At 44.0% G+C, this 144,179-nt stretch overlaps 2 protein-coding genes and 1 pseudogene across 3 annotated transcripts; 1 reads left to right on the forward strand and 2 right to left on the reverse strand.

The window, feature by feature from the left end:
• Window positions 1-37,709: 37,709 nt before the first annotated feature.
• Window positions 37,710-89,765, forward strand: RGS5 (regulator of G protein signaling 5). Its single transcript, XM_003999541.6, has 5 exons — window positions 37,710-37,861; window positions 64,861-64,971; window positions 71,837-71,898; window positions 81,291-81,457; window positions 84,377-89,765. Exons 1-5 carry the CDS (start codon window positions 37,818-37,820, stop codon window positions 84,536-84,538), a joined length of 546 nt encoding a protein of 181 aa, XP_003999590.1. The 5' UTR covers window positions 37,710-37,817; the 3' UTR covers window positions 84,539-89,765.
• Window positions 89,766-104,223: 14,458 nt separating this feature from the next.
• LOC101082798 lies at window positions 104,224-105,016 on the reverse strand (annotated as a pseudogene).
• Window positions 105,017-134,869: 29,853 nt separating this feature from the next.
• RGS4 (regulator of G protein signaling 4) lies at window positions 134,870-142,084 on the reverse strand. Of its 2 annotated transcripts, XM_003999542.6 has the most exons (5): window positions 141,910-142,081; window positions 138,910-139,014; window positions 138,561-138,622; window positions 137,812-137,978; window positions 134,870-137,371 (listed from the first exon to the last, which is right to left on the reverse strand). In XM_003999542.6, exons 1-5 carry the CDS (start codon window positions 141,951-141,953, stop codon window positions 137,132-137,134), a joined length of 618 nt encoding a protein of 205 aa, XP_003999591.1. In that variant the 5' UTR covers window positions 141,954-142,081; the 3' UTR covers window positions 134,870-137,131. The 2 variants fall into 2 exon arrangements, with proteins under 2 accessions (XP_003999591.1, XP_003999592.1); XM_003999543.5 differs by lacking the exon at window positions 137,812-137,978 and having other exon boundaries at window positions 137,156-137,371; window positions 141,910-142,084.
• Window positions 142,085-144,179: the final 2,095 nt, after the last annotated feature.

Below are 144,179 nucleotides of genomic sequence, written 5' to 3' on the forward strand. Positions count from 1 at the left end.
ACACAGAATCTCAAGCAAGTTCCAGGCCCTGAGCTGTCAGCACAGAGCCCAATGCAGGGCTCGAACCCATGAAGCGAGAGATCGTGACCTGAGCTGAAGTCGGATGCTCAACCCAATGAGCCACCCAGATGCCCCTGCAGTATGTTTTTTAAATTGAATGTCAATACAAACACTTTTCTCATTCTCCTTCGTTCTTGTAGTTTCTGCCCTTGTCTTATAAGGGCTTTTCTCTCTTCGTCCTGCCATCATGAACCCAACAAACAGGCAGATGTTCCCATAAGTGCTGTCAGCGGACCATTTTCCAGCTCATTCCTTGCCATTCGAATGAATAAATTGGACCCTATTCTTCCCACTGATGCTAATGCCCACATTTAGGGTGGTCCCAGGTTGGCCCAAAATTTTAGCCACAATCTCAAACCCACCTTTACCAAGAAGATCTGTGTTTGTGTTTTACTGAACAGCCAACAATAAAGTTGTTTTTTTTTTTCTTTCTACCTTTTATCTCTCTATACCCGTTAGGATCCCAAGGGAAGGAAAGGTTATTAGCACCTAAGATTCTGGTAGGAGCACTTGTGGGGATGGAATTAAAAGATTTATGTTCACCAAACAGTGTTTTTCTGAAGAAATGTGTTTTCCTGATATTTTATGGAAACTCTGCTTCCCTGCCTGACCAGTGCCCATGACAAGGAAATCAGTTTGTCTCTCTGAGTCTTGAGTTCCTTATCTATGAAATAAGGATTAGAGGTGGCTCATTTTAAACAAAGACAATGAGATTCCTCGCCCCCTCGCCCTCTTAGGTTCATACTAGGACATCATAGAGCTTGGTGAGTTTTCTATCAGCTCATGCTTTCTGGCAATCAAAACTCCATCTGGTCTCCAGGCCACCCTGATGGAGTGTCAGAAGTCATTAAAGTAAAAGAGTAAAGATAAACCACAGAAGTCTTTGATCCCTGGGTCTGGTAATCAGTCCATTAGAAAATAGAGGCTGAGGTCCAGTAACGTTCTGTAACCATATTAAAGCCAAGGCAGATCTGACTGTCTGCTTGTGTCAGGGACCTGTTGGACTCACCAAGATCTAATATCGCTGTCTGTACTGGGAAAAATAATACGGGCGAGGGGAAAAGTGAGATCTGGAAATCTGGGAACCAGGACAATCCTGCCTACGTCTCTGCGAGCGCCTAGGGTCAACTCCATTGTATCTAATGTCTCTTTTCATTCTGCTTCTTTGTTTTCATAAAACGATAGAATTTCAGAGAAGAAACAGGACCCAGAGAGATTGATGACATGCTCAGAGCAAGTTAGGGATAGAGTAGGAACAAAATGAGAAAGTGTATTAATTGATCGAAAGAACGGACATTCATTGATCATCCACCATGGGCCAGCCTTGGGTTAGATGATACGAGTGGCTTTAAAGGATGAATAAATATTAGTTGTTACCTGCCCCCCTGAAGCAATAGGTATTGGTGGTGCTGTAAAAGAATTTTGGGGGGGGGGGGGTGTCTGGATGGCTCAGTCGGTGAAGCGTCCGACTTCAGCTCAGGTCATGATCTCACAGTCCATGAGTTTGAGCCCTGCCTCGGGTTCTGTGTTGACAGCTCAGAGCCTGGAGCCTGCTCTAAATTCCGTGTCTTCCTCTCTCTCTACCCCTCCCCTGCTCTCACTCTGTCTCTCTCTCTCAAAAATAATGAATAAACATTCAAAAAAAAAAAAGAATTTTGTATAACATACAAAGACGTCACTCAGGAAGGAAGGAGTGTCCGTTTCTTCAGAAAGGAGATATATAGAGTATATATATCCTCTTTATACATATATAATAATCGACGTCTATCCAATCCAGTAGCAATATGCAATATAATTTCTGCAACTAAAGAGTTATATAGATCATTTCAGAATGCTTGGATAGAATTAAATGCAATGCAGTTGTGTTTGCTTGGCTGATAGTCAGTCTTAATAGTTGCTGATCACATACTAAGTTGACCTGCAATCGAAGTTCACCCATGTTACAGATAATATGTTTAGGAAGACACGGCCTAAGAATAGCACCATATCACAGAGCTGGAAAGGGCCCTGAAGGCTCACCAAGTCACTTGACTAAAACAAAGCTCACATTTTCCCGTTTAACATGGTCTTTAAATTATCTAGATGTCTATTAAAAGCACCTTGGGAAAACTTCCCAATTTTTGGACATGTACCATTGCAGTAAACGCCAGAGGAACCAGCAGGTAATAACACCAGAGTCATTGCACTATAAATTGCTCACAGAGACAAGTGAATTCGGTAACAATATGTTAGCTTAAGAAGGGCCGCTCTTCCTGTAGATTAGTCATTAAGGGTTTCAGTACTCTTTCTCACAAACGCCTTGCTTTTAATTGCGAGACCAAACCGAGCGCATAATCCAAATGAGTTACATCTAGAGAAGATAATTGTTGCATCTCAAGTACACAGAACACAGAAGTTATTGAAGCTACCATTCACTCAGCACACCCAGTAGGTCAAGCGCCATTTTCAGTAGTCTACCTATAATGTTATTCATTCTTACAACAACTCTTTGCAATTAACAGGCTACTCAATTTTACAGATAAGGAATCAAATCAGAGTTTCCAAGAGGTGAAATAGCACACCTAAATTTACACAGGTAGTACGATTTCCTTTTGCGTTCCCAACAGTGATGCAATAAACATTGCAGAAGACACGACAATATAAAAGTTCTGCTTCCCGATTTCTAAGATCTTATGGTATGCTTGGGGACTCCGATCTTTATGAAAGCAAAGTGATGTCGATGCTAACATGTCAGAAGCAGAGTCTTCTAGTCGTATTGACAGACAGCATGAGGCATTTGGGAAAGCTCCATGAAAGAGTTTCGAGTTTTGTGAAACTTTGTAAGAATTGCTCCTGTAAGTTGTCGTGAACGAAAAGAGAATCCTGGGCAAGGGTGCTTAGACATCGACAGGTCGATGGGTGAATAGAGTGCACAGTACCTGAGGGATATGGGACATGAAAAGGGGGAGACAGTTGGGAGGCAGGATGCCAGGTGTCTACCGTGGAATCAGGCCCTTCCCAACTACAGCGGAGTCTGGGACAGTGCTTTCTTCAACATCCAGGTCATTGGACCTGTTACAGATGAGCTGCTATGACGAAAACCTTCTGATTAATTAAACCCTCTAGATGATTCTGTGCTATGCCAACCTCTGTGATTCTTCGTTCTTCAGTTTTGCTCTCACAGAGTCCTGTTTTCAGTGAATCGACAACCCGAGTTGAGGACAAACCACACTCCTCATCTTTCCTGCGCTCTTTAATTTGCTTTATTTTGCATTTGTGGTAAATGTTATTGTTTCCACGAAAGTTGTACTTTAAAATTCTGTTTTAAAAAAATTCAAAAAGCGCACGTAATCTCTGCAGCTTACTTTTCCCGTGAGTCACAGACGTGGTCGGAGGCTAAACCTCGAGCAGTCAGGAACAATACGTTTGATGAACTTTGCTGTGTGAAATGCTTTGAAGACCATTCTCACGCGAAGGCAGCAGAATGAATTAGCAAGTGCACAGTGAGGCTGCAAGAGGGATAGAAAGTGTCTACTCACTGAGGCAGTTTCTGGGAATGAAACTTGGGAAGGACCGCAGGATGCTGTGTTCTGTGTGTGGGTCTTCTTTTGTTAAAACGGTGAAACCATCATCACGGAGAGCACGGGCCTCACCTTCCTGACTCTGTAGACCTTGAGCTGCTCCTGATCAACGCGATTGCCAAATACTCATTAACCCGGGGTAGTTCTCAACTTGGCAACGACAGTAAAAACAGGACAGGAGGACTGTCAGCTCCCAGCTGTTGTGTGTTTGCAAGAGGCCAGAACCCATGTCAAATCCTTCAAATGAGTTACTATATTCACTGCTTCACAAACTGTAAATATTTGCCTTTAACTCCATTTTATATTAGAGAGTTTAAGTATCTGAAGCGAAGTTATACAGCTCTTGAGGGAGCCAGGCTTTTGTCTGATTTAAAGGCCGTGTCCTTGAGCATGATAATATTCCCCCTCTCAGATTTGCTGATTCTCTGCCAAACCGACGTGGGGCTTGTGTGTACCTGCCTCCTCCGGTGTATAAAGACACTCGTGCAAATGTATCTGTGCCCTTTTAAGTATAGAATATTTGGGAACACACAGTAGAGCTATCACCTTTCATAGTATCTGCAGCTAGCCACGGAGGGCACCTTTTTGTCTCCTTCCCACACACCTTTACGGAGGCAACTTTTTACTGCACGGGTCTGCCCGTGTCACTATTGCCCTCGGAAAAATCCCGGGGTTCTCTATGGGAAATGTGACAGAGTCTGAACTCCTCAGCCTCCATCCACTGTCCCTCCTTTTAAGTTTCCAGCCTTACGTCTCATTACGCTTTCCCTCCAATTCTAAATTGATCCCACGGTAGGGCTACCGCTGTCCCACCAAGGTACACGCAGTTTCCTTCCCACGTGCCTTTTTTCAAGACCGTGTCCCTTCTGCCTGAAATCGCTTCAGCTGGGTTAAGGCTTAAACATCTTTTAAGACTCAGATGAAGCCTTTAAGGTAGAATCTGCCTTTGCATTTTTCTGACTGTCGGCTACATGTGATGGGGGTGTGTTTCAAAGTTTGACTTCAAGTACAACAGTCATTTGCGTGCGAGTCTGTCTTATGTCACGTCTCTCTTCCACCTGTGTTCTTTTTAAGCGCGAGAACATCTGGTTCATTTTGAATCCATAACGTCTGGCCTAATGCTCAACACATGCTCAGAAAATGTCAGTCACGTAGAAGCAAACGCTCACTAATGTCATCCGTTACTGTAACTACTTCATCTGAGCAGAGCACAGAATGTACCCGTGCCATGATAGGACCAAAATGTAAATATCTTTCCGATACATTTAAACAATATGCCTTGTTTGATCCATGACCCGTCTGTCTTCACAGAGCCACCACCTTAGATGTTTAGGTCAAAACTTCTCTAGAATTCACCTACAGGTGATTGTTCAAGGAGGTTTTTTCTGCGTAATGAAGAGATGCAATCGAATGTCCCACTTCCTTGATCCCAGAGCTCACTATGAAACGTAAAGGGGTTTGAGGCCCCTGGGATTAATAGGAATCTATCTAATTTCATCTTGAGCACACGATACTTGATGCAAGTACTGTGCTCATGCAGACATTCATTTTCCTAATAACGATGAATCGTATCCCTGGGTGGTCAACCAGAGTTCTCCATCAATTATAGCCACTGGCCAGTTCCCCATCTCCAGCAAAAATATCAGGTCCTTTACTATTTTAAATATTTATAACTTATTTTTATACATGAATGTCTGTGTTGGTCTTTCTTTCTTTCTTTCTTTCTTTTAACATTTATTTATTTTTGAGAGACAGAGAGAGACAGAGCAGGGGAGGGGCAGAGAGAGAGAGAAAGACACGGAATCCGAAACAGGCTCCAGGCTCCAATGTGGGGCTTGAACCCACGAACCATGAGATCATGACCTGAGCCGAAGTCGGACGCTCAACCGACTGAGCCACCCAGGCGCCCCCCTGTGTTAGTCTTTCTATCTTAAACCGACCATGTAAGAGATGAGTGGCCATGTTAGAGCCTGGCCAGCCTAATCATTTTAGTCATTTTATTTATTCATTGTTTTAAGATTTATTTTATTGTTAGAGAGCATGCGCGCTAGGGAGAGGGGCAGAGGGAGAAAGATAATCTTTTTCTCAATGTTTATTTCAGAGAGAGAGAGAGAGACAGAGCATGAGCGGGGGGAGGGGGTGGGGGGGCTGGGGAGCAGAGAGAAAGGGAGACACAGAATCCAAAGCAGGCTCCAGGCTCTGAGATGTCAGCACAAAGCCCAACGCAGGGCTCCAACCCATGAACCGTGAGATCATGACCTGAACCGAAGTCGGATGCTTAACCAGCTGAGCCACCCAGACGCCCCTGGAGAAAGAGAACCTTAAGCACACTCCACACTCAGCACAGTGCCCACTGCAGGGCCTGATCCCATGACGCTGGGATCACGACCTGGGCCGAAATCAAGAGTCAGATGCTCAAGACACTCAGCTGCTTGAGCCACCCAGGCCCCCCTGAGTCATTTTAATTTAGCAGATGAATTGGATCAGCAACTGAATGATCTGATTGAAGTTCGTCCTATCTGAATCCAGAAGAGAGAAGACATAACCCATGGTCCTGAGTTCCGTATGTGTGACCCATATGCGCCCGCCTGGAAGGCACAGGAAACCAACAAAACTATAGTCTGAAATGTGGGCTAGAGGAACAACTTTGACACACAAAAAATAATTTAATCCTGTATGCTACAGGCGGGACACACTTGCAGAGAGAAAAGATGGAGTCTTGCAGAAAAGGATTTTAAAGTAAGGGAAGAGAGGCTCGTCAGAGACGTTTACACCAGACGATAATATATTTCCAAATAAAACCATGGAGGTATTCATTTATCCATTCATTCAGCAAGTATTTACTGAAAGCCTCTTCTGTGCCAGGCATCGTTTTAAGTACTAGGGATACAACCCCTAGCTGATGAACAACAACAAAAGTTCTTGCCATCATTAAACTTGCAGTTTAGTCTGAGAAGAAAATAAACAAGTTAGCGCACAATACAACATCTAGCATTATAGAAGAAAAGCAAAGTAAAATCATACGGTACCTGGGATAAGGGGAGGAACAGATATTTTGAAGAGACTGGTCAGGGGTCTCTCACCTGATGACAGGTGAGCCGAAACCTATAAAAAGCAACGAAGCAAGGCCTGAAGATATTTGGGAAGACAACAGCAGGTGCAAAGAACCGGTGGGGATGTGTGGTGGGCTTGAGGAACAAGAAGAACATGGGGCCGGGGCACTGGGAGCTCGGAGCCAAGGGGTAGGATGTGAAACCAGAGAGGTGGCCAACAGAAAAATCACACTGAATCCAGGCACAGAGTCTTTTTTTACTGAGGTACAATCTATGTACAGTGAAATGCACAGATCTTAGGTAGAGAATTAGATAAATGTTGATAAATATATTCACTCATGGAACCATCTCAGGATAGAGAATGCTTCCTTTACACCTAAAAGGTCCTTCCTACCCACCTCCAGTCAATCTCCACCCTGCCTCATGAGGCACACAGTCTAATTTTTCCGTACCATGGATTAGTTTCACCCATTCTAGAACCTCATATGAGTGCAATCATGGAATACATCTTCTTTTAGTAAGGCTTTGTTTGCTCAAAATGCGTTTGAAATTTCTCTGTTATTGCACATGTTATTAGCCTATTCTTTTTTTTTTTTGACTTCTAACGAATTCATATTTCAACGTATGAACATAACTACATTTATTTATCTATTTTCGTCGGCATTCATTTGAATTCTTTCCAGTTTCTGGTTATTATTGTGTACAAGCCATTGTGTTGATATATCTTTTCATTTCTCTCAGGTAAATTCTTAAAATTTTTTTTTAATGTTTATTTATTTTTGAGAGACAGAGCATGAGTGGGGGAGGGGCAGAGAGCAAGGGAGACACAGAATCCAAAGCGGGCTCCAGGCTCCCAACTGTCCGCACAGAGCCCGATGAGGGGCTCGAACCCATAGACCGCGAGATCATGACCTGAGCCGAAGTTGGACGCTTAACCAGCTGAGCCACCCAGGCACCCCTCTTGGGTGAATTCTTAAAAGTGGAATTGGCAGGTCATAGGGAAAGTGTATTTTTTCATTTAAATGGAACAAAACTGCTAAAACAGTTCTCTAAAGTAGTTGTACCATTCTTCATTCACTTCACCAGCCTCTGGGGGTCCTGATTCTTCTGTGACATCCCCCACATTCGGTGTGGTCAGTGTGTTTTCATTTTTGCCATTACAGTGGGTGCCTAGAACCATCTCATTGGGTTTCTACGTGCATTTTCCTGACATCTAAAGACACTGAATACTTTTTCAGATACTTCTTGGCCATTGTCATATTGCTTTTTGTAGACAACCTCTCCAAGTGTTTTGCCAATTATGTTATTCGTTTGTGGGAGGGCTTCCTATCTTCTGCATACAAGAAGGTAAGCACTTTTAATTTTATTTAATTTTACTGCTTTCCAGCTGTGAAGGGAAGGCATTGGAGGATCTGAGCCTGGAATACTGCAGAACCTTTGTATCGTTACACATAACTTTTACGAGCAGCAATTCACACTTGTAGGCATTGTCGACATGTGTATTTGTTATAATTCCCCATCACATGTCAGCGTATGTTTTGAAGAAAAGATAGGTGGGGTTTGTTTTGTTTTGTTTTGTTTTGTTTTGTTTTTTAACTCACTCTTAAGAGTTTGCAGAAGACAGGGGCGCCTGGGTGGCTCAGTCGGTTAAGCACCGACTTCGGCTCAGGTCATGATCTCACGGTCCGTGAGTTCGAGCCCCATGTCAGGCTCTGTGCTGACAGCTCAGAGCCAGGGGCCTGCTTCGGATTCTGTGTCTCCCTCCTTCTCTGACCCTCCCCTGTTCATGCTCTGTCTCTCTCTGTCTCAAAAATAAATAAACATTAAAGAAAAAATTAAAAAAAAAAAAGAGTTTGGAGAAGACAATACCAGAAATAGGTCAGACATTGATTATTTTCCTCAGAAGGCACTGGAAGCTTTCACTGGGTATGAACAGTGAATGAATGGATACCAAGGGTACGTGTCTGCTCAGAACAGACGGGAGACTCAGGGAACTGCTCCTACCCTACATTTTGGACAAACTGACAATCTCCAGCCCATAGGTTTTCCACAAAACAACCTATCATCGAATTACAGTGGTACATCTTAAACCAGGCAACTACTGCGTTCACTGTCTCCTCACCCCCCATTTTCCAGGAAAACGAAACCAAACAAACGGAGCCTGGGAAAGTAACTTAATGACGCAAGGATGCACAGTGAGCAGGAAGGATGCGTCCAGAATCTAGGTTCCATAACTCATTTTTTAATGTTTATTTATGTTTGAGAGAGAGAGAGCATGAGCCAGGGAGGGGCAGGGAGACGGGGACAGAGGATCCGAAGGGGGCTCCGCACTAACAGCAGAGTCCCACGAGGGGCTCAAACTCACCAACTCTGAGATCATGACCTGAGATCGTGACCTGAGCCAAAGTCGGTCGATCAACCGACTGAGCCACCCGGGCGCCCCTCATTTTTAAAAGTTTTCTCTGCGCTTTAACCTCTCTGATGTCACCCTGAAGTATGAAACCACACCTGGAGGGGGGGGGGCTGCAGCAACTACCATCGTTGAGGAAGCCTTCGACTTTGGCATGGGGCCAGAGCAAGGGCAGGTGGACATCCTGTGGACTCTCCAAGGGCTGTGAGGCACCCGTAAGAACACCGAAGGGAAAAATTTCCCATTTAGCCTTTGTTTGATTTTCCCATCTGCTTCTTCCTTCCTGGTGCCTGGGACCACAGAGCCCTAATAAGCATAAACGGTCTTAGGGACTCCAGGGCGAGGGTGTGGATATAAAAGAAATCAGTACCAAATAAGTTCAGTTTATTCTTCATCATACAAAACACATTCCTTCGGACTTACTGTGCCCTTACGGCATACCACTGGGCTAAAAATAGACCCAACCTTTGTCCCGGGAACATTGTTTGCTTTACTATTGTTACATTCTCCAGGCAAAGTGGTTTTTCCCAAGAGGTTACATTGGGGGTCGCAAGCCCCCGAGGTGCCCCTGGCGTTACTCTTCCAAAACATCCTTCCGTCCAACCCCCCAGAGCTTGACCACAGGCTCTGGCTTTCCTCAGGACACAAACTTCATCAACCCAACTCTCATCCGCACACCTGTCTTCTTGTCTGTCAGATGGGAAAAATAACCACTTTTAGCTACTGCACAGGGTTTGGAAAGGCATTTTATAGATTTGAAGACAAATGCATAGGATTATTATGGTTGTCAGGGCCCCTAAGAGGTAAATTTCTTCAGAACTACCTGTTATCATTTAATATGAGAGAGAAAGAGAGAGAGATGTTGGAAACATTTCTCTAAATGATATCTTTATACTTTTTGCCTGTCTCTCTGGTCAATCGCAGCGTGGGTTCTCTCACCCTGTCCACCCTGCTGTACTGGCCAGAGAAGCTTTCTTGACCGGATCTGCCCGTGGAACAAATGCCAGTAACTTGTACAAAATCCATACAAAGTGCAGTTGTCATCTTATAATCAATAATAGGAAAATTATTATAAATGGGGTTGAATTCCTTGTGATACGTGAGTCCCTGTGGATTTTTCCAGAGGGCTCGTGATGGACAGATCCTGTTATGACGGTTATGTGGCCCGGAGAAACCTATCTGGAAATAATCAAATTATCAGACTCTATTCTAATGAGTGCCTGGATTGTGCCCTTCTTTTTATATAATCCAATATAGCAGGAACTCCCGGAGGTCAACAATAAGGTCTTATAAATAAGTCTTTTCTCTATTATAGAGATAATTAGTGGCAAAAGTAATTTAGTGACGGTTTAGTGTCACTGATTCAATCGCCATCAGAGCCTGAACTTTGGATTACTGTTAAAGAAGTATAAGAAAGGTGGACGGACATTCATTGAGAGTCGTGTAGAGGCAGGGTGTGGGTGGAGACGAAAGTGAGTTCAGCTAATTAGTCCATGTGGAACTAACATCACCAAAATGTTGGTATTTTAAATTAAACTAACCACTCAGAGACAGTATAAGAATAGCTTCTATTAATATTATCAGCATTAACATTATAACTTTCTTTCCTGATTTTGGCCTGACTGATAGGGCCATAAAGAAAAAGGAAATTAATGTTTATGGTGTATCTATTACGTTTCATGCTGTCCGTCAGGGTTCACAGCAATCCTACGCGGTAGAAAAGGAAGTCACGGTTAGGTTAATCCCAGGTACAAAGTGGTGGCTGAAATGACTCACCCATGCCTTAACCCCCCGTCTTCTGACCCCTAGACAAAAGCTGTTTTCAATTTTACCTCTAAAAACGAACGCCTCGGGGCGCCTGGGTGGCTCAGTCGGTTGAGCATCCGACTTCGGCTCAGGTCATGATCTCAGGGTCTGTGAGTTCAAGACAGCTCAGAGCCTGGAGCCTGTTGCGGATTCTGTGTCTCCCTCTCTCTCCGACCCTCCCTCGTTCATGCTCTGTCTCTCTCTGTCTCAAAAAAATAAATAAAGGTTAAAAAAAAAATTTTTTTTAAAGGAAAAAAAAATAAAAATGAACATCTCATGTTTCAATGCTTTTTATTCAGACATTCAAAAGCCTTCGTAAACAGGAAAATTCCCTATCCATGGTAAAAGAACAGTGAGTTAGACAGGAATATCATGACCTTTATTTTATGGAGGAATGAGTTCAGGTACAAGGACACAAAAGACTTCCTTGTAACCAGCCGATGATAAGATGAGAAGCCCAGGTTTATCACACATCCTTCATCCATCAAACTATTAATTTGATAAATATTTGTCAATGACCTCTGAGCCCAGTATCAGGAAGAGGCTGGGGATTCAGCAGTGAACGAAGAGAGAGAAATCTCTGCCTTCATGGAGCCCAGATCTTCGTGGGAAGCATCAGATGAGAAGGCCAGTAAGGATCGGAGGTCTGTGCAGGTGTTGAATTTTAATAAGAATGTCAGAGACGTGGTGCCTCAGTGCCTCAGCTGGCTAAGCATCTGACTTCGGCTGAGGTCATGATTTTGCGGCTCCTGAGTTCGAGCCCCGCGTCAGGCTTTGTGCTGACAGCTCAGAGCCTAGAATCTGCCTTGGATTCTGTGTCTCCCTCTCTCTCTCTCTCTACCCCTCCCCTGCTTGTGCTCTCTTTCTCTCTCTCTCAAAAGTAAATAAACATTTTCAAAAATTAGAAAAAAAAGAATGGCAGAGACAGTCTCACTAAGGTAACATTTCAGTAGAAGTCTGAGGAGGTTGTGGAGGAAAGCCATGTGGATGGAAAGAACATTCCAAGACAGACAGCTGCAAGGCCAGAGGCTCGCAGGTACAAGCCTGCCTGGCTTTGCGGACAGAGGAGGCTCTGTGGCTAGGACAGAGGGAGTGAGGACAGAAGAGCTGACAACGAGGGCACAAAGGTGGGATGGCAGGAAGACGCTAAGTCTCCCGTTGGCCTGAAGGCTATGACCCCAGCATTGCCTGCCCTTCAGAAAGACGGGAAGTCAGCAGGATGTTTTGCACAGAGAAGAAGAGACCGTACTCTGACCTAGCTTTTAACACACGATCACTCGGGTGGCCGCGTTAACAACAGATTAAAATTCTACCCCGGAAGTGTGTGGAAATGGAGACCATTTAGCCTAAATCATCCATTCAAGCGAGACGCTGGTGGAGGCAGGGAGTGACGTATTCTGGTTATGGCTTAGGACTGTCGTGCGGGCGACCCTCCCACTCACATCACTTACATAAAGGCCCGGCGTTTATGATGAGGGTTTAAAAACACAAAAACAAAACAAAACACCTGAGTGGAGGCAGAAGGCAAAACAATGGCCTGGAAGGGCAGTTATGGGGAAGCGAGCGGTTTATTTCGTGTTCTCTCCCAGGAGCATCAAACGCGGATGACAACGACACAACCCTAATTGCTGGAAACCCTGTCTTCAGCTGGGTGCGTCGGCAACCATCCTCAGAGGGTCCCCCAAGGCGTAGGGCTCCACGCCACCTGCAATCATCTTTCTGCTGGGGATTGGAAGACGGTAATTCTGCAGTTTAGCTGTTCTCCGGACACATGATTGGTGTTTGCTTCCCGGGAAAGTCAAGTCACAGAACATTCTGTGGCTGATACACCGTCTCTGTTTAGCCGGGTGCAAGCAGGGCTCCGAAAGCAGGATGGATGCACCAGTCGAGCTTGCTCCTCAGGGGTCTCGATCGGAGCCCCAGGTGCCCCTCCTTGCAGCCCAGAGACACCAGCACCCAGGGGGCTGTGTCCCTCCTGAGGTTTGGGCTGCAGCCCTTGGCACTGTTTACCCAAGCTTTTATGTTTAATCGTCCCCACCGTATTCCTTCCTTATCCCTCTCCCGGAGGAAGTAGCTGCTTCCTGCAGTTTCTACCTTGGTGGTGATTTTTTTTTTTTTTAAACGATGTTCCCTTATTTTGCCTTTAAATATACCCAGTAAACAATTTTGATACCTAATGAATAGTTCTTCATATTATAGTCATACTTTTAAATTTGTTTAATGTTTATTTTCATTTTTGAGAGAGATAGAGAGTGTGGGGGGGAAGGGTAGAGAGAGGGGGAGACACAGGATCCAAAGCAGGCTCCAGGCTCCGAGCTGTCAGCACAGAGCCTGACGTGGGGCTCGAACTCACAAGCGGTGAGATCAGAACTGAGTCCCAGTCGGACGCTTAACCGACTGAGCCATCCAGGCACCTTACAGTCATACTTTGAAAAGGACTTGTGCGGCTCCTGGGTGGCTCGGTCGGTTAAGCGTCTGACTTCGGCTCAGGTCATGATCTCCCGGTCTGTGAGTTCAAGCCTTGAGTTCGAGCCTCGTGTCAGGCTCTATGTTGACAGCTCAGAGCCTGAAGCCGGCTTTGGATTCTGTCTCCCTTTCTCTCTGCTCCTCTGCTGCTCACGCTCTGTCTCTCTCTCTCCTTCAAAACTCAATAAACATTCAAAACAACAATAAAAAAAAATACTTGTGATTGTTTTTCCTTCCTGGACCCTGATTACATCAGAAATTGAAACGAGGACGGTCGCCGGAAATGGTCCCGCAAAGATGGAATTTTGGGACTGATTTGGTCACGTCCTTGGGGTTGAACTCAGTGCTGAGCTCTGGCCATGGTAAATGGGATACTAGTAATTTGTGGAATGTGGTGGTATCATGCTCCCTCAAATAACCTGTGATGGATTGCACCGATGTGCCTATTGAGGTAGGTGCCTCGGAGTACCAAGTGTCTGGACCCGTGTGCACATTCCCCTGTAGAGTTCCATGTTCCCAGGTTCTGGGGATTGGGGTAAGGACATCTTTGGGGGCACATGATTCAGGCAGCTACAAGAGCACCGCATCAACTCAGTGGGCTTTGCATAGAACTGGCCATGTGAAACTATCGGCTAGACCAGGTTTGAAAGTCACCAGGTAGAATGAAAGAGCTGAACTCTTGGAAAGTGTGAAAGATAGAAGGATGGGAATAAAGGAACTGTTGCAGACTGAAGGAGCTTGATAAGACAAGCTGACTGAATACAAGGCACACACACACGTGCAGAGCGTTCTGGAACACAGGGGATTCTGTTTGGAGAGGTAGAAAAATCTGAATGGGGTTTGTCCAGAATTGGACTATCGTGCCATATTGATATTGATGTCCTGATTGGGAAGGTGGTGGTGTGGGGGTAAAGTGGAAAGTGTCTTACTTTGGGTGGCCTCATCCTGAAGTATTTTTACTGATGGGTGTCATTTCAGTGAAAAGGGGTGTGTAAGTATATGTGTGTGTGTAGAGGGAGAGACTAGGGGGAGGACAAATGTAGACAAATAACAAGGAATCTGAGTGAAGAAGATAAGGGAATTCTTTCATTATTATTGTAACTTTTTGTAGGCTTGAAACATTTCAAACTGAAAATATATTAAGGTAAAAAAAATCCAAACTATCAGTGTGAAATTATAAATAAAAAATATAAATTACCAATAAAAAGACAATATCACTACAGATTCCATAAACATCAAAAAGATGAAAAGGAGGATATTATGAAGAATTTTATACAAATACACTTGATAATGTTGATAAAATAATTTCCTCAAAGAGACACTTTGCTAAAACAGACAGATGAAGAAATAGATTATGAGTAGCCTGATATCTACTAAAATATTGAATCTGTTATTTAAAATCTTTCCTTAAAGAAAACTACAGAATGGGGGAAAATATTTGTAGGTCAGATATCTTATAAGGGGTTCATATCCAAAATATATAAAGAACTTGTATAATTGAAGACCAAAAATCCAATTTAAAAAATGGGCAGAGGCTCTGAGTAGATAATTTCCCAAAGAAGACATACACATGGCCAACACGTATGTGAGAAGGTGCTCAACGTCACTCATCAGACGGGAAATGCAGATCAAAACCACAATGAGATGTCACCTCACACCTGTCATAATGGCTAAGATCAAAAAGACTAGTGATAACACGTGTTGGTGAGGATGTGAACAAAACGTAGGTCTTGTACACTGGGGGGGGGGGTTAGTTATAAATTGGTGCAGCCATTATGGAAAACAGAATGGAGGTTCCTCAAAAAATTAACGAATTGTACTATAATGTGACCCAGCAATTCTATTTCTAGGTATATATCTGAAGGAAATGAAATCAATATCTTGAAGTGATATTTGCACCCCATGTGCATTGCAGCAATAGTCACAACACCCAAGACATGGAAACAACCTAAGTGCCCAACAACAGATGACTGGATAAAGAAGATGTGGTACATATACACAATGGAATAGTATTCATCCATAAAAAAGGAAATTCTGCTATTTGTGACCACATGGATGGACTTGGAAGGCATTATGGTAAGTGAAATGAGTCAGGCAAAGAAAGACAAAGACTACATAATCTCACTTATATGTGGCATCTAAAAAACCAAACCCATAGGAGACAACAGATCGATGGTCGCCAGAGGTGAAAATGGGGGGTAGAGAACTGGGTGACGGTGGTCAAAAGGTACAAACTTCCAGTTAGAAAATAAATAAGTTCCAGGAATATTATGTACAACGTGATAACCACAATTAACAATGTTTGCTGTGTGTTTGAAACGTGCTAAGAGAGGAGATCTTCAGTTTTCACCGTAAGATACGCGTAACTATGTGAAGTGATGGATTTTAATTAAATTCACTGTGGAAATTATTTTACAATATATACATAGGTCCAATTATTATGTTGTACATCTTAAATAATACAATATTACATGTTGATTATATCTCCATATAACTGGGGGGAAAAAGAAAACCCTAATTTGGATGATTTAATGAGTCAATTCTTTCTGATGCTTAAGGAAGAAATAACACCAATGTTGCACAACATTTTCTGGAGAAGAGAAAAAAGGGAACATTTTACAAGTCATTTTAAGAAGCCAGCATAACCTTGATTGCAAAGAACATTACAAAAAAAAAAAAAAAAGGAAAATCTCTGTACTTCCTCTCTTCTCTCATGAACACAGATACAAAAGCCTTTTGAAGAATTAGCAAATCAAATCCAGCAATATATAAAAATGGATATATATTAGAAGCAAATAGAATAAATCCAGATTTTCAAGGGTGGTTTAATTCTTAAAAATCAATCGATGTAATGCACATTGACAAAGAGAGAGAGAGAGAAACATATCATTTCACTAGATTTAGAAAACAAACATTTAAAAAGGAAAAGAACACCTATACATCAATATAGGTGATAGACAACCCAGTAGAAAAATACACAAGTGAACAATTTACAAAACAATTTTTAAATAGTTAACATACATACATAAAAGCGTTCAACTTCATTTGTCATCCAAGAAATGCAAATTAAAACCTTGATATAATACAACTACGTGATCTATAGAAGAGCTGAAATGATAAACAGTACCTCCTGTTGGTGAGAATGTAGACCAGCTGAAACTTAGCAATGGCTGGTGGGCTATAAATTGGTGCAGACATTCCGGAAAACTCTCTGGGGGCATCTACTAGGAACTAAACAGACACTGTGCTCCAGCAATCTCACTGCTAGGTATATATAGCCAACAGAAATGGGTCTATATGTTCGTCACAACACGTGTCCATAGAGGTTCAGTATTCATAATTGCCCCCCAAACTGGAAAAGATGTAAATGCTCATCACTGCCCCAGAAAAATAAACCACCAGATGGTTCAACAATTACGGTCATGGTCATGGTTCTCAAAGCTTTTTGCTCTCAGAATCTCTTTGCTTTCTAAAATATGATTGCAGAACCCAAAGAGGTTTTTGTTTTCTGTTCTGTTTTTTTAATGTTCATCCATTTTTTAAAGAGAGAGGACAGGGTGGGGAGGGGCAGAGAGAGGGGGACAGAGGATCCCAAGCTGGTTCTGTGCTGACAGTAGAGAGCCCGATGTGGGGCTCGAACTCACAAACCGTGAGATCATGACTTGAGCCGGAGTCCGAGGTTCCAACCGACTGACCACCCAAGGAGGTTTTATGTGGGTTATATTTATTAATAGTTACCATAGTGGAAATTAAAACTGAAAAAAAATTATTTTTAAACGGGAATGCATGAATCACATCACGTACCATGTAGCTTCCGGAAAACTCCACCGTACACGCATTCGAGAATGAGAGAGAAAAGGCAGATGAAGTGCTTTAGGACTTGTGGACATCTTGCAAAGTTCCCAGGGACCTAGGAGTCCCTAGGTCACACTCTGAGAACCTCTGCTTACACAGCAGTGGAATCCAACAAACTACAGCTTGCAAAAACATGGATTAGTTTCCCAAACGTAATGAAGAAGCCTGACACCAGGGCAGATACTCTACGATCCTATTTAGACAGAAATTACCACAGGAGGCAAAACCAAGCTCCCTTATTAGAAGTCAGAATGGAGGAGCTTGACCAGAAGGGAGCCTGGGGGGGGGGGGGGTTGCTTCTGGGTGCTCTTAATTCTCCATTCCTTTGGGTGCTGCTTTTAGAGGTGTGCTGGGTTTGTGGAAACGTACAGATCGGTGCCTTTGTAACACTCCTCTGTATACATAGTAAACTTCAATAACAGTAAAACAAAGGAGCAAAAATGTTTTAAAACTTCTACCCCTCCTCAGCTCATGCTCTCTCTGTCTCGAAATAAATAAATAAACTTAAAAAAATTTTTTTTTTTTAAGCTTGACAAGCTGCTAATCTATTTACCTCCACTCCGGAGCCATAAATTCTGTCCCCGTGGAGTCTCTGAGTCTGGAATTCTAGGCCTCCAGCAACAAGCTTTTGACTTTAGCTCATCCCTCCGGCCTTCACACCAAACCATTTCAGTTTAAGAAGATTATGAACAATAGTTTGGGGCGTGGAAGCACCACCACAATCCATTTCTTGGTCCCCAGCTGTTTCCCAGATGAACCTTCACGATAAATACCTTTGTCCCGTCAGTAGGGCAGAGAATTTAGGGAGTGGCCGGAGGCAATGTTTGCCTTTCGCTACACAATCCTGTTCCTAAAACTCCTGTCTCCTCCTCTCTTGCTAAGCTAATTTTACTGCAGGTAAATGTTCTTAACCTTCTTTATGCCACAAATCCCTTTGGAATTTTGGTGAAGTTTATAGACACAGGGCAATGTCTTTAAGTGAATAAAATAAAATGCACAGGATTACAGGGAAAATTAGATGGAAATACAGTTGTGAAAATCATTAAAGGCACATTTCTGATATTATAGTTGTTTATTAATTCTAGAAAATTAATGCTGAAGATATTAAAAATTAATTCCATATCTAGCTATGGGGTCTACTGAAATTTCAAAGTAGTTATGAATTTAAATGATATTTGGAGACATCTGTAATAACTATAACGTGATCTGAAAATATCTGTGTATTCTACCACTGACAAATAGACTCACAGATCCAACTACAGATTGCCTTGTTGATTTGGTCTATATTTATAATTAATGGAAATGCTGAATTTCACTTAGGAGTCGGTGAAAAGAAAGGTAATTTTGTTTTCCTGTCCAAGTACACACCAATGCTCTGAATTTTATTCACAGGCCTGCAAGGTGCCCCAAATAGATGGAAACCAGGTTAAGAACTCGTGCCTCAGATTCAGCTTTTCTGACCTTGCATAGCTCCAAATTATCAGACTTTTAGTCCAGAGGGTTTGCAGATTATAGCTAAGCCTATTTCCCACCTCTCTTTTTAGGATGGCCACTTTTAGAGTAAGCTTGTCTCCGCCTTGTGTAAGGCCACGATGCATGGTCGACACAAACCAACATGGTAAATGGTGGGTTCCTCACTCCCCCTGTGCAACCTCCTACGTCCTACGTTGGGTTTTATTTTGCATGTTATTCATAGTAGCCTACGGGAGGGGTACCAATTTCTGTATCTGTTGGTTTGCATTGCAAATAACATAAACCCTGATTCAAACACTTTTAAACACTAAGATTTAACTAATCACATATTGGGAGTCTTAATGTTAGCATTCAGGTTAAGGATTATTTCTTTTGAATTTTTAATTTGGGTACCATTGACACACAACGTTACATTAATTTCAGGTATACAACTTAGTGATTTGACAAGTTTATACATTATGCTATGTTCATCACAAGCGTAGCCACCCTCCGTCCCATTACGTCACTGTTAAAATATCATTGACTATATTTCTCACGCTTTGCTTTTTATTCCTGTGACTTACTCATTCTATAAATGGAGGCCTGTATCTCCCTGTCATCCATTTTGCCCAACCCCCAGCCTCCCCTCTGGCTAACATTAGTTTGTTCTCTATTTAGAGTTCTGATTCTTTTTGTTTATTAATTTTTTAGACTCCACTTATGAGTGGCATCATATGGCATTTGTCTTTCTTAGTCTGACTTATTTCACTTAGCATAATACCCTCTAGGTCCATCCATGTTGTCTCAAATGGCACAATCTCAACCTTTTCTATGGCTGTGTAATATTCCACTGTGTATATATACATTTTCCTTATCCATTTGTCTATTGATAGACACTTAGGTTATTTCCAGGCCTTAGCTAGTGTAAATAATGCTGCAATAGGGGTGCCTGGGTGGCCCATCTGACTTCCGCTCAGGTCATGACCTCGCAGTTCAGGTCATAATCTTGTGGTTCATGGGTTCAAGCCCCTCATCGAACTTTATGCTGACAGTGCAGAGCCTGGAGCCCGCTTCAGATTCTCTGTCTCCCTCTCTCTCTGTCCCTCTCCCACTCACGTTCTGTCTCTCTGTCTCAAAAATAAATAAACGTTAAAAAAAATTAAAAAAAAAATAATACTGCAATACACATAAGAGCATATATCTTTTGAACTAGTGTTTTTTGTTTTCTCTGGGTAAATACTCAATAATTGAATTATTGTATCATATGGTATTTTTATTTTTAAATTTTTGAGGAACCTCCATACTGTTTTCCACAGTGGCTTAACCAACTTCCATTCCCACCAAAAGTGCACAAGCATTCTTTTTTCTCCATGTCCTCGCCAACACTTGCCGAAAGGCATGGGGTGATATCTCATTTTGGTTTTGATTTGCATTTCCCTGATGATTAGTTATGTTGAGCATCTTTTCATGTGTCTGTTGGCCATCTGTATGTCTTCTTTGGGAAAATGTCTATTCAGGTCCTCTGCCCATTTTTTAACCAATTTTTTTGTCTTTTTGGTGTCGAGTTGTACGAGTTTGTTATATATTTTGGATATTAACCCTTTATCCAATATATCATTCGCAAATATCTTCTCCCATTCAGTAGGTTGTCTTTTTGTTTTGTTGATGGTTTCCTTTACAGTGTAAAACCTTTTTATTTTGATTGTATGAAGTCCCAAAAGTTTGTTTTTGTATTTGTTTCCCTTGCCTTAGGAGATATATCTAGAAAAATGTTGCTATGGCCAATGTCAGAGAGATTACTGCCTGTACTCTCTTCTAAGATTGTTATGGTTTCAGGTATCATGTTTAGTGATAAACTCACAGTCATTTTGAGTTTACTCTTGTGTATGGTGTTAGAAGTAATCCAGTTTAATTCCTTTATGTGTAGCTGTCCATTTTTCCAGCACCATTTATTGAAAAAACTCTTTTCTCCCATTGTATATTCTTGCCTCCCTTGTCATAGATTTATTGTCCATATGAATGTGGATTTATTTCTGGAGTCTCTGTCCTGTTCTGTTGATCTGTGTATATCTTTGTGCCACTACCATACTGTTTCGATTACTACAGCTTTGTAGTATGTCTGAAAATATGGAATTGTGATACCTCCAACATTGTTTTTCTTTCTTAGAATTCCTTTGGCTATTGGGGGTCTGCTGTGGTTCCATACAAATTGCAGCATTATTTGTTCTAGTTTTGGGAAAAATACTGTTGGTATTTTGGTAGGGAGCGCATTGAATCTATAGACTGCTTTGGGTAATATGAACATTTTGATAATATGAATTCTTCCAATCCATGATCGTGAAATATCTTCCCACTTGTTTGTGGCATCCTCAGTTTCTTTCATCAGTGTTTTATAGTTTTTAGAGTACAGGTATTTTACCTCCTTGGTTAAGTTTATTCCTAGGTATTTTATTCTCTTTTGTGCAATCGTAAATGGTGTTGTTATTTTAATCTCTCTCTCTGTGACTTCATTGTTGTGTTTAGACATGCTACTGATTTCTGGGTATTAATTTGGTATCCTGACACTTTACTGAATTCATTTATCACTTCTTGTAAAATTTTGGTGGAATCTACAATTTTCTAAGTGTAGTGCCATGTAATCCGTGAATAGTGACAGTTTAACTTCTTTACCAATATGAATGCCAATTATTTCTTTTTCTTGTCTGATTGCTGTGGCTAGGACTTCCAGTAATATGTTGAATAAAAGCGAGGGGCACCTGGCTGGCTCAGTCAGTTGAGCGTCTGACTCTTGGTGTCAGCTCAGGTCATGATCTCACATTTCGTGGATTCAAGCCCCGCATTGGATTCTACTCTAACAGTGCAGAGTCTGCTTGAGATTCTCTCTCTCTCCTTCTCTCTCTGCCTCTCCTCTGCTTGCCCTCTCTCTTTCAAAATAAATAAACTTAAAACAATTTTTAATTAAAAAAAAAAAAGTGGCATGAGTGAATATCCTTGTCTCCTTCCTGACCTTAAAGGGAAAGCTCTCAGTTTTTCACCATTGAGGATGATGTTAGCTGTGGGTTTTTCATATATGGCTGTGATTATGTTGAGGTATGTGCCCTCTAACTGCATTTTGTTGAGAGTTTTTTTTATCATGAATAGATACTGAATCTTGTCGAATGCTTTTTCTGCTTCGATTGAGATGATCATGATTTTTACCTTTCATTTTGTAGATGTGGTGTATCAATCACATTGATTGATTTGAGAATATTGAACCATCCTTACCTCCCAGGAATAAATCCCATCTGATCATGGCGAATGATCTTTTTAGTGTATTGTTGTATACAGCTTGCTAATAATTTTGTTAAGGATTTTTGCATCTATGTTCATCAGGGATATTGGCCTGTAGTTTTCTTTTTTTGTGATGTCTTTGTATGTTTTTGGTGTCAGGGTACTGCTGGCCTCATTGAATGAATTTGGAAGTTTTCCTTCCTCTTCTATTTTTTGGAATAGTTTGAAGAAAATAGATGTTAACTCTTCTTTAAGTATCTGGTCGAAATCACTTGTGAATCCATCTGGTCTCGGACTTTCATTTTTCGGGACTTTTTTGATTACAATCCCTTTGGTATGTAATTGGTCTACTCAGATTTTTTCTCTCTTCCTGGTTCAGTTAAGATTGTATGTTTCTAGGAATTTATCTGTTTCTTCTGGGTTGTTCAGTTTGTTGGCATACGATTTTTCATAGTGTTGTCTTATAATCCTTCATATTATATTTAACATGCATTATTGCCTTGAAGCCACACAAGAATCCTGTGAAGTGGAAATTATTATTATCCTAATTTTATAGTTTTGGAGATGGCGGGAGGGTCTGCACTCCTTACCCGCTGTGATATCTGGCCTCCTGTGACAAACAGTAATTTCAGAAACTGCACTAGATCGATCCAGGCATCCTGCCTTTCTAGAACGTTCTAGAAGGAAACTTTTTTACAGCTTGAATTATCTGTCACCTGGACAGAGATCCACCTGGCACGATTTCAGGGACATCCCTGTGAGAATGCAATGTTCCCAAATGACTTAAGAGAACTAAAGCAGGTTTGGGCTTTGAAACGCTCCTATGTTACAGTAAAACTAAAGTTGTTTCCTCTGAACAGTTGTATGTTCTGACCCCAGTGGACCAGGTGGGAGACAGGGGTGTTGCTGAAGAGCTACTGGTGGGATCAGGGTAAAATCCAGTGATTTTCATTTAGAGAAATAGTTTCCCTCCTCTTTCACTCCCGGTGGTGACAGTGAAGAACTTGTCTGACATCCCATCAGTCACAAAGTGGCCCTACTCACAGTCTTCTAAGATCTCACACTATCATCTCCAGAAAGCTTCTTACATGGTCCCTAATGCATGATTTCCTCCAGCAGCTGGATTTAATACATAAATTTCTGAAAGAAAAAACTGGTACCAGTAGGAGGGTGTAAATGATTGGTATTTATCCATGTTGAAAATTGTGTGGGATTAAAGTGGGAATTTAGGGCTATTACGGTCAGAAGACCCAACGTTGCCTGAAAATACTCTAACACGTGTTCCTATTCTGGCCAGGTTTTAAGCTTTGCTAGCAGAAAGGAAACCAAGAGTAGTTTTGTTGGTGTTGGTGCTGGTGTTGTTAACAACTTTGCAAGTGCTTGGTTCCTCAATGAAAACTTTGTTAAGGGTCTTGTGACAAACTTTTAAAATATTGGGGTTTTACCATTCTTTGGCCGGCCACATGGAGAAAGTAAGTTAAGAAGAAAGAATTGGGGTTTTGAAAAGTTTATCCACAGGGATATATAGCAGAGAGGAAAGCACAGAAAAGAAGCAGCCAGCAGGGGGTCCCGAGGACACCATCTGTCATGAGGTCACATGGAGGAGGAGGGAGGAAGATGGGAAGAAGAGGGAAGACTGCAGGGGAGAAGAAAAGTTCTCTACCTTCTTGGGACCCCCTGGCTGGGTCTGAAAATTTAACTGACAAAAACAGATTAACGGGAGAAAAGCATGCACATTTATTTCATATACGTTTTATGTGACGCAGGGGCCTTCCTAAGGAAATGAAGACGTGAAGATTTGGGGAGGCCCGAGTATTTTGATGCTGGGATTGCTGAAGAGTGGAAAGCCGTGGACAGATATGATAAAACAAGGAGCAAAATGTGGCAAATGGGGGAACCTGGCAAGACCTGTTCCTTCCAATTCTTTCTGGGCGCCTTCATCTCGGAGAGACGGATGGTCCTTTCCTCCGGGTTTAGGAAGGGCACGTCTCATGTGGGGGTCTTATGGCTGCTTGAGGAGAACAGGCAAGGGGAAGGTCAGAGAGACTTTCCTGCCTCTGCCATTTTACTCTAATCCTTTAGTTTAAGGTATTCAATATGCCTACGTGCTATATTTTGGGGTAGTGTGTCCCAAATCCCACCAGGAAGGGGGGCTATGAGAGGGAACAAGAGGAGCACACACTGAAAGATCATGTCTTGCTTGAGTCGGCTTAGCACATGAAGGCAGGCCACACACGAAGCCCCTGACCACAGCCACCCATACCGATCCACACCCCGGAGCCTCACCAATCGGATTAAAATCTTCTCCTCTGGTGAGAAGCAAACTAAAGAAAAGAAGAGTTAAAGTTTGGGCCTAAGTATAGAGAGAAGGACCCTTACTTTACGCCTTTTTAAAGGTTACTTACACGTCTTTTGGTCAGATGATACAAACGGTACAATCCATCAGTTGTTCCTCTTTCAAAATTTGTCTAAGAGTTTACAGGTCAAACGGACAGAGGAGGTGAGACGGCATTTTGAAGTGCGCACTTTCAAGTACAACTGACTCTTGGGCAACACACGTTTGAGCCGCACGGGTCCGCTCACACACAGATTGCTTCCAACCAATATGGTACAGTGCTGTGAGTGTATTTTCTCCTCCTTACGATTTCCTTCGTGACGTTTTCTTCACCCTAGGCTACTTTGTTGTGAGAATACAGTTAGTAATCCACATGACGTACCAAATATGTGTTCATCAATTCTTTATGTTATTGGCAAGGCTTCCGTTCTACAGTAGGCTCTTAGGTGACGGGGGAATCAAAAGCTATACCTGAGTTTTCAACTGAGGCGCCCCAACCCCCACGTGGGCCTAGGAGTGGTAACAGCTTCCTCTATCCCCCCACTGCTACGGGTTACTGTCCTATTCCTTACGGTTTATCGAAACTCTGCCTACACTTTTGTAATTAGTCCTTTTGACAAGCAAGCCCTCTTCCAATGATCCCAATTTGAGTGTGCCATCTGCTTTCCTACTGACACACCAGTATTGCGTGCTTGATATAGGCCAGGAAGCTCCTAGGGACTTCGCATAAGTAAACTTGTGTAATCCTCATTGAATCCAAAAACTAGCTACAGTTATTTAACTCGATTTCCATAGACGAAGTAACTGACGTCAGAGAGTTTAAATAACTTGCCTAAAGTCACATCGCCAGTACATGACAGGTGCTTGGATTAAACCCAAGCAGCTCAGCTCCAGAGCCCCTGCTCTTAGTCACCATACAATACTGCCTCTCAAGTAAATGATTTTGGATCCATGTGATGGGATACAATACAGCATTTACAATGAACGACATAGACAAATGGGAATCATTATGAGAGATCTCAAAAGTCTATAGTTGAGGAAAAAAGAAAGTTTCAGAATCTTTCCTTCTTATGCATGTTTTTAAAAAATGTACAGAACTAGATTTAGAGTGTTTACGGATATATGTGTATAGATACGCTTATCTATAGTAAAGGATATGAAATAAAAATGATATATATTTATATGCAGCAAAGCATAAAAAATGATTTAGATATGGGACGTCTGGGTGGCTCAGTCGGTGAAGCGTCCGACTTCGGCTCAGGTCACGATCTCGTGGTTTGTGAGTTCGAGCCCCGCGTTGGGCTCTGTGCTGACAGCTCACGGCCTGGAGCCTGCTTCAGATTCTGTGTCTCCTCCTCTCTCTGCCCCTCCCCTGCTCATGCTCTGTCTCTGTCTCTCAATAATAAATAAATGTTTAAAAAAGTGATTTAGATACAAACTAAATGTATCATAATGATTTTCTTGGTAACGCAAGGGAATGTGTCTAAAGAAGAAAAGAAAGGGGATTTCAACTTCACCTGTGACGATTTATTTGTTTCAAAAAAACAAAACATTAAAGAACCTGAAAAAATAAGACAAAATGTTAGCAAGTTTTGATTCTAGGTCATGAGTAGATGACAGTAGACGAGCGTTGCTATGTTATCCATCACACTAAAACAAACCTTTATAAAAGCCCAATGTCAAAAAACAAACAGCAATATACAAACGTTGTTGTATAGATATACAAAAGTGAATAGCAAATAAGAGGCGAAGGTATGGAGATTGAATGTGGAAAAAACTCTTTAAAGAGTTTTGATCACAAGGGGAGGAGAAGTAGAGGTGGTTGTGCACAGGGAGCTGAGATCAAGGGTAAGTCCTCGAAGACGAGGGACACTAGAGCAGGTTGAATGGTAATGGAGAGTGAGCCAGAGAAAGGGAAAGACAGATGATGGAGAAAACAAGAGGCGGATTATCCAAGGGAGCAAGGCCCCTGGTAGCTTCAAGGAAGGAGGTATTTGGGGACGGGAATACAAAGGAGTTCATTTTTGAAAGTTTCAACTTCTATTTTGTTCTCAAATAAAGTATGATGCCGACCTTGAGGAGAAGGGGTCAGACGGTTCTTTCAGCAAGTGGGAAAAGGAACTTACTAGAACAAGCGAGGAGACTTGCTGGGGAGAGCTGAGTACCATTGGAAGGCGTGGATCACGAAATTGACATGAAACCTGTCTCCCCATGTGAAAACCTATACAATTCTCAAGGATGTGCGATTGCTCAGTGAAATTGGACTTGGGTTTTTCCATATGAACAAATAAGAGGGAGCAGGTGTCAACAGTGTGGGCAGTGTTTGGCAAAGAGCGATCATACTTTAGTTTCCTGAGGTCTCACCCGAGAGAGGAGGGGGGCAGGCTAGTGAGGAAGTAGAGAGTCCAATAGACTGGTGATTGGATGAGGTCAAAAGATTGTTTTAATGGGGTTGCTCCAATCAAAGAGAATGAAATCTGGCCATTTGCAACAACATGGATGGAGCTAGAGTGTATCATGCAAAGCGAAATAAGTCAGTCAGAGAAAGACAAATGCCACATGATTCCACTCATACGTGGAATTAAGAAACAAACCAGATGAACATATGGGATGGGGAGGGGAAGAGAGAGGGAAACAAGCCATGAGAAACTCTTAAATGTAGAGAACAAACTGAGGGTTGATGGAGGGAGGTGGGTGGGGGATGGGCTAGATGGGTATTGAGTATTAAAAAGGGCACTTGTCGGGATGAGCACTGAGTGTTGTACGTAAGAGACGAATCCCTGAATTCTATTCCTGAAACCAACATTGCACTCTACGTTAACTAGCTAGAATGTAAATAAAAGATTGGAAGCAAAAAAATAAGGGGGTTACTCTGTTAATTAATCTTGTAGAAGAAGAGATGGTGGCATGCCAGGAAATTTTCATTTTCTTTCTTTCTTTCTTTCTTTCTTTCTTTCTTTCTTTCTTTCAGGGCTGGGAATACTGCTGTTCCACACGAAATCCGTTTTGTGTCCTGGAGAGACAAAGAGAATGAGTAGCGCTCAGTGTCTGCCAATCTTAGAGGATGAGTTGGTCTTGTGAGAGCAGGGAGGTCTATGAAGCCACGGTGTATAAAGCAAGGGAGAAAATGAAATTACCTCCTAATCCTGAAATGCACCGAATGTGAAGACAGACAAGACAAGACAAGACAAGACAAGACAAGACGGAAGGGGAAGGGGAAGGGGAAGGGAAAGGGGAAAGGGAAAGGGAAGGGAGGGGAAGGGAAGGGAAGGGAAAGGAAGGGAAAGGAAGAAAAGAGAAAGGGAAGGGAAGAGAAGAGAAGAAAAGAGAAAGGGAAGGGAAGGGAAGAGAAGAGAAGAGAAGAGAAGAGAAGAGAAGAGAAGAGAAGAGAAGAGAAGAAAAAAGAAAAGGAAAAGAAAAGAAAAGAAAAGAAAAGAACAAAAGAAAATCCTCAAATTCGAGGAACAGCTCCATTTCAGTTAAGCCCAGGAAGTGGCAGGAAGGGTAAGAGAGGAAGCTAAAGATAAGGCAAGCACGCGAATGTGTAAAGTTCAACAGAAGAGCCAGCAATATGAACGGGAGAGAGAAAGGGTCTGAATAGCACAAGGTTAATAGTTGGCGAACAGGAAGGCTTTACTTCTGGAAGTGCCTGAAGTCAAGAGGATGTGAAACATGGTGATGTTGAAGCCTGGTCGTATCTAAGAGGAGGGGGTGTGGGGTCTGTGGCTGAGTTCTGGTTGCTTAGGTTGGGTGGCATACCGGTTCCCAGGACAGGCATCCCCTCAGGCTACGTGCAGACCTTTGGGGGAGTGATGAGCACGTTGCTGTTCAGTCTTCACAGAGGGTCTGGCGATCTATGACAACAGCAGGGCCGCCTAGTACAGCTGTGGGGGTTGCCCTCTGCACAAGAGCACACGGCAAGAAAGGAGGCTGGGGGTGAGACTCTGCCAGATCCCCACCAACGAAGCTGTGCAGTTAGATGTTTCTCCCCCCGCCCCCCAGAACGGCCTCTCTTTTCCAGTCCTCACGAAGGTGCTAGCCCTGGGCGATGCTATAATATTTGGAAGTATTGCCATTTATTTGACTCACTTTGTATTTTCCGTCACAGATATTTACTGATACAAGTACTCCATTCTACATGCTTTGGGGGACTCGGAGACCAGACACGCTCACTGTTTAGCCTCAGGGAGCTGACATTCTGCTTCCGACCTAGGGCACAAATGGCTGTACCCTCCCAGATTCAGAAGCGCAGCATGCTAGAAACGGACGAGCACTTGGAGGCCTTCTCTCCAAATCCCTCACTCAGATGTGGGAGCCCAAACAAAGCAAACAAGTAAACAAACAAAAAACCCCACAAAACCACGAAAAGAAAACAAAAAAAATACTTGCCAGGAAGTCGGAGGTAAAAGATTGGAAGATACACCCTCACCCCAAAGCTCCTGTTTATTTCGTAGAAGAGGGAATTAAGTCCAGACATTTCGGCTCAGGCAGTTCAAGAAAGGCCTTGTTTTTAAAATGTCCTCCGGTGCTAATTTGGATAATATTTGTAGTGAGAACGTGGACTTACAGAACGTTCTCCCAACAGAAACGATTTGTCAGGGGAGGATGCTGTTCTCCAGGGAAAGGACAGCCTTTTCAACAGCCACGGCTGACCTTGAGGATAAATACGACATCAGGGTAATGATACCAGAAAAGCAGCTCTCACAGAATTATGTTGGCTGTCTGTGCCCTTTAGAGACAGAGCAAGGCTCCTCGTTTTCAGTGTCTTCTAGAAGCAAAAAAGCATGGAGTCTGGACCCAATTCCATCCTTCTTCTGACTTAGTATATGGAGTGAGAGACCCCTGCAATTTCCGTGGGAATTATCCTGTTCTGCCACTGAGTGCTGTTCAGATACGGTGAGGCACTCCCGTATCTGAACAGAGAGTTCTAGCCATCAAAATATTTCATAATTTAATATGATACGGGGTTGCCAGTTCCAATTCTTCCATGAACCAAGTAGAAAGAGTGGATGGGAATATTTCCAAAGCATCTGTGCTCCCCCCTCCTCCTTAACTGAGACGACTAGGGCTCCAAAGACACCTGCTCATCTTCTGTTCCCTTCATCACACATTTTCCTAGAATTGTTCTTTCATGTTCCTTCCACTCTGTCTCGGCCGGATCTGCCTCCTTTCCCAACCTCAGCCGGCCCACCCCACTCACCCTGTAGACATACTCATACCTCATTCATCCTTTTAAAGATAATTCTTATCCTTAGTGCTGTTCAAGTTACAGACACTTCGCTCCTTCCAATCACCCCCAAACCTCTTGAAAGAATAGGCTTTGCTCCTGGCTTCAACTCCCTCAACTCCCATTCGTGAGCAAATTTCTTAAAAGTGGAGTTCTGCACACACAACTTCACAGACATTGTGATCTTCGGGATCAGGCTACCAGCGGGGATAAAACGTGTGACAAAGTGCACCCCACTTCCTCCCGCTTCGTCCCAGCTCAGGCCAGGAATCCTAGTGCTCTTCCTGTAGGCCTTCCATATGCACAATCCAGATTTAAACTATTCCCCATCTCATCCACCATGTTCCATCAACACAAGACAAGACGTGGTTGAAGACTAGTGCATCTAGCATAGCCTGGCAGACAACAGAGGAACCTGTCCATCCTACGGCCTCTGAAACCCAGGACACCTGGTTAAAAATTCCCACAGGGGGCACCTGGGTAGCTCAGTCGGTTAAGCATCTGACTTTGGCTCAGGTCATGATCTCGCACTTCATGGGTTTGAGCCCCACGTCAGGCTCTGTGCTGACAGCTCAGAGCCTGGAGCCTGCTTTGGATTCTGTGTCTCCCCCCCCCCCCCACCCATTCCCCACTCATGCTCGCTCGCTCTCTCTCAAAAATAAACATGAAAAAAATTTGTTGTAAGTTTCCACGGGAGGTTAGTCTACAAAAGAACTAAATTCTATAACCAGCCCAACTTTTTTTTTTAAAGAAATATAAAAATTTGTAAAATGTACTCCCATAGATCTTTGCTGAAAAAAAACTACTAAAACAAGAAGGAAAATGAGCTGACAAAGAGTGGGAGACAAAAAGCAACATGAGCAACAACAACAGAAAATCAGTGTGACGTAAGAATGTACTGGAAGGGTAAACTTCCATTAACTTACTAATTCATGGATTTTTTTTAGTATAATTTATTGTCAAGATAGCTAACATACAGTGTATCCAGTGTGCTCTTGGCTTCGGAAGTAGATCCCATGATTCATCACTTACATACAACACCCTGTGCTCATCCCAACAAGTGCCCTCCTCAATGCCCATCACCCATTTTCCCCTCCCCCACTGCCTCCCCCTATCAACCCTCAGTTTGTCCTCTATATTTCAGAGTCTCTTATGGTTTGACTCCTTCTCAGTTTGTAACTTTTTTTTTCCTTCCCTTCCCCCATAGTCTTCTGTTAATTTTCTCAAATTCCACACATGAGTGAGAACATATGGTATCTGTCTTTCTCTGCCTGACTTATTTCACGTAGCATCACACTCTCCAGTTCCATCCACGTTGCTACAAATGGCCATATTTCATTTTTTCTCATTGCCACATAGTGCTCCATTGTGTATATAAACCACAATTTCTTTATCCATTCATCAGTCAATGGACATTTGGGCTCTTTCCATAATTTGGCTATTGTTCATAGCTTTACTATTAACATGGGGGTACAAGTGCCCCTATGCATCAGCACTCCTGTATCCTTTGGATAAATTCCTAGTAGTGCTATTGCTGGGTCGTAGGGTAATTCTATTTTTAATGTTCTGAGGAACCTCCACACTGTTTTCCAGAGTGGCTGCACCAGTTTGCATTCCCACCAGCAGTGCAAGAGGGTTCCCATTTCTCCACATCCTCGCCAGCATCTGTTGTTGCCTGAGTTGTTAATTTTAGCCACTCTGGCTGGTGTCAGGTGGTATCTCAATGTATTTTGATTTGTATTTCCCTGATGATGAGCGATGTTGAGCATCTTTTCATGTTTTTTTTTTTCCTTTAGCTGGAAAATACCAACAGGTGAGAAGGAAGAATTATACCCAAGTAAGGTTTTTGTTTTATTTGGAGGGAGGATAGAGACAATGAGTAATGTTGAGACTGTTAAAATTAATTGACTGTGTATTAAAAATCTATGAGTGGCCATTAAATAATAAAATGTATAATTATCAAATGAGCAAAGCATAATAAAAGGAATAAAGAAACTCTGTCTCAAATAGAAGGTTAGAAAAAAGGAAAGTGTTAATGCAAAATAAGATTGTAAAAACACATTCAAATATATTATTGATCAAATGGAAAAAAACTATACTTACCAATTATTAAGGGACATAGGTTATCAGACTTGAAACATAAAGAAATATGCTATTTAATTTAAAATAAAGTAATAAAGACCCAGAAATGGTGAACAAAGGCAAGTAGTAACCAAAACAAAGGTGAGGTAGAAATGTTAATATCAAACAATACAGATTTTAGAGCAAAATTAATTGGGAGAGACAGTGACAGATTTATAAACAGATTTTTTTAAATTAAAAGGTATAGTGCTAATGATCTGGTGGGCATTTAACAATATAGTTTCATAACAAACAAAGCAAATACTATCTTAGTCACCGGAAGAAATTGAAAAATCCATGTTCAATTGGGAAGTATTAAAATATCTCCATCAGGAACTGATAAAGAGACATAATGAGTAAGCATGGATAAGGTTTGAATAAAAGGGATAATTATAAGAAAGATGTGTAGAACCTTGTACACCCAATAAAAAGAGCACATATATTTTTCTAAGCGTATGAGGAATATTTACTAAAAGTTGACCTATACGCAACAGATTTTAACAGAATTAAAAATCAAAGACCATATTATCTCAACTGCCATGTCATCAAAGTCCATAATAAAAAATTTTACGTTAAAAACTGTACTTTTAGAAAGTAAAATGCAGTAGGGGGCACCTGGGTGGCTCAGTCGGTTGAGCATCTGACTCTTAATTTTGGCTCAGGCTATGATCTCACAGTCACGAGATTGAGCCCTGTGTCAGGCTCTTTGCTGAGCAAGGAGCCTGCCTGGGATTCTCTCTCTCCCTCTCTCTGTACCCCTCCTCCAAACTCTCTCTTTCTCTCTCAAAATAAATAATTTTTTTGAAAAAAAGAAAAAAGAAAGAAAGTAGAATACAATAACTAAGAACCCACACTTTTTTTTTTTAGTAATCCTGGTTAAAAGGATAGTTTACTTAAAAATATAAAATACTTGAACTAAATAATATATCAACATTGCATAGTGCAACTGAAATAATATTAAAGATCAGACAATTTATGCCTTTGAGTAGGAAAAAAAAACTGAGTACAATCTAGCCAAGTGTTTAAATTATAAACTAATTTTTAAAACGTACATGATAGGGGTGCCTGGGTCAAGCATCTGACTCCTGATTTCAGCTCAGGTCACGATCTTGAAGTTCGTGAGTTCAAGCCCTGCGTCAGGCTCTGTGCTGACAGCGCAGAGCCTGCTTGGGATTTTCTCTCTCCCCTCTCTTTCTGCCCCTACCCCACTCGCATGCTCTCTCTCTCTCTCTCTCTCTCTCTCTCTCTCTCTCTCAAAATAAATAAACTTAAAAAAATAAATAAAACATACTCAATAGAACAAACATTTAAAAAATAGAAGATAGGAAACAATAAAGATACAAACACTGAGTAATAAAATAGGAAACAAAAGACATAACCAAAAACATAACAAAAATTAGTTGTTTGAGAGGCTAACAGATAGAATAAACTTCTGGAAAGAAAGGAAGAGAGGAAAAACAAAGAAACAAAGAATACCAGGGTGGAGAGGCATAAAAACCCAAAGTAGAGATTTTCTAAAAATTAAGACGTGGTACAAATGAACTTGGACACCTAGATGAAATAGACAATTTTCCAGAAAAATGCCAATTGCCAAAATTGACCCAAGAAGAAATAGAAGACTAAATTAAATTTGTGGCTGTTAGTAAAACTAAAATGGCAATGTAAAATACACTCTTTCAAAAAACCCGAAGGCCAAGTAGCTCTTCAAGTTTTATTTACTACATTTTTACAGAACAGATGTGGACCTCTATCTTTGTATTTATTTTTCTCTGTCTCCTGTGCTAAGAATGGTGTATTAGTCTCTGATGATTAAGGTGTTTCTATCGAACAGAAGGGAGGTTGCTGAGTTTGTTATTTGGTATAAAAAATCTATAATTTTAGCATTTCCATCATGAATTGTGGCTGTTAAGGCTTAAAAAGTATTTTCCATTGCCACGTTTGATACTTTTTGGCTTGAATTCTTTGTATTAGATCAGAATCACTTCTCCTACTTTCCTGTTTTCGTGCCTCCCTTTAGGCCTTGGTCCTTCTCTTTGTTTTTAACTTTTCTCAATAACTTTGTGTGTTCCTCAACTACAGAATATAGTTGGGTTTTACTTTGTAAGTCTAATGAGAACTTTCCTTTGAATAGGAGATTGACACCCACTCACATTTACTGATACAACTTAAATTTTTGGTCTTAACTCTGTCATGATATCGTATGATGATGTGTGTTTTGTAGCATTTTCTATTTTTCGTTCTCTGTGAAATGTCTATTCTCTGCTCTTTATCATCTTTCTTTTCATTTTGGTATGTAGAAGGATTTGTATTTTTGTCCTAATGGTTACCTTTGTATGTGTACTGTTCTTGGTGCTTTCATTCCGTTTCTTGATTTCACCTGTTCCTATCTCGCTTACCAGATTTTGTGGGGATCCTTTACCACTGACCCTATGCCTCGCCAACAGTCGGTGACCCAATTCTACTTTTCTCTTTCGTCTCCTTTCTCCCATTTCCAGTTCCATCATTTGTATAAAGACGTTTTGCATAGCAATATGGAAAAGCCAATCGGCGAAAGAACAGATTGTTTTAAAAGCGAGAATAAACTACAGGAAGAAAACAAGTGTTGCAGCCACAAGTATGAATAGAAGCTCAAATCCACGAGGCATTAGAAAGGCACAAATTAGAATGGTATGGGGTTTTTGTTTGTTTTTTGGTTTTGCCTAGCCAAAAAAAAAGGGGGGGGCGGAAACTAAAGCCTGGCAAATGTCGTATATTGGGGAAAGTGAGAGGAAAATGATGCTTCCGTGCATTCCCTGCTGGGGGTCCAAATTGGTCTGACCGCGTTATAGTTTTGTAGTAGAACATCTACTAATTACACTTTGTAGAATACATTGTAGAGCGACTCTTCCCTCCAGGAGACATAGTCAGGAATATTAATTGAAGTCCTTTTGCCAGAAGCAAACACTTGGAAATGACCCAAGTGTTCAATAGTAGGTCTGCAGAGAAATGCAACTACGTACGCATATAATAAATTCTCTCCAGCAACTGTGAGAGATAAACTGGAGGTAGAGCGTGAACTCCTGCTTGCTGTGTTAGTATTGATGCTTTTTAACCCTCAACAACTTCATCTTCATTTAAAAGATCAGAGTGGGGGCGCCTGGGGGGCTCAGTCGGTTGAGCGTCCGACTTCATCTAGGGTCACGATCTCTCAGTTCGTGGGGTCGAGGTCCGCGTCGGGCTCTGTGCTGACAGCTCGGAGCCTGGAGCCTGCTTCGGATTGTGTCTCCCTCTCTCTCTGCCCCTCCCCCGCTCATGCTCTGTCTCTCTGTCTCTGCCAAAAATAAATAAACATTAAAAAAAAATAAAAAAAAAATAACAACCTGTTGACAGGGCGTACTTCTGGGTGGCAGATTTACAAATTGAACCAGTATATCAATTAAAAAATTCGTCAGAAAGAAAGAAATCAAACAGCTATTACAGGCGCTCTTAGCTGCCCTTAGGGAGAAACTCAGAAGTCAGAAGAGGGGGATCAGTGGGTGGATGTCTGTTCACCGTCCACAGGAGCCCAGAGGTTTCCAGATCAGAGATCCTCCCCACCAAGCGCCATCATGGGTTACAAAAGGCATCTCGGGATATGTGGGTGGCTCAGTCAGTGAAGCATCGAACTTCAGTTCAGGTCATGATGTCACAGTTCTTGAGTTCAAGCCCCACAACAGGCTCTGCGTTGTAAGAACAGAGCCCACTTCGGATCCTCTGGCTCCCTCTCTTCTCTGCCTCTCCCCTGCACACTCTCTGTCTCTCAAAAATAAATAAATGTTTTTTAAAAATTAAAAAAAAAGGCATCTCAATAAATGTGTTACCAATAATAGTTACACAGGAGCACCTGAGTGGCTCAAACCGTTGAGCGTCAGACTCTTGATTTCAGCTCAAGTCAGGATCCCGGGGTCACGGAATCCTGCCCTGAAGAGGGCTCTGTGCTGAGTGTGGAGTCTGCTTAAGATGCTCTCTCTCTCTCTCTCTCTCTCTCTCTCTCTTTTTCTCTCTCTCTTTTTCCCTCCACCCCTCTCCTTCATTCACCCACTCTCTTTTGAAAATAAAAAAAAGATGCATCTCTAAAAAATAATAATCATAATAGTTCAATAGCCAGATGCATGATTTAGTTAAGAAAATGAATCACGGCCGTTCTGTGGGGTAGGCGGGAAAACTTTCCATTATCCCCACTACTTCCGGTTCCGTAGCCAATTCCTCCCTCTGTAGTACCTAGCGCTTTGCGGTCTGGACCTCTGTGGCGTCCTGCAAAACACACGGATACCTTTTGGAGTTGTTCTCTGAATTCTATTCCCTGCTTCTTTAGTAACCACTCCTAGCCGCCCCTTTTGGCCTTTTACAAAGACATCAAAACCACTCCGAATGTGACCCCCTGTTTCCCTTTCCCGGTGGTATTATATAGCTTTATATATTTTTCATACATTTACTATCATTTTGAGGGATGTTCAGGAGGGAGAGGAGAAAAACATTGTTTTATTTGTTTTACAAGGAACTCCAAACTTATTTCACAGGAGTGTAATGGTTAATTTTAAGACATCACCCTCCATTGCTCTACATCGCTTGTTTTTCGTATTATGCTCTCCTCGAGGATCCTTAAATAGCAAGCGGTAACTTAAGCTCTTGCCCCAAAGAGTCTCCTCTGGTAGTCTAGATACTCCCAACCTGAGACTCAAGGTCAACAACACTGTTCATAATCTCTACGAACACTGCGTTCCATCGCGCACAAGAGTTGACCTGCAGGTGTTTGCGCAGCCAGGAAATGGCAGAATCCGGACAGTTGCATTTAGTGGAAGCAATATCTGTAAATGTCGACATGCCTGATGTTGTGCTAAGTGCTGGGGTTACAAAGGTGAAGGTGACAGGGTTCCTCGCTAATAAAATATCTGATGTAGAGCTGTGGTCCTCAAGCCTTTTTGATTACAAAGTATAGTCAGAAACACAGCTTATCTAACGACCTTGTTCATACACCCACATTGATAATTAAAGCAAAAATTTCAGGAAACAATGTTTCAGTTTCTTCATGCAATGTACTTGCATATGTGTCTGCTATAATCTATTTAATTTAGAACGTTAGATCACAATACGCTTATATTGATTTTACAAGCCAACAACGGGCCCTGACCAACAGTGTAAAACAAATGATTTCAGACAACAGGGAACACTGTGAGAATCATCTTGAGCTCTAAATGTAGAGTTTTTCTTCCAGATGCTAATGGTGCTGTTTATTTTTAGCTTGGACGCCTGCCCACCCCTCAGGGCGTTGTGTTCATTTATCAACCCCCTGGGTCCTGACCGGACGAAACACAAGTCAGGTAACTTTTGGTGGAAATAATCCTGGAGTGAAAGGAGGCAGGGAAAGGTTGAAGGGCAAGGGAAGGCAGCCGGGCTCGGGATGGGTAGCGGGGGCTGGGTCCACGGAATTACCTGAAGACGTTATCAAAGTAAAGAACAATCAGAAGACCAACTACAGAATCAGGGGGACTTGGGGTAACACCTGGCGGATAGAACGGCGTGGGGTGTTTTATCTCTTATGTCACTAAGCTCGAGGCTCGTTTCCTCCCCCACATCTTGTCTGGCTGCCCTGGAGAGCTTGCACATTTTGGTCGTTCCTCCATGGCTCGCTTACGTTGCATTGATGTGATGTTTTGGGGTCTCGAGAGCAGGGGGGTGCCTTTCTTTGAACCCCTAGCATCCCGCTAAGCCTCCTGGCAGCCTGGCACACGGAGATACTCAGGACGCGTCCCCTGGGCTTTTTGAAGTCTCGCCTTCTGCACCGTGACGCGGAGTTGGGCGAACTGCTCTGCAGGGCCCTTGCAGTCCGAACAGGCTATGATTTGGGCAGATCTGGGGTGGCCCCTGGCACTCTGCTCCTCGGTGGGCTCACATTCACGGGTTAAAACCTGAATGACCAGTGCACAGGGGAGGCCCCTGCTGGAGCAGCCGGAGGCTAATGCTGCAGAGACGGGATTCCAGCCTCCTCCTCCAACGGCTGTGCCCCAGCCAGCGATTTCCTCTGAGGTCTGGATTGGTCCAGGGAGCAGCAGAGGGCTGGCAAAGAGCCTCTATATATTCCTCGGAGGGAAAGGCAGCCCCAGACAGTTAAGGAGTTCTCAAAGACTCGCTCTGCTGTGCAGAATCGCGTGTTCAAAACCGAGACGCTGAGCCGCTTGCCACAATGTGCAAAGGACTCGCGGCTTTGCCCCATTCGTGCCTGGAAAGGTGAGAACCAAGTTATTTGGGCTTAAGAGATGGAGATACGGAGAATCTTTGCGCAGGGGTGGATATCCAGAGGCGATAGAGAGCTGTTGTTGTTTGTGCGGAAACAGGTGTGGGATTAGAGATTGGGTCTCGCCTCCTCTCTGCTAACAGCACAGAGGCTTGTAAGATCTGAGCAATAGGAGACAGATAGATGCACCATGGGGTATTTCGTGCATCACTTAAGATCTCGAACTTCATTTCCTCCAAGGAGATGCCTCGTCCATAGGGTGCTTGCTCAGAGTCAGAAGTGTATGGTTAAGAGCAAGAAATACAATATCGAATCGCCTGTGTTTGAATCCCGGTCCTACTGTTTTGTGGGGTCGGGCAATTTATTTACTCTCCGTATCTCAGTTTCCTTCTCTGAAACGGAGATGCCAGTAACCTACCTCGGGGGCTGCTTATGAGGACTGAATGAGTTACTGTATATTAAACCCTCAGCCCACTTCCTGGCACCTAGGAGAACTGTGTAAATGTTAACCTTCATTGATTAATGTGCGTGGACAGAGAGAGAGGCAGGTTTGCCAGGAGGAAGAGGGGATTTCTCATTGTGCTGTGTATCTTGATCCCACTGGATAAAATTAGCCGGAACCCTGGCGAGAAGAAGGCGGTTGGGACACAGAGGTTATTTATTAGCTAGCCTTCCTTTTTAGATAAATGGGAAAATACCTTTGAGGTTCTCTGGTTATCCTTAAGGTAGACAATATTCTGGAGGGAACCCTAAGCATCTGGGCCAAGTAAATAGAAGAAAACAAATATCGGACTCGTTAGAAAAGTTAACCCAACAACCCTACCTGACGCGCAGAAGTAGGGATGTGTATTTTCCTCTTATTTCTTAAGCATGGATTTGATCACATTTGGTGCGAGGCTTCATTATTTAAAGGAAATAAAGTGATCTGTGTGCAACCTAACTCCATCTCTAAAGGCTCTGGCAGTGTTTGCCTAAGAAGGTTGTGTTCCATGGGCTATTTATGATTTCTCTCGTCTCTTACAAGCTCAGGTCTGACCCCTATTACTGTTTTATATCTGATTCATGATCAACCTTAATATTGAATCCCTTTTTGTATCTTTGAGTGCACAGTGACATCCTATGCTCCAGGATATAACTAATGTGCACGTGGGATACTTGAGGGTGGCCAAGGAGCAAGCATGTTTTCCTGGATTGCCTGAACCTTCTCATTCACTGGCATGTGGTAGAATCTTCGAATTGTGTCCTACTCATTCTTGTTTTTTGTGGTCCATTTCCATTGCAAATAGAGTCCGATTTCCAAGGACAATGCTGAGAGGAGTTTTTAGAGGAATGGGATTGTGCAACTGTTAGCACACGTTCGTGGAAAGAGTCTGAGACTATTGGGGCTCCTGGGTGGCTCAGCTGGTTAAGCGTCCGACTTCAGCTCAGGTCATGATCTTGCGGTCCGTGGGTTCGAGCCCCGTGTCGGGCTCTGTGCTGACAGCTCAGCCTGGAGCCTGTTTCAGATTCTGTGTGTGTGTGTCTCTCTCTCTCTGACCCTCCCCGGCTCATGCTCTCTCTCTCTCTCTCTCTCTCTCTCTCTCTCTCAAAAATAAATAAATGTCAAAAAAAAAAAAAAAAGAGCCTGAGACTATCTATTCTAAGGGAAGCATGTTGCTTGAATGAATGCATCCAAACCCATCATCTTTGCTCTCCTCTCTGTCTCTCACCTCCCTCTTCACTAGATGCCCACCCCCCCCCCATTTCTCTCCACATTACAAGAGGAACGTGGGTAGGTCTCAATGCTTAGATAAAGATATCTGAAGACTCATACATAAGAAATTAGGACAATATACATGCATACAAAACTAATCTGTTTATAATGCAAAGCTCTGCTGAAGAGTGAAATTGCACCTTTCAGTTGCTTTGGAAATAAAATTCAGTTTACCGAAGCCAGATTAGCGTGCTGTGATTTATCCTGGTGGAAAGAGGACCGGTGAAGGAGTTAGGAGCAGATTCAGTCTTGTCATTATCTACATTTGCACCCATGGGCAAGTTCTTTCACTGCCCCGGGATTCTATCTTCTTATTGAATCAAGGAGACTTGGATTTGCCATTCTCTAACATCCTTTTCCATTCTAACATAGTTTCAATATGTTCAAAGCACAGTTGAATTCTGTGGCTAGCAAGAGATGCAATTAAAAGGAAATTTATCAAATTGATTTCTCTCTAAACATTTGGGAGCCGAAAAGACTCAATTAATGAAAAATCATCAAGAACCGAACCCTGTGCTGAAATCATGGCTGTGGCAGAAGCCACCTGCTCATAAGAAAGCAAACTTTACTTCGTGTACCGGGAGATTTAATCCCAGAACATATTTCTTTTTTCAACGTGGAGGGAAGCATTAAACCAGAGTCAACTTTTACATAATGATAGAAGCTATTCTTTCTTTCTTTAGATCTTTAAGATCACTGCTTATTAAAACTCAAAGTTGACCTCACGTATTTTTATATATTTAACGAGACCAGTGGGGCGCCTGGGTGGCTCAGTAGGTTAAGCGTCCGACTTCGGCTCAGGTCATGATCTCACAGTTCGTGAGTTTGAGCCCCGCATCAGGCTCCATGCTGGCCATGCACACGTTGTTTCTGTCTCTCCCTCCCCGTCCCCTGCTCCCACTCTCTTTCTCTGTCAAAATAAATAAACTAAAAAAAAAAAAATTAAAAAATAAATATGGCTCTTTGGAAGAAGACAAAAATATTCTAAAATGAAAAGTGTTATGATGATTCCCAAAAAGTTGTTAGTGTAATATAAGCAGCCGGTGTGATTATTATAATTGTTCTCCCTCAGTGCTGACTAGTCCTGTCACCACGTTCACAGTTCACACCAACCCAAGAGGGGAGGAAACAAATAATGAAGACTTGGCTTCTGGCAGAGAGTTTTCCCTGGGATATTAATGAAGTGTCATGAACTCCTTACCTCTGCCAGCGTCTGCTGTAGATCTGATTTCTTTTTTTATTTCTTTTTTTATTGTTTTAATGTTTATATTTGAGAGAGAGACAGAGAGACTGAGAGACTGAGTGCAAGCAGGGGAGGGGCAGAGAGAGAGAGGGAGACACAGAATCCAAAGCAGGCACTAGGCTCCGAGCCATCAGCACAGAGGCCGATGCGGGGCTCAAACTCACGAAACGGGAGATCATGACCTGAGCTGAAGTTAGAGGCTTGACCAACTGAGCCACCTGGGCGCCCCTGATTTCTGTTTAAGGTGGTGAAAATATTTTCAATCCACCGTTCACAGGGAAGCTTCTGGTCATCTCCAGTTTGTGGGAATTTCAGGAGCTGTGCAGGGTTAATAACAAAGGTGATATTTTGGTATTTTTCGTTTATATTTATTTTTACTACACATTCCATTTTTTCCTCCTCTTTGATTTATACGGGTCTAGGTGTGGATAATTTAGAATAGAAAGGCATCTAATAAGCAGGGCCATTAATCAACTAATCTTTTAAGGTTGTTAAGCCGCGTGGAAACACCTTGCTGAGTGGGCCAAGGCTCCTGGGTCTGCAGGATTAAGTAAACCCAGCTTTTTCAAAGGCATGAACACACCCTTGGGCCAACCGTAGAAAGAACACTGTAGCAGTGAAATTGAACAAGTCATAGAACCAGTAAGAGATCACCAAAGAAGCCTACAGAGATAGGGGTGGAGCTTCCAGTTAACGTTAGGATCATGCTTTCTGCAAATAAGTATGAATCTGAACCCTGTTGTAGCTCATCGTCTTGTGATATAATCGCCAATATCAGTCGCCAACTGAAACACTATAATGTTACGGAAGTAAATGAACTAAATTGTTCATAAATTTCAATAAACTAAATAGTTCAATAAAGTTGAGGGGTGGGGAATCACTAAGAATAACTTTGTTTTGATTCTTATTGATGACACAGTATTGATCAGTTCTCTGGATTGCCTTTCAAACCTCCATACTTGCCTTAGGCGTAAGGACAGAGGACCCAGACCCTGCTCTCAAGGAAACTGCAGCCCAGTTAGGGAAAGAAACAAGAAAGCGTATGGAAATTAGCTGAGATCCACTATGAAGGAGTAACTGCACGGAGTTTCCCTGACCACCAAAAGCTCTGAGCCGCCCCCCCTTCCCCCCCAACCCCACAACAGCTTTCGGTGGTCAGGGAAAATTTGCAGGAAGTTGCCAGAAACGATACTTAGGCCAGGCTCACGAACTGAGTCTCAGGAAGGAGTTAGCCAGGCCTATATGGGAAGAGCCCAGAGGAAGAAGGTGTTCCAAGGCCATCTGCAGAACCTACCTGGGCAAAGTCAAGGAGGGGAGAGGGCCCAGGGAGTGTGACTGCTGTTCAGACTCCTTTGTACTCTTGGTGTTATCCCCCTGAGACAAGCACAGAGGGAACTTTGAATTTCTAATCAGTTACCCTCCTGTGCAGCATGTCCTTTTTTACTGTCTCCTGGGGACCTGTCAATTTCCCATCCCCTCCTGTCTGTGAAGATTGAAGAGATCTGCTCAGGAGGAAAGATATTCCCACCCCTTTGCCTAAAGAGTTTATTTACTAAAAAAGACAATCTGCCCTTGGCATATAGTAGGTACTTAATAAATATTTTTGTCTAGAGAACGCATGAATAAATTTACAAGTGGAGACAGACTTGCTCCCAGGGTGGCCTGGTGCTTCCTCCGCTTCCAAAGGGATCGGGAAGATCAACAGTGATATTGGGGGGCTGCCAGGGGACAGAGTGTGCATGTTCCAAAACAAAGAGAGATTTCCGGGGTGGCGGGGATGGCGGGGAGCGGGAGGGGAGGAGTAGGAGAGGGAGGAGGGTGGGGAGGAGACTCCCTCCAGCATTTCTGCAACTTCCATAGGAAAACTGTGTTAAAGAGGTGAGTGTTCTTGTTTCTAGTGAGGGTAGGTGCAGCTGTCGGTGAAGCTTCTAACGCCCTATGACTTTAGCTCTTTCTCGAGCAGTTACTACGCCAGCTTTTCTGATGAAAAGCTTCCTTCCCTAAAGGAGGCACCTCTTCCTCGTCTTTCGGTCAGCCTGGCCTATGTTGAAACACCCGATATCAACTCAAAACACGCTTGGATCCCGGAACCTTCAGTGTGGAAGGATCCTTGAAAGGTCATCTAATTTTTCCGGGGCACCTGGGTGGCTCAGCTGGTTAAGCATCCAACATCAGCTCAGGTCATGATCTCACAGTTTGTGGGTTCGAGCCCCGTATTGGGGTCTCTGCTGACAGCTCGGAGCCTGGAGCCTGCTTCGGATTCTGTGTCTCCCTCTCTCTCTCTGCCCCTCTCCTGCTGGTGCTCTGTCTCTCTTTCTTAAAAGTAAACAAACATTAAAAAATTTTTAAAAATTATCTAATTTTTCCTTCTTTCGCAAACACCACCCACTGTTATGGGATAGCTGATATCTAGGGATGGGGTTAATGTTTCTCCGGCTCTCTGTTCATGGCTTTTGTCTGTCCTGCTGGCCAGAAAGCAAAGGAACTAAACTTTAATTAGTTCCGTCAGAATCAATCCTTAGTAACAGGAACCAGACTCTGGCTGGAGGCCAGAAGATAGCAGGTTCCTATCTCTTTCTTTAAAGTTCCAATCAGTTCTCAGATAACATTGAGCCTGCACTGTATTTTAAAGGCTGAGTCACCCAGAGGATAAAGACAGTGAAAGCCTGTTTTTGACTGCCTGAGATTACACATTTTAGGAATGCTGAAAAAAACCCAGAGTCAAGTAAACCCAGAGAAGGACACAAGCTCACAGTCTGTTCCCTGCCTCCACATTAGTGGTGAGGTGGAGTAAAAAGAACACCGCGCTCGTAACTCTACCTCTGTTATTTCCTCGCTGTGTGAACTCGAGAAAGTCGCTAAACCTCTCCGAGCTTCATCTCCTCATCTGTAAATGAGGATACTTTTCTTGTTGGGGAGAGATGCTATAACCCCTATGAAAGACTTCATTGCCTTCCATCCTTCTTCCTCTCTTCGTGGGTGATCGGGAGTTAAGTCTCAATTATGGGCCAAGGCTTTTGACAAAACTTAGTGACTTTCATCCTTCCTCATTGTAATCTCATCTCTTTTTTGTTTTAATAGTAAAGACGAATTTGTCAGTTAGTACAGTATTTTTACCATTTCATCTACAATTCCTTCAGCAGGTGTCTCCTTTAAGAACAGACCGGCTCTCCACAGAACATTAAAAGACATTAAAAACCAGGACCATACTTAAACATGAACAACTCTTGAATATTTGTAAATATCCAGTAAGCACCCAAATATCCTCAACGGTCTTTTTGCAGTTGGGTTGTGTGAATCGGGACCAAACAAAGATCATACTTTTGTATCGCTATTACTGAATTATATTATTAGGTGGATAAGCACTAGCCATGGATCTAGTGTTCTTTCTGCAATTAACCAGGCTCAGTTATGTAAAAGCACTTCTCACAGAAGCACCTAGAGACTGAGAGGCCAGCGCTTTTATCTGGTGGAGAGACATTAGCAATTGTTGGGGGGGCTGGTGGGCATTAATGGTTTATTTTTGAGAGAGAGAGCGGGGGCGCGAGCATGAGCAGGGGAGGGGCAGAGAGAGGGGAAGGACAGAGGATCCAAAATGGATTCCGTGCTAAAGGCAGTGAGCCCGATGTGGGGCTCGGACTCGCAAACCATGAGATCGTGTCCTGAGCTGAAGTCCGACGTCAACCGACTGAGCCACCGAGGCGCCCCAGAAATCCTATTTTGAAGCGATCTGACAGCAGGTGTGGCGAGGTGGGGTGCACGGTTCACAAACAACGTTGACGTGAGGGGTTTGTGTCCGGCGCCCTTTCGCCCACCCTTCCTGTCGCTTCACGGACTGCAGAAACCTTGTCACAGAGCCTGCCGGGCTCAGATCACGTTAACTAAGCGCCTACTGCACGCAGCTCAACATGACAAGACCTGGAAGCTAGATCTTTTTTCTACTCTTTTACTTGTCAGTTGTGGGGGGTGGGGGGCGGGGTGGGGAGCCCTCTCCCCCATGGGCTGCTCCAGTAGCTCACGTGCAGTTGCCCCAAGACGGAACAGATACCCCTAAATCTCCCCCCAGGCACGGATGACACATAAACCCCAGGCTCACACGCTGGGATGGATTGAGAGACCCTTACCTCACTCCTTAGTCATAGGAGTCATAGGAATAGGCTTCCTGTCTTTTACTTCTCTTTTTCTTGCAATTATTTGTGGAACACAAGAATTTTTAGATGCACGTGCAAAAGGCTCTACACCTCCCGGAGAGGGTACCGGGTGGGGAATACAGGGGTCCTGAGCTGTAACCTTCACTTCCAATAAGCAGCAGAGGGTGAGTTATGAGTCAGGTGCCTCTTGGAATGGTGATGAGGCAATTAACATGACCCTCTTCCTTTCTTCCAGCTTTATCACTTTGTTGTGCTTAATTTGGACACCATGTGTCTTGCGGAAAGAGTGTACTTTTATTCTAATTTTGCATCTCCTCCCAAGTCCTGCAGGAAGGCCAGGGAAGTAACTTTGGGATGCAGCTTCAAGCAGCAATCAATTAAAATGTGCAGTTTTCTTCCACCCACTTTGGATCTCAATGGACTAAATTAAGAACCCCATAGTTCTTAAAAATACTCGTGACACGTCCAGAATAAACTTTCGGTTTGTGAAAAATCTGTATTTATGTGCAGTGGAATGTGATTCTTTTATTTTGGTGAATTCCGTGAAAGGAAAAGATGGTTTCAGTCTCTTGTCAGATCCAGGGGTGATGTAGGTTCACAGGTCATGGATTCGAACAGTCTGTGATTTCGGTACTTTGTTTACAGCTAACCTAAGGAGTGTAAGCTCCTGGAGGGCAGGGAGGGGAATGTGATATGAAGTCACAGACCCACCGGGCCTCGGGGGTGTGGTTCCGTCGATTGCTTTCACACAGCGTCATGTTTTTCTCCAGTCAGTGGAAAGAGTGGCCCTACCCATGCCCTTCCAAATGCCGCCCGGAGCAAGACTCATCCTTTGCCTTAACAGTGAAATAGTTGCCATCCTTGAGGCTAGAACGAGAAGGGTTGAATCGGGATTTCTAGGCCTTTGTATCTGTAACCAGTTCTCATCTACCAGCCGAGTAGATCCTGGAGTCCTCACAGTTCTTGGGGACTGCTTTGGACCCCAAGAATCCGTGCCAGGCATACAGTGCACGATGGCTGTAATTTCTGCCTCCATGAGGACATACAGCTTGCCTCGACCCCAGGCATTAGAAATTGGGTCTTTCCTGGAAGATCTGAAGGTGCAGTCAACCTAATCATAGGATGCCTGTGTCATCAGCACAGCTGATGCACATGGGACTGGGTTTATTGGCTCTGACCAGAGGGCTCCTGGAAAGCTCAGACAGGCTGTTTCTTCGCAAAGCATTCTATCCAGTTCCCCGGTCAGGATAAAAGAACTTGGCCTGACATTCTTTTTTTTTCTCCTTCAACAAGGAAATAGTGCAGGGTTGAAAGGATTCAGCCAAGCAGTCTCTAAATGCTTTGGGCAGGCAACATCTGACCATCCCGATGGTTCCCTGAATAGTAAAAGAGGTCAAGGCCATCGGTCTATATTCTACCCGTTCTTCTCTCTCCTATCGGACTGCTTCCCGGGACACTTCTCAAACGACACCTAGCCCGTCTGGACAGAGTCTCACTCAGATCCTCAAACTCTGCCTTCCAGAAAGATGTTGGAACCACCACACTCAAGTCAGATGAGGAGACGCGGCATGAAGTAAAATACTTGAAAAATGTAAAGTGCTCTCTCCTCTGTAAGTGCGTATTATTGGTAGCAAAGTGGAGCTGTTTTGGTCAGGCTGTTACTTTTTGACATCTTCTTGTGCAGAACATCTGTTTCGGGAGGAGGCCCTTGTCTGTGGGGATTCGGGAAGGTTGGAAAGGATCAAGATGTTCCACTGACAAAGTCATTTGTTGTGTTTGGCAACGTATTTGAAGTGACAGTTAGCAAGAGATACCTGAGTCAAGACCGTGGGACCGAATGACCTATGTATGCACTTTGGGACAAGGTCAACAGTGCAGGTCACACTGAAGACTTTCTCCAAAGAGCCCACCGTCTAAGATGTGGTGCTGGTGCTTTCTGAATGACAAGCTTCCAGAAGCTTAGACTTCGTTTCCCAATCCCCCTAATCTAAAAACACGTATGTCAACTTGAACATGCACATTTATGCATGTGCACTTGTGCGTGCACGCACACACACACACACACACACACACACACACACCCCTCTGATATTTTCTACAACTCGGCAAAGAGACGGATTGTTTGTTGAAATCAGAGATCCACGCAGACAAATCGAAAGCAAAGCTGTTCGCCGAGATGGGTGTAGATTGATGGGGATTTTTTCCTTTTCCAGCAAACATGTCTCCTACCTTCATAGTTAGCGTTTACACTTCCTCCTTTAGCTGGCAGTATGGAAGGGAAAACCTCTGTAAGTTGGGATTTTCTCCAAATTCTCAACCGAGGGTTCGAAAGCCTTTAGATTTTTTTTTTTTGAATTGCCCCCTAACTTTTATTTTCCAGATTCACTGAGAATAGCTTAACCTTTGTCTCTCTTCCTGAGCCACACAGGGCCCTTCGTAATTAAGCCAGAATGAGTACCAAAGGCTGGAAGGGTAGGGAGGGAAGGAATACATGACTTTCGTCGGCCGCTCATAGAACACGTTTTATTAAATGCATACTGGCTTAAGAGCAAGAAAAAGGCAAGAATAGCAGAGACAACAGATGGTTATGACCGTCTAGAAATGAGTGCCTTGTACAATCTTCATTGCTCAGATGCACGCAGTAAAGCCAAGTGCCCAGAATTGATGGATTCTGCTCCTTGAGGGGAGTGTGGTATGTTTTTCTCTCTCCTCTATTACCACCAACTCAGAATCAGAGACTGAGAATAGGAGCAGAGTCACAGACAAACCCCTTCTTTTATAGATGAGAAGACAGGTCCAGACCTTGTGACGACTTGTCCAAGATCACAGAGCTGGTTGGAGTTGGAGCTAATTCAAGGTCTGCAGCTTGACTTTTCACCTTTGTTTTATCTGATGGACTTTAATGTATGAGTTTTGTACACCTCCACTTTTAAAATACTTCTTCTTCCCTAGACACCATCCTTCAAAAGATTTTGGCTACCAAATAAACTATCGTCTTTAAGAAAAAAAAAATGTGTCTCCCCATGTCAACTTTCCAGATGCCTATAGCTGCCAACGAGAATAACCGAACAGGACAAGTCAGGCTTATCACATAGTGATTAAGGGCCCAGGGTCTGTAAGGAGATTGAGTTTGACTCCTACCATTGTCATTGATCGGGTGATTTTGGACAAGCTTCTCTGTAACTCAGTTTTCTCACCTGTAAGGTGGCGATATATCGATACCTCCTTCACGGGGTTGTTATAAGTGCTAGGCAAGGTTATGCATTAGATGCGTTGAGTCAAACCATTTAATTAGTGGACATGCACGTGCTTTGTCTTAGTGCGCGGTTTTTCTTAGTCACCTTCACGTTGGGAAAGCTTTGTCGCCAAGTATCAGGATGGGGCTACAACAGGGAACCGCGAAGCATCCAAAGTTAAACGAGACAACTCCCCGTGCCAGTTCCCCTTCTCCGTCTGTGCCTCTTTCGTTGCATTGCAGAAAGTTCTGCCATCTTCAGTGAACATTTCTCAGGCCATATCTCAAGGGTTTAACTAGATACTCGACCATTTAGAAGACACTGTCCTTCCCATCTACTTTCTGTGGCATGGCCCTAGCCCCTCTCTGGCCCCGCTTCCTTGGGTCTTTTGTCCCTTGCTGTGTTTTATATCCGACGGTCTCCCATCAGCCGTGACTTGCATTTGCGATACGTGAAATGACAGGTGCATTCGTCTAAGATCCCTTGTGCCTCCTGTCTAGAGGAGGGTGCTCAGCCCAGGGGCGCCCGCTTTGCCTCTCGCTGGTGACCATCTGCTCGGTTCCTGGGCCTTGTGTCTATCCTGAGCCCAGATCTCCAACTTAGTCACTCCCATCCAGTCCCAGCAACCACACAATGTGGGGCATCCCATTCTTCGGTTCCCGGTGTGTGGGCCCCACAAGGCAGACTGCGTGGCTCCCTGGAGGAAAATGAAGGAGCGCCATAAGCACGCTGGAGAGAAGTTTCCAGCATCGCGACCCCACAACACACCCTATACGCTTCGAAAGCTTCTTTGGAATTTTTGGAAAACGTCTTAGGAAGACGAGGACGTCTGTAGTAAACTTGGGGAAGGATCTCTGGGGAGCTGGAGGAAGCACAGGGAGTGAGTATCTGTTTGGGGACGCAAAGCAATACTGTCACAGGGTCTGTCACAGACCCCCTATCACACAGGGTCACAGCCAAATCATCCACCCCACCCCCCAACCAACCATCAACCCCCTGGGGAGACTTTCTCTGTTTCTCCCTCAGGGGGAAGGTGGCCCTCCAGCCTCTGAGCTCTCATGGAACTTTCGCATCTTCCTTGTGGCTCATGCCACTTTTTCCCCCACTTTTGGGTATCTAACAGCACCTACTTTAATTCTTATCCCAACCCTGGAAGGGAGGTGTTATCAACATCACTGTTTTACCAATGAAGAGGCATGGCAATTTAGGTGTCGGGCCCAAGGGCAGACAATACACTCTGCATGCGTGAGTCCCAACGTGCTAATTTCACATCTGCAGCCTATCCCAGCTTATCACAGCCGCATCCTATAGACACATCTGCTCCATCAGATGAAAGGTGAGGAACAATCTCTTAGCAATTGTGTGGAACATTCCCCTGTGCTCTAGTACAGTGCCCGACAGACTGGGGTTAACTCTATTAGAGTCTGAGAAGTGAATGAATATAGAAACGAATGTGGGAATCCATGAGCAGACCGTTCCTGAAAACAGAAATCTTGAGAAGATTAAGGGACTGTTAGCAGGATGTTGGCGGCAAGAGAGAAGAAATGGCGTGAAATCAAATTCCGGGCCTCAGACAAAGAAATAGTCCTGTTCCTCACAGTTATGTTATTATTTTGCTCAACGAACCCTCCTAATAATTTGCCAAAGATAAACGTTAACCAACTGGTTTTGATTATTTGAGGTAATGCATTTGGATCCAATACATAAATTCACGGGGAGAAGACACGTTACATTGTGGGAACCATAATTTTATTAAGTGATGTGACACATGTTACTGTTGAGTAAGGTCTCAATAAATAGAATTTCACTCTGTTTCCTTTCTTCCTTCTTCAATATTCTTTATGACTCATCTTATGTCCTTCTTTTGTAATATATAAAACAAGTTAAATAAGGCAGGGGCCATGTGCAACTAGAAACGTTCAGTCTGTAAAGTCCCTTAAATTATAAAAGTTTAAAGCAGAATGGCACGGAGATGTTCGAAGGCTACGGCTCACACTAGTGTTCAGAGAAGCTCTCGTGGGAAGGTCGCTGGCCCCTCTACTTGGGGAATTAAAATAAACCATAAATTTCTGTCGTCCTCAACTTGAAGACAATGTTCCCACTACTTATTATCTGGCTTCCCAACTGAATTACCAAAAGTCCAGAAATCCTGCCAACAATATTTCGAATAAGACAGGGAATTGAAGGTCAAAGGGAAATAATCTGCTTCTATCTTGTCTGTCTCGTCCCCCCACGGCCTCTTTCATCACCCCCAATAACCTGCTCCGCATGATGGATGTGTCAGGCACAGGCCATGAAAGCATGGGAAATGTCTCAATTTCCACGGGAACCCTTGGTACGGAATAGCCAGTGCTTGGGAAAAACAATATATTTTTTTTGACGCTTATTTATTTTTGAGAGACAGAGAGAGACACAGGCTGCAAGCAGGGGAGGGGCAGAGAGAGAGAGAGAGAGGGAGACACAGAATCCAAAGCAGGCTCCGGGCTCTGAGCTATCAGCACAGAGCCCGGTGCAGGGCTCGAACCCACGAACCGTGAGATCATGACCTGAGCTGAAGTCGAACGCTTAACCGACTGAGCCACCCAGGCGCCCCTCTTCCATTTTTAAATAGCACAAGAGAGGTGATATTGCCACGTAGCTCTGAGCCTCACCAGGCAGCAGCAGACGTCTCTGGATTGGCTTTCCTTGTTACCCCATAGAAGTGTCCTCCAGCTGTGTGCCTTTGCTGTACCCTCAGAATTAGCTGCACTATTCCAAGGTAGAAGCCTTCTGAAAGGGGCTCATCTGGCATGTTAGTCACCCAGATCTTTGTTGAACATATTTTATTCTGTTCCATTCCATTCCATTCATCCATTCAATAAACATTTAGTAACATGTGCAAGATGCTGTGATAGAGATAGGAGGGCAAATATAATTAGGCAGCAATAAGAATAGGTAACACTTATAGAATATTTGCTATGCTCCAAGTGCTATTCTAAACATTTCAATGCATTGATTTATTTAGCTTCGTATCATAGATATGAGATTGAGGCTATATTATCTCCATTTTACATAGAAAAATGGAGGCTCAGAAATTAAGCAACTTGCCCAAAGTCACCCAGCTGGTGAGAAAGAGTTGGAACATAAACTCAAGCAACGTGGGCTTGTGCGCTTAGGAGGTAAAGCAACTTTAAAGTACTTAGTTAATTTCAAGGGGCTCTAGGAGACCAAGGACGAAAGATTCGGTACTCACCCGCAAGAAACCGGCTATCTCGCCGGAAGTACGTACATATAGAGCTGAGACGTACGTTCGTGAGGGACTAGAGTAATTGAGTGAAAACGGGCCGCCTGCAACTTTGCAGAAAACAATGTGTTCTGGGGTGCCTGGGTGGCTCAGGTCAAGATCTCATGGTTTGTGAGTTCGAGGCCCGTATCTGGCTCTGTGCTGACAGCTCGGAGCCTGGAGCTTGCTTCAGATTCTGTGTCTCCCTCTCTCTCTGCCCCTTCCCCCCCACTCTCAAAAATAAATAAAACATTTAAAAAATTTAAAAAACAAAACAAAACTACAATGTGTTCTATCCCTTGCTCCAGAACTTCTTAGAGATCTTGGGATTAAGATCTCCTGAGATCTTATTAAAAAAACTTTAATTTCCATAAGCCTTGGTGTTTTGTGTTTTCTTTTAAAATAAGAGGAGGGTGGGGTGCCTGGGTGGCTTAGTCAGTTAAGCAACCAACTCTTGATTTCAACTCGGGTCACGATCTCCTGGTTCATGAAGTCGAGCCCCACATCGAACTCTGCACTGACCGCTCAGAGCCTGCTTTGCTCTCTCTCTCTCTCTCTGTGTGTGTGTGTCTCTCTGCCCCTCCTACCCTCTCTTAAAATAAATAAACAAAAAAGTAAGGGGGGGGGGTAAATTAAAAGCCCTCTAAGGCCCCTTAACTATGCCTCAATTTTGTGACTTGTTACCAGAGAAGGCAGAAAGAAGTGTAGGCTGGGGTAGCTACACACTTTTCAGGAAGGAGTGAGATTCGTTTGCCTCTTCAAGTAGTAGAACAGCTGTAAATTGCCATTTCGACAGTGGGAGAGCAAGACCATGCGCGTGGGAGATAATGGGACGACCAGCAGGAATAAGATAGACATTTTTCGTCACTGGCATAGGAGTGGTAGCAAATCATCATCATGGTCACTGTCCTCATCCCTGCCATGTGCAGAGTGCATGGTAAATATTTCAGGCATTAATCCAAGTGCTTCATATGGAGTAACTCAGCTTGTCATCATAAGAACCTTTTGAGGTAGGTGCCATTATTGTCTCCATTTTCCATCTTACAGATGAGAAAACAGAGGAGAAGTAAGGTTTAAAAACTTGCCAAAAGTCACAGAGGTAGTTGGGTAAATCTGGATGGTTTGGCTCCAACATCCATGCCCCTAACCACCATGCTATTCTGTCTCCTGCCTTTTAGTTCTGGTATTAATTTGATTCTGTGGGTAAGGGCTCAACGTTCTGCTTTGCTCTGCAAACTCTTGGCAGTTATATAACCTGAGACGGGCTTTTACCACAGTTGGGAGGTGGACATTTTCTTTGCCAAGGGCAGGGAAGAGATTTAACACAATTCAACATGCTATTTGTCACTGTAATCATGGAATTGAGATCTGGAAAGTGTCTTCTGAGATCTTCTGGACAGAGCCAGGTGGTTATATATGACTTAAGTTATCCAAAACAACTGGTTGCTTTTCTTTTCTTGATGATTCTTTTTTTTTTTTTTTTTTTTTTTTTTTAGCAATGGAAACTTTGCCACATATAGTTCACTTTTCCCATGGTTTCATCACCATATGGTTACTGAGTTCTCCCGAACATTTACTGTTTTAATTTAAGCAATCCTGTGTTTGTGTGGGGGGTACTTTTTCACACTTACAGGTGACTGGTTTTGAACAATTTTAAAATGGATACATTATTATTTATATTTCTTATTTGAAGCTTCATACTGCTTTGGGGCCCTTGCTTGGGTCTGGATACCATTTTGGATAAGCTAGGAGCTCTGGTGCTAAGGGCAAGTCTCATGGGCACCTTATTTCTTTGCCCTTCTATGGTCCTACCAACCCCCCTGGAGTCCTGCGGTGTGGGCTGGACAAGGGTGGTGGTTTGATGAGTTGGAGAACACTGGACAACCGTCCTCTGACTTGCTTCAGGAATGCCCTCTTGTCCCTCTGTTTTTCGGTCTCTTCCTTTACCATTCATTAAAAGCAATTCTCTTCTCTGAGAAGATGCCACCCTATTTCCCTGGTGAGTTTAGGGTCTTGGAAAACAAAGGCCAGAAATGGAGTACTGCCTTCGATTAATATCTGCTTTTGGCCTTACAGCACAGCTTTGTCAGAGGTAAGAATGCACAAATGCCTGAGTACCTCAAGCATTGTCTCAGAACTATGATTGAGGGAATACAGATTCTCAAAAGTAAGAGGAAAAACTCTATGGAGAGGAAAACACGAACTAACACCTCGGTAAATTAATATTTTGTGTAAATCACTGTTATTATCTTTTTTTTTAATTTTTTTAACGTTTGATTTATTTTTGAGACAGAGACAGAGCATGAACGGGGGAGGGGCAGAGAGAGAGAGGGAGACACAGAATCGGAAGCAGGCTCCAGGCTCTGAGCCATCAGCCCAGAGCCCAACGCGGGGCTCGAACTCACGGACCGCGAGATCGTGACCTGGCTGAAGTCGGACGCTTAACCGACTGCGCCACCCAGGCGCCCCTAAATCACTGTTATTATCTTTAAGAGTTGCTACAGATCACTTGCTTTCTGCCCATTTGCTGTGGGGAGGAGTGAGCTCTCGGCCAGGTAGAGCGCTTACACCTAGATTGTGTGATTGTAAGGAAAGTCCGGTGACCTCGCGTGGTCTTCCACACTCACATGTATCAGGGATCTGGGGAGACAGAGTGTCTCTCCCCCATGTGACTGAGGAAGAAGATGCATCACCAGATAGGGCCGGACTCTATCAACCTGCCCACGTCCAGTCTGCTGTTGATCAGTAGGAAGCAAACAAGGGTGCCACAAAGGTAGAGCCTTCCACACCACCTGTAGGTGAGTCAGGCCCTCCCTTCTGTTTTTGGTCACTGCTAAGACCCTCCTGTCTTCCCCAGAGTAGGGCCACCAGAAATTGCTTCTGACTTTTCCTAATTCTCTCAGTTCGGTATCTTTGTCATCTCGCCAAGAAAGTCATGTTGAAGGCACCAAGAAAAGAGGCAGAGCTAAAATAAAACGAAAGCACTTATTTGGGGTCTCAGAATTGCAGCTCAGAAGGTAAAGGTTCGGGTAGCAACTCAGACTGTCATTTCCTCCTCCCCCCCCCCCCCTTCTGCCAGGGAACAAAAGTCAGGGGTTTTTAAAGACAAAAGGGAAGGCAACGCTTGTATATGTTGTTTACAAAGAATTTCGATTGGTGTTGGTGGCAGGAAACAAATCTTGGCCAAATATAATTGGTTGCTAAGGCAATCACTAAGCAAAACCTCTCACTCTCGCAAGTAGCAGGTGTTCAGGCTGAGTCCTTGGAATATTTGCAGCTAGTTCAAGGTTTATGATTTCATCCTGTGTGAACGTGCATACGGCCCAATACTTTAATGGCGTCCACCGCTCCATTTTAAAAGCCCTGGACAGAAGTAACGCCTTTCCATTTCACCTTTCACGGCATGAAGTTCATGCGTCCGACCAAGAGAAAATGAGCTTAATGTGATCAAATACTAACATCCCCAAAGTTAAAGGAAACTGCTACAAACCAGAATCCTAGGTGGTATAAGGTGAAGTTTCCTGAGTAGAGGTAATGAAGGCCGTGGTGATGATGGTGGCGACGATGATGGTAATGATCGTTACAGGAGGGTGGGAGAGACACTGGTCCTTGTCTCACGGAGTCCAAGAAGGAAGCTCGTGGACAACAGAGGGTGAGCCAAGCGAGAGAGTTTGTCCAGGGCAAGTACAAAGCTCTCGAGCATGAGAGGGATCCCGACTGGGTTGCCGCCAAAGATTTTTGTCTCTGACTTTTTATCCGGACCTTACCAGAAGGCCTGTGAGACTCCACTCACGGCGCTTAGCCCAGGCAGGTCTGGGATGTATCTCTCCTTTTTTTCTCCCCAAGCCCCTGCCAGCAGCTTCAGCCTCCCACTTGCAGCTGCAGCCTGCTTCCCCGAGGTCCCTTATCTATCCCTGCCTAATGTTAACCCTTTCCCTACTCAGGATGGTGGTGATGATGGTGATGATGAAGGTGATGGTGGTGATGATGGTGGTAGCGGTGACGAGGAGAAGGACGACCACCACCACCATGTGTTGGATGACATTTACGTTCCAGGCACTATGCTAACTTTCACATACATTATCTCATGCACTCTTCGCAGAAGGCTTTGCACGGGCAGCACTAATGTTGTCCTTTTTTAACAGACGATGGAACCGAGGCCAGGAGATGTCACGGAACTTGTATAAGGTCACACAGAGAGTAAGTGACTGTTGAAAACTAGCCTAAATCAATTTATTCATATCCAACTCTCAGGTTCATTTTGGTAGCTAGACATAGCCATTAATGGTGAGCCATGGGTGACGGCCACCTGCTTCCCTACGACTTTGCTACCAGCTTATGAAATCAAGACCACCATACGTAACGTGAAACCCGAACGGGCCATACTTATTTGTGCGAATAAATATTAACGAGCTGGTGCGAAAAAGTTTCTATAACTTGTTCTCCAGTCTCAGTAAAGTCCTCATTCTTTGTGCTCTGACCACAACTGGCGGGAAAGATTCAGCCAGACAATATCCTGAGGCCCTTGTGGGTGATATCAGGCAACAAGAAATCTCCAAATCAAGGCTTGAACGCAAGACTATTTTAGGGATCAAGCTATGGGTGCCGTCTCTAAGGGTGAAGAGATCATTACATTTGTATAACCTTTCTATGAAATGGGTGCGGGTTCCCACAATGAGTCACCTGTCCAAATGACTTGAACGCCGTTATTGTGCCCGGGAGAGCCAATTATCTACTGAACGAACCTGCATGTAAAACCGCATTGCTAACATATTCTGCTAACTGGCAAAGCAGCTGATGTTGATCTCAGGAAGGACAGCTGAAACACTTACCGAGGTCACTTCTGCAGCACGGTCTTGGTAAAAAGCTTGCTGACCGCCAGGATAATGTGAGTTCCTTATTGGGGCATGTCGCTGAGGCGAAAGCCTACACACACAATGTCACATCGTAGCAATTACGACCGGCTGGGATTTTTAATTTCATTGTTTCGATTCCTTGTTTTGTGTTTGTCCTATTCAACTAACATACAGACTCCATGAGAGGACCTTGTCTTTTTGTTTCACTGGGGATTTCAAAACCCGTAATAGTGTATGGCGTAGGACAAGCATTTAATAATCTGTTGAATAAATAAGTGAGCAAAAGGCGAATTCTACGGAGGCCTGTCTTTTCTATCTCAACTATGATCCTCAGAAATAAGGTCAGCTTATTTGAATAAGCACCCGTGTCGACTCCCTAGCCTTTACTGTGCGTTGCCTGTGCGGGACCCGAAAGTAACAAGTCAGTCCGGGGTAGTTGAGGTAGGAGCTTGGACACAAGCAAGGCATGAACTGTCTGTAGTTCATATCGAAGTAGGTTAATTCAGGAAAATGGTAGATTCCAAACTGATACATTTTCTCTCTACTGGAATGACCCGGCACCGTGGATCTTGATTTTTAAGAGGCCATGTTCCGAGCATCCTGGGGAGTTCAGAATTTTAGTTCCTGCACTGGCCTGATTTTCCACTGTATTTCTTTCTATTCCGCTAAGGGTTTTCAAGGTCATTTACTAACCCCTGCCTCTCATGAGCCATCGATGAGTAACAAACTCCATTCATCTCAAGCTCTACAAGAGCCGCCAACAGGAAGGCTTTTCCAACCAGATGAGACTTTCCAGATGGGTCTCGCCTCGTGAACACACACCCTCCGGGCTCCCTTCTCTCTCTCAGCCTCGGCTTGGGTTCTGTCTGTGTGATTCCCACCTTGACGACAGGAGCTCAGAGGACCCCACTTCTTCCCCTGCATCTCAGATTAGCTGATGGCTCTGGAGGCAGCACTCCCAGGCTGTGGAGACTGGCTGCGAACAAGTGCTTTCGAAACTCTTGTTTATCTTTTCTGGGTATTTACGACACTTTCAGGAGCCAAGAAAACGCATGCCCTTTTTACTTCTGTGCCACCAAGCTCTGGGGTGTTTCTTCAGCAAGCAGCAGCCTGGAACACCGCCTTCTGATCTTCCAATCATCTACAGGTCTGCTCTCTAGAGGATTCTCCACTGATGCGCACACTTTCCCACAGCCAGCAGGGGGCATCTACGACACAGATTTAAACTGAATTGACTTTACATTGGATTGTCCCTGAGAGGGGACGGTTTGGGGACACCTCTTTTGGAAATGTAAAATCCCTGTTCTATGCTTCCCCATCCTGGCTTTCCTCTTGACCGTTCCCAACATACGTCTGGAGTCTGGAATGAAAGCTGTAGTTATGTGTCTTCCAACCGCAAGACTGGTCTTTGCCTCCGGGCTACTTCTGTTTTTTTTTTTTTTTTAATTTTTATTTTTTCAACGTTTATTTATTTTTGGGACAGAGAGAGACAGAGCATGAACGGGGGAGGGGCAGAGAGAGAGGGAGACACAGAATCGGAAACAGGCTCCAGGCTCCGAGCCATCAGTCCAGAGCCCGACGCGGGGCTCGAACTCACGGACCGCGAGATCGTGACCTGGCTGAAGTCGGACGCTTAACCGACTGCACCACCCAGGCGCCCCTTTGTTTTTAAGTCCTGATAAATTACGGCCTCACAATAGATTCTGATCAGACCCTTAGGGGTTGTGGTGGCCTCCCCCACCTCTTTTCCCAGGAGTAGGCCCTACCTGGCTGAAGAACTGAGCATGCTTAGTTTGAGCCTTACTTGCCTTTCATCCTCTCTAACAGCTAGAAACGGAATTTGGTTCCTTTAGAGTCCTTGTAGTCATTCAGTGGCTTTCACCTCTCCCCGTTAACCAAATTAAAAAACACCCGAGTCTTGGGCACCTGAGGTGGTTTAGTCGGTTAAGCGACCACCCCTGGATTTTGGCTCAGGTCATGATCTCACGGTTTTGTGGGCTCGAGCCCCAGGTCAGGCTCTGTGTGCTGACCACACGGAGCCCGCTTAGGATTCTCCCTGTCTCTCTGCCCCGCCCCCGCTCGTAGTCTCTCTTTCCCAAAATAAATAAATAAGCAAATTAAAAAAAAATTCTAGTTTCAGGGATATATTCTACGCCACACCCCGGTATTTCACTCGCCCCACCCCAAAATGCAGTTTTACTCTAAGTGAGCAAGCAATTCATGAATTCATTTACTGGGTCTTCAATTTTCATAGCAGATTTTTTTTTTTTTGAGCACCTATTTTTTTTAATTTTATTTTTAATTTTACTTTAATTTAATTTGTTTGAATTTTGTTTACTTTTGAGAGAGAGAGACAGAGAGAGAGAGAGCGAGAGAGAGAGGGAGACCTGGAATCTGAAGCAGGCTCTAGGCTCTGAGCTGTCAGCACAGAGCCCAGAGTGGGGGCTTGAACTTGGGAACCACGAGGTCGTGGCCAGAGCCAGAGTCTGACGCTTAACCGTCTGAGCCACCCAGGCACCTCTTTTTTGAGCACCTATTAAGTGCCAGGCCCTGAGCAATGACGTGCTGACATTGGAATCGTGAACAAAACAGATATTGATGCTGCTCTTGGAGACCTGTCACTCCAGGGGGAGATGGAGACAAGACCCAAATAAACATACAGAGATATATGTGCAAATTGATAAGGGCCGAGAAGGAAAAATACAGAAGGCTCTACAAATACAATAGGGGCAGCTGTTAGAGTTTCGTCTCCCTTTGCACTGTCTTCATGTTGTCACATGAGTACCCATTTGAGCTCCTTGAAGTTAGGGCCTGTGTCCATTAATTGGTATATCCCAGGCACTGTGGTCAGTGACTAGAAAATTATCGACCACATAATTTACACGTATGGGCCCTACATTCACCTATTCCAAGTGTCTCCAAAGCAAAGAACCATCTCTGTAACCCTTGAAACACCTCGCACAGGACTTTACATATAGTTGGCTGTTCTATATCCTATATTCTACTTGAGTATAATTGCATTTTTATTTCATTTTATTATTTTTGATTAAAAAGATTTTTTTAATGTTTATTTTTGAGAGAGAAAGAGAGAGAGTGTGAGCGAGTAGGGGAGGGGCAGAGAGAGAGGGAGACATAGAATCCGAAGCGGGCTCCAGGCTCCGAGCTGTCAGCACAGAGCCCAACGTGGGGCTCGAACCCACGAACTGCGAGATCATGGCGAGTCAAAGTTGGACACTTAACCGACTAAACCACCCTGGCACCCCTATAATTGTATTTTTAAAAATCCAGCTATAGTTCTGTTTTGATTGCTTCAACTGTTTTTCATACGTGTGCACCTTAAGGTAGTATCTCTGACTCAATTCACCCACAAGAAGGAAGGACCTAGGTGGCCCAGGGCCTTTGGAAATTTGATTTCCTGGCCAGTATACCCACAGAAGGCACAGATTTAAAACCACGAACGCTACAACTATTCCAACCCTTTTCAGTTTGAAATCGCTAACATGAGTCATCTACAAAAAGAATTATCTCCCTCTGAGCCTTTAATTAAAATCTCACCCCGGCATTTCCAATTGATTTTATTTCAAAACAAGGTTTTCTTTGTAAAACAAAAGCGTACCAAGACGGGGGTGAGATGGGAGGAGATAAAAACTGCTTCCTGTTCATCAGCATTAATGTAATGTAGCCAAGGGCGGTCACACCCAGCGGAGAATGAGTAGAAATCATAAATGTGTTAGAATGTCTTCTTCTCTAGATGGAGTTGTTTTTGACATTGAGTTAATGTCAGATACATTCAAGTTGATTTTTAAGAGGGGGAGTAAAATGATAGGGTTGAGCTTTTGTTTTGTTTGATTTTCCACTTGGTTTATGTTGATCACAGACGTGTGTGTAGCTATGGTGGGGAGGAAGAGGCAAGGGGGAATGTGTCCGGTCTGTTCCAGGAACTCCTGGGGAGAAAAACAAATGTAGTAACATTGTTTATTCTTGCAAAAAAACATAGAAGGTTTCAAATAGCTTCGACTGCAGCATCTGCCAACGGCTTCATCCTTAAACTCTTAGTGTTTTGTAAGAGATGCAATCGTATTATTCATTCTCCATATTCCTGCAAACTCCTAATTAAACCAAATGGACTTCCTGACTTAAGGACTCTCTGTAACGTCTGATATTTGAACACACATTACGCCAAGAGTTGAAGCTATGGGAAGAAGTATTTCCCAAAGCCCTGCATTTCCTTTCTCCTTTACACCCCTAGGGCAAATATGAGGAAAAGAGTAACCTGACGTTCTGGTATATGTTTATCAACTCTGAGGAAATGGAATATAATTTTCTATAGGCAATGTTATAAATGGCCATTGATTTCTAGAACATCCGGTGAAAAGGTTATTTAAGCAGTGATGCAGATGAAATTGTACTAGGGTTCTGATTGATTCTGGTTTTTATTTTTTATTTTATTTCATCTTTACATTTGTTTATTTTTGAGAGAGAGAGAGAGAAACAGAGTGCAAGCGGGGGAAGGACAGAGAGAGAGAGGGAGACACAGAATGCAAAGCAGGCTCCAGGCTCTGAGCTGTCAGCACAGAGCCTGACTTGTGCTCTAACCCACGAACCATGAGATCATGACGTGGGCCGAAGTTGGATGCTCAACTGACTGAGCCACCCAGCGCCCCCCACCCCCCGATTGATTCTGGTTTTAAAAGGCTTTTGTGGGACATCTTAAAAATTTGACCACCTTTATAAAAAACCATGTATTTTTATGGGAAAGTACATCCTGAGAGAGTTAACAAAAGAAAAACCCAAGACAGATTGAGTTTGTAAGATGGGATGCCACCTGTCTACACCCGGTCTTTGAAGGCACCTTTCAATCACATCACTTCTTTTTGTTTTCCTACCCAAACTGCGGCAGGCTGAGCGCCGTCCAGAGGCTCCTCTGCTATCCCTGTCTTCATCAGGAAGGGGAGGCAGAGCGAGCCGGCTTCGTCTAACCCGCCTGTCTGCTCTCCCTACTCACCCTTGACACTCAGCAGCGCAGACCCACTTGGGCCTCCCTCCGAAGGACGGGCACACCCCCCTCGTTTTGCCTGGAAGGGCCCGTCTTTGCTGCTCCCGCTTCGCCTCCTCGGAGAAGCCCCCCCTCGCCCTGACTTGCCCTTGTGGGCCAGAGATCTGCTGCCCTCTGGAGCCTCTCCTTGAAAAGCTGCTTGTGATCGCTTACAAGTTTGGGGCTTCAGTGGGCTAGAAGCACCTTGAAGGCAAGGACCAACCTCTGTATGTGTGCGGCGAGCTGCTGACACAGTCAACGTGACCAAGGAGGAAATTAACGGGGTGCCGCTGGCTCAGTCGGTTAAGCGTCCGGCTCTTGACTTCGGCTCAGGTCATGATCTCCCAGTTCGTGGGCTCGAGCCCTGCGTCGGGCTCTGTGCTGACAGCCCAGAGCCTGCAGCCTGCTTCGGATTCTGTGTCTCCCCCTCTGTCTACCCCTCCCCAACTCATGCTCTGTCTCTGTCTCTCTCAAAAATAAATACACGTTAAATTTTTTTTTTTAAAAGGAGGAAATTAAAAAATGAAATTTAACAGAACTCCACTCCTTGTAACTTACCCCTTCGTGTCCAACCTGCTCTTTGGCCAGCAATCACATACAAATATCTCTCTTCCTTTTACAAAAAGCAATGGCTCAAATGGAGCAAAAGACACAGGGAGAAGAAAAAGAAACAGAAACTGAAAGGGGGGGAAGAAAAACAACCCCCAAACTTCAAGAACCTTCCAAACAAAAAAACTAAGCATATGAGAAACGTTCTAAATGTTGGTGGGTGAACTACTGAGTCAAGGTTGAGACTGAAAACAGCTGCTTCATGCACCAGTTTACTTAAGGGTGGGGAGTCAGGGGATATGGGGCCAGAAGGAGAGCATATTATGGGTGAAGTTCTTCAAGAACTGGGTGGGATATTATGACCTGACCCCAAAAATGCACCTGGTGTTTCTGGCACACCAGCCAGCAGAGGGTAGCCACAAATACAGCATGCATCGCCCCTGCCCCTGCCTTCGTAATATTTTCTTTCTTTTCCAGATAAATATTAAATTGGTGATTCTTGTCTCCAGAGCTAGAATATGGCAGGTGGTGGGTGTAGTAATTCTTAGTAACGGGTGGGAATCTTTTTGGATGTTTTAATTTGGTACTTGAAGCTAGGGAACATGGATGAGCTTAGTTGGAAAAATGATTATGCAGTTAGAACTAACTTTGAAGAAGCGGTATTATATGCCAAACACTGTGCTAAGTGATTCACATGCATTAGCATATTTAATCATCACGAAAAAGAGGATGTACTATTTTATCGGTCCCATTTTCTGGGCAAAAAATCCAAAACATTGGTTAATTTAAGCAACGTGAAGAGCTTGGAATCGAAATGACACTTATTCTCATGGTTTATATAAGCTCCCCCCGTGGAACTTTCCGGTTTCAACCAAAGTGCTGTTCTGGGTGCTGGGCTGTGGGATCTGAGCTGGCTTCAGCCAGAGAAAGGGTCCTAGGGAAAGAATGGAAGCAGAAAGAAATGAAAAGGAAAGGACATTGAAGTGACTAAATCTAAATCACAGTTTCAAAATTGTATTTATGATACTAAAGGAAACTATGATATGATTCAATATTTATAGGTTTTTTTGGTAATGGTTACAGATTTCCTTAATTTTTTCTATCTAATATCCGTGATTGTTAACCTCACACATTTTCTTTTTTTTTTTCCAAAACAAATTTAAGTTTATTTATTTATTTTGAGAGAGAGGAAGGAAGCACACACACCAGCATGAGCAGCAGAGAGAGAGGGAAAGATAGAATCCCAAGCAGGCTCTGTACCATCAGCACAGAGCCAGATGCAGGGCTCAAACTCACGAACCCCAAGATCATGACCTGACCCGAAATCAAGAGTCGGTTGCTTAATCAACTGAGCCACCCAGGTGGCTCACACGTTTTCTTTACTTAAATTGTCTCATCACTGTCTCCACGTGAATGGATGAGGAAAGTTTATTTAGAGCAGCCAAAGCCCATCTGGCCACAAGATGAATCCCACCATAGCTCTTGAAGACTTAGGTTAGGACCAGCATTGATGGGGAGAGAAATGTTAGCAGATTTGTCGGGAACAAAGTCAAGATCTCTTCAGTTCACTCTGGGTAATGTTTTTGAGTGTTGACTGGGTGGCCAGGCAATAAGCTCCCACAGGACTGACAGGTATTCAGGACTCAGAGCTTACCTTCACCTTCCAGCTGGGAAAACAGACACATGAATCAATAACCATAATGCAATGTGATCAATCCTATCTTCAGAGCCTGTGCAAAGCACCAAGACAGCAGTGAAAGAACAGTTTTTTGGGTCTGTCAATATACAACAGCTTGCCTTATGGATTAATGCTTACAATTTGCTGGTGCTCTTGGAGTTCACACTTGCCATGATAATCGATAACTTAGAAGGTTAGTTTTGAAACTCGGCATGAAAACAATTGTGTCCTATGGTCGTGGAATGCCCAGAATTCTGACTTCATCGACTCACTGAAATGTTGAGGATAGAAAGCAATGGTATGGTGCTGCTCTGGTTGGCCCATTGGCAATTAATAATCATCTACTGAAGGCTTACTGCATGTAAGATACTCCAGTAGCCATTATAGAACAATGGGCAAGTGGCTGGGGAAAAACCAAATCCATCTAAATAAAGAACACTTTATAGAGAATACATCTTCAGGCAGAATCATTTAATTATATAGCTCGAGATAGCTGAAGAAAACATCTAGGTTAACTCTGTCATTTTACAGATGAGGGAACTGAGGCCTGGTGGTAAAAAATGATAAATTTTTCAAATATTCTACATCTAATTAACGACAGATCTGGGACCAGGGTCCTCGGAGGACAGATAGGCAATGCAGTGAGTAGCTCCCCTGTGAACTCTAGAGCCAGACCGTGTGGGCTCCTGTCCCATCTCCAGACTGGCTGGGTTATCTTAAGTTTTTAAACACTCTGACTTTCAGTGTCTTCATCTGTAAAAAGGAATAATACCATAGTATCTGTCTTATATGAAAGTGAAAGGATACATATAAACCAGTAATTAAGAATAAAATGAGGGGGTGCCTGGGTGGCTCAGTTGGTTGAGCGTCAGGTGTTGATTTCGGCTCGGGTCATGATCTCGCTGTCACTTGGAGCCCCATGTCAAGCTCCACGTTAGGCATGGAGCTGCTTGAGATTCCCTCTCTCCCTCTTCCTCTGTCCGTCCCCTGCTTAAGCTCTTTCTCTCTCTCTCAAAATTAGATTATGCGTATTAACCAGGAACATAATAAGAGCTTGATAAATGTTAATTATTAGAACTCACGTGTCCCGGTTCCTTCACTAGTATTCTTTCTGCCACAACAGTACAATGGGCTTTCGTTCATTTTTGTTTCTCTGACACAGAAAGAAATCTATATGCCAGATCTGTGTGCTCATATGGTGTTTCCATTGCCCCTTATATCTTTTCTAGGGCCAAGGAGATTAAGACCAAGTTGGGAATTCTCCTCCAGAAGCCAGACTCAGCGGTTGACCTTGTCATCCCGTACAATGAGAAGCCGGAGAAACCAGCCAAGACCCAGAAGTGAGTCACAAACATGGGTTCCGCTCCTTTTCCTCCAGAGGATGGCTATTTCTCAGCTGTCCGGGACCAGCCCTCCCGTGAACAGCTCCCCACCTTCGATCACTCGCCAAAGGTCATAAGATCCCTCAGAGAAGAGGTGGTTTATAAATAAGCGTATTTTTACCCTTCCATGTCTGGAGCATCATATTGGGTATTGGCAGGTGACTTAAAAAAATAAAGATAAGGCCCTGCCTTGGGACCCTGTTGGAGAGGTGGACAATACCAAGGCAGCCAATTTCAGCCAAATAGCTCCTTCTCTAAAATACTATTCCTTCAGGGTCCAACAGAGGAACAGAAGACTCTGTTCCCTGCCAGAGGAAGGAAGGAACTCTCGACCAGCCGACTCTAATGTACATTAAGAGTTTTTAACCCCGATCCGTAAATTAATATTCTTGACTGGACGTCTCTCTCCTTTTCCCCCACCTCCCCACTTCCATCGATTCAGGCATGGAGAGAAACTAGAATTCTAAAGATTCAAGCTGTCATGGCAGAGTCCAGCTGACCACTGGAGGAACTGTCCTCACAGCACACACATCGTTTTCATCTCCATCCACCCCCTCGAACATTTTCACGGGCATGAAAATCAAGAAGGGCAAGTGGGTAGGAGAGAAAACAGATGCAGTCGAATTCCTTCACTCTGCCATCTAAAAGCTTTGAGGAGATCGCAGAAGCGTGGTGGAAACACAGGCACCCCTTTATACCTGAATTTCTTCTTAAACGTAACATACGTATAAATTGGCCAATCATTTCTTTATCCAAATGCCCTTCAAGCTAAGATAGCCGGGTGGGTTGGGAGAGGAAGAGACGGGTTATTCCTCTTAAATCTTTTTCCTTCAACCTAAGTGGATATTTCCATTCTCCTCTTATTACTTCAAAGTGATTCCACACCGGAAGTGAGGCGTAATTGGGTTTTCTGCATTTAGAAAGGGGAAGCTAATTCAGGGTGGAGTGGCTCGCACCAGGCACTGGCAGGGAATGAGAAACACATTTCATAGCAGCGACAGATCAAAAAAGCCATCTATTTTGAAGAAAACAATGTAGTGGTTATGGATCTGTAGGAATTCACTTTCGGAAATAAATATAGTACTACATTTCCTGCTTTGATTCTCTGTTTTAATCTTGCACACAGACACTCGAGCTATTTGGCTTAACAGGGATTCAGAGAGAAGCAGTTTTGGAAGAAAACCTGGGGTCGATATTTATTGGATGATTTTCCTCTCTTGTCTTCTGTCGCCTTTCTTCTTCCAGGAGTTTAAATTGTTTTTGGGGGGGGCGGGAATCCTTCATATCCCTAGAGACTATTGTGTCGCTCTTGCATTTTTCACGGTGACCATTGCAAGGCTTTCTCACCCTCTGTCAAACCCCTCAACGCCTTCCACCTCTTCATGTTTGGCCAATTTCCTTGCCTTTTAATTGTCATGAAAAGACTGTGTTCTGCATGAGCTCGATCGATCTCTCTTCTCGCCCCTTGAAATTTCTCTGCCTTTTTGTACCCATGTTCCTCTCTCAGAGAAGAAAATAAACCTTCTCCAGACTGAAGATATTTTTAACCCCCTCATCTTTAAAAAAAAGCAATCCCTTTTTAAAAAAGCATTTCTACTTTTTCAATGTTTTTCCTTTTCTTTTTTTTCTTTTTCAATTTTTTTTTTTAACATTTATTCATTTTTGAGAGAGAGAGACAGAGCACGAGGGGAGGCGGGGCAGAGAGAGAGGGAGACACAGAATCGGAAGCAGGCTCCAGGCTCTGAGCCGTCAGCACAGAGCCTGACTCGGGGCTCGAACTCAAGAGCTGTGAGATCATGACCTGAGCCTAAGCCAGACGCTTAACCGACTGAGCCACCCAGGCGCCCCACAAGGTTTTTATTTTTCTCATTGAGAAAACAGAAATCGAAAAAAATAGAAATGAAAAAGAAAAATAGACAAGAGCTGCCCACATCCCTGCCACCCATAGCTGGCGTCCGTGACCATTTTCGTGTTCTTAATTGCTTTTTTCCTTCTGGGGCCGTGTTCCACTCTGAAAAAACTCTCTCAGTCCCCCACTCCCACTCCTATCCCTTTCAATGCTTTCATGGGGGTAACTCTAGAAACAGAAAGGGTTGGTCATGAAGCCCGTAAAACAACCAAAGCATTTATTTGGGGTCTTAGGGATGGCAATCTAGGAGATACAGAGCCTACCCAAATTGAAAACGTGCTCCTGATCGCCAACGTGAAGTGCAAGCTTATGAAGTCAGAAACCACAAGGTTACGTAATTTGTTTTGAAAGAATTGTGATTGGCGCTGGCACGGTTTTAACTAATACACAAGTGAGTGATCAGCTAACAGGTGTTACCTTAGCTCTATTTTGGTCCAAAGTAGAAGGATGTGTCCTGGGAGGTGGTCCAGGTGCGCTGACCAAAGTCACACATTTATGGTGTCGGGAGATGAACCTGCTTCCTCAACGTCTTCTCGACTCCATTCTGGGTCACTCCTTACAATGCTTACTTGGTTTTGAATCTTCTTTCCCAAAAGTCGCCACTTCCAGGATCTTCTCTTCACTCTTTCTGGTCAGGTTGAAGCCTTACTACCCACAGGAACCCTCTCGAAGGCCTTGCCTTTGACTCATCACCAGGGGTTGACTCTGCTCAACGGTCTTCTCTCTCTCTGAGGACTCCCACTTTTGTTCATCCTGTCCATACGCGAGCATTTCCCCAGGCTGTGCCGTAGGTCTTCATAATGAATAGTAAACAAATTAGCACAACACATAAATTTAGTTTGCAATAACTGTTATCATGGCTTGTCATATAAACAATTGTAAAATGCTTAGCAGCTGATACAGATAATCTTCTTTTTAAATTTAATTTAAATCCAAGTTAGTTAACATGTAGTGTAATAATGATTTCAGAAATAGAATTTAGTGATTCATCATTGACATACGACATCCAGTGCTCATCCCAACAAATGCCCTCCTTAATGTCCACCGCCCATCTAGCCCGTCCCCCCATCCAACACCCCGCCAGCAACCTTCAGTTTGTTCTCTGTATTTAAGGGTCTCTTAGGGTTTGCCTCCCTCTCTGTTCTTATTTTTGCTTCCCTTCCCTTATGTGATACAGACATTCTTATAGTTCATTTTATACTCTAGATGTTCCTTTTCTCCTTCCCTCTGCCACTAATTTTAAACTACACTTTGCTGTTGTTGTTTGACCACTTTATAACTCTAGAATGACCACACAGAAGCAGGCTCTAGCTGTGAACAGTTACCAAGTGTTCCCATATGCAGACTCTGACCTGGTGAGCTGCTGAGTGAACATCATGGCCAGGATTACGGCCGTATGTACGATGTTTGGGCCAAAGCTAGACAACGAAAGAGCATGAGCAGGGGAGGGGCAGAGAGAGAGAGAGGGGGAGACACAGAATCCGAAGCAGGCTCCAGGCTCCGAGCTGTCAGCAGAGCCTGACGTGGGGCTGGAACTCGTGAACCGTGAGATCATGACCTGAGCCGAAGTCGGAGGCTCAACCGACTGAGCCACCCAGGCGCCCCCAGATGTTTTCATCTACATCCCCATCATAGGCGCCCAGGTCACTGTTGGCCATGGGGTAAGGGCTCAACAAATGTCCATGAAAGGACCTGAGCTGAGTCGTGAGCACAATGCCCTGCGGGGAAGGAAGGGAGAACAGAGCAGGCACATCAGGGCCGATAAATAACTGGGATTTCATGTCCCTTGTCAAGAAGAAGAGGATGTGAGAACATTGCCAGGAGTGTTCCAATACGGGCCAGGGACCGTGTGGATTAAAAAACGAGGAAAGAGGAACCCACAGTGTTTAGAGAAGTCAAAATATTTTCCCATGGTTACAGCTAGGACGTGTCAGAGTTGCCAACACTCGTAGCAATGGTTCACGGGGCTAACATTTTTGAAATCGAAGGTTCGGTGTTATTTACGGCTTTCATCAACCAGACTGACTATGGGCGCGCTGAATCATTGCTAATGTTTGCATTCATTTGATGCACACTTATTGCAGGGTAGATTAATGCTGTAGGGGATGCACCATCGGACAGGTGGAATGGGAAAAGTTCTCCATGACTCACCGACTCTACGTTTAGGCAGTGAGTTGCCACATAAGCGACTCAACGAGTAAGTGGCTAAGAGGACAGTAAAAGAGAGAGAACGCTTCCGGTCGAGATGGTCACTTCCTGGACCAGGTGGCATTTACACTGGGCGTTAGAAAACACACAGTTCATCATCTCTGTAAATGTTTGTTTTGCCTTTCATGTGAACTGGCTCCCTCCCTTTCCCCCACACCCACACTCCGAGACCATGCCCACTCTCTGTGGTCAGCGATGACCTTGCAAACCGGGGCACTTATTGGCCATTTAGATCTGCATCTATCTTGTTTCCAAAGAAGTCAGACTTAATGAGGGCTGGCAAATTCTGAGAATCGGGACAGGATGAACCTCCGTTACCTCCTAGGCTGGTAATCAGAACACTGGGCTGTATGCTGTGGGGTATGTGTCCTGCTCAACTGTGTCCTTGAATCAATTTGGACTAATTTAACCCCCAGGCGGACTCTGCACATGTCCTTTTCAGGAATTTAATCTTGGCTGTGATGTACCGCTCATACTGGTCATTAGTCCGGTTCTAACAAGACCATTTGGGACAAATTGGATCGGGTAGCACGCTTAAGTCAGGTGCACCTGCTTATGTGATTTCTTCTGCCTGTGTTCCTCTATGCTAACCAGAGGAAAAGTGAGGAGAGGAAGGTGATTTCATTTTAGGAGAATATTTATGAAATGAGAAAGAGGTTCAGTGAGGGAACCAGGCCTTTCCCTTCCTCTCTTTCTTTTGTCCAATTATTTAATGTCCTGCTCTTTCTGTCAACAATCAGTAGAGACTTGAAAGGGAGTCTTTTATTTTCAGAATATCACTCCCACTGTAGTGAATTAAGATGCAGAAAGCCTTATGTTAAAAATGTAGGTATGAAATAACAAATACATAGGAAAAGTTCTCAGAAGGGGGTAATAGAGAAGGGCCAAAAGGAGTTACGACCTCTAGAAAGGTTAGAAATAAAACGAGGCAGCAAAACATAGGGACATACTTACAATCCCTTTTTCATGATTTCTCTTTCCTGAGCTCCTTTACACTAACCAGAAGAAAATGGGAGGAAGGAAGGCTGTTCACATCTTAAAAATAAATTTCCGAGGGATTAGTGTGGCGTTCTTGATCTGTGACACCTGTGTTCTTAGCCAGGAAAAAAAGAAACCACCTAAGATCGTTTCACCAGGTTTGTTATTCTTATTTTTGGCATGTTTAATCTTCAAATAGTAAGAACAGAAAACATTATGGAGAATTGAATAATTAAGACCCCAAATCTGCCCATATTCCATGATGAAAAGTAAAGAAGTGAAGGAGGGGCAACTGTGGGGCTCCGACGGTTAAGCGTCTGACTCTCGGTTTCGACTTAGGTCGTGGTCTTGCGGTTCGTGAGTTCAAGCCCCACGTCGGGCTCTGTGCTGACAGTGCGGAGCCTGCTTGGGATTTTCTCCCTCTCCCTCTCTCTCTCTGACCTTCCCCCATTCGCTCTCTATGTCTCTCTCCAAATGAATAAATAAACTTAAAAAAAAAATGAAGTGAAGGAAATACAGCACATTAGCCAAAAAAATATACTGCCATATTGGACTCCCTACATAAATAAAGTGTATCTATATAGCAAAGCCTGGGCAGCAAAATGAAGAGTGTAATTAGCAAGTGCCTTATCAAGCTCAGCTGCTAATCTTAATACTTGAAACCCCAAGATAATATTAAAAAAAAAAAAACAGAAGCAGGAACAGTCCTGGACTGTCTGAACAGTGGATAAAAATAGTGAAGAGCTAAGGAAGTTCCAATTTAGGAAAAATACCTTCACTGGCCTTGCTATTCTAAAAAATGCCTTGTTACTTTCTTTTGATTTGACGGGGAAGGACTCCCATCACAGTGCAGGAGCGAGAGCAGGGGAGCCCCGGGGAGAGCACAGTCAGCCCTATTTCCCAGACTGCACCAGCCGGACTTGACACAATCCTGCAGGGAGAGGGGAATTAGTGGTTATAATGAAATAGCTGCAGGGTTGCTGCATATATAAATGTTAAAATAAAAACAGCCCGAGGGGAAATTATATGTTAGCTATCACCTTCTCCTTTTGAGTCATCATCTGGAGCGTTTATGGACAACATTCCTAGTCACGATGTAGACCACTTTTCTTCTCAGGAGGAAATCTTGCAAAAATCACGATCTGTCCTAACAGGGCAGGAAAAATGCACCCAGGTTTTTAAAAACGTAGACATACTCTGATCCCATTTCCCGTGTGAGGCAGCATTACACCTTTCATCTTCCATCCTTAATGATGGCAATGGAATGTGGATGTGGAATCAAATGCCCTTTGCTGATTAAATTATGTGGTTAAAGTGAAGCATCGGGGAGGCAGAGAACATGAGTTCAATCCCTATAACGGGGCCACTGGATTTCGTTCTGTTGCATTCGGGCCACAAAGGGCACAATTGAAGGTACTGTCGTCGGATATACGAGAATATCAAGACACAGCTTCATGATGAATGGACTTTACTTCCAAAAAGAGACAGACCTAAACAAATTGCTCAAAAAGAGATGAAAATACACGATACAGATGAGGGACAGCAAACCCAGCCCACCAAACCCAGTTGCTAGAAAGAAAATAACTCACACTCCCTTGTCCTGAGGATGGGTCACTGGTTGTAGCTTTTCTGCGAAAAGCAGATCCAGGACATGGTCAGTGGATGTGGTTAGTACCCTTCTCATGGTGGTCACCCTTTTTTTTTTCTCCCCCTTAATTCTTGATGAAGACCCCCGCTGGATGAGGCTCTGCAATGGCGTGACTCCCTGGACAAGATCCTGCAGAACAACTGTAAGTTGGAATCGTCTTTTATCAAAGGTCAGGGGAGGGAACAGAGGCAAAAATCGCCTTTGTGTTGCCGGTGTCCTCCTCCAATTTTTCGTTTTTTATTTATTTATTTTGTTTATTCTTGAGAGAGAGAGAGAGAGACAGAGCACAAGCTGGGGAGGGGCAGAGACAAAGGGAGAGAAAGAATCCGAAGCAGGCTCCAGGCTCTGAGCTGTCAGCACGGAGCCCGATGTGGGGCTCGAACCCACGTACTGAGAGATCATGACCTGAGCCAATGTCAGATGCCTAACCAACAGAGCCACCCAGGTGCCCGCTTCAATTTTTCCATGTGGACTCAACAAGGGAAGGATGCCCAGGGAGTGTGGTTACCCAGATCACAAGAAGACAAAGTTCTACTGTACTGTGAGAGAATGTGAAAAGAAAGTGGCTTAAGGACTCATGATTGCAGATTATTTTCCCATCTATCCTGCTTATTCGTATGAGCCAGAGCAAGTGGCTTGACCTGTGTGTTTCTCAATATTTTTTTAAAGTTTTTTAAACGTTTATTTATTTTTGAGAGACACAGACAGAGCACGAGTGGGGGGAGGGGCAGAGAGAGAGGGAGACACAGAATCGGAAGCAGGCTCCAGGCTCCGAGCTGTCAGCACAGCCCGACGCGGGGCTCGAACCCACGAACCATGAGATCATGACCTGAGCCAAAGTTGGACCCTTAACTGACGGAGCCGCCCAGGCGCCCCTCAATATTTTCATCAGTAAAAGAGAGACACTGCCCTTTCCACCTTAGCCTCATCATGGCTTGGTAAGGACTGGTTACAACAGCACAAAGAACAGTGGATTAGGAACCAAGATTGGGTAGGTACGTCCTAGTCCAAGCCGCTATTGACGGCTCTGGTGGCCTGACATGCGTTGTTATCTCCCCCAGCCTTGGTTTCCTCTTCTGGTGCTTGCCTTCCTTCAAGACACGACAGAAGTGCCAGCAAGAACCCGTTCCCACGCTAATACCAACAGAGCACTGCTTGCCTCTCCCCTAATCCAAATCCTTACTGATCCTCAAGGCCTGCGGTATCGAGGTTAAGGTTCCCCATGATAACAAGATGGCTGGTCTGCAGTCAAACTGAGGTCTTCTTCCCCCCCCCTTATGGGATTTCCACATGTAATCCCTGTGGCCGGAATACTTTGTATTCCCATCTCTGTCTGTTGAAATACTTCCTCTCCTATGAAAGCAGATCTGAATGCTGACTGCCTAGTCTTCCTTGGCCATCCAGAATGATTTATCCTCCCTCTGAGCTTCCAGAGAACCTGTCTGCACATCTTTTCTGCTGTTTGATACTACCTACCGAGTACTTCTTCACGGCTGTCTCCCTCCGATAACAGATTATAAACTCAGGGACAGCCAAGGCTTAGCCTTTTGATCTGAACAACTTCCCAATAAGAAGTGCACGATACGGGGAGAATAAGTATTTGTGGAATAGTTCATTTTGAGAATATGATTCAATTTAACGTATCCAACCTGTATTTCTTCATCTTTGCCCCAAGAATGGCATATGAAACTGTTGGATGCTTTGCAAAAATAAGGATTTAAAAAATGCTTCTTGCAGGTGCATCATTATTAATAAGCACAGCATAGATAACAAAGAACATATGCTGAATCGTATATGAAAAATTTTTTATGGCTCAGTTGGCTAAGCTTCTGACTCTTCGTTTTGACTCAGGTCATGCTCTCACATTTCATGGATTCGAGCCCCGCATGGGGCTCTGCACTGACAGTGGGGTCCTGCTGGGGATTCTCTCTCTCCTTCTCCCTCTGCCCCTTCCCCACTCGCACATGTGCGCGCTCTCTCTCTCTCTCTCAAAGTAAATAAATAAACCTAAAAAAAATGATGTCTTTTTTTGAGTGGGGCAAGCTTCTGCTTACCTGATGTAGAATCATTACCTCTTTGTAACTTTCTTAATCTTACCCACTTTGATTGTCTTTTTATCTCTTCGGCTAAACAGAATACCATGCCCTGACACATATAATGTGTTCAGTAAATGTTTGTTAAACTAACGGGTGAATGAGTTCATTCATTTTGCTTCTTGGATCCAGAAATTCCAGGAGGTTGATTAAGAGAAAAATATTTATGTTTCTCAATTGACTTATTTATTGTCTTACACAATGGTTTTGGGGCCAATTGCAACCAGACAGATGATATATCGCTACATTAAGAATACTAAGTACCCTGGGTCCAGGTATTTATTGCTAATGTCAAGAAACCTGAGAATTAGCAGACCTATTTTCATGTTTACAAAACCATGAAGGAGAAGGATATATATTTGTGTGCCCATATCCAATCCTTTTCAGTCCCGCTAATCCTTAGGGGCACGTGTTCATATATTTCAGGCTTTTAGGGGCGGGGAGCTATTTGGTATAAGAAAGATAGGGGCAGAAGTTAAATCAGAGGCAATTAGTGTTAACACCTTAGCATTTGTTGAGGGTCTGAAGCCTTTCAGCTTGAGGCCTGAGACTCACACAGTAATATTTGCTACTTCTCAGTGGAGAAAATATACATTCATGTCAGTGTTGTGTAAATATGTATATATAATATTCACATTCCATTTAATTATATACGTTTCAAAATTACATATGCATATAGATGTGTTACACAGTATGTATCTGTGTATACGTGTGTGTACGTATAATCTTAAGTTCTACGTAATTATCCTCCTAAGTAATTGACGTTTTTCTTTAAATGTGTTTTGTCACTTCTGTTTTTTCATTTTCTTAATGTGTGTGCAAGAGAGAGAGAGCAAGCGAGCAGGGGAGGGGGGCAGAGGGAGAGAGAGAAAGAAGCTTGAGCAGCCTCCATGCTTAGTGCAGAGCCCATCTCGGGGCTCGATCCCACAACCCTGAGGTCATGACCAGAGCTGAAACCAAGAGTCGGAGGCTCAACCAACTGGGCCACCCAGGCGCCCCAGGAATTAACATTTGAAGACTGGGGAAATTAATTTCCCCTAGTGATAAATGGAAAAGCACTTGATAACCATTCAGGTCAAAATTCTTCCTTTGAAAGGGTCTTTCTTTATATTCAAAGAAGCTCAGGTGAAAAAGAGAGGTTCTGGTATGAATATAGAGATCTCGCAGAAAGAGTGGAGACCCATGCCCTAAAAGGGGGGGGGTGCCATTAGTAAATAAGACTGCCTCTCTCTTGAAGTTTATTCCTCTGCCCTTACTCTCCGTGTCTCTCTCTTCCTCTTTATTTTTCCATTCCACCCTCTCCCCCGGCTTCTCTCTATGGCTCCCCTTTTTGCTCTGTGTGTCCCTCTTGCCTTGTTGTCTCTGCTCTCCACTTCTCGCTGTCTCGATCTCCCCAGAGAAGGACTAACAGAACACCAGGCACCAGAAACCTGAAGAGACATTTGACCTATTGTCCCGAACACCCGCTGTTGTGCCTCGTGAATAACTTTAAGCCAAACTTTAGCAACTCAGCTCTCAGGAAATGTTATTTGAATCTGCTAAAACTCATGGTCTGGGATCAGAAATAGCTAACATTAGCTGTGAATGATGCAAAATAGGTAACCAAGAAAGATACATTTGAGAAATCTATGCGTTTGAAACGCCACAATCTCTGCTTGGATGGTTGATTGGATAAACTAAACCATTTCACCTCGAGGAGTGGCATCTTCGTTGATTTACAGAGAACATTTGGCATTCTGTCCTGCTCATGCAGGAGGTTGCCTCACAATTGATATAGTTCCCCAGTATTCCTTAAATCCACATTTTTCTTGAGCGGAAATGAAGTCAATTGGTACCTAACCTCTTAAAAATTAGACAATTAAGGTGCTATTCAATCTTTCCCAACCAACAAGCTTTCTCTTGCTTTTCCTCATTTAAGAAATCATTTTTAAGCCTCCAGTGTATTTAACTCTGTCTTGACAGTACGTCAATTTCTTACCTGTTTTGTGTTCAACTCTGCAGGTGATGACACCTGTATTCATTAGGTCTGTGGGACAAATGACCAGTGTGCTGCTCATTAAACACAAACACGGATTGCATGCGGAAGTCTAAATAAAACAGTGACATTAGGGGCACCTGGGTGGCTCAGTCCGTTAAGCGTCTGATTCTTGGTTTCGGCTCAGGTCGTGATCTCACGGTTCACGCGTTCGAGCTCTGCATCGGTCTCCATGCTGACAGTGCAGAGCCTGCTTGGGATTCTCTCTCTCTCTCTCTCTCTCTCTCTCTGTCCCTCCTCTGCTCACTCTTTTATCTCTCGCTCTCTCTCTCTCTGAAAATAAATAAACTTAAAATGAAATAAAAAAAAAAAAAGACCATGACATTAAGTTCCTCCACCTGACTGTCTTTAAGAGCCAAGGAAGGGGGCGCCTGGGTGGCTCAGTTGGTTAAGCCTTGACTTCGGCTCAGGTCATGATCTCGCGGCTCGTGAGTTCGAGCCCTGTGTTCTGTGCTGACAGCTCAGAGCCTGGACCCTGCTTTGGATTCTGCGTCTCCCGCTCTCTCTCTGCCCCTCTCATACTCTGTCTCTCTCTCTCTCTCTCTCAAAAATAAAAAACACACATTAAAAAAAATTCTTTTAAAAAAGAGCCAAGGAAGAATGAAACACAATCCAGTAGCAGCGGGAAAGTTTATATGCGAATTCTTTTTTTCCCAGGAGCTCCAAAAGGTCAGAGCATTTCCTGAGACACCCTTGAGATTTGGACTTGTCCGTGGGGAACGGAACAGCCCAGACCTAGCCTTCTCTCTCTCTCTGTGTCTCTTTTCCCTATCTTTGCCTTCTCCTCCTGCTTCTCTCTCTTTGGTTTCCAATATTCTCCCTCCTTTTTTGTCTGGCTCATCTATGCCCTCCTCTGACTCACTGGCAGCCACAAATTCCTTCAAAGCAATAATAACAATAGTATCAGCAATAGGTTACTTGTACTGTTTGTTCACGTGTCGGGCGTTGCCCAACGCGCTTTGCATGTAATGCTTTATTTAAGGAGCGTAATAATTCTAGGGCTTCGATACGATGACAATCTCTACTTTTCAGAAAAGGAAAGTGAGGTTAGGTTACGTGCTCATGAAATAAAACACTACCGTGGTAGATTTATTTTTCTTTTAGCGCTCCGTCCTTCGGCTCTGTGATGTGGGAGGAAAGGCGTCCCTTAGTGGGTCTTATTTGGCTCAGCGTCTGTCTATTCGATGTGAGGCACAGATGTGAGGTGGGTGGGAAGGAGAGGCGAAGGTACGTGAAACTCAGACCTTGAACGCGAAGCCTGAGCGGCCTCCTGGAGAAGACAGGCATGTCAGGGAACAGCAGCAACAAAAGGATAAAGAAAGCTCTTCTCCCATCACCATCCAAAAATCTTCAAGAGCAGGGAGAAGGCAGTGTACCTCCCATCTGAGGCAACCTGCCTGGGAGCTGGCTTTTGAATGATGGCAAACACTGATTTTAAATGAGGCATGAATCAAAATGATGAAAGACAGTACTCCCTGAGCTCTCATTATGTTCGACACCAGGTAAGAGCTTGGCGTGAATTGCGGAGTCCTTACAACAACCTTATCACGTGGGTTCACGTGGGCTCCATGATTATATCCGTGTAATAGAGGAGGCAGTTGAGGCTCAGAGAGGGTGGGTCACTTGCCCCAGTTACCGAATAGTGACATTTCTGAGTGGTGATGTGGTGAAACAGGACCCACCCGAGGGTACCTTGACTCCAGAGCCCGTGCTCGGAACGGGCAAGCTAGGTAATGACACCTGTCACCTATCCACTCATGACATTCCACCATTTGCCTCTAATCTCCCCCCTTTAATATTTTTTTAATGTTTATTTATTTTTGAGAGACAGAGAGACAGAGCATGAGTGGGGGAAGGGCAGAGAGAGAGGGAGCCACGGAATCCAAAGCAGGCTCCAGGCTCTGAGCTGTCAGCACAGAGCCCAACATGGGGCTCAAACCCCTAAACCGTAAGACCCTGACCTGAGCTGAAGTCGGACGCTTAACCGACTGAGCCACCCAGGCACCCCTCGCCCTTAATAGTTTTCCTTTATATACCCAACTGACTTGGATTTGTCTCACACTCCTTTTATTTTCCAAGTGGTTTTAGAGCTGGCTTCATTTCGTCCTTTGGTAGGGCTGCTACGTTCTTTTGCTTAGATGTCAAAAGTGACACCATTCCTTAGGGCCAGCTCTGGGGCCGTAATGTCGGTCAAAACCCAGACTGTTCCCACAAGACCGGCGATCAGGAGGTTTCATCTGCTTCCTAGTAGGGGATGCCCGAAGAGGTGTGTTGAGAAGTATCCTGGGGTTCTGTGCAGGCTCAGCAGGGGAGGACGCAGGGATTTCTCAGGGATGTGTGCTGAGGGCCCCGTGCGGTGGGTGTGGAGTGCGAGGGCAGTGGTGTGGGCCAGAGATGATGTGTGCGTTACTTGAAGACTAGACAAGTTTCTCCTGGAGTCTCTTTGGCTCTGACCCAAGAGGACTTCCTCAGGGCTGATGGGAATTGAACAGAGAGTCAAGGAATGGCCCACTGGAAAACCAGAGGCGAAGGAGGAGAAGGTATCTGGGGAATGATTTGAAGGTCCTACTAAGGGGCCATCCAGAGAATTCTCAAAAGCCAGGTGAGAGAAAGAATAGCTTTAAACATCTCCCCAGACAATAGAGTGAGTTTAAAGCCGGTTATGAGTCTCTGATCAAAGTGTGTGCATTGATAAAAAGCCCTGAAATAGTGTTGTAGAATTCAGTGAGAGTGATAAAACCAGTGCCCAGGAAATGGACTGACTTCACTGGAAAGTTATTTTCCGAGCTCAGCCCCCGGATGCCTGGTAAATGTTAATATTGTTCTGGAGTCCTGGCGTGCGTCCTCAGGTCATAAATACCAATGCTTGGGAGGACTGGGATTTTATCTGTATCTTTTATAAAGACTTGGAATGGGTGATTCAGAGAGACGGATAGGTTGTGGGGACAGGGGCCTGATGAGAATACAATGGCCACAGACTTAATTCTGTGACGTTATAGTTTCCTCCAAAGTCTTGCATGGGTGTTCATAAGACTTCACTCCTGCTATCATTTCCCGGCCCCTAGAAAGTCCTGGGCGTTTTTCCATTTCAACAGAGGCTACCTGACACATTTTGTTTAAGAAACAGTGAAAACTTTAACTATGACAGAGAGAGAGTTCTAGGCTTTATTTCTTCTTTCAGCATATATGGTGACTCCTGTGTCACTAAATTATAACAAATGGTGCTAGAAATAGAGTGCAAAATATGGAAAGGGAGAGAAGGAAAACACACCCGATTTTATCTAGATATGTGTTACCAAATGGTTTTACAGTAACTCTCCTAGCGAGGTCTCCAGAGCAAATTGTTCATGCCTACCATTGCTCCCAGCTTATTTTTAGATGTCGATCAATAAAAAAGGAAAAAGTCTGGGGCACCTGGGTGGCTCAGTCGCTTAAGCATCCAACTCTTGGTTTTGGCTCATGTCACGATCTCCCAGTTCGGGAGTTTGAGCCTTGTGTCAGGCTCCGCGCTGACAGTGTGGAGCCTGCTTGGGATTCTCTTTCCCCCTCTCTCTTTTCCCCTCCCCTGCTCATGTTCTCTCTTTCTCTCTCTGTGTCTCAGAATAAGTAAATAAATTACAAAAAAAATCTTAGGTGAAGTATAAAAAGAGGGGACTAAAATGCAAAGTGTTTTTGTTTGCATCCAGAAATTGCTGAGGACTCTAATCCAAATTACTTATCACCTAACCACTCTGTGTCTTTAGAATTGAATGTGGCTGCAGGGGATGGTAAGGGGCGTGCAGACAATAAAAATGTATTGAAGGTAAATTGAAAAAAAAAAAAAAAGACAACTATGTATCCTGGTTTAATCGGCACCCGTGCTGGGTGCGTGTTCTATGAAATCAGTGAATTCCCACATATCACCCCCTATGGAGGGTAGGGAGGAAAAAGAAACACAGCATCAGGCCTAAGAGCTTCTCATATACACATTTGTAACAGATGAATGTATACATACATATTACATGGATGGATACCTATTTTGAAACAAGCTGGAGTCCACATGAGCAACAGCACACCCAAAACACAGTAGTTGTAATTATATTAAAGCTAACGTGTTTTAAAAAACTGACGTATTGGGGCACCTGGGTGGCTCAGGAGGTTGAGCGTTGACTCTTGATTTCAGCTTAGGTCACGGTCCTCGGGGTCATGGGAGGGAGCCCTGCATCGGGCTCTGCACTGAGTGTGGAATCTGCTTAGGATTCTCTCTCTCTCTTTCCCTCTGCCCCCGCCCCCCTCAAAAATAAATACAATGAAAAAAAAAAAACCACTGACGTATGATTGACAGGCATAGTAACTCCTTGGCGGGTGGTAACTTCAGTCCCTTCCTGCCTGTCTTCAGGTCTCAAACAGAACGTCCCTTTCTCATGGGGCTTTCCGCCAACTTAAAATAAAGTTAAGTCCCTCCTGTTACTCCGTTAGTATCTTTCATATGGTTTTTCCTTTTTTGTGTGTCAATGTTTCTTGTGTTTCTTCACTTTCTTCCTACTTCCCCCAGAACCTGGAAGCTCCATGAGGGCAGGAACCTTGACAGCTTTACTTACCGTTGTGACTTATCGTACTGCCTGGAGTCTAATAACGGCCCAAAAATCATCGATAGAAAGAAAGAAAAACAGAATTGTCATGCACACAATAATCAACGTCAGTATTACAGTGCCAAATCAGGCTCCAAATGTATCTTTTTCCTTTCGGTGACTGAAGAGTATCCAGAGTGGCGTTAGTGTTCTTGATATTCCTAGATGGTCTTACAGGTAAACCTTTGTCACCAAATGCAGGTTCCTGGATTTGAATCCTGCCTCTGCCACCAACCAGCTGGTTACCTAAGAGCAAGTTACTTGATCTCTCTTTTATTTTTTTTCATTTTTTAAATGTTTATTTATTCTTGTGTGGGTGGGTGGGAGACGGGCAGAGAGAGAGGCAGACACAGACTCCGAAGCAGGCTCCAGGCTCTGAGCCGTCAGCACGGAGCCCGACCAGGGGCTCGAACTCACGAGCGTGAGACCACGACCCGAGCCGAAGTCGGACGCTCAACCGACTGAGCCACCCAGGCGCCCCTTGATCTCTCTCATGTCATTTTGTAAACATAGGACACGAATAGCACCTGCCTCATGGTTCATAAGGGGTGTAAATGAGAGTTAATACGTGTAAGGTTCTTACATGAGTGACAGAAATATGTAGTAAATAAATCCAGGCGATACAACAGGATACAGTGTTGGTAAGCAAGCGGGCAGATTTATAATTTATAGTTTACAATTTTATAGTTTACAAATTTATAATTTACAATCTATTTTGGATAAACTTCTAAAACATGTATGGATAATATGAAGGACGCATGTGTTTATCCATCCAACCAAACTTTCCCCTCGCTAGATGGGCTTGCCAGCTTCAAAAGTTTCCTGAAGTCTGAATTCAGTGAGGAAAACCTCGAGTTCTGGCTGGCCTGTGAGGACTACAAGAAGATCAAGTCCCCTGCCAAGATGGCCGAGAAGGCGAAGAAAATTTATGAAGAGTTCATCCAAACGGAGGCTCCTAAAGAGGTAGGTCTTGATGGGTGAGTGAGGGTGGTCACCGTGGGCTGAGCTGCACGTCAGGGAGGATGGGAACCCTGCCCCGGGCTCATGGGCGGTGGTCAGCAAACATTTGTGAGGCGAATGGATGCGGACATTCCAACCCCAGGCTTTCCTCCCCGTGTGACTTCGGACGGGTTCTCCTATCCTCGGTACCCTTCGCTGTAAACATCTCACGTACGTGTGTGTGTGTGTGTGTACCTAGAGCATGCTTCAATGTTTATTTATTTGGTGGGGGGGGGGGGGGCGGGGGAGGGGCAGAGAGAAAGGGAGAGAGAGAATCCCAAGCAGGCTCCGTGCTGTCAGCGCAGAGCCCGACTCGGAGCTCCATCCCATGAACTGTGAGATCAGGACGTGAGCCAAAACCAAGAGTCGGACGCTTAGCCGACTGAGCCACCCAGGCGCCCCTGGCACTAAGATTTTAAAAAGAGAAATGGCCACGCATAGTTGAATGCGTGGATGATGTGGACATTGCCGATCGTCAAGCGATCATACCTGGTTACTGTGATCGTATTTTCCTGGCTCAGCAAACATGTGAACGTGTATCGGAACGATTCATTAGAGGGGGCCTGCGCACATAAAAGTAATAAAACCAGTAGAGGCTGCACGTCGCTGGATACAATGTGTTAGAGAGAAGTAAAGGCATCCCTTCTTTTTTTTTTTTTTTTTTTTTTATTTATTTTTGGGACAGAGAGAGACAGAGCATGAACGGGGGAGGGGCAGAGAGAGAGGGAGACACAGAATCGGAAACAGGCTCCAGGCTCCGAGCCATCTGCCCAGAGCCCGATGCGGGGCTCGAACTCACGGACCGCGAGATCGTGACCTGGTTGAAGTCGGGCGCTTAACCGACTGCGCCACCCAGGCGCCCTGAGGCATCCCTTCTTTTAAACATTAAGACTAGGAGAGCGTTTCATACTTTTTTGAAATTCAACCATTCTGTGTAGGGTTGCCTACCTAGCTCAGTATATATTCACGGTAAGAGAGGAAGAAGCATTGCTTTAGTGTGGCAAGAAGAATAAAACGAGGGGCATCTGGGTGTCCCAGTCAGTTAAGCCTCTGACTTCGGCTCAGGTCATGATCTCGAAGTTTGGGAGTTCGAGCCCTGGTGTTAGGCTCTGTGCTGACAGCTCAGAGCCTGGAGCCTGCTGCGGGTTCTGTGTCTCCCTCTCTCTTTGCCACTCCCCTGTTCATTCTCTCTCTCTCTCTCTCTCTCTGAATACAAATAAACACTAAAAAAAGAAAACATCAGACTCTCAATTTTGGCTCTGGTCATGATCTCACAGTTCGTGGGTTCGAGCTCCGCATCGGGCTCCATGCTCACAGTGTAGAGCCTGCTTGGGATTCTCTCTCTCTCTCTCTCTCTCTCTCTGCCCCTCTCCTGATCGCATTCCCTCTCTCAAAATAAGTAAACATTTTTTTAATTAAAAAAAAGAAGAAGAAAAGACTGGGAACAGAGAGGTATACATTACAGCGTCGCTTCCATCCTGTCCCTCCTGAGCGTTAGCGGGCATGTAACTTGACCTCACCGGGCTGGGGTCCCCACATGCAGAGTCAGGCCCTGGACCTCAGCTCTGAGGCTGTGCTGCATCGTTTCCTCCTGCAGAAAGCACTCCGGCCCCTCTCACCATGGAAAATCTTACCACAGTCTCAACTCCTTTTACCTTGGAGCTTGGGGCCCAGCTCACGCCCGCTGTCCGGCCCATCCTGGCCTGGCACTCTCCGCCAGGCTTTTGCCCCTGACTCTGCCTGCAGCCACACCCACATCCTCTGAGCGCAGAGAGCTTTTCCAGTGTCGAGGACCTCTAGCAGCCCAGGAGCGATCTAGGACACTTTGCGACGCTCCAATTCAGAACCGCTGGCCAATTTGGATTCTGTTTCTTTCTCTTTTACAGCCAGGTAGCTTAAGGGTCCTTAAAGCCCACGAGATGATGAGCAGCGAATCCTCCCAAGTCACACTCAGGCAGGCCCGTGCAGGGCTGTGCCCTGCACAATCCGGGGGACCATCCATCTGGCCCCTAATACGAACGGTGTCCCCCCCGGGGACTTGGGCGATGTGTCGCTAACTGCACGCAGGACATCAAGCCGCGACGCCTTCCAAGGCTGCAGTCTATTAGTGAAGGGCGACACTGCCTGGCTTTTTAATCTTCTCTCTCCCACTCGTGACCTGGAGCGAATCCCTCGCATTCTGCCCCTCGGTCGTAAGATGGACATGGCATCCTGCTCAGAGTGGTGAGGTTCAACGGGAGCCTCGACCCAGAGCCCGTAAGACTCACGTTCCTGGCAAAGAGCCTGTGTAGACCAAGCGCCCGATGAACACTAGCCGCTATTCTTATCATTTGTCAAAAACACTGTTGCCTGGTTTGTTCCGGGAAAGACCCCATTTCCTCGCTCTTCCAGATCCGTAAAAAAAGCTTCTGGATCCGGGTCAGAATTCCCTTCTCCTCTTCCCTGTCTCCATCAGGCGTGAAAGCACACGCGGCCGAAGGAAGGTTGAGGGATGAGGTGTCAGGACACGCGGATTCAAACTCTGAGTCTCTGACTCGTATGCACGCCTTAGCTCGGTGCCCTGGAGAAAGCCACTCAAGCTTTGCCTACACACGTTCTTGGGGTTCTGGTGAGGATTACAAGCCGTAAGCACGGTAGCTGCCGGTGGGATTCCGACACGTGCGTTATTTGGATCTTAAGCCGACTCGTGCATTTTTTAGAGTATCTCTTGCTTCACCCCACCGCCTATACAACAGAAATGACATTTCTTCTCACTTCTTAGGAGCCCCTTCCCCTCATGAGTTTATTGGTGACCAATTCCTGTCCCTCCCCACACCCCCCCCCAACCCCCCCATCAAATCCTGCCACCTGGGCTGACTCGTGACCCTGTTTCCCGGCCCGCAGGTGAATATCGATCACTTCACAAAGGACATCACAACGAAGAACCTGGTGGAACCGTCCCCGAGCAGCTTCGATGTGGCCCAGAAAAGAATCTATGCCCTGATGGAAAAGGATTCACTGCCTCGCTTTGTGCGCTCGGAGTTTTATCAGGAATTAATCAAGTAGTAATTTAGTCGGGCTGTGTGGATCATCCAGTGAGTTATTTCCTCTGTAATAACCCTGCATTTTCCAGCAATCTAATCTACATTAGCTTCCCATAGCTGCTTCGTTCGAAGATACCCAAACAGGGGAAAATCCCGGGTGGCGTTGTTGACTCTTTCTGTGCACATTATTTTGGATGTTTATCTAGTGTCCGAATGCCTTCCTCTCCCATTTCCTTCTTCCTGCCCCATTCTTAAGGATGTTGTTGTCAACGCTAATCACAGTCACAGGAAAATTCTGCTTATGGCAAGGAAACATAAGAATATGATACCGTAGAATGTGGGTCCATTTGGCTTAGGTAATGGATCTCTATCCACCCAGATTGGTACGAAAAAGAATGTGGATGTGGAAAGACCGATTTCAAATGAGATCCATTGATCTCATTTGTTGTTTTCATTCTGACCCAGGGGGAATTATCCCTCCATTTCTGACCTTGGTTACTAAAAGGTGGTAAGAATTTTATGAGGCAGCCATTATTTGATTTCTAAGCAAATACATTATTTAAAATATCAATCTTCCCTTTAGAGCCTCTTTGCATTGGCTGGAGATCACTAGCCAGAGATACAACCATAAATATGTTATGTTTATACAAAGTCAAGCTGCACACAATCCATATTGGTTCTTTCCTTGTACCTCTCTCATACCCCCCACCAAGTTACCAAATCTTGTATTAAATCAACAACCTGACAATGGAGTATTTAATAAATGTAAATATGCATCTAAGTACGTAGGCCCAAAGTTTCCATTTTCAAATTATTTTAAGCCCCTGTGAGTATAAAATTCCAAACTTTGCAACTCCACTCACGTAAAATACAACAGATGCTGTCCAGCGCGATTTCTCTTACCGCCACATCAGGAGAGCTATCCACTAAAATGGGAAAACTTTGCCAGGCCTACAAATGGCTAATTACCCTATGATGCCATCTGTTTATTTAGGGAATGGCGATTATCTTCAAAAGAACAAATTATCTTTAGAAAAATTAATTCGACCGCGGAGGCTTTCTGAGATAGCATTCCGAAGGACCCCACATTTTGCAAAACAATGTGATTTTTTACCAACTCCATCTCTCCCTGCCCTGTTTTGCTGCCCATGTTAGTGGGTTGTACTCATCTTCAAAGTGCACATTTATATCCTAACGTGACTTGCACACAGCTGATCGATAGGCCGTGGTATTTTTTAGTAGTTTTAAACTTGTAATTCCGTCTTTCGTTATTATAAGTCTCACTAGATTTTTTTCTTATCTCTAGTAGATTTAAGTAATGATTTACATAATTTAGTAATAAGGAGAATCAACCTAAACTATATTTGAAGCTAACCAGGAAGAGGATATTGAGTTAATTTGAAAAGAACTTGTTAAGGATTAATAAAATTCTGAAGTGTTTAAGGAGAAGATTACATTTAGTCTTGTATTTTCTCATTTTATTTCCCTTTCTCTTCCACACACTCCTAGTTTTCCATGTTTGTAGCCTGTTTATTCAATTACTTCCTGAGAATATCGTTACCATATCCTTCAGGCAAACACTGGCTGTTTTTGTTGGCTTTTCTCTAATTTTGCTATTTCAAAGGATACCATGCACTTCTGAATACTTGCTATTTATCTCACATTCTGAAAGTGGGCTGGACTAAGTGGGTCCACTGTCAACAGTTGCCAGTGTAGTAAGAGTCCACTTATAGGTGTAGACATTGCTCACTGCAGAGAAGCTTGTCATAAGCAGTCGACAGCTCTCACCGTGAGCATGGAGACATCCTCGCCATGTGCGTTTGTGTAGAAGTGACAGGCGACTCAGATCAAAAATTCCTGGTACTGCCTTCCTCAGCATCCGTCTACACTGTCCAGATTAGCATAAAATCTCCAGCCCTTGAGTTTCTCATGCAGCTAGAAATGGTAAGAACGCAAGGATCTAGGGGAGTTCCTGTCCTTGAATGCCAAAACATTTTTCAGAAAAATGTTCGTTGAATTCAAAATTCAGAATTTTTGATTCGCATTATTTGAAAGAGCCAAAGGGTTGCAAACGCTCAGAGAATCTACTAGATGTTCCAGAGCTCACCCAGATGGTTGATGTTGCACAGACCCAGATCAACTGGATTCACAGACTGCACGCCCTCTGGCGGTGGGGAGGACTTGTCTGTGGACGGTAAAAGGGAGGCCTTCACCTTTCCATAGGCTGAACTCAGGAGGCAGAGGGCAGGAAAAGCACCATGAGGGCAGGGCTGTGAAGGAAAATAAAAATGAATGCTTCCCAGCCAAACAACGACCTGTAATAGAGACATCTGTATATACTATTTTAAATTTAAAGTAGTATACACACACAATAGAAACTATTCTAACATATGAAATGAAAACATTGAAAGGAAAGTATCACAGCCCCAAATGAGAAAAGCAAACATATCAACATTGCCCTAAAAAAGTTCTTTGAAATCTTTGAAGTGTTTTTAAACTTAGACAAAAGAAAATTTAAAAAAAAAACCCACAGTGTTACTGGAAGTTTCCATGGTAACACAAAGAAAATAACATTCGTTTAATTCTGGGAACTTAGAAAAACTGGGATGATCCTTCCAGGAAAATAAAACCTGTGTAATGTCTGTGTCTCACTGCCTCCCCCTCCTCCCCCCGCCTCCCCCCTCCTCCCCACTTTTTCTTGAGTAAATTGCTGGGAAAGCGTGAAACTTAATGCAGGAGTCCTGTGGTGCTTCGGTTCTCCCTCCCTTGTGAAAATGTAGCTACAGTTGTAAGTGATCTGGGATGTACAGAGGTAGCGGAACCAAACTGTGGTCAATGCGAAGAGGCAGCTACGCCTCTCCTTCTTGAAGGAAACCTAAGATGAGGCCAGGGAATAGCCCGCAACCTAACTTTCTCTGCCTAGGTTTGATACAGTTTGGGCTTGGTGTCAGATTACGGTCCCAACTGGACCAGAATAAAGACATAGACTGTTGATTCTAGAGGAAATTAGGAGGCTGTGTTTATCTACCAAAGCAGTACTTGTTCACGCAAGCGACCCCCTACACACACACACACACACACACACACACACACACACGCCCTTGCCTTCTCCTGGCTAGACCTTCTGAAATGCAGAACTGAGACATTTCAATCACTGTGCTTTCACATCAATAGCATCAATTGTATGGAAATGTTCTGTGCCTCACCCCCCCACACCCACGGAGGGTGGGGGAGGGAGGGACTCCAGTTCTCTAGCGAATGAGCTCTCTGCTCTCCTCTCCGTAGATTTCAGTTTTTCGTGCCTAATGAGAAAAAATTGGTGAAAGGAACTGTTTTTATGTTTATCCTCTACAAATATGTAGCTTTGCTTGGTTGCTGTGTGCTCTCTCTCTACTCCCTTTGGGTAGGATGGTGTTACCAACTGCCTCCCAAAGAATAACAAGTGTTTGGAATGTTTGGAAGTTTCCATAAAACCTTGAGCATCAGCAGATCAACCGATCCACCAACAATAATTCTCTGCCAGGGCTTTGTCATCTGTCCCATCACAGATTAGATAATAAAAAGTGTTTAAAGGGAAATTCTCTATTTCAGGGAAAAGATTTTTTTATCCCTGAAATCATTCCCTCCAGCAATCCAAACATTTCCTGTTTCAGGGAATTTAGCAAGTCTGGGAGATAAAGGCCCAGGAGAAGAAAAGGGAGAGAGGACAGAGGGCCGCTCGGTGAAGCAATAAGTGCCCAGGCCTATAAAGTTAATCCATTTCCTAGGAAACATTTAAGAATAGCTCCTCTTGACCAAAACCAAACCATTTCTTTCTGTCATCAACACGATTTGCGGAAAGGCATTTCCTGACTCACAGTGCAGCTCAATGAGAAACTTCCTCTTAAAATCCTAGGGAGTCTCACGGAGCGCCTGGGTGGCTCAGTCGGTTGAGTTTCCGACTCGGACTCAGGTCATGATCTCATGGTTTATGGGTTTGAGCCCCGCATCGGATTCTGCGTCTCCCTCTCTCTCTCTGCCCCTCCCCAGCTCATACTCGCATGCTCTCTCTCTCTCTCTTTCTCAAAAATAAATAAATATTAAAAGAAATTTTAAAACAATCAAATCAAATCCGAGGCAGTCTTGATTAGAGGGAAGAATCAATATGGTGGATCTGCTGTCCCCACTTGGCTCACCTGCGCCAGGGAGCAGAGAGTGGAGAACTGGGTTTCTAACATCCAAACGTCTAAACCCAAGAGCCAGGCAACTCTATGTAGGTTCCAGACGTGAGGTCTTCACTACAGCCCGACTGGATCGTCATTACACTTCTCTGGTTGTCTGGTCTCCTCATTCTATGAGACAAGTATGTACCTAACGGTTTTCTTCGAGGAGGCCGAACTGCTGCTTGTGTCAAACATACTTTCATGCAAATGGGGCGTCTGGTAGACCAGAGTCATCGATACCCAAAGAAAGGCTTTCCCCAGCCTCAATGAGCCATCCTGGAACTGAAAAGATTCTTCCAACTGAGGGGACATTTGCAGCTTTGAATGGAGACTCAGAGCAGAGAGTGAAGGGGGGAAAAAAATCTTTGAAATATTATCCTCACCTCACAGCTGAATAACAATAATAATCTTCTTATCTGATTTTTCTAGTAGAGAAGATACGCATCAAACTTTTTCATATCCGGTTTAAGAAGCCTCTTGCAAGGTACTAGTTGTCTCCTGAGGTATTTTCCCTCCCCACCTCACACCTATACCTTCCCTTCTTCTCTTCCCCCCCACCCCCGTAAGAGGAAACATTTAAAATAGGTGAGTGTAACCACAATCTTGTAATAACCGATATGTTAAAAGCATTTAATTAACTGTCTAAGGAAATGTGTGAGCAAAGGGATATGCTGAGAAATTTTCCAATGGAGGGAAATTATCTGGATCATTTTTTGCCAAAAGTTTTATATATATATATATATATATATATATATATATATATATTATATAGTATCAGGGCATGGGAGAACTGAATTTTTAAAAATTGCTGGAGCTTACAACTCATCTCCAGGAGAGACAGAGAGGAGGAGAAATGAAAGGCTGGAAATGCATCTGTCAGCACTTATCCCATAGGTTTTTCATGTAGAAACGGTTGTGTTTATCTTCTGATTTTGTATGCAATATGTTGTGTACTATGCGACTCACCCTTCTTGATAAATAAAGCACTCAATATGTGTCTGTAACCATGATCACATACATTTTATTAAACATATATCTGTATCGCAACCTCCTGTGAGTCCTTCTTGACTCCTGCGTACGTTTGCTGTGAACTTGCCCCTTAAGATAGGCTTCTTTGTTCACTATCCTCGTGACACCAGGTGAGTACTCCTTCCATTGGGATGATCCTTATCCTAACAAGCATCGATTCTAATATAGCCTGCCAGCAAAACTCAGAAAAGGAGATACAAAGTGACCCAGCCTCGTGCACTCCGTTGACCCCTTTCCCTTGCATTCGAATGACAACTTCTTGACCTTGCTGTTCACTGTTAGAACAAAGCCCATGATACCGTTTGGATCCTGCAGTTTGGGGTGAGTATCATCATTCCTTTCTCCCCTTGCCCTCGTGAAAGAGCTGAGATCCCGGTGCCTTGGCAAGCAGCTCAATTCTATGACCTTAGACTTGGTGTTCGGATGGTGTAGGTAATGGGCTGAAATTAATCAACTAGAGGGGTGGGGACTGGGGAATGGGGAAAGTTTGCATACAGAAAGAAGCATAAACGGGAGAAGATTTGCAGGGAGAGACAATGATGAGAATGCGTGTGTGTGGGAATGAGAGCGATTGGGAGAGAAACTGAAGAGAATGTCTGTCCTGGTCTCTGACAGTTTCCTCGGTCTCCTTCCAAGTCCCCACGAAGCCTAACTCCATTTACTGTAGATGCAATGGCCCCGAGTCATTTCATTACCACCTAATCTCCCCTTTAATTATCTGGGATGCGTTTCTGGGAGTTTCCGTCAAGAAGTATTACTAGAGGAAAGACCGTTGATACGTTTTTTTCCCCCGTGGAGAAGAAGTGATGTTCTCAGGATCGCTATGAATTAGTGGCAGAACAGACTTAGAGGTCAGAGTGACTGCCTCTCAGGCTCCTGTTTGTTCTACTAGACCAAAGCAACCACGTGCGATCCCTCACAGCATTAGGTTACTAGTTCTTACTTGAGTAGAACAGACTATACCAATACTGCCCAAGTGCGAGTCCATGCTCTTATCTGTCAGTGAGATAAGCCAAGTTCTCCAAGCTATATGAGCTCTCAAGCACATTTTCCTACTTTTGCATTTTTAAATCAGTAGTATCTTGAAAACCATTTTGCTCATAAACCACTTTCCAAATCTTACCTTACACCTTCTCAGATAGCTTCCCAATGCCTCCGTGCACCTTTCATTTGAATGAGTCTCATCGGGTGAATTCCTGGTCCAGTTTCCAGGCTTTTCCATTTTGGGGTCAAGTCCTACCCTCTCAATGTTATAACTTGTTAAAAACTGTGGATGAAAATGTTATTAGAAAGCAAAGCTTATGAGGAGGCCGCCACTGCTTAATCTTTGGTAGCCAGGGCCCATTGATGTTCCCTTATTTCTTATAAGTGAATATTTATTTTGACCGCTTTTCGTTTAGCGGCTAAAGCCATCACTTTTATACCTACTTGCGTTTCTCCAACGATTCTGCTGAGAATGAGAAGAGAGTGATGAAGGAAGAATCCAGATTCAGGAAATGTCAGCCTTGGAATAGACATTACAAATGCCGTCTTATGTTCAGGATGAAAGTGTAGTCTTCCCCACTCTGCAAAGTTCTTCTTCAGCTAAGATGTCAGCAGCTGGGAGACAACCCTTGAGAGCAAAGGGGGCGTCCGCTTGCCTAAGGAAGTCGGATTGCCCTGGGTGATCAGTCCAGTCCAGCTGTCACACACGAAAAACTGCTCTGCCATCCTAAGAAACTGTGCTTCCCAATCTTCATTTTAAAGATGAGGACATTGAGGCCCATGGAGGTGAAATGATTTGCCCGAAGTTACACATCTGGATAAATAGCATGCATCTTACGGATGCGCTGATTCCCAGTCTGGGGTATTTTTCCTATGGAGTGAAATTCATGGTATGCCTCCTTCACGTATCTATAAGAGTGAGTGTTCTTAAAGTTGAAATCAATGAACTGTAAGACACTAGAGAAATGAGAAGGTAGGGCTGGCCCCGAAAAGCTGTGCTTTTCAAAAGTATCCAGCTTTCCTCTATCTCTGTAATAATTTTCTCAATCATGTGTCCTTTTGGGTTAACAAAGTGCTCATCAAAAGGCAAAATGCCCTCTTAGAAAGTTACCAGCTATTCAATGCTAATGTGAATGAATCCAATGGGGTGAGACACATTACTAATTTCTCAAAACCTTCCTGAACACAGCCAGAGGGAAAGCGTGTTTTGATTGAGGGAGGAGATCTATCTTTTATAATCTTATTTTTTGAAATCTGCTCAACCCTCCATGTTCTACATGGCCCCATTCCCTGACAGCTCGAGGTAATAAGCCAAGATTTACGAACGCAAAACAGTCTTTTATCCAAATATTCTAGCAGCTATTACGTATTGTTTTATTCTTTACCTGGATTTGAAGAACTGGCAAGGTCATCATGCTATGGATCTCAACTACCATTTAGCGTTTATTCCATTTTGTTGAGCTTTGTCCATCCTGTGAGTGATCTCCCTTAAATGCAAATTCTCCTACGAGGAATAACACACCAAATCTTTAACAGCTTTAACGGCAAGGGAGAACACAGCTTATCTGATCACGTCACTCCTCTTAGGATTTATCTGGTCGTGTTATTTCTCTGTTTAAAACCTTTCAATGGCCTTTCATGCTCTTCGGCCTCCCAGAATGCCTGGCCCAAGAGTAGAGCTTGTACACACTTATGTGCACCCTTCACCATCCATTGATTTACATCTCATGTTTCTATGTATTATTTCAATACTCGAGTCTTGAAAGGCAAAGTACAAATTTCACTTAAAGCATCCCTCGATGTCTATCAGCTTGTCATTTCCGATATTCGACATTAACAAATTTAAGTCAGTTAAGCGTCCGACTCTTGATTTCAGCTCAGGTCCTAATCTCACGGTTTTGTGGGATTGAGCCCCGCGTTGGGTTCCGCGCTGACAACGTAGAGCCAGCTTGGGATTCTCTCTCGCCCTCTCTTTCTGCCCCTCCCCAGCTCATGCGTGCTCCCCACCCCTCTCAAATTAAATAAATACACTTAAAAAACATAACTAATTAATTACATGACAGATAATAACATAACCACTACTCTTACATGGGATGCCCTCAAAAATTACTCTTAATCTTAGAAGTTTCTTTGAACTCTAAGATTTTGACCGCCGCTGCCCTAGAGGGCATCCTAGATCCTCAGCCTAATACATAAAGGTCTCTGAACCAGCCTTTCACACCATCTTGCAGAACTCCAAGAGCACCGTGCCGTCTCATGCTCTAGACCTCAGCGAGGCAATCCCTCTTACAATACCCGCTCTATCTCACCTAGCTAACACCTACGCATTTAAGAATTAGAGCACAGACATCATCTTCCCCAGGGAGGCTTTCTTCGTACCCATCAGATCCCACTTAACTAAAGGGGGTGACATTCCTCTGATCTGGCATGCTTCCACTAAAGACGCGTCCCTACCAATTGGATAAGATGATTGTGTGGAAGACTTAGGCACTTCTCTTCTTTGAAGAGTGTTGCAAAAGCAAAAAGTTCTGTTACTGTAACTTCTGAAAAAGTCTGGACGTGAAAACTTCCAGACACCCCTCTTCTCCCAAGTTCCTAGGGTAGGCCCAGGGTTAGGGGGAGTTAACTGGAGATTTAAATTCTGGTGGCAGGAAACAATCTCCCTCCCACATCCCAAAACTTTTGCTGTCCAATGTGATACATGCCAAGTCGGAAAAGGGGGCAGACTGGCACCACGGCAGACAGGAGGCTGGTGGGACCTCACCTACCTCAGACCCCTCCAGGCAGGTGGCCACCTACCTTACCTTCGTCAAGGTAGCCATCCACTGAACTTCTTTGCTCTGTGGCTTTCTTCCTTTTCTGTACAAGGGGATCACGCACCTCTCATGTTCTTTATCCTTGTACATCCCCATCTTGCTAACCATTAAAAAAATGGTGAGAAAAAAAGAGTTATTCTTGATTATTTTATGGCAGATAGCTCTTGTGACTTTCTATCCTAATACCATTTACTATAATTTCTGCCTCACCTTCGGAGATAGGAAGGTACTGGGGTCTAATCTTACCCCTTTGAAACTGCACTTTATTCCTGTAAAAAGGTTTAATGGCACTTGGGGATTGTATGTCTCTTATCTTGACAAATCTTCCCAGCTCTGTCCTTCTAGAATTACTAAGAATAGATAAAAGAAGAAAAAAAGGGTATATTTTTAGCTTGTGCGAGGGGCCTTCTATTTTATTTATCAGCTATCTATAAAGTGTCTGCATCATGACGATAAAGGCATTTGAAATCCAAATGAAAGCATTTGTTCAGATCTTAGCTCCTCAACAGGAAACAGGGTTATAAGAGATTCCAAAGATACAGATGGCATATTTTGGTAAAAACTAAATCAATGTCCCTTTGAACTGTAAGTGCAGACTTCAGAAAATCATGTGTAGATAATATTAGGCTTTAGAGCTGGGGGGAAAAAAATGGCTTTTCTAGTTAGGATCATCATTTCTCTCCAGTCGGTTCAGTACGTGTGGCTTAGAGTCACAAAATTTGAGCTGTAGGCTTTTGGTTCTTCCTCTAGTCCGTCTTGAGCAGCGTGAATAATTCCCGGAGCCTCTGTGCGCTCACCTACAAAAATGGGGCTACCTAGATTTTCCAACAGAGACTCAATGAGGAGTAAATGAAATCATATGTATGAAATGACTTTGTAACCTGTAAAATAAAATCTCAGATCCTCATTCAGGTCAATTTGTTTCCCGTTATATCTTGCTGATGTGAATCATCAGGAGCATGATCAGAGAAAGTAGGCATTTCCTTCCGTATCACCAAGAGAGACAGCGAGATGACAGTATGTCCTCATTTCTACCCCTTGCCCTTTCCCCAGCCAGTTTCGGACTGTGATACGGAGAAAGGCTTGGGCCCCTTTTCATTCCTTGGTGTCCTTATGTCCTGAGAGTCTAGACTATAGCCAAGTGACACAGAATCAGGTTCAGTTAACTGGTCTACCAAATATCTACTTGAGCTCTTCTGGTTTCTTTAGTACCACAGTCTTCTCGATGACCTAATACTAACTCATGTTTGTATAGCTTTTTCTTACCTTATTTCACCTGATTGTCCTCATAACTCCATGAGGTGGTCCAAGTAGGTACGATTAAAACATTCACTTCACATATGATAAGTCTGAGCCTCATGAGATATAAAGGACGTGTCAAGGTCACACAGTTAACATCAGCAGAGCTGAGCCTAGGGTATGGGTCTTCTGGCTTTGGTCCCTGGAGGTCCTTTTTTTAATTCCAGACTGCAGTATGCTGTTAACAAACTCGGCACTGAAGCATCTTGTCAGGCTTGGTCAAAGAGCAAATGACCTTGAATAATACCTGTGGGCTCTTTATTGAAGATTCACGGAGGAATGTGTATCTATGTGCAGGGAAATGTGATCTTTCTTTTAAAATTCGTTACTTCATTAACACTAATAAAGTCACAGCTTATCTGAGAAGATGAGAAGGATGCAGGGTTTTCCTTCAGTCTGTGGTCTGGCCTATTTACAAAGCCTCTGCCTGGTTTCTTTGTTGAAAAAGGTGTTTGACCACGGCCAGCTGGGTCCTCTGTGGCCTTTCCCCCAACCTGGGATTCTTGACTGGTATCTGAGGTTGTATACTTTCGTGTCCACAGGGAAAGCCTGATACTGTCTCGTCCTGCGTGTGGTTCGATTGCTTTGGTGACTTCTCCCATCTGTAAGTTTCCTTTAAACTTTCGATTCGTTTCCACGTGTGTGATTACATTAGCTTCTCACTTCTGATCTCTTTCCCTTCAGAATCTTTGTACCTATTCTGTCTCTGGTGTCTCACTATCCTATTTTGGGATTAAATTATACCATTTATGCCTGGATTTATTCCTTAAATATGTTTTTTTAATTCTTCTTTGCTATCTTGTAACTCTTCTGCTACTTCTTTCTAATTTTTATAATATAGCTTCCTTCTTACTCCAAATATAATTTGTTTCTATTTTTGGCAGATACACACGTAATTTTCGTAATTTTATGATGCAAGAATTTCTTCCCCATTGGTTCTTTTTTAAGTTTATTTATTTTGAGAGAAAGAGAGAGCATATGAGTGAATGGGAGGGGCAGAGAGAGAGAGAGAGAGAGGGAGAGAGAGAGAATCCCAAGCGGACTCTGCACGGAGCCTGATGCAGGACTCGAACCCATGAAACTGTGAGATCATGACCTGAGCAGAAATCGGGAATCGGAGGCTTAACCGACTGAGCCAGGAGGTGCCCTGCTCCATTTGGTCTTATGAGGAACTAACACTCAGAGACATTCAGCGATGAGCTCAAGGCCACGCAGCCAGAAAGGGGCCAAGAGAGGATGCAAGGTGGCTACGGATTTGTGTCTTCCTTTTCCTTCCCTCCCTTGATTTTCTTTCTTCTCCCTTCAACTTCAGTCCAGATCGTCTTACCCCAAAGGAGGCCCGGATTTTCTCCTTCACGTCTTCAGAGGCATGGGATGCCACACGCAGGGCACAGCCTCTGTGTCCCTTCCCCTAAAACATCCGGTTTGTGCTGTTAAGCCACACCACTGTGGAATCCAACCGAACCCTGCCCGCCCCCAGTCCTCTCTTATCAACCACAGACCATCACCCCTGGGGCCCTGAAGAATTCATATATATATATATATACTTTTTTACATTTATTTATTTTTGACACAGAGAGAGACAGAGCACGAATGGGGGAGGGTCAGAGAGAGAGGGAGACACAGAATCCGAAGCAGGCCCCTGGTTCTGAGCTGTCAGCACAGAGCCCGATGCCGGGCTTGAAATCATAGACTGCAAGATCATGACCTGGGCTGAAGTCGGCCGCTTAACCGACTGAGCCACCCAGGTGCCCCAAGAATTCATATTTTTTTTAAGCACAAGGAAGGAAGAATCTAGCAACCCGAGGTCACAGAGATCTTCTGAGACAGCTGCCATTCCAAATACCCTACTTGGTCTTTCCCCAAAGGTATACTCGTCAGACCATGTGTTCCGGTTTGGGGCTCAGAAAATAGATGTACTCCAACTAAGCTGTAATTCAGCTGACAGACCAGGTTTGTATAACCCTAGTAAGGCGACAGCCGCTGTAGCAACATTGATTCCTAAGCATCAAAGCCCAAACAGCTGAATTTTCTAGATCCTGAAGGATCACCCGAACAAGTCACATAGTGTCTAAGAAATTTTCTCTTAGTAAGTGATGGTCTCGGGGCGCCTGGGTAGCTCAGGCGGTTAAGTGTCCGACTTAGGCTCAGGTCACGATCCTACGGTTTGTGAGTTTGAGCCCCGCATCGGGCTCACTGCTATCAGCGCAGAGCCCGCTTCAGACCCCCTGTCCCCCGCCCCCGCTCTTCCCCCACTCACGCTCTCTCTCAAAAATAACTAAAACATTTAAGAATAAAAGAACATGATAGCCTAATAGGATAAATACAAAGATCCTGACCTGATCCTTCCGAACATCATTGCTTATGAAGCCTTCGGTTGCACTTCAGGCAAAGTCAGGGGCTTCCTGGTTCTCTGCACGTTAACACTTTGTTCTGAACTTGATTGCAGCAGTCATGACAGCTGTTCAAGATACATGTATTTACTGAGTCCTATGTGCCAGTCCTCTGCTGTTAGGAATATAAACATGAATTAAACCTAGTCCCTGGTCCCCAAAGGGTTTGGGATCTAGTTGGGGGATGCACTGCATAAACAGAATTCCAAAAGAAGGTGATGAGTGGCATGCTAGGCATCACAAATGTGGGCTCTAGAAAGAACCCGAGGGGCGCCTGGGTGGCTCAGTCGGTTGAGCGTCCGACTTCGGCTCAGGTCACCATCTGGCGGTTGACGAGTGCGAGCCCCGCATCCGGCTCTGTGCCGACATCTCCGAGCCTAGAGCCTGTTTCAGATTCTGTGTCTCCCTCTCTCTCTGCACCTTCCCCGCTCATGCTCTGTCTCCCTCTCTCTCTCTTAAAAATAAATGTAAACATTAAAAAAAAATTAACAGAAGGAATCCCAGCTCTGTGTGGTACAGCACAGTGGGAGAGAGTGATCGTGTTCTGCTGCCACACTACCCTCTCGTCTTCTCCCTGAAGGAGTTCATCGGCCACGTGCCGCACCGTAGACAGCCACACCAGTCCTCCTCACTACCAAGTGCCACCCCTCCTCCGTGCCTGCAGAACCTTGCCTCATTCTCACCCGCGTGAGCCTTCGAGACTTAACTGGAGGGTCGTTCACGAACGGAGACGTTCTGACCACACTCCCTCCAAAATAAGATGCATTTCTTTTACTTCGTCCTTTCTCCCTAAAATAATAATAACATAATAATAAACATAATCAATAACGTGAAAAGAATAATTCTTTGTACCAAAAGATACACGTTTTGGCACATACTCTCTGTCCATTACCACAATAACCCCAAGAAATAAACACGAGGTACTTGTTGAGAAAAGAGGGAGTTAGTGACTTGCCCAAGGTGGCGGTGTTTCTTGCGTCCATCTAGACTATGAACCCGTGTCTTGTTCAATTACGTAACCCAAGGATGTAGGGCAGGACAGTGCTGCTGCGAAATTGTATTCTCGAAAGATACTTGTGGAACCAACGAATGAATGAATGAATGACAAAAGTGAAGTCCACTTGATCTCCACCGCAACTCAGTGAGGCAGGAAAAGGAGTCACAATTATCTCCATTTTACAGTTGAGGAAGCAGCCCAGGGACATTAAGTGATCTGCCCAGGTCCTACCAGCGGAAAGGAAGAGACACACATACCTGTCACGATTCCAGGTCCAAGATGCATACACTTCCACGCCCCCTGCTCAAAGCGGCACTTCCTGGGATGCCCTTTCCCGAGCCTCCCACACGTCCAGTGCAGAGTGGAGTTCTGCTGAGTCATGTCAACGCTAAAAACCAAGCTGAGTTCTAGGACTTCGTGATTTGTGACCTCCTGCCCCCTAGAACACGGAGTTTTATGTTCATTAATCACAAACCTTCAGCGGTCACACACTGCTCGCAATTCTGGGTCTTCAGGAAACAGTCCTGGCTGAGAAGGATTCCCTTGGTACAGAGTAAATGGCATCAGATCAAAACACTTTTGCCCCACACCACCCCTCACCCCGTTCTGGCCACGAAGTCACAACTAAAGGAAGGTTTAGAAACTCTTGTACTACTTTCTGTGGGCTTTGAGAAGGTGATAATTGGCAACCCGCTCCTCCCAGACAACTGGCTCAAGGATTTGTATCATTGTCTACCAATTTTGTGGCAAAATTTTCCCCAAGTTGCACTAGAAGTTCAAAGCCATGTCATTGGATAAGGCGAATCCTGTTATACAAAAACTCCTATAGAGAATTAAAATATTCCTGTAATTCGGGAATAAGGTTACATCAGTCATTCCCGGAAATTGGCACCTCAGATGGCAGATTGCGTTAGTTTTTTGTTTTTCACTATAACAAGGTAAGTTATATGGCACAGAACAGAGTTGGGGATTTTGTGGTTGTTGTATTAGGGATTAGACATGGACGTAAAATGGAGGAGAACGAAATCAAGCTGATCCCACACACTTAAGCAGAAGTCCACAGGGAAAGACGGGAACCTGTGCCTCTGGTCCAGGTGGTGAGGGTGTCCCGTGGGAGCCAGGCCCTTTCATCACAGGGTAAATACCAGCACCTGACTCAGCAAGTGGAGTGAGGCAGAGGGAGGATCCGGGGAGAAAACCGGGAAGACTGAAATAAAACAAAAGCATTTACAGTAAAACCTTGGCATGAATGTATAATTCATTCCAGAAACATGCTCATAATCTAAAGCACTTGTGCATCAAAGCGAATTTCCCCATAAGAAATAATGGAAACTCAGAGGATTTGTTCCTCGACCCAAAAATAGTCACAAAAATTATTATAATACTGTAATATAATACAAAATAATAACAAAAATACAAAATATAAAGAAAAACAAACTAGTAAACCTGCACTTACCTTTGAAAATCTTCATGGCTGGTGTGAGGGAGACGAGAGAGGAGGATTATCGTGTAGGACGACTTTCACTACCGCTAATGGAGTCACTGCTATCTATTGGCTCAGCGGAATCCTTTTCTGGGTGGGGGCCATTGTATACGCTCGCACGGGTGTTGACTACAGCAAAGTATTAATAAACTCTTGTCATATTCTCTATTTAATGTAACTGGCAATGGGGCAGCAAAGGAAAGGGTGTATATCTGCAGACAGCCCGACCTAGCAGGAAGCAAAGCATTCCTAAGCTTACTCTTGGATGGAAAAGCAAAGAACTGTCCATAGGTGCTCTGAAGTGACAAAAAATACACAAGTGCCAGTTGCGGGCACCTTCCAACATTCTGAAAAGTCACTGATTTCTGCCAAACATTGCAGCCTGAGACGGAGCATCTGAGCATGGAGACGATCACCCACAACCCCACAGCGAGAGAGAGAGAGAGAAAGAGAGAGAGAGAGAGAGAGAGAGAGAGAGAGAGAGAGAGAGAGAACCATTGGCTCAATTGTGATCATGTCACGTTCGACATCATGTGCTACTTGCGTTGCAAGACATCGTTCGTTTATCAAGTTAAAATGTATCAGAAATGTTTGCTCCTCTTCTGGAACACTAGCAGAACAAGTTACTCACAAGCCAAGGTTTTACTCTATTTGGGATCTCAGAATTTGGGGAGCACAGATTTGGGGAGCAACCCAAATTGTGTCCTCCTCGGGAGCAAAAGCCAGGGGTTCTTAAAGACAAAGGGGGAACGCTTGCATATGTTGTTTGCAAAGAGTTTTGATTGGTGTTGGTGGCAGAAAACCAATCTTGGCTAAACGTAATTGATCCCCAGGGCTCGCACTAAGCAAAAGTCTGCCAGTCTAGCGAGTTGCAGATGCCCGTGTAGAGTCCTTGCAATATTTGCCATTTGACACAGTTCAAAAGTTCACGGTTCCATCAGGTGAGGACATGCACCTCCTTAACGGCCTCTCGGCTCCATTTTAAAACCCCTTGACATAAGTGACTCCATTTTATTTCACCTGTTACAGGGGTTGGCATAGCAATTTCAGGCCCACCTGCTGCCTCAGCCAAAGAGGGCGGCCGGCAGATAAGCGTCCATGTGTGTGAGCCACTGTGGCTGCTTCTCTGCTTCCACCCTTCCACACAGGATCTCTCTCGGAGCCCCCTCTACCCAGAAACACACAGGGAAGGGAGTTCTGAGAAACGTAGCTCACCCTGACCAAGGTGAGACATGGCAAAACCACCAGATTTCACCCCTGGTCAGCTTGGCTCCCATGCACATCTCCTTGAGTCATATTTATTCTCCAGCGCCTGTGCTCATGTTGGGGTGGGTGGGTTACTTTTACATTATGCAGAACCATCTGTAAGTCGGGCTCAAGTTTTTTCTTCCTTCGTCAACTGGTCATTGGTAGAGCTCCAAGAGAAAAGTGATGTGAGCTAAGAGGGCAAGAAGATAATGCATTAGGAGAAGGGCCTTGAGCATTTGGGCTACTTCCTCATGTTCCTTTTTTGTGCCTTCAGGGTCTGCCCGAGCGCTAGCTCATGTATCACTTCCATTTGGCGATGAAGTGCTGCTATCCACATCTAACTTTATGGGTTGGGGGGGTCAGATAATTCCCAAGTCATGACGGGAAGCTTAGTTCACATGGTAATGTTGTGGCCAGGGCCAAGCATTCATTGTCTACTAAGGCCTTGCAGCAAACTAAAATGTTATGGGCAGATGATGGCATGACTGCATCCAAACCCAGACATCTTCTCTGCCATTCACTCATAAGGGCCTGACAAATGCTCCAAACAGCATCTCTATCTACCGCTGACATTTCAAGTACCATCAAAGCTGCTGGGTCATATGGCCCAAGAGGAACCCAAGATAGCTAAGATAGTCACACGGTTGTAGTTGGCCTTTGTAACAACATTCTTCCACTCTCCGCTCCACATTTCCATTGCCCTCAACAAGCACTCCAGTTGGTTATGGGTCTCAGCCAGATGGGATGACTCTGAACCTTCATTCCTGGAATTCATAGCAACCTAGACTTATTACAGAACTGCCTTTTATTTTAGGCTCCATTCAAAACTGGTAGGTTTGGGGGTTAGTCAGTGAAAAGATTTATGTAACATGCCCAAATAAAGTATACGTGGCCTCAAAAATCCAAAGAATCTCACTAGCGAAACACTTTTTTCATAATAGCAGAAATGTTATAATTCTAGATTAGAATTAATCTAATTCAGGTGTGGTTTGAGTGGTGTGATTAATTAATTCTAATTAATCTAATTCAGGTGTGGTTTGAGGTAGGGAGTCAGGTTCATTATTTTCCCCATGAGAACTTCCAATCTTTCAAGCAACACTTGTTGAAAATTCTTTCCTTTTCCCACTGAATTCCTTTGATGACTTAGTAAAAAATCATTAACCACAGGACCATGCATTTATTGCCGGATTCTAATTTGATCAATTGGCATATGTCACTAGGCTAATAATCCATTCTACTTTGATTAATGTAGTTTAAGAATAACTCCTGAAAGGGGTACCTGGGTGGCTCAGTCAGTTAAGCGTCCGACTTCGGCTCAGGTCATGATCTCACAGTTTGTGAGTTCGAGCCCGTATCGGGCTCTGTGCTCACAGTTCAGAGCCTGGAGCCTGCTTCGGATTCTGTGGCTCCCTCTCTCTTTGCCCCTCCCAGGCTCATGCTCTCTCTCTGTCTCAAAAATAAATAAACATTAACAAAATAATAATTTCTGAAAGCAGATAAAATAAGTCCTCTTACTTGTACTTATTGTTTGAATTTTGTTTGGTTACTCTAGGGTTTTTGAATATCCATATAAATTTTAGGATAAATATGTAAATTTATATTTTATAAAAACTGTTGAGAATTTAATTGAGATTGTTTTGGATCCACAGATCCAACTGGAGAAAAATGACATCTTAAGAATAGTGATGCTTCCAATTGGTGAAAAAGGTATATTTCACTGATATTGATTTGCTTTACTTTTTCTCAGAAATATTTTGTAATTTTTAGTGTCAAGAATTAGTAGGCTTTTAGTTAAGTTTATTCCTAATATTTTTTATAATTTTAATTTCTGTAGTTTGATTTCTAGTACTTAGAAAGACAATTTTTATATTCATCTTGTATCCTGTGACTTTGCATAGTTTTGTTTTTTTTTAATAGACTCCTTATGTGCACACAATGACATTGTCACAAATAAAGATAGTTTACCTTTCTCCTTTTTGAGGCTTACAAATTTCTTCTCTTTCCTTGATTTATTCCGCTGGGTAGAACCCACAGAAAAGTCCTGAATAGAAATAGAAAGACCAGTCTTCCTTCCCTTGTTCTCACTTTTTTTTTTAAATTTTTTAAATGTTTATTTATTTTTGAGAGAGAGATAGAGCATGAACAGAGGAGGGTTAGAGTGAGATGGAGACAGAATCCGAAGCAGTGTTCATGCTCTGAGCCATTAGCACAGAGCCCAACGCGGGGCTTGAACTCACAAACCTTGAGATCATGACCTGAGCCGAAGTCGGAGACTTAACTGAGCCACCCAGGCGCCCCACCCCCGCCTTGTTCCCACTCTTAATGTGGATATTAACTGTAGGATTTTCAAAGATGCACTTTACCAGATGAAAAATTTCCCTTCTATTCCTCATTTATAGTTTTTGCTATGAAGTTTTTCCCTTCTGTCAATTTTTTTTTATACTAATTGTGATGGTCAGATTTTTTTTTTTTTTTTTTTTGCTTTATTCTGTTAACATGAATTACATTAAGTCAGACATCCTCAACCAATCTTGTATTTCTGGTAAAAGTTCACCTAGTTCAGATGTATTATCTATTTAATATATTACTATTTTTGAATTGCTAATATTTTAAGGATTTTGTAGCTATTTTCATCTGAATGTTCTGTAATTTTCTTTCTTCACAATACTCTTGTCTGGTTTTGGTATTAGGGTTATTTTAGTCTCATAAATAAGTTGGAAGGTTTATTGTCCTCTATTTTCTAAAAAAAAAAAAAAATTGTGAGATTAGTGTTATTTTTTCCCCAAATGATTGATAGAACTCAATAGTGAACCCATCTGTGGCTGAAGTCTTTTTTGACAGATATAAGGTTATTTTTTCTTCCTTTTGCCTTTCCTTTTTTTTTTTCTTTCCTTCCTTGTTTATTTTTACTGTTGTTGTCTTGTTGTTTTGATGGCTGATCTCCTTTGTTACTCTTAGAACATATACTTTTTTTTAAGTTTATTTATTTCTTTTGAGGGGGAACAGGGACAGAGAGAGAGAGACAGAGAGAGGAGCCCAAGCAGTCTCCATGCTGTCAGCATAGAGCCCGACGTGGAGCTCGATCTCACCACCTGTGAGATCATGACCTGAGCTGAAACCAAGAGTGAGGCCCTTAATTGACTGAGCCACCCAGGTGCCCCAAGAACATCTCCCTTTGGGCTGGACTCAGACTCAGAGGACAGCCTCCGCCTCTTGGCAATCTGTTCCTAGCAGGGCTAGGCAGGGCCCCTTCATTCTCTCGGTCAGAGTTAAGCATATTCTGCAGCCTCTTCCTGATTTTTCTTAGCACGCTCTTTCTTCAGAGCAATACACCCACGTTTGGGTTGCAGGACATGGGAAGTAGTAAGACACTGAATCCAGGACGCTTCAGCCCTAGATTTCTTACCCTCCTTGTCAAGGGGCTGTCTCACAACATACTGGTGGCAGCATCTTCTTTAGAGAGACTGAAAGGTTTGTGGATTCCGCCAGCTCTTTAGGGTCCCAGATGACGAGATAAGTAATACCATTGACTCCAGGAATATCCTTCCCCTGCTTTTTTCACAATGACCAAGTTGAGAACCCTCAGATTGGCCTCCACGGTGCCACTTGACCCAGATGTGTGTTTCCTTTCTCCGGTCCTCCTTGCCCGGGAACAGGAAGGCCCCTTACTCAGTAGCGGGTGGACACGGCCATGGGTGGAGACACCCTGCTTCGTGGGGAAACCTTGCTTGTCGTTCCCGCCCGTAATTCGGACCACGGAACCCTTCCATTCTTCGCCCAGAGCATTAGCAGCAACTTCTGTGGCCACACGCTTCTCAGAAAAGGTAAGGAGTTTGCAAACATCGTCCACATCAATGAGTTTCTGGCAGCCAGTGGCTGGGAAACAGAGGTTCAGCTTCATCCCAAAGAGCCCACGGCCTTCGAGGACCTGCAAAAACGAGTGCTTTTTACCTTTGCTGTTTTTTTATTCGATCAGTTTTCTTGAGGTTTGATGTCAAAGGACTTTGCCCACCTCATCGCAACTCTTGATTTTATTGACATAAAGTTATTTTCCGTATCTCTTTGGTGTTATGGATATATAATGTTTTCTCTTTCGTTTCCGATATTGATCGTGTGTGGTTCCCTCCTCTTCTTCTCGATTTGCAGAGTGAGATGTGTATCATCTTTAAAAAATCTTTCCAAAGGCCTAGCTTTGGGTTTACTTGATTTCCTCTAACGTTAGTCTGTTTTCTATTCACTGCTTTACTGACATCAAACTTTTATATGTTTAGGGGCGCCTGGGTGGCGCAGTCGGTTAAGCGTCCGACTTCAGCCAGGTCACGATCTCGCGGTCCGGGAGTTCGAGCCCCGCGTCGGGCTCTGGGCTAATGGCCCAGAGCCTGGAGCCTGTTTCCGATTCTGTGTCTCCCTCTCTCTCTGCCCCTCCCCCGTTCATGCTCTGTCTCTCTCTGTCCCAAAAATAAATAAACGCTGAAAAAAAAATTAAAAAAAAAAAAAAAAACTTTTATATGTTTAAAGCAAAGTATTTTTTAATTCCCCCTACGTCTTCTTCTTTGACCCAAGTCTCCTTTGGAGGTTTATTGATTAATGTCCAAAAGTTTAGAGATTTCCTAAATATCTTTTTTGTTCCTGATTTCTGAATTAATTCCTTTGTGGTTAGAGAACACATCTTATGCTTATCAATTATTTGAAATTCAATAAAAATTTTGTTCTAGCCCAGCAGATGGCCTATCTAGTGAACATCCTCTGTGCCCTCGAAAAGAACGGCTTTAGGGTTCTCTGTCCCACCCGTGTTAAGTAGGTTCGTTCCGTCGCTTGATAATGTTGTTCATGCTTTCTATACTTTTGCAGATTTGTCTACTTATTCTAATTACGGAGTGATAAATGGTAAAACCTCAAACGATATTTGTCTACTTTTTGTTCTGTTATCTTTTGCTTCGTATATTTGAATCTTCGTTAGTAGGTGTCCATATGTTTAGGATTGTTACGTCTTCTAGAAAAGCTGATGAAATGCCCCTCTTGATTTCTGCAGTAAAACTTTTTGTCTTGAAATATACTTTATATCATATCTACTCCAGCTTCCTTGTAATTAGGGTGGATATTTCTTTTCCCTCTTTTCACTGCCCTCACATTGATCACGTCTGGTGCTCTCCATTCCTCGATTTAGATGAGTTGTCTGAAGAATTTAGGTCTGCATTTCTCTTAGTGGATATTTGCTAGTAATAAGTCTGTCAGCTCCTGTTTCAAAATGCCTTTACTTTGCCCTTACTTTTGATGGATATTTTCTCTGGAAAAAGTACGTGAAATGGAAATGTTTTATGCCTTGTCTTTTGGTTTGAATTACCTCTTATAAGATGCCAGCAGTCAATCTTATCTTTGTTCTGCTGTATATAAACTGCCTGTTTTTTCTTTAGATCATTAATATATCGCTATTTTCCCATGATGTTTACTTATCATTGTGAATGCTACATTTTTGGCAGTCTGAATTATGCTGTCTTCTTTTTAAGCGTGTTGAGATTTTACTGGCAAGCAGCTAATTTGCTGGCAGATTTTCTTTTGCTGAGGCTCGTTTATTTGTTGATTTTTGTTAAATGTTTGTTTTTGAGAGAGAGGGACAGAGGCAGAGAGAGAGAGAGGGAGACACAGGATCTGAAGCAGGCTCTGCGCTGACAGCAGAGAGCCCTTGTGGGGCTCGAACTCACGAACCGTGAGATCATGACCTGAGCCCAAGTTGGGTGCTTAACATTCCTAAGTCATGGCCCTTCTGGGGTCTCAGCTGTATATGTCACCTGTTCTGCTAGGAGTTTTCAGGTGTTCAGAACTCCGGTAAGCCTAGCACTGTGTGAGCTTTACAATAACTGTACGGATCACAGCTCCCCTCTGGCTCTTCTCGGTCAGTCCTATGCAGTGTCTTCTTGGATTCGCTCAACCGCAAGTCTGACAAGCCATCTAGGCTCCTTTGCAGATTCCTGGAGCTCCTTCTTTGTGCAAGTACCTCTCGAGTACCTGACCTCTCGAGTACCTGACCTGCAAACTCCAGCCTCTGTAGACAGCTGAAGCTCTATTTTCTCTCTCTCCCACCTAGCAAAATCACGATTCTGTTTTGATTCTGTTTTTCTCAACTGCCGTTCAGAAAATGCCCTGAAGCAGAAAGCTAGGGTAAATGTGGAGCTCGGTTTGTGTATTTCCGTTCTCTCCAGGATCACAGAGTCACTGTCTGTATCCAGTGTCTGAAAATAGTTGCTTCCTACATTCTGTCCGGTTTTATATTTGCTTATGACAGAAAAGTAGGTCTGACACCTGCCATTCCAGAATAGTGTAAACCGGAAGGCCCCTGTTATGTTTTGTTTGTATTTTCAAATCCTGGTTGATTTTTTTCTTAAGTGTGCATATAATAAAGCTCAAGCTGTGTCGTATTATTTTGTGGACTTTGACAAAGGTCCCCCACCATACAGAGCAGTTGCACTACCCAGAAAATTCTCTGACGAAGGCCCTTCGTCGTCAGATCTTTCCCCTTCCCCCAGACCATGGGAACCACTGGTCTGTTTTCCATTGCTATCATTTTTCCTTTTCCTGAACATCAAATTCATGAAATCATCAAAACGGTAGCCTTCTGGATCTTGCCTCTTTCACTTGGCAAAATGAGTCGAAGATTTATTTATGTTGTTGCATGAATCAATAGTTTCTTCCTTTTTACTACTGAGTCCTATTTCACGGCATGGATGTGCCACAGTTGATTTATCTTTTCGCCGTTGAAAAGTCATCTTGGTCGTTTCCAACTTTTGGCGACTAGGAATAAAACTGCTATACACATTCATGTACAGGTTTTTGTGTGGCTATGAGTTTTCGATTCATTTTTTTAAATACCCAGTAATGGAATTGTGGGGTCATATATAAGTGTATATTTAACTTTGTACGAAACAGTTTCCCAGAATGGCTGTTCCACTTTGCAATAAATATGAGTTCCTGTTCCCCGCATCGTTACCAGAATTTGGTATTTCTGGTATTTGTTTGTTTTCAATTTAAGCCATCCTAACAGGTATATAGTGGTAACTCGATGTTTTAATTTGCGGTTTCTGTGTCTTTTCATATGCTTATCTCTCCTGAAGACGACATTAATAAAGTTCTTCTGAGTGTTGCTTTTCTTAATTTTGCCTGATTTGTTTTATGAAAAATATAAGATGAAGGGACAGTCAAAACGAAACCCTTTTTTCAAAACAAAACCACCAAAACTTAAAACAACTATCTTCCTTTGACCGACATCCTCCTCGGGATAAGTTTCTGTTCTCCACACACTCATTTCCATCCTCCCTCAAACCTGCTCCCATCCGGCTTTCACCCCAGCGGCTCCACTGAAATCGTTCTTGTCAGTATCACCCCTTACCTCCCGCATCGCACACCTAGTGGTAAATTCTTGGATATTGTCATCTTCGAAGTCAACAGCATTTGACACCGTTGGCCACTCTGCTGACTCGGCTTTAAGTTCACATTACTTTCTTTGTTTCCAACTGTCTTCTCCTTGATCCGTCTGACTTTCCAGTTAAGGAGTGGCCTAGGGCTCAGCTCTTGGATTCTTTTCTGTTACCTCTGGGATTGAATCTATCCATGCGGCTTTAAAATTTTTTTTTTCAACGTTTTTTATTTATTTTTGGGACAGAGAGAGACAGAGCATGAACGGGGGAGGGGCAGAGAGAGAGGGAGACACAGAATTGGAAACAGGCTCCAGGCTCTGAGCCATCAGCCCAGAGCCCGACGCGGGGCTCGAACTCCCGGACCGCGAGATCGTGACCTGGCTGAAGTCGGACGCTTAACCGACTGCGCCACCCAGGTGCCCCTATCCATGCGGCTTTAAATACTATCCAGATAGGGACAGCTCCCCCCCCCAGTTTTATCCCCAACCTTGAACTCTTCAGGACACATCCATCCAAGTGAGTTCTAGTTATCTCCACTTAGGTAATGTAATAAGTCCTGAAACTTTAAAATACTTTTAAATTTTAGTTATCTACAGACATAACCATTTTATTTTGTTACCATGAACCTATCAAGCTAGATTTATATGGCTCCAAAGTGAAAGATTTTTCTCCCCCTTCTATCCTTCAACACCTCAGTCCCCCTCTCTTGGGGGATTTGTAAGAAACAGTCATATTTATTTATTTATTTATTTATTTATTGTTGGTTTCTTTTTGAGAGAGAGAGAGCGAGAGAGAGAGACAGAAACCGAAGCAGGCTCCAGGCTCTGAGCTGTCAGCACAGAGCCAGACACGGGGCTCAAACCTACAAACTGTGAGATCATGACCTGAGCTGAAGTCAGACGCCCAACTGACGGAGCCACCCGGGTGCCCCTGGTGCTGTTGTTTTTAAAATAGATTCCCAGGAGCACCTGGGTGACTCAGTCAGTTAAGCATTGGACTTCGGCTCAAGTCATCATCTCCAGGTTCGTGAGTTCCAGCACAGAGTCTGCTTGGGATCCTCTCTCTCCATCCCTCTCCCCACCAGCAAAATAAATAAATAACTTTAAACTTCCAGAGCGAGATTATACATCTAAAAGCAAATACATACATTTCCCCTTCCCATTTACATAAATGTTACCTTGCTATTTTGCACACTTTTTTTGTACTTACCTGTATATCATCTTGAACAGTACATTATGTCAACGTAGATCCGTATCTCTCTCTTGCTTTCTTAATTACCAAAACTTTACACTATATTTAAGGAATTCTAAGATGCATATTTATCTACTTTAATTTATGTGATGATGGACCATGACGTATAATCACTGTTGGCCAAGTGGCAGTCATGATGTAAATTTCTTTTTCTGCGCAAATATAAATCTGATCATAGCTATTTCTAGTGTAGTCACTTACACTGTTATGAGCATTATTATTAATACATGTTTACGGTTGCCACTGACATGTTTTTTTTAATATACACTATTATTCATCATTGAAAGGAAAGTTCATTGTGTATCCATAACATCCCGAAAACAGAGCAGTTGGGCATAAAGTTGGTATTGATGAAGAAGTATTCTTTATTGGAGGAATGGCAATAATTTCATATTTTTTAAAAAACAACACCAAATGCTTAATAGGACCTAATAAATTAAGATAGCCACTAGTATATGATGCTACTTTTCATCTATTTATTGAGATGCATGCAAAAATGTTCTTATCACCAACAAAGTAATTTACCTGATGGGAGGAGAAAAGGGTCTAATTTCAGAATAGATGAAAGAAATGTAAAAGTAATGTGTGACTGGTCTGACTAATTAATGTATTATGTAGATGCTCATTCGGATATTGTTTCATAGCTTAGAGTTTTTGTGCCTTTTCTTCTCAATGACACATAAATGATGGTGCACCTTCCAACTTGGTCACCTTAGATTTGATGAAATAAGGTAACGAGTACTATTGCCTGGGAGAGCAGGTTCCCATTCTTTGTTGTTTCCTTAGGACTGTATTGACTATTGTTGGCTTTTAATTCTTTCCCACACATCTTGGATACAGTCTATCAAGTTTCCCTAAACAAAAACCAAAAATAAAACAAAATCATTGCTTGATTGGAATTTCATTGAACCAATTACTTCACTGAGATCACATTGTACCACTTTAATATTGTAGTTTCTTGCCCCTTCTTAGCTTTGAAGGTCTTTCTTAATGCATTTCAACAGACTGTTGTAATTTTCTACATAAAGTCCATGCATGTCTGGATTATGGATTGAATTGCACACCCCAATACCTGTGAGTATAACCTTATTGGTAACAGAAGCTCTGCAGATAAAATTAAGATACATAAAACTCAATTTAGGTAGGCTCTAATCCAATACAGCTAGTGTCCTTACAAGAAGGAGGAGGGGGAGGGGGAGGAGACAGCCCTGTAAAGCTGCAGAGATGAGAGTTAAGTGGTAACCAAACCAGGAACGACTACAGCCACCAGAAGATTGGAAGGGTACACAACACGGCATTGTGAAGCGTATGCGCTCTGCTATACTGTAGACCTCTTGGCTGCATTTATCTTATATAACTGAAACTTGGGACCCTTTGACTAATACTCGCCATTTCCTCCTCTCTCCAGCCCACGGCAGCCACAGCCTACTGTCTGATTCTATTAGTTTGTCTGTTTTAGATCCCTCAAGCAAGTAGCGTCGTGTAGTGTTTGTGTTTCGATGTCTGGTTTGTTTCACTTAGCACAATGCCCTGAAGATCCATCCATGTTGTTGCTAATGGCAGGATGTCCTTCTTTCTAAAGACCAAATATTCCATTGTATGTGTATAGCACATCTTCTTTGTCCATGTATCTGCCAGTGGACATTTAGGTTGCTTCGATGTGTTGGCTATTATGGATAATGTTTCAATGAACGTGAGAGTGAAGATACTCTCTTTTCTGAGATACTGAGATTTCACTTCCTTCAGATAGAGACCCGTTAACTATATCTTATAATTATATGTAGTCCTCATAAAAATAATGTATGGCAATTTGTTGGGATTCACTTTGTATCCTAGCACATAGTAAATTTTTGCAGATTTTCCAAGATGGCTTAGAAAGATGTATATTCCTCCATTTTTGGCTTTAGTGTTCTAAGCTTATAAGAGTTCACAAGTTTATCTCATGCTTTTTAAATCACCAAATCTTTACTTGTTATTTGTATGACCAATTAACTACTTGTAGAAGGGCCATTTATTTATTTTTTTAAAATTTTTTTAATGTTATTTTTGGGAGCAAGAGAGAGAGACAGACAGACTGCGAGTGGGGGGAGGGGCAGACAAAGAGGGAGACACAGAATCCGAAGCAGGCTCCAGGCTCCGAACTGTCAGCACAGAGCCCGACGCAGGGCTCGAACCCATGAACTGCGAGCTCATGACCTGAACCAGAGTCGGATGCTTAACTGACTGAGCCACCCAGGTGCCCTGGAGAAGGGCGATTTGTATGTGACAGAGTAACTTATACCATATTAACCCTTCTTTCCAAAACAACTATGAAACATGGGAGAAATATATACGGAATCATTACAGAGCACCCAGAAACAGTCAGAAACGGAAAGACAAAATTCTAGAGTGAGGGAAAATGTATTGAGGTGGGGCCCACCTTCATGCATTGCTTCCTACCTCCTCCCCCTGAGAAGCTGCTGGTTCCGAACATGGCACATAAGTTGTTAGAAGACAGTGGTCGCCTAGCGCTTTCAACAGTGTCACTGGGCTGAGGGGTAAAAATAGAGGCAGTCAGGACATGAAGGGAGAAAAAAAAAAACTTCAGAAAGGTGAGCCTAAAATTCAGAATGCCGTGTCTCCTGTGTCAGTGGTGGATTCCTGCACTACATGTGCATGAAATGGAGCCCAAGAAGCCAAGCTCCATGTATCTGCCAATGCCATGATTGTGGCGGCGTTGAGAATTTAAAATAAAGTGTGTCACATTTTAGAAAGGCTCTCTCACCTAAAATAATGGTCCGGTGATTTCTTCTTATACCTTTGCAGTTTCATTCTTTACCATTAATACTCTGATTCATTTGGATTTTACCCTGGCATAAGGTTCAAGATAGACTTTACTTTATGTCGTATGGTTATCCATTTGTTCCCAAACCAATGATTTAAGAATCGGCTTTCTTCTACTGATTGGAGATGCTGCTTTTCCATAGACGAAACTGATGCTTTAAAGTAAATAAAACCGGGGCGCCTGGGTGGCGCAGTCGGTTAAGCGTCCGACTTCAGCCAGGTCACGATCTCGCGGTCCGTGAGTTTGAGCCCCGTGTCAGGCTCTGGGCTGATGGCTCAGAGCCTGGAGCCTGTTTCCGATTCTGTGTCTCCCTCTCTCTCTGCCCCTCCCCTGTTCATGCTCTGTCTCTCTCTGTCCCAAAAATAAATAAACGTTGAAAAAAAAAATTTTTTTTAAATAATAAAATAAAATAAATAAAACCAAAACTGGAGTCCGACATATTTTCTCAAACTCACCTCCCCTCGCATGTCCCCATTTTAGTGAATGTCATTACTTACTCATTGGCTGACACCAAAACCCCTGACTCACCTTTTGTCCTTGTTCGTCTACATCTTGTATTCATTTCTTCTACGATCCCACTGGGTCACCTACAAAAATACAGTAAAACCTTGGTTTACACACATAATGCGTGCCAGAAACGTGCTTCCAATCTAAAGCACTTGTATATCAAAGTGAATTTCTCCATAATAATGGAAACTCAGATGATTCGTTCCGCAACCAAACAATATTCACCTAAAACTATTACAATGCTGTAATGTAATACAAAATACTAAAGAAAATACAAAATATAAAGAAAAATAAACAAATTAACCTGCCCTTACCTTTGAAAACCTTCATGGCTGGTGGGAGGGAGACAAGAGAGAGGAGGGTTACTGTGCAGGACGACTTTCACCATCACTAACGGATGTTGACTACACTACAGTATTAATAAACTCTTGTCATAGACCGTATTGAATGTAACTGGCAATAAGGCAGCAGAGGAAAGGGTCTCTATCTACAGGCTGACCTGGAATGAAGCAAAGCATTCCTAAGCTCACTCTTGGATGGAAAAGCAAAGGACTGTCCACAGGAGCTCTGAAGTGACAAAAATGACATTAGTGCCAGTTGTGGGCACCTTCCAACGTTCTGAAAAATCACTGATTTCTGCCAAACACCACAGCCTGAGACCGAGCATCTGAGCACGGGAGATGATTACCCACAATCCCGCAGAAAGAGAGAGAGAAGAACCATTGGCTCGGTTGTGATCATGTGATATTCATCTTCAGGCACTATGCGTATCGCTCGTTTATCAAGTTAAAATTTATGAGAAATGTTTGCTTCTCTTGTGGAACACTCGCAGAACAAGGTTTCACTGTATACACGGAATCTGGCCACCTATCTGACCATCACCTCTATCGTTACCCCGTTGAGTCCAGGCCATCGCAGGCCATCTTCCTTCACTATTATAGGAAATTATGTTACCAGTCAAGATGTTTCGTCTTTCTGAGCCTCGGTTTCGGCTTCTGAAAAGTGTCGAAAATACTAACAGCCTCATTAACACCGCAGTAATTAAACAATATCATTTTTGCCAGAGCACTTAGCACTTCTGTAGGAACCTAGTAAATGCTTCAAATCATTCCAGCTTATCTTATGATTCAAGAATTTTGATGAACTTAATCACCAGCCAGTTCTTTCTTTCTCAGCCTCAGGGTAGCAGTTTCCTCTGAAGTGGGATCGTTTCCAAGGCAACGTGAGAAATGGCGAACCCCATGGCTTCTCACTGAGTGATGCTTCTCTGCCAAGTTCTCCTCTGTCTTTCTGACCCCTGGCTCAAATCACGGGTCAGTTCTCCATGAAAATCTCATAATTTATTAATTACTTTAGTGGGAATAATAAGCATTCTGAAGGGAAAAATTTTATCCTCTCCCTTTAATGACCTGTAGAGGATGAGGCTATGGAAAATGGTCGGCCGACATTCATACGAGGCAGTAAGTGGAAACAAGCCAGAAGGGCGACCGCAAATTGGACCGTTAGTTTTGTAGAAGCACCTTGTTGATTTCTTTAAGCTGGGTAATTATGCTGGATTGGCATTATAAATGCCATTACATGTAACATTTTAATATTTAGTCATTCTTTCCTAAAAAAAAAAACTATCATCCACCATATTATGGAACCTCCACATCGTTGGCTTTCTTTTTTTTTTGAGAACTCCCGTCCTCTTTTGAGTCATTTCCATTTTCAAAAATGTGAGCCCTTTGGCCATGCCTACCTTTCCCTTCCTTCTTATACAGTCTATTCTCTTAAAATACAGCTATGAGCAGAGCTCCCCTCTTGCCAGATCACGCCCTGTGTAGTATTTAGGAATAAATAAAATGTGTTGCTAAAAATAATATAGGTGTGGATATGAAGGCTGTATTATTACAAAATTAGCACATAAAATCAGGGGGAAATTTAAATGCAAAGCAACACTCCACAAACCCCTAAGTTCACAGTCCTCGAATAGAACTATACTATATGTTAGGCCAATAAAGTAACCTCTCTGAGCCTGTTTCCTTAAAAATAAAAAGGTATAATAATTCCTACCTGATCTACTAACCTTCTGGAAGAAGCCTGTATAAATGTGAGCTAGATTTTGCGAGCAATGTTCTGGCTGTCTTCGGACTCTTGGTTCGGCTTAGTCAGAGTAAAGAGCAGAGCAGACAAACACAACAAAACTTGGAAAAAAGAAGTCACACTTCAGTGGAAATTGTTTCCATTACATTTGCCGGAATATCAAATGATGAGATAAACCAGGCCTCAATTTCTCAATAGGCAAATCAGTTCCCTCAAATCAATGTTTTATTTGAATAAGGATAAGTAAAAAAAAAAAAACCTCCTCTTATCATTAAGAAAACACGCAGATGTGCTGTTCATTCCCATTGTAGGGAATTTAGCCGAAGGTCGGCCAGAGTGAATTAAGAATGTTAAGATTTTCCAAAGCAAATACTCCCTTTTTTTTTTTTTTTTTTTTTAGAGAGAGAGAGAGAGAGAGAGAGCACAAGGGAGGAAGAGGGGCAGAGGGAGAGATAGAGAATCCTAAGCAGACTCTATGCTAAGCAGGGAGTCCAACGCCAAGTTCTATCCCACCATCCTGGGATCATGACCTGAGCAGAAATCAAGAGTTGGACACTCAACCACCCAGGCACCCCACTTCTTTTCAAAAATGTTGATTCCTACTGGGAATTTTCTAAGTCTCCAGTGAGAATCCTTGCTTCTTATCATCACCAAAAAGCCCACTTGTGTTTAAAGTTTTCTAGGGATTTCATGTTTTTTTTAAAGGTTTCATATATTCTGCCTCTTTCAAAAAAGGCATGCAACCAAGGATGTAAATAACTTCCCCTCCCTCTCTCCCTTCCTTCCTTCCTCCCTCCCTTCCTTTGTTCCTTCCTTCCTTCCCTTCTTCCTTCCTCCCTCCTTCCTTCCCTTCTTCCTTCCTCCCTCCTTCCTTCCCTTCTTCCTTTCTCCCTTCCTCCCTTCCTCCCTTCCTTCTATCAACAAACATTTGTGCCAAGCGCTGGACTAAACAATGAGGAAGTACACAAGAATGAGACGTGAACGTGTCACGAGGGGCTCGCAGCCTAGGGCGAGAGACAAGAGAAACCATTAAGGATTTCAATAAGGCACGAAGGAAATGCTATTAGAACAGAAAGAAAAATTAACCAGCTCCTCCCTGGGGAATCCAAAAGAGGCTTCTCTGAGAAGGTGGCACTGAAGCTAGACCTTAATTATTTAAAAAATAAAATAAGATATACTTTGCTAGGTGAAAAGGGGGATGGCCGACCCAGACAGAAGGAACAGCAGGGGCAAAGAACGGCTTCACAGGAAGGTCCGACAGGAGAGGGAACACAAGGGGACAACTGGGTCTGCTCTCATTCTGAGCCGCAGTGCAGACAAGTCTGCTGACTTTAAAGAGAAGGCGGATAAGCCACTTTTCTCTCATACTGCAAACACTTGTCAAAGCTGTTCTCTTGTGAAGTGTCGGCCCACTGGCTGTGAGGCTAGAGGAGACATTAACTTCTTCTTTTAGTTTTCTGCCAGGTTATTTCTTCTACTTTTATTTCTCTTGATGTGACTTCTTATGCACTGAGAAGATTGGTCCGTTCTAAACACAGTGCACTGGGGGCACCTGGGTGGCTAGGTTGGTTAAGCGTCCGACTCTTGGTTTCGGCTCAGGCCATGATCTCACGGTTCGTGGGTTCGAGCCCCGCACCCGGCTCTGTGCTGACAGCTCAGAGCCTGGAGCCTGCTTCGGATTCTGTGTCTCCCTCCCTCTCTGCCCCTCCCCTGCTCATGCCCTGTTTCTCCCAGTCTCTCAAAAATAAATAAATGTCACAAAATTTTTAATAAAAAAATAAATAAAGACAATGGATTGAGGGTCTGTGGAGATGAGTAGCTTTTGTGTGTGTGTGTAGTTTTCTGGAGTGGAGAAAAATACAGATGAAAGAGAAAAAGGAAACCCACAACCCGTCAGCATACCTTGAAGCCTTGTGAGTTTGGAGGTATGTCATAGGGATGAAAGTAACTTTGTGGAAGGAGCAAAAGGGGACTCATGTGCTTGGCTAGGGGGTGTACGTATTACAGCTGATTTTCAATCCTAGTAAAATACGAAGGCTTCTCAGTGGGCTGGGAAACACAATTTGGTTCCCCACCACCGCCCATCCCCTCCTGACACCCCAGATTTCTGGCTGGTCTTTAAATGCACAAAGGCCACTTTTCCTCTGCCCAGAATGCTCTCACTCCGGGGAGTCATGTGTCTCTCTCCCTCACGCACCTCAGGGCTCAGCACAAAGAAGCTTTCTGCAATCACACGACGTAAAACAAGACCGCCCGCGCCTCCCCAATCATATTCTAACCCTTTCCCTGATGTGTTTTTCTTCTCTAAGTGCTTACTCCTACTTGTCATATCACCTATGTTTATTCGCTAGAATTTTTTATTGTCTGTCTCCTCTCACTGGAGTTGAATGAAGCATCTTGAGAGCAGGCACGAGTCTATTTTGTGTCTGGAAATAAAGTGCCTAGAAGATTGACATTCAGTAAATGGTCAACAAATATATCTTAAATACACAAAAAATCGTTTATACTAGCGTTATTAGCAACATTTTACAGATGAGTAAATTGGCTTTCAGACAGGTGAAATCGTTTGTCTGCTGTTCCATGACTCACAGGGCATCTGTATTTCAATGCACAATGTCTCCCAGAGTTGTGATTTTTCCATTATGCCAAACTTTATTCCCTAAAGGAATGCTTTCCATGAGACATATCTTCAGGTGTAACTAACATATTAATGTGCCCTCTATTCACCAGCGTTCTGAACTGTAGAGACCAAATCCATTCTAGCTGGTTTAAGCAAAAATGGATTTATTAATGGTTACCAAGAGTGCACAGCGCACAGACTCATTGGCAGAGCTGAAGAAACAGACTTGAACTGAGCTTCCAGAAATGACTACCAACACCGGACCAAAGAACCGGCCTGCCAAGGAGGTCCTCTTACCTCTCCTACTCTAGAGGAACTGTAGAATCAGGGAATTCATTGTCATGCCTTCTGGCTTCAGGGCAAGACCACCTCTGCCATAAACAGGAAGACGCTGACTCAGGAAAGTCACCGCCAAGTTCTAGATCCAGAACCACCATTGGCCACCATTATGCCAGCAAAATGACCACCCTCTATCCTGGTTCTCTCTCTGTGTAACTCCACTCTGTACCAAGACTCCTACAAGGCCATCTGATTAGTGGAGCTCGAGTCACATTCAGAAATTTTGCTGCAAAGGGAACTGAGAGTGTAATTCTTTAGCTTTTCAAACTAGAAGGACTAGAAGGTAAGTTGCTAGGGGATCAGAACTGTTGTTGACAGAGCTAATCTACTTTCCTGTGCTGGACACTTGTTTTTGTTTTTTAACATTTATTTATTATTGAGAGACAGAGAGACACAGAGCGTGAGGAGGGGAGGGGTCGAGAGAGGGGGAGACACAGAATCTGAAGCAGGCTCCAGGCTCTGAGCTGTCAACACAGAGCCCGACACGGGGCTTGAACTCACAATCTGTGAGATTATGACCTGAGATGAAGTCAGTCGCCCAACCACCTGAGCCACCCAGGCGCCCCCCTGTGCTGGACACTTGTTAGATCATGGTCTTGTTCAGTCTGCACAGCAACTCCATAACACGGGTACCATCACACCCGCCAAATTCATGAGGACATGAAGGCTCAGAAAAGGTCACTAGTCACAATGAGTCACGTAGAGTCACCATAGAGGTCATCTAATGAGAGGCTCTTGCACCTTTACCAGAGTCCCCTTCTCAGTTGTCCAAAGCAGCACCCGTTGTTCTGCTCAGGGCTGAACATGTTAGGTTTAAGTAGAGTTCCACGATGCCTTTCTCCAAATGTAAAACCAGAGAAGGTACAAAAATGCAAATCTATGAAAACTACCCCATAAATGTCTTGCTGGCTTCTAATAGTGTTTTAAAGGATGGGAGATGTAGCTTGGGGCTTTCCCCATGAAAACACAGCACCTTGGTGCCCTTTCAAGGTAGTGATCGATCTCTCAACTCCGCAGATACCAAATTTTGATTTTTATAAATTTCTCTTGAGGTGACTAGGCTCTAATTAATATTTTACTTGGGACGTGTCTGTTAATCTTGGACCAAACTAATAAGAGAGGGGCTTAAAAGCGATGAAAAAGGAATGGAGTGCTCCCCAATATTTACGAAGCATCCCTGTGTGGCATGCACTGGTAGATATTTACTTATGAATTTGTATCACTCCCCTTAAAGGTCTGGCAAAACATCATTGAAAAAATGGGCGTGCTAGAAAGCTTAACAACATGGTGCCACCTCAGTTTGATGTGCCTACAATATCATTAATTAAGCCTAGAAAAGGCCACATCTAAAAAGAAGTCTTGGCATCATGGAGTTGACTGGAGCCAAGTACATAGAAAACCCATAAAGTTTCAAGAGTTGTGTTGACAAGAGTGCTCTCCCCACGGACTAAAAAGTGGTTCATGGCGTTTAATACCTAAAACATTCTCCATGTTCCCATCTACAGGCAGAAGGCAGGCAGAGAAAGCGGCTCAGGACAGGAGGGCAGGTTCACTGATGCCTTCTGCAGAAACAGCCAAAGAATGGAATAGGAAAGGAGAACTTCCCAGAGCCTGGACTCAGGAACTACAGAAAACAGGGAACTAGCATCTAATAAAGGGACTTTTCTGCCCTCAGCAAGAGAAACTTGGCAACATTTGCTCTGCATATTTTCATAGTTTCTCCAGGACCAGTGACTATTAAGGGTGTCTCATTGCTTCTTTTTCCAAATAGGAGTATTCATTGCAATTGTTATGTCCGTATCCTATTGCATATTGAGTAGGGGGGGAGGGGGAGGGAGATAAATCGTCTTGTAAGTTTTGGACATACGAAAGAAGATAAACTTCATCTGAACATGAAGTACATCAAGGGATTCAGAACTTTGAGCTTGAGGCGGGGATTGAATAAGATTTTTGAGGGTCTTTGAATGCAGTGAGCATATTTTGCGTGGAAGGGATATTAAAATGTGGATGCAAGGTGGACTGTAATAATTTAGATTACTTTATAGTAAATATTCAGTCCTTCTTCCCTTCTGCCACAGGCAAAGTATACTTCCCAGAATGGCTTCCCAGCATGGCTTTGGCTCTGTGACTTTTTAGCCGAGGTGATGTTAGTGGATGAGACATTAGGAAAGACGTGAAATATGTTTGCACAATCGGTCTTGCCACCTTGTACTTCTGCCATCCCCATGAGAAGAACAAGATGTGGATTGCCTACTGTCCAAGAAAGATAGGAGGTAGGTGTGTGGAAAAGACCTAAACACAACCCTCAACTTGAAGACAAGCCTAACTGTGCACGGTTTAGGTCAGAGGACCCTCAGTCATTCCACTGAGGGTATCCAGAAAAGAAAAGAAAAAGTAATTCTTGTCTTAAGTAATTCAGTTTCGAGTTTTGGAGTGGTTTGTTATGCAGCAAAAGCTAACTGATACAGAAATACATGGAAACTTTTAATGCGCTAGGGAGCTATGTCCATGGGTCGAGAAACAAAAACGAGTAATCAGTAAGGTTGCTTGAAGTACATATATGAAATCTAAATAGAGTTTGGGAAGTTAATATATTTCACCCGCCAAAACACATTTCTGCCAGTGACAGTGTTATCAACAGTCTTTAAACAATGGAAATCAACTTTGGCAACTTAAGAAGACTCAAAGAGAATGTATCAAAAGTACTATACGGTTTACAAAATTGACAGAAGAGCTGAATAATCAAGCTTTGAGAAGTTCAGGACCAGGAAAGATCTCAGCAGCAGAAACTCATGGACATTTTTATTCAATTATGACCGGAGTCTGATTAGTCTTGATTTTTCCACGTGTCCAGTTGCACGGAGGGAAGGAGGGCCATGCTATTGTAACTAGTGGTCCCACCAGGAACACACAGAATGGGGGAAGGACAATTGATCTTTAATAGTTCTCTCACACCCAAATGGCCTAGATAAATTCTTATTCTCTTATTCTCAGTACTTTCCATCAGCCACTTACCCAAGAATCTCAATATTAAAACATTACAACATGTTCCAACTTGCATCAAAGCTGCATCCAATCGGGAGATGTCTGATCTTCTTTTAGAAACTATTTCTTAATCATAGTGAAAGATGATCTATGACTACATAAAGTCATTGTACACTGAATATTGTTAGTGTCTACTCCAGAAATAACACTCTGAGCTTTGTACTTAGACTTCAAAGTGTTTTCAATTGAGGTCACCCAGCACGGTATCCATTTTTTATAGGTCTATCAATAGCACCTTACTCAAGTAGATCACCCGGTGCTTTTCACGGGCTTCACAGCCAATAAATACTTTTTCAGGGCACCCCATGAAGTTCCAGCTCACCTTCTTTGATTCCAGGGTAGATGGCTATTTTTGAAAAATTCCTTAAAACACAGGCAAGGGGTTCTTCACATTTGGTGGAGGAGGGGGTGAAGAATATACTTATCCACCTTGGGCCTCTATAGCATTGTTTTCACTTTAATTATTATTTTCTGGATGTGAACTTCGAGAACTCTCTGTTCCTATTTAAAGAACTGAAGGTGAAATTGGGAAATGTCGCTAACAAGAAAGGATGATAATTTGCTCATGGCTAAATGACCCCGGTAGCGGCCATTTTTCATAAGAATGACTCATTGGAGATTAAACAAGTTCTGCTTATCTTCATTCCATCGCTGGCCCCATCCCATTCCAAATTAAAACCGATGAACTGTAAGCCATAAAAGGGATTTATTAGAGCATAGTTCCAATTTTAGCTTGTAAAGGTAATAAACTCTGTTTCCCTGGTTCTCATTTCCTCTTGAATGCTGATGGATGGAAAGGAAAGCTTTGTTTCAATGCCTCAAGGTCTTAAAGAGAACAGTCTTGGATGATGGATACACCTACGTCTTTGTGGTAACAATATCGGCTCCATCATTGTCATACGCTGTTGGGAGGAGGAAAACCCATGAGAATGAATTCAGCAGGGTTTTTTTTTTTTTTTTTTTTTGCCAATAAAGACAATGTTCCTGAGTGGGTTTCTCCCCACCTTAGACTCACCAGATCTCGCTCAGAAAAATAACAACCTGCCACCTGAAAGAATCGGTGTAACTACCCAATGTTGCCTAAAAAATTATCTGGAACAGTCCAGTTCCTGGCAGAGGCGAATCCAAGTGAAGAATGGCTAAAGGCAAGAGAGACCAAGGCACATTTGCTTTATTGGAACCACTGGAACAGCTTTTCTCCCAGTGATCTGTGAAAGAGAAATTCAGCTGACCGATTCACCTTTTCCAGTAAAGCTGACTCTCGGACAACATCTCTTACTTGAACTGTGTCTAATGTTTATTTAACTGACTGGGCAATCAGTGTGTTCATTTGAGCACCAAAGTGTTGCCAAGCACATTATGTTTCTGACTTAAATATACCCCCCTCATGTAGTCTTATTTTCTTATATTGGTTTCCTTATACCCTAATATGCCAGTCCTTTCTCTGAAATTTTATTTTCACAAGTGTATAATTATACACTTCCTTCCCTCCCTCTTTCCTTCCTTCCTTCCTTTCTTTCCTTCCTTCCTTCCTCCTTTCCTTCCTTCTTTTTCGCCTCTATTTTTTTCCTTTCTCTCTCATTCTCTCTTTTGTTATTTCTTTTCTTTTCTTCTTTTTTTTTTTTTTGCATTCAATTCCCTTTATTCAGCAAGCAAACATGATTGAACATTTACTCTGATCCTGTGTTAGCTTTTCCAGAAAACAATATGGCAGAGATGCAAAGTTTAAAGAGTCCTGTAGTGAGGGGCACCTGGGTGGCTCAGTCAGTTGAGTGTCTGACTTCAGCTCAGGTCATGATCTCACAGCTCGTGAGTCCGAGCCCCGCGTCGGGCTCTGTGCTGATGGCTCAGAGCCTGGAGCCTGCTTCTGCTTCTGTGTCTCCCTCTCTCTCTGCCCCTAACCCACTCGCATTCTGTCTCTGTCTCTCTCAAAAATAAATATTAAAAAATAAGATTAAATTAAAAAATAAAGAGTTCTGTAGTGAAACAGATATGTCCCAGATGAGTTCTGGTATTTGCATGAGAAACACCTTAATTAACACTACATTTTCAAGTTATCTATTTGTGAATATGTGACATATATAAAATACTTGCTCATCACTAGTCTCTATGCCTACCACTCTTCTAGGTTATGGGATACATAGAGGAAATCTTCCATGTGAGATCTGCCTTCAAAACTCTTTTTTTAGAGGAACAAAAAAAAAAAAACCCAAGAATTTAGGAGAATGTCGAAGAATAACATAAGGCAGCATAGCACTGACTTTTATCAAAGTTGTATACATTGGGGATAAAGAAAGGAATCACTGAGAACAGTAAGGATCATTCACATTTTTCTAGAAAGACAAGACTTCACTTGGACTAGAAAATACAGATAGGAATTTGAAAAAGGAAGGTGACAGAAGGTGTAACCAGGTTGAGAAGAGGGAACAGAATATCGAAGATAAGAAGAGAATGAGTTTACTTCCAGTTACTATCTCTTCCTACCTCTGGGTCTTTCTGGATGTAACATTTTAGAGTAGGTTTCCAAACTTTTACTATAGCAAGTAGCATTCACTCATCTTTATTCGGACCAGAGACTCCTTTATCTATTCCTGAAATATGCATATTCACCGCTGTCCTCATTGACACGTGGAGCACATTCAGCTCGTGTTAACCTGCTCACAGGCCACAGCCATCTTTAGCTTACTTTTTGTCCTAATAGATCAATTACATAAACTTATAATCAAGAAAAACCTCAACCCAACATTCCCCACCGCACTAATGCTCCTGGCTGTAAACGCACCGTTTGCTTTAGGTCCGTGCCTTCGACTGCTTTGCCTCACACTCTCTTAAGCCCACAGGCTCCCGTAAAAAGCTGTATGTGTAGTCTCCAATGGTGGCCCAGACATCCCGAACAAATCTGCCACGGGAACCGTGCCAAGTGCCGAACGACATATGAAATAAGCTTCACAAAATACGTCACTGAGTTGTGAAAATAAGGAATTTTCAAAAGCTAAGAAACAAAGTAAAAGTGCTAATCCAGAGAAACATCAGCAAGCATTGAAACTGACTTTCTTTTTGAGAACATTTCTAAACCCTGGAGACCTTGAGTTTCCCTTTTGACTAGAAGATGGATGGCAGAATGAGTAGCCTGCTGCAGCTTCACCATTTATTGAAATAATTCATCTTTTTCCTATTGAAATGAGATAGAAGAGCTTTGTTTTTTAATGTAAATGAAGTATACATTGGGGCATAATTCAGTAGTTTGTGTTCTTTTGCTCTTTCTCATCACTCTTAAAGTTAGATTAATTTTTAATGATATGAGTACAGTCACATCATATCTTCTATTTGGTAGGACAAGTCTGTCCTCACTGTTCTTGTCTTTCATACTTTTTTTGGTCCACTTTCTTGACATTACTCCTTCCGCATGACAGTCGGGAACATTTGATGCAATTCCAGAAACATCTCATTGGGATTACATTACATGTATAGGTGAATATAGGGAAAATTTACTTTCAAAATGGTATTAAGTTCTTGGCTTCTTGATTAACATACTTATTAAAATGTTTATGGTTTTATTCATATATGTGTATTTTATTGTTAAATGTATTGTTAAATATAATATAATAAGTGGGATATTTTTTATTTCCATCTTTAAGAACTCATTGGTAGAAGGAAGAAAAGGTTATCGATATTTGAAATACAGAGCAAGTTACTTGACCAAATTTTATTAATTTTAATAACTTGTTATTGCATCTTTGGTATTCTGGGTATTCAGTTTTATCATAGATAAAAGATTATTTTACATCTTTTTCTTATTTTTCTCTCAATACACTATATACAAAAATAAAACTTGTATGTTACATGTAAACGCAAATATGTTAAAATAATAAAATTTTCAAGGCAAAATGAACAAATTGGCTTCAACAAATCATTGAACAATTCTGGGAAGACAAATAATGAGTAAACTGGAAGACAGTTCTGAAGAAATTATTCAAAATGCCACAGGGAGAGTTGAGGCACAGAATATAAGATATAAAGATCAACATGTCTGAGGAGTTCCTGAAGAATATGAGAGGGATAATGGGGAAATCATCGATAGTCAAATACATTGCGATTGAGCATTTCCCAAAATTAATTAAAGATTTTATCTGTAGGTGAGCATGTCTTATATTATTTCTCATGGAATGTATTTTTATGGAGTAATTTCTTATGGAATGAATAAATCTACAACGAGGAAAAAATCAAAGACGAAGGGAAATCTAAAGGCAGATAGAAAAAAAAGTAAAAGCAGATTATCCACAAAGGAAAAAGTTCTTACATTTATAGCTGACTTTCCAACCACAGCAATGGACTCAAAGTTCATGGAGTATTACCTTTCATCAGTTAAGGAGAAATAAACATCCAATTAAAATTATGTTCCCCATGAGATTTTCTTGGAAGAATGAGAGTAAGATAAGCACAATTTTAGGCCAAAAAGCTTCTTTTTGTTAGAGTATGACTTTCACAGATTTTCCCTAAAGGAAATCTGAGGCCTTTATACAGCAGAAGGAAAATAATCCTCCCCCCGCAAAAGGCATGACGAATAAAAATCCTGGCATGCGATAAATATTGGTTGTTCAGGAAAACTAACATTAAATTTTAGGTATTTAAAAAATAAAATTAAAGTAATGGACAGCAATGTCATATAAATTGAGACAGACCTCATCAAAGTCAAAATAATCTAAGGTTTTTGTAATATCCAGTTAAGGGGTAAACTATTAATTAATGTTTGGCTTAGTTATGTTGCATGTTAAAGTATACAGGGTAACCTCTAAAATAATTAAGACAGAAAATTTAACTTTTAAAATAATAAATGGGAAAATAATTAAAATGAGAAAAAATAAGCAGGGAGAAAATAGTGAGACAGAAAACTCCCAAAAAGTGGTAAAAATGAATCCAAACATATCAGCAAAAGAATCTATGCATATTCTACTAAAATAGTTAAAAGAAAATTATCAACTAGATATAAAAATTCTATTTAAATTATATTTTAAAACAAATCTATAGTATATGGGTAAGAAAAAGGGAAATTAGGAGGGCATAAATAAATATTATTTTAATATTTTAATACTTTTGCATTACATTTAACATATGAAAGTTATTTTTGTATATAGTGTGAGAAAAAAATCAAAAACTTTTTTTTAATTTTAATTTTTATCATGATATATAGTTCGCAGGTAGGTATGAATGTTAAATGAGCCAGCATGGCTTATGTTTAATATCTTATGTTTGATTGTCATTATCAAGGTAAGTTACTGAGTAGAAGGCCCTTTGCTTTCATCTCGAGGGCTCCACACAGGCTGCTCTGTCTGCATAGCTTCTGTGTCCAGGTCATATGGGGGGGAGGGGTGTTATTTAGTCCATTTTGCCAATGGGGAAACTAAGATACAGAGAGTCGTAGGAGCTGACTTTTCCGATACACAACCTCAGATCCCTGGTTCTGGGCTGGGTCCCCTAGGTCAGTGATTTCCAAACTGATTATCGGAGTGTTAAATGTAGATTTTTGTAAGGTACCCATCCCCCAAACACCAAATCATTGGAGTTGGAGCCTGGAATCTGTCATTAATATTAAGCTTCCCCAATGTCTGCTTCAGACAAGAGTTTTCTTTGGCCCCAGATCAGTTATCTATAGCTGGGTAAAATTTCACATAAAATCACCCTCAACTGCTGGAATCCCTTTATGAGAGAGCCATTCTGAGGTGGTTATTGAAAATAGTACAATTTGGGGGAAGAGTCTTTTTGAATCGTTAAGACCCAAAGAGCTCTGGATTCAAACTGACCTTATCTTACCCGAGTTTGTTGCTTATTGGCGGTGAGATTGTGGATGAATGCGTCAAGTGCACTCAACTCTGAATAGCTTTATTAATCTGCAAAGTGGAAATATGGGAAGAGTTGAGTGGGGTAACACATGTAAAGCACAAAACCCAGTGCTAAGTTAAATGTCAACGCTTGTTAAGTCAAAGCTGTTACTATTACTTCAAAATACGTGGGTGCCCGTGTGGCTCAGTCGGTTAACTGACCTCGGCTCAGGTCATGATCTCATGATTTATAAGTTCGACATATAAATGATCTCATGTTTATAAGCCCACATCGGGCTTGCTGCTGTCAGCATGGAGCCTGCTTCGAATCAGATCCTCAGTCTCCCTCTCTTTCTACCCCTCCCTCACACTCTAGCTCTCTCTCTCAAAAATAAAAAAAAATTTTTTTAAATATATGTATGACCTTACACACTTACCTTTACTTTTTCTTCCATTTGCTTTTATTTTTCCCTGTGCTTTGTATGGGTTTTCCTATTTCTACTTAAGGTTATACACTGGACTCAAATTTCCTATAGTATCTCATCCTGAAAAAGAAATAGTGCCAGGGGCCTATTTTCAGTGCTTATGTTTAGTGCTGAAGTCATACAGTTCCCAACTTTTCAACTCTCAGTGTGCTGAATGAGCCATACATCAGGGAACGGCACTCCCTGATCAGTGTGGACCCCACTCCACCTGCCATCTACAATTCTTCCGTGGACTGAGTCCAGACATCAGTGGGGATGTAGAAATTTAAGGGGGCAGCTGAGCCAGCTAACTATGCAGGGACGTATACAGCGCTGGTCTAGATTTAGTTGGGTCGGAGGAGTCCTGACTCTCACTCCATCGACAAGAGAATCCTGTCTGGTCAGGGGAGAAGGGTCTGAAGGAAACACGGAATGCACTGTTAGTTGGAAGCGAGCCGTTCAAATTTTATAATAGAAGAGACAAGCAGAAATAGGAACCTACCACGAAATAAGTGAGATTAGAAGAAGCTTTCGGAGAAACATTTTTCTGAGGGAAGAGTGGTCTACGGATCCACTTTTTCTGGGTGATCACCAAGTAGACAGAGTTCCGGGCTGGTGTGAGAGACATAGCAAAGAGCATGGGGTCTGGGGCCACGTTGTTCTGGGACCGACTCCTGGCTCCTCGGCTTATGCGCCATGTGATCTTAGGCAAGAGGCTTGCCTTTCTGTGCCTCAGTTTATCATCTAGAAAAGGAGAGTGATGAACTTCAGTGCCTCTTCACCATGGGGTTGTCACATACAATAAATAAGTTGATACACATAGAGAGTTATATTAGCAGACAGTAAAGACTAAATGTTCGCCATTTTCTGCTGTGGATATAAAGGAGAAGGTTGGGGGCACTTAGGTGGCTCAGTCGGTTGAGTGTCTGACTTCAGCTCAGGTCGTGATCTCAGGGTTGGTGAGTTCGAGTCCCGCATCGGGCTGGCTGCTGTCAGCACAGAGCCCGCTTCAGATCCTCCCACGCTCTCTCTGCCCCTCCCATACTCACGCTTTCTCTTTCAAAAATGAATAAATACACAAAAAAATAAATAAGATTGTATGCGTAAAGAAGCATACTAGTTTCAATTGCATGTAAAATCATTCAAAATGTACGTATATTTAACTGTAGGTACCGACTAGATACAGACACACACTGTCCACACTCTAGCAGCCTCTTCTTTGAAATCTTCTTTTCTCTGTAAAGCAGCTCCAACCAGCTCCTTCTTACTCTGGCTGCTTCCTAGCACAAGGCTGAGAGAAATACCCCTGCATTTTCCAAGAGGAGAATGGCAAGATTACGGCAAAGCCTGAGAAGATCGGGCCACGTAAACACTCAGTACGCACTAAGTGTTCGGGACATGGGAAGGGTCTGCTGGGTCACCTCCCTGTTTGCATCCGGGAGTATGTAAACCCAAAGGCAGTCACTCGGTCAACAGTCACCTTCCATGTACTAGGTTCGTTACGTGGTGCAAGGGTTCTCAAATCACGTGAGACGTGGTCGGTAACCTTGAGGAATTGGCGGTGTAGTTTAGGAGACACAAGTCGGTGGTTACAAGCCACTGGGCTAGGAACAGAGAAAGCATGTCAGAATATCAAAGGGAATGCTCGACAACAGAGGCTTCTCACTGTGGATAGGTCTTGAGCTGAGTTTTAAACAAACAGTAGGAGTTTGCTGGACGGAGAGAGGTGAAAGACTGGCTTAAAAAATGACAGAGGCAATTAACAACATGGCCCATCAGGAAGTGCAAATCGTCACGGCTGGATCAGAGGCGGAATCGTCGGAGATGAGGCCAGAAGGCGAGAGAGAGTTCAAAATCATACAGAGTCTCGAATACCAGCCTACTGGGTCGAGACCATGGCCGATTTTCAGCAGGAGAGTGGGAGGTCAAATGTACGTCTCAGAGCTGACGGGCATTTCAGTGGGTTTTCGTGGAGTGAATCAGAGGGTATCAGGCTGGTGGCAGAGAGGGCAGAAGTAAGGCCAAGGCGATCAGCCCGACCACGCAGGATGGTGACCTGGATGAAGGGCCTGCCATGGTCACGCCAGTGGAGAGGCAGGAGCAGGCTTTGAGGCATTTCACCCAGAAGAATTCTGCGCAGCTGGGCAACTACTGGGCGTGTAGAGGGAGTGAGAAAGAACTGGGGGTGATTCTGCAGTTTCCAGTTCAAAGGACCCCATGCAAGGGAAGGCGTCTCCAAGATACGAATTGGAAGAAGTGTTATGCCCGGAATTCATGATCCCCAAAGACCACCAGGGAGCCGAGTCCGATGCAAAAGCAAAGAGCCTTTATTCGAGCTAGCTGGAGCTCAATCCCCTACCTGCACCAATGCAGCGGTGAGATACCGGAGAGAGAGAGAGCGGGTTTCAAGAGCACAGAGGTTTTATAGGGATCATGGCCTTAGCCGATTGGCTGGGGAAGGGTCGTGGCCTCAGCCGATTGGCTGGGGAAGGATAGAACAACGGCTGCCAAGGTGTGGCCCCAGATCAGCAATTATCAGCGTCACCGGGATCTTGTTAAAAATGCAAATGTTGGGCCTGGTGGTCACAGACCCACTGAGTCAGAAACTCTGGGGGTGGGGCTCAGCAATCTGTGTTTGAAGAAGTCTTCCAGGAGATTCTGATGCACCTGAAGTTTAAGAACCACCGTGTCTGAGGGTCTCTAACATGTTTGGCCTCAGCGTATACAGAACGTTTCTCACTGGTCACCTATGAACCATTGGCTGTCAGCCTTGCTGTGCTATATAAATACCTAGCACCAAACACCATCCCCAGAGACTCTGATGAATTGGTTTGGGGAGGGGTAAAATGCTCCCGGGTCATTCTAAGCCTGGACAGGGTTGAGGGCTCCTGCCTCTGGCCCCTACCTGAGAGAAGCCCTCCCTCTTCTACTCACACTTTCCACGCCTCTCACACTCCCCTTCCTCCCACCTCAGACTTCGGAAGAATGCACGAATCGATAGCCTGCTTTCTTAGAAAACATAAGTTACTCAAGGGGAGGAGGCGTGGTCTGAGGTTTGAGCCTTCTTTCTGAGGCCATGTTGGGGACATAGTTACTAGGCCATGTCAGGGACATTGACTGGCCTAGGTCTGCTCTTTCAGAAGAACTGATCTAGAACTTGCCAACTGCTCTAACAGCTGTCCTTCCTAGTGCTCCAAAGCGTGGAGTCATTCGTAACGAGGCAAGGATAGCAGGAAGTACCAAGTCCCACAGAGGAGAGATGGGAAAAGACGCGGGAGGCAGAGGATACAGACATGGCGGTCGGAGGAGAAATGAGCCGGCCTTGTCTGTGACGTGAAACGGCTGGAATTTACTTTCCACGATTTGTGGTTGCTCTTGAGGGCACATCTCAGGGCGATACTGTCCTGGGAGAAGACAGCTACCCGAAGGCCAGATGGATCGGTGGAAAAATCTGGGAAATTTACAAACAATCCTTCTAAAGAATCAACAAAACTCTTGCTTGCCTTTCTTCAAAAGCAACGCCCCCACAGTCCACCCTGGAGAGTCGCTCTCAAGAGGTCACCACTGCCTACTTCCCACGGTCGGACTCACTGCTAATTTTCACTTGCCGGTGTCCTGACTAGACTCCTGCGGGGGGCAGTTGCCTTTAACCTAGACCCTGCGGTCATCGTCGGCTTCCTTCCCAGAGGGGGAGGCAGGAGCCAGGGGACCAGGACCATGAGCCAAATGCCTGTTTCCATCGGGGGGCCTGTCGCTGTGTGACCCTTAAGGCTAAATGATGTGTGGTCCCTGCGCAAGGTCACCCCAAAGCAGGGGTGCGCTGGAGCCAGAAGAGAGTGGAGCTGTTTTTCTATCCTTTTCAACCCTTCCTTCAGGGTTTGGTATTTTTTTCTTAAGACTTGCTCTGGGTCTGGGAAATTTAGAAAGAGAAAGAGGAAACAGGAAAGTAATTCTTAGAGAGGAAGCTGACCCGGCGTTTATCTCCTGCTTCCCAAACCCCTTTTCCCCAGTCCCAGAGAGAACCTCCACCTGCCCCAGCTCAGACAGGGCGCAGGACGCTCTGGGGAGGGAGCCACCCGGATGCCGGCCCGGGCGAGGGTTTGGTAATGGGTCCTGCCTTACAACATGCATCTTATTTTCGTTTCTTCTGCTCCATCCATCAGGTTCCTTCCTTTCACGTTTTCTGTCCCTTCTCGCCTCCCTTTTCTTTCTCTTTTCATCTTTTTACATCTTCTCCCGCCCACTTCCCTTTCTTCCTGTTAGTCCCCCCCTCGCCTGTTGAGTCCTTCTTCCTTCTCTTCACTCCTCTCCCCTTCTCCTTGACTAGAGCACAGAAACGTGTTCGTGCTGCAGGCGGTTTGCTGGGTTTGGCCCACACCCTGTCACTTCCTCGACGTATGATCTTGGGTACATTTCTGAACTTGCCTGTGTCACATTCTCTCCACCCATAACGGAGCGACAATCACCGCATCTACTGTGGAGTTTAGGTCCAAGGGTGAGATTCGATCACGGAAAGCACTCCACAGAAACTTGGCCATTAATAAGCACGCCATCAATGTGAGGCGCTACCGCTATTCAGTTTTTGCTCGGCTTTGGAAGCGCAGTCCTGTCGCCAGGCAAGCGGACTTCCATCCACGTGCTTCAGAAATTCAGTGGTTCTTGGCCTCAGCTCCGCCACGATCACGTTGGGCACAAAATCTAAAAGACTGCTCACCATTCCTAGGTGAGCTCGTCCCCAGTCACCTCACTCAACTGTGCCTCGATTCTACACCACAAAAAGGACAAAACCCAGTTATCTTCCTTTCTCGTGTCATTTTTCTGTGTGACATCTAGAAAGCAATGCATATTAAAACAACGTTTGTTTGGAAGGTTTCCCCGGGTGGCTCAGCTGGTTAAGCGTCCGGCTCTTGGTTTCAGCTCAGGTCATGATCTCGCGGTTCGTGAGTCGGATCGCCGCGTTGGGCTCTTTACTGAGAGCTACAGAGACTGCTTGGGATTCCCTGTCTCCCTCTCTCTACCTCTCCCCCACTCACAGTCTCTAGATCTCTCTCTCAAAAATAAACAAATAAACATTTTAAAAAAACAGTTTTTTGGGGCGCCTGGGTGGCTCAGTCGGTTAAGCGTCCAACTTTGGCTCAGGTCATGATATCACAGTATGTGGGTTCGAGCCCCACGTCAGGCTCTGTGCTGACAGCTCGGAGCCTGGAACCTGCTTCGGATTCTGTGTCTCCCTCTCTCTCTCTCTGCCCCTCCCACTCATGCTCTGTCTCTTCCTCTCTGTCAAAAATAAATAAACATTAAAAAAAACGGTTTTAATGATGAACAGTTGAGTGGCCATCATGCAGTCCACTGACCTAAGTAAACTCATGCTTTTTTTTTTTTAATTTTTTAATGTTTATTATTTTTGAGAGAGATAGAGCATAAGTGGGGAAGGGGCAGAGAGAGAGAGGGAGACACAGAATCTAAGCTGAGCTGTCAGCACAGAGCCCAACACGGGGCTCGAAACCACGAACTCTGAGATCATGACCTGAGCCGAAGTCAGATGCTCAACCGACTGAGCCACCCAGGCGCCCCGGAGGCAGCCTTTTAAATGCTTCTTTCTTCTTTCCTCTTTCCCCCTCTTTTATCCTCCTATGATTTCATGTCTAATCTTAAACATTCAAGCACTATTAACATGGAGTGCCAGAATGCAGCTTGGGGCACATGAGTCGTGGAGTTTCTCCAAAGTCAAGTTTGCAAACTGCTATTCATATAAATGAGTCTCCTAGTCCATCCCTATGTGCCTGCCCCCCCCCACCCCCGCAATAAAAGGACAAGCACATGGAGGTAACACAGGGCGGAATCATGAGGGACACAGTCTCTGTATTTCCCAGGATAAGCAATGCCCTGCTGTGGCAACCAACAGCCTCGGAAATAAATGACTCAAATCAGCAAGGACCTTTCCTTGTTCCTTCGATACTCTTTTTTTTTTAAGTTTAATTATTCAGTTTTGAGAGAGGGAGAGAGAGGACAGAGAATCCCAAGCAGGCTCCACGCTGTCAGCACAGAGCCCGACGCAGGGCTCGAACTTACAAATCCTGAGATCATGACCTGAGCCGAAGTCGGACGCTCAACTGACTGAGCCACCCAGGAGGCCTTCATCTGATATTCTGAAGTGAGTCAAGGGGTCCTTCATCTCGCAGCTATACAATCTGAAACATATAATCCCCCACGGTTGCCAGAGGAGAAGAAGAGAGAGATGGAAATGCACTTGGCCCTACGCCCAGCCGTGTAGGCTTGAAAGTGACCCTCTGCTCATCCCTTGGCGTGTGGGCATCTGGTGAGCGCTTCGTGTCTCTGCCACGCTCTCTGGAGGCAAAGATGACTCAGGTCAGATCTCAGCTTTGCTCCTTGATGGCAGTTTGACCTTGACAAGGGACATAATTCCCTGTAGTCTCCTCCTCGGCAAAAGGTGGTGGATGTTTCACAGAGGCCATGCCCGTGACTGGCGTCTGTATCTTAGGGTTGGAGTGAGAATCAAATTATTTACCTATGCAAAGTGCTTAGGGCAGTATCTGGCCCATAATAAGCAACAATGAGTGGTTTTTTAAAACGTGCTCTTTGATGGCGGTCAGCAAGAGTTTGCACATATGTGTTATTTCATGGCCGACCATCAAGAAGAAACAAAGGATGAGCAAGGTGGAGGCTGAAGGAAAGGACACTGCTCACGGTTGCTAACAGCAGCGACTTGAATTCTTCCACCACACTTGGTAGATGGCACTACACCCAAGAGCAGCGACCAGGCCCTTGTGGCGAGTCTGACCCGTCTACGTGGCAGACAGAAAAGGGCAGCCCTGGGCGTCTTGAGGCAAGGTTGCAAAGCTTTCCTCTAAATATTTCCGAGAAGTTCGGATCCCTCTGTGTGTTTTTCTCAGGAGATGGTGCATAATTTTCATCAGACCCCTGAAAAGGATCTGTTCCTCAAAACAGTTGAAAATCCATGGTCCCCAACACCCCTTCAGCTGACCCTCGCCACAGGGGAAGTACAGTTCAGAAACTGGGGGTCTCATGACATAATGGATATAGTACCCGTGACCGTGAATGTGAACAGTCTACACCTCTTTTCGAGGGGAGGGAATCTGTAAGGGGGAGGGAGGGCTTTTTGAGCAGTTTGGGCAGGAATCTGTCCCTCAGGGATCCACAGCTCCCCTCCACCCTTGTCAGTCTCCTCCGCTCCCACCTTCTCTCATGGGGCAGATAATCGGAGGTAGAAGGCGAGGAGCTCTGAAAGATGGGCTCTATCTCTGGAACAGTTACTGAGGACCTGGAAGGGCGGCACCAAGTCTCTTAGCAAAGTCCCTGGAGCCAAGACGGCCCCGGCTCCGTGATGAGGGGTAGGCGGAGCAGCGGCAGGAACTTCAAACAGACAACATCTACTTTCTGCTGTCTTCTCCAGAGTTGGCATGGGAGCAATCAAAGACTGGATATGAGCCCTCTGCCATCGTCACCCTACATCCTGCTGCTTCTCTGTGGATCATTAATGTGTTTACAAGCACATGGTTTTGTCTGAAGCATTTATTTACCCTTGTTATTAAGATGCGTGGGTTTCACCGGAAGCATCAGCTTTGAGGCCTTTAAAAGCACATGATAAAAGCAGGCATGCAAACGGGAGAATTCTGCCCACGGGCTGTGAGCGGGTTAAGCTCAGCATGGCCATCAGTGATAAAGGGAGAGGAAAATACAACTGAAAAACACACTTGAAAATTGTATTACATAAAATAATTTACTTCTCATTCAGAACGACCTTCTGGACCTGTGTGAGATAGCAGTCCAGGAGCACAGGTACAATCTGAAAGTCATGACCGTTAAAATAGGGCAAGATCAACGGAGTTACACGTTTGGATCCTGGAGTCGACCAGAGACAAAACTGTGGGAGAAAAGGGACGCGGACGAAGGACTCTAGAACACTGAAAGCAAGGACTGCCAGAGAGACAAGAAGGGCTCCGATGGAAAAACCTAGATCTTCGATACAGTGAGATCTGCATATACACACTCTGGTGTCTTCACTCTGCGACCCGGCCTGTTGGCTTAGGAGCCACAAGGTGCTCACGTGTGTCGTCTATGCTGGAGGAATCGGTATTATGCATGCAGGCGTGCGTGTGTGCTTCGGAGGCTGTGGTTTTACAAGAATGAGAAGAAAATTACTTCCTGGCCATTCATGAATAATTCAGGTGATATCCTGCACCCCCATTTATAAAACAATACAATAATAAAAACATTGTACAAAACATCATAAATAACATAAATGAGAAATTTTCAAGTATTTCATGTACCTTGAAAAGTTCCGAACAGTAGTTCTAACAATCGATCTCTCTCTCTCTCTCTCTTTTTTCTCCCCTTTCTCTCTCATTTAGTCTTCAGAGCCTAAAAGGAGATACCCCCAGGCTCTGTTAGCCCTGATGTTTGGGAATGGAATGAACAAGATCCTGCACTCAAAAGAGAAACTTACAAGGGCTTTTCAGTTTGTGCAAACATGTATCCCTTTATAAAATACAATCCTTCCCTTGTTGCTGGTTTCCAGGTGCAGGCACAGAGCCTGGACCCACGGTGGGGAAACCACCAACCACCCAGGGAGGAAAGGGGCCTCATCTGATGGCTGAAGTCCTCAGGCAAAAACAAAATGAGGAGAGCACCTTGGTCAGGAGAGGGAAAAAGAGTCGAGGAGAAAACTACTAACTCCGAAGTTCTGTGCCCTCGCTCAGCCAGTATCATCCAGCAGGTAGAGCTGGCGAGGCCCCACCCGCGTTTCTTCCTTCAGTTCAAACATCTTCTCTCCCAACTCTGTACCAACCCTGCCAACAATTATGCACCAAGCACCCAGTCAAAGAAGGGGAAGCCAGCGGCTCAGGGGCTGGAAAGGGCCGTTAATAATAACCAGCCCAAGACAGAACTGCGGCAGTCAGGCATAAGAGACTCTTTAGGATACTTGCTCCTTAGAATACGGTTCAATCTGGGAGGCTCTCCGTGAGTAAACTACGCATGAAGTCCCTTGGCTGCTTCTCCAGCAAGATCTATGGAGTTTTACAGAATCAACTTTCCCCAGATTAGCATGCCTTTCTTGGCCTGCGTGGCGGCTGGTTCCGTTTGCCTGTGTGATTGCAGGATGAAAGGCCAGGGATCAGAACGTGCATATAAGTATGTGCACCCACTCTAGTGATGAGCACCTAGGGTCTTTCCTATCTCTCCTTGCAGAAATATACATGTAATATACATAGACACATATACATAGAATGTGTATGTATGTGTGTGCCAATATATGTATATATGTAAATATGTGTATACGCATAAATGTAAATATATGTGCCTACATACATATATTTACACACACACATATACACATAATAGGTCAACCTCATCTAAACACTTAGAGTTTAGAGAAAGTGCCAACAGAATACATGTGCTTGTGGATGTCACATGAAATGTACCAACCAACACACCTGAGGTCAAGCCGTTGGGAGGAGAGAGCTCCACGTCTTTGAAAAGCCACCCCTGCAAAGCCATTATGTGGGTACTTGCTCACGTGGCACCCTAAAGGAAATCTGGGAAAACCGGACGAGAATGAGGTCCTGCCCTGATGGGACACCGCAACACCAACACTAAATCTACTTCTTACATGGGAGTGACTCACACATGGCAGGCAGCACGAACACTAAGCTACAAGGTGGGTTAAAAGCCCTCGTGCTTAATACAGATCAATATTCGGCCTCGGGTTCTCCAGGCAGAGGTCTTGGTACGTCAGCCTCCGGCGCCGTGTGACAATCAGGCGCACTGGGGGACCAGAGAAGGACAGTCTGCGGGACTCTTGGCTCCTTTCTGCTTCTCCGAGCCAGCGCTGGAGGAGTCGGCCAAATCAAGATAGAATCGGGACTTGAGGAAGCGGCGGTAGGAATCCTTTTCCATCAGGTTGAAGATCCTCTTCTGGGCCTCGTCAAAGCAGGTTATCGTGGGCTCCAGCATGTTCCGGCTTGTCTCCTCCCTGGTGCAAGAATCCAGGTTTACCTGCAGGGTGAAGGCCGGGACGTATTAGGCACGCCGCCCTGGGGAGGATGGGAGGCGCATGCTTCGTAGTGAATCAGGAGTGTGCGGCTTCCATACCCCAGAAATGGAAAAACAGAACATTCCGCGCCACCCTGGCACCTGCGAGTGACAGACTATAAAAGGTTCATCTGCTTCTGGGCAGGCAGGGCACGACCCTCATTCTTTCTCACAAATTGGGGAGATTTATCAAAACACTCGTGAAGGGAGGTCATCCAAGTCACTCGGATAAAAAAAAGAGCGTTTTCTCTTGATGATTTACTTGAGGTGGTCGAGACCGTAATGACCTCTTCCACGGCTCTATCTTTTCCTTTAACTCGGGTCATCTAAAGGTCCATGCCATTCAATACCACTTGTAGGCAATTTCACCAAGACCCAGGGAGTTCTCTGCCACGAAGACCTACCTCTTTAGTGGCCTGGACTGAGATGAATTCATTATAGATCTTTTTCGCCTTGGGACTCAGTTTGGAGGGCGATTTGATTTTCTTGTACTCTTCACAGCTAATCCAGAAGTCAATGTTCTCCTCGCTGTATTCGGACTTCAAGAAAGCTTTGAAAGCCGCCAGCCCACCTGTGATGGGGGAGAGAGACCCACACTCATCACCATACTGACCGGCCTCCTGGACAGCCTATCTCAGGAAAAGCCAACGTGCTTGAGAGAATAAAGCATGGAGACTTCAAACAGGCCCCTCTCTCCCCACTTTCTGGGGCGTCACTTGGGGTCAGGTAACCCTAATCTGTTTGATATCTATTGGATCCCAGTTATACCTAGTGCTCTTTGCTCAAGGTGTGAAGTCTCATTCCAGAAAATGGTGTTTCTGAAATGCCCATGCAGCTACCAACTGCCAAAGTCAGTTGGAGAAGGAGATACTGAGGTCGACTCTGCAAGAAACGTCAATATTTGGCATATTTTTTCCCTCTACCCTTTTTCCATGTGGTGAGAGAGATGGGGTCCGGGCGAACTTCTCATTACGTATCACGACGCTCTAGGGCACGGGAAAATTTTAAACAGACTGATTCCCCCGAGTCTGGAAGTCAGAGGAAACCCCACCCTTTCTGCAATTCCTATTAGATCAAATATAGTGGGAGACAACTTGGCTATCTAGAGAGCTTGTGTCCTCATTCTCGGGGGGAAGAAAGTCATCAGACTTACATTCATGGCTAATCAGGTTTTCCAGTGATTCAGCCCATTTTTTTACTTCCTCTTGGCTCACCCTGGAGACATTACAGAGACAAAAAAAAAATAATAACAATAACTTTGAATGCTGTGATACAAAACTACGGCAAGAAACTTAAGATCCTGAGAAAAATGCGGATATTTTATTTTCCATCTTGAGGATGCGATCTGTTGCCGAGGAGGGCAGTCTTTCCACTAAATGCCTGGAAATTTCAAATGCAAATCTCGCTTCACTAGGACCATACCTTCTTTCTTTCCTCATTGAACATCTCTGACATTAAAGAGTTTATAGCCCATGCGTTTTCCCCGAGGCCTTTTCTCTTACCTCTGACAAACCACCACTTTGTCCTTCTTGCTGTGGGAAGAATTATGTTCGCAGGAATCAGATTTCTGCAGCAGGAAACCCAGCCGATGTTTCATGTCTTTTGCACTGCACGGAAGAAGAGGAGAAAGAATAAAGCCAATTAGCTGCTTTACCAGATGCCCTCGTGGCAGAGCTCAAAGAGTCCGTTACTAGGAAAGGGACAGGAGAGCGGTTAATTTAGGAGATGGGGGGTGACGGTGGCGTGAACTCTCAGGAAAACGAGATCCCACTTCTGTTTCTGCCCGTGACTCACTACAAAACCCGGGGCCCGAGTCACGGCCCAGCCTGCTCTGTCTGCGACAGAGTTCTGACCCTCAGTCGGCGCCAGGAGCCCCTTCTGTACGCCTGTCATGTTGACGGATGGAACGCTTTGGCGCCTCTCATAGAGACACGCTGAAAACGTGACTGCTCTTCAGGTGATCTGTGGGCCTCAGAAAGCAAGCAGGAACTGTGAAATGTGGCACACCACCTTCTGGCCCGGGGTCGCTTGTTTGCACCTGCCTCGGAGGGCCCTGCAGAAGCCCCTCCGGAGGGGAAAGGGCTGCGAGGTCCCAGCCTTGCACGAGGTGGGCGGAGCAATTCCGCAATTCTCACAGCGGGATACACACCACGCAGGGGGGTGTGCAGCTCCAGTGGGGGGAGGAGGCGGCAACCGCAGATGCTCTGGCGAAACCTGAGCTCCTTCGGGGCTTGCTTCTAGAGCAATCCTCCGGGGCTGCTGCCGCTTTCCTGTCTAATATCTACACTGTAAGGCCGTTTACACGATAAAGGGCATCCGAGACTTAAAAACCATAAAGGGAAGCAAGCCAGAGTCATCACTGCAGCTAGTGACTGTCTCATTCGAGCCGAGCTTCCAGTTTATTTGTCCCTGTTTAATAGGTAGCGAGGGGACGGCCGGGCGCATGACTCACTCAGAAAGAAGAAGCTTTTAATAAGTTTTTAAGCTCGACTTTCTCTCTATGTTAATTATTCTTTGGCTTGGATCTCTTTTATTATAAAAGCCAGGACCTAGTGTTAAAAGAGAAATGTCATTGTAAAAGAAGTGAGAGGCTAGATGCTCCTCCTGAGAGGGAGAGAAATAAAGTCACAAGGATAAAGAGCCATTTTAGGAAGGCTTCTGATGGATCAGTGGCTTCTCTATGCATGTTGCCCCAGAAAGTTTGAATTCCATTATGTTCGTAGACTGCCCCTAAAATGGTATTTTCTCTTCTTTACAAGCCCATTTTTCTCTCCTCTGCTTCTCTAATTGGCCAGGGGATGCAAAAATCCTCCTTAATGATCAATATATAATCACGAAGGCTCACATGATTCTAAGATAGAAATACATTGTGATTCGGTCCAAACAGAACTGATTTCACCTTTCCGTGTGCTGGGTCAGGGTGAGACCTGAGTTACCAATCACTGCAAGTCGTCTCATAAAGAGTTGGAAGTAGGCTTAGCAAGTATGTGACATCTGCCCTTCCAACACAGTGCAACCATAAGCAGAAAAACCAGCATGACTTCAGAGGTCACCGGAGTCAGGAAACCGGATCTGATCTGCACTCTGCCACGCACTGCCTGTGTGACCTTGAGCAGTTCGTGCCCTTCTGCAGTCTCAGGCACTGATGCTAGGGCGGAGCACTGGGCTACTTAACTTGCAGTTGACCAGCGAGGAGGGGGAAGAGCCGTCCACCTTGCTGATCAGAGGCTACCTCCCCTTAGCTCCTCGGGCAGACTCGGGCAATCTTTCATCTGTCCCCGAAAGTCCTTCCCAGAGCGTAACTCTTTCCTGGCAGTCCTGTATTTTGTGAGGGTAATTTTATAGATGAGCTAACCGTAGCCCTAGGCGATTCGCTCCGTTCAGCTCAGGATAGGAATGGTGGAGGTCAGGGGCATTCGTTCCATAGGTGCTTCATTGCAAAAGCAGCCATGAAAGCGTATTTTTACAAAGAATATTCTTTCGCACTCCTGAATATTCGAAAGGGAAACTTCTAAGAACTGCACAGAAGACTGTGCCTTCTGGGATACTTCTGAACTGAAATTTAAGGTGATTTGTATTTGCAGGGAAACAAGGGGATGGTGTACCTACAGACTGACTTTCTACCTTTAACTGTAAGATGAAATAATGTAACATGCACCAGTTCTGCCTTTTTCTTCAGCTGGCTAATATACAAGCATTCTCTGAAAGCATTTATTTCTATCTTTTTAAAAGCCAAAGGCATACAAGGACCTATGAAGTAGCTTTATTTATTTATTTATTTATTTACTTATTTACTTATTTATTTATTTATTTATTTTAAATCAAGAGACAGTACATTGACACTACATTGACAAAAGTAGGGTGAGATCTTCTACAGAACCCTTAACGATTTGTTAGGATCAATACTTTTCAACCACCATTCACATAAGGTATTTCAGGAGCTGGGGGAAGGGGCAGTGAGAGCAGGGGGACCCAGTATTGAAACTCATACTGTATTGTCACACTTGCTTATAAGAGCGTAAAGAGTGGAAGATACTGCAGCACCACACAGAAAGCACAGTGTGCCCATGTTGGAGCCAAGCCTCATTCTGGGGTATCTTTCCCTAAACAAGACCTACCCCCCCCCCACCCCGCCATCGGGAAAGCTCAGAGCCATGATTCCACAGACCCCAGCGATGCTCAAGTATAATAACAACAATCACAGACCACCGCATTGAGTCCGAAACCCTCTGATCACTTCTTCCTTCGAACTAGCTTGGTGAGAGGATCGGGACGGTCCTCGAAACCGAGGTCAATATAAAACAACACACAGGTGCCAACAACTGGGGAGCACACTCCTCCAGTTAGTGTCCAGCTGGTCTCGGAGGAAAGCTGGCAGGTCAAGGCTCTCCTGACCACACTGTTTCTGATTCCAAAGAACGAGGTCGCCATGTGGTATAGGTAAGCAACTAAGCAAGTCTCCCCGAAAGTGTAACGCAGGGAGTGGCTGAAAACGATCTTACCTCCTCAGGCAAGAGGCCGGGAGACCTGCAAGTCCTTTGCACATCTTGTTAGGCGTGGGATTCGCAAACTGGGAAGGAAAGGCGGCAGGCAGGAGGCGCTGCGGCTTCTGTTTTGAGCTCCCCGACCCTCCTCTCGCGGAAGACGCTGTCAGAAATCTGCGAGCTGCTAGCGAGGCTGGCGGGGTCCCTTTTATAGCCCAGCCGACGCCGCCCGGCCAATCAGACGGCAGTTCTGGAACCGCCCCCCCCCTCCGTACCGCCCGGCCATTCAGACGGCAGCTCTGAAACCGCCCCCACCCCTCCGCGCCGCTCGGCCAATCAGACGGCAGCTCTGAAACCGCCCGCCCCGCAGCGCCCGCCTCCCCGGCTGCAGGAGATGAGCAGGGAGGTACATGACGCATCACCGTGCTAAGTGAACAGCCCGGGAGAAACCTTTTGCGAAGCGGGAGGAAGGAGAAGAAAAATGTGCTCAGTGTCCCTACCGATGTCGGTATGGGGTTTTGAATTCCTAGAAAAGGGGGAGGGGGAGGGAGAGTGTCACATGCTACGAAACATAGGTGTATTCATTCTAATATAAAAACAATGTCAAGGAAAAGTTGCCTCCTGGAAGGAAAGCTGGCAGCAAGACTCGGTGAGCTCACTTTGGGACCGAATCTCAATGCACTTCCTTTTTTTTTTTTTTTTTTTGCATTAGAAATAGCATATCGCACGTGGTCCAAGAGCTCATCCTATTTCCAGAAGGGATTTGGCAGGAGCAGAGTTTCCAGGCAGCGATGTGCAAAAGTTGCCCGGGGGGTAGTCACATTCATGCAGGGATGTGGAGAGGAAAAGCTGGATGGCAGGCAGTTATATGCCCGGCAGCACAGAAAATTCCCCTTAGGGAAAGTGGATTAGCCACGTCTGTCATCAGCCTGACTGTGGAATACTTCTCTAGAAATCTTACTAGGAACAGAACTCAGCCTAGCACTGACGGTCTCTTATACGTCCATGCCTCCTGCCAAGAGCTGCAAGGCAGCAGCTTGAGGACCAGAGGAGGGAGTGAATGAACAATTATAGACACCCTCTTTCTTATTTGCAAATAGATGTACATATTATTATGTCTTACAGAATTCAGGTCTCCAAACTGGTATATCAAGATATTGAAAGAGAGAGAGAGAGAGAGAGAGAGAGAGAGAGAGAAAGGGGCAAGAAAAGATGTAATTCGCATGCATATTACCAGGCTTCTGAGTGAACATAAGAACATTTGACCCTACAGGTGGTTCTGACACCTGGACAATTAGTATCTTCTGTACATAATATGACAGACTGAACGTTCAAAGAAGCACGCAGGTGTTTTGCATCCCGTAGTCGTAGCTCTGGTACCCACACCAGGGTTACAGAGGGGTCTTCACCTTGCAGGAAGGCAATGCGTGGAAGGAGGGAATTAATTGCTACGTCAGACCCAAACAGCTTTCATTTTTTCAGTAGACGGGCTCCTGATCATAGCAATATAGTGAGCTGTGCTTTACATGTAAGAAGCAGGGACATCAAATGGTTTCAGTGGAGAAGGTGAAAAATAGACGGGTTCCAGTGAGATGCAAAGGTACCTGAGAAAATAGAAGGGGGAGTGATAACGAGCAATCTGCCTACCACATACATAACCCCTAGACATCCCGCACTGCCCACCCCCTTACCCTGGCCCGTGGCTAGTAGAGCAAGGAGACGCCAGAGAAATATGGAAGTATGCATCTAGAAGATGTGTGTAAAATTATAGGAAAAATTCTCTGGCCTTCTCCAAGGCAAATGGGAAAAAAATTAGATTAGCTACTGGACACCTTTTCCTTGGGGTGTACCATAGAACACATAAATTTCTTTGTGAAGCTGACGGCTGTCCTAGGTTGTGTTGTGGAAGGGACTACAGTGCAATGCAGAGTGACAGAGGCCATCGGACCAAGGAAGGTAGACCCAGGGAGATGGACCGATCAGAACTGGCATCAAAGAGGAGAGAATCATTCACAGGGAGGAAAGTCACCCAAAGGTAGACGAAGCCCTTCTTTGTTGACCTAGGCACCTAAGAGAGTGATTGTTCAGATAGTTTCATTTTAGGAACATGAAGGAAGACCCCTTAAGAACTTTATACCTTGGACCTAGGTCAAAGAGAAGCTTGATTTGTCATAAATACAAACAGTGCCAATCAATGAGTTTAATGGGATTCAAGATCATCGAGGCTAACGCCTTCATTTTACCAAAAATGAAACAGAGGGGGAAAGTGACTTGCCAGGGTCACGCCT

The sequence above is a fragment of the Felis catus genome, chromosome F1 (assembly GCF_018350175.1).
Source record: "Felis catus isolate Fca126 chromosome F1, F.catus_Fca126_mat1.0, whole genome shotgun sequence".
Lineage (NCBI taxonomy): Eukaryota > Metazoa > Chordata > Mammalia > Carnivora > Felidae > Felis > Felis catus.

Excerpts from the sequence above, each read along its gene's own strand:
- RGS4 (XM_003999542.6), bottom strand. The coding sequence starts at position 141,953 with ATGTGCAAAGGACTTGCAGGTCTCCCGGCCTCTTGCCTGAGGAG. Across the intron at positions 139,015-141,909 it reads CCGGCCTCTTGCCTGAGGAG|TGCAAAAGACATGAAACATC; the intron begins GTAAGATCGTTT and ends TCTTCCGTGCAG. Across the intron at positions 137,372-137,811 it reads CAGTCCAGGCCACTAAAGAG|GTAAACCTGGATTCTTGCAC; the intron begins GTAGGTCTTCGT and ends TTCACCCTGCAG.
- RGS5 (XM_003999541.6), top strand. The coding sequence starts at position 37,818 with ATGTGCAAAGGACTCGCGGCTTTGCCCCATTCGTGCCTGGAAAG. Across the intron at positions 37,862-64,860 it reads CCCCATTCGTGCCTGGAAAG|GGCCAAGGAGATTAAGACCA; the intron begins GTGAGAACCAAG and ends TATCTTTTCTAG. Across the intron at positions 71,899-81,290 it reads CAAGATCCTGCAGAACAACT|ATGGGCTTGCCAGCTTCAAA; the intron begins GTAAGTTGGAAT and ends TCCCCTCGCTAG.